This window comes from Dermacentor variabilis, chromosome 1 (assembly GCF_050947875.1).
Source record: "Dermacentor variabilis isolate Ectoservices chromosome 1, ASM5094787v1, whole genome shotgun sequence".
Classification (NCBI taxonomy): Eukaryota; Metazoa; Arthropoda; class Arachnida; order Ixodida; family Ixodidae; genus Dermacentor; species Dermacentor variabilis.
Genome location: NC_134568.1, coordinates 119,325,501 through 119,462,949, shown reverse-complemented (window position 1 = coordinate 119,462,949; position 137,449 = coordinate 119,325,501). Strand labels below are relative to the sequence as shown.

At 46.4% G+C, this 137,449-nt stretch overlaps 1 protein-coding gene and 6 non-coding genes across 7 annotated transcripts; 1 reads left to right on the top strand and 6 right to left on the bottom strand.

The window, feature by feature from the left end:
* The first annotated feature begins 50,050 nt into the window (after nt 1–50,050).
* On the top strand, nt 50,051–135,994 carry LOC142583780 (arylsulfatase B-like). The gene is made up of 9 exons (XM_075694239.1): nt 50,051–50,320; nt 105,918–106,077; nt 114,669–114,781; nt 116,939–117,055; nt 120,084–120,212; nt 120,373–120,499; nt 133,055–133,357; nt 133,759–134,204; nt 134,678–135,994. The coding sequence occupies exons 1-9, from the start codon at nt 50,084–50,086 to the stop codon at nt 134,813–134,815; spliced, it is 1,770 nt and encodes a 589-aa protein (XP_075550354.1). The 5' UTR covers nt 50,051–50,083; the 3' UTR covers nt 134,816–135,994.
* Nucleotides 70,880–70,952, bottom strand: TRNAV-AAC (transfer RNA valine (anticodon AAC)). Its single transcript has one exon. It is a non-coding gene; the product is annotated as a tRNA-Val (tRNA).
* On the bottom strand, nt 76,461–76,538 carry TRNAV-AAC (transfer RNA valine (anticodon AAC)). The gene has a single exon. It is a non-coding gene; the product is annotated as a tRNA-Val (tRNA).
* TRNAV-AAC (transfer RNA valine (anticodon AAC)) lies at nt 77,395–77,467 on the bottom strand. Its single transcript has one exon. It is a non-coding gene; the product is annotated as a tRNA-Val (tRNA).
* On the bottom strand, nt 90,586–90,658 carry TRNAV-AAC (transfer RNA valine (anticodon AAC)). Its single transcript has one exon. It is a non-coding gene; the product is annotated as a tRNA-Val (tRNA).
* Nucleotides 91,422–91,494, bottom strand: TRNAV-AAC (transfer RNA valine (anticodon AAC)). The gene has a single exon. It is a non-coding gene; the product is annotated as a tRNA-Val (tRNA).
* TRNAV-AAC (transfer RNA valine (anticodon AAC)) lies at nt 92,272–92,344 on the bottom strand. Its single transcript has one exon. It is a non-coding gene; the product is annotated as a tRNA-Val (tRNA).
* Nucleotides 135,995–137,449: the final 1,455 nt, after the last annotated feature.

The following is a 137,449-nucleotide window of genomic DNA, read 5'->3' as shown; positions in this document are numbered from 1 at the left end:
ACGCGATTGGACAAGATTGGCCTAGGCCGCGATATCGGCGCAGCCTGGACAATCACACGAGGCGAAATCGAACGTTGGCTTTTCGAACGTGTACAAGATAGCGGCCCTGAGCTCTGTGTCCGCCTTCACATCTACCCGGCGGACAAGAAGCTACGCGAAGCTTGTATCACGAAACTTAGAACCGGCAAGCAGCCATCGGCTACAACTCGGGTGTGCAGTAAGCACTTCCGCGAGGAAGATATCTGCTACGATGACGGTGCTGCGAAGTTCGCGGTAGGTAGCAGAAAGCGCGCGGAGACTTTCGCCCGCGCGCACTGCCCGGCTAATGTCGTGAAGCTTTGGTCTATGAACTTGTTGATGCTAGACACTGACAAGTTCACTGGAATGGAAAGTGAACGCTAAGAAACACATTAAAAAAAAAGGCATGGCGTCTGCTCATGTTTGTGTTAGCACCAAACAATGAATGTACTGGATTAAGAAAAATAAGCAGTAGGAAATTTCTCGCTGAGAAGACCGATAAACATACGTAGAGTGCGACATAACTTGAGAAATGATATTGAAACATCGAAGGATTTAGAAGAAAAAAAGATTAAATCGTTGCGACGGCACAATTCGCCGTAGGCGTTGAAGTCCTTAGTTAAAAAAAGATTGTTGAACAGCTCTGATGGTCCATGCAACAATGGTTACTTGTGTACTGTCTAATGCTGATGTACTGCGGCCTAAAGCTCACGGCACGAAGCGAAACATTGTGCGCGGACATGCATACAGATGCGCAGTCGATCCCTGCGAACCCGTGCGATCCCCGCAATGAGGCTTCCTTCTTCATGTCCCATCTGGTTAGACAGACAGCCCACTATAAGAACATATTTTGCAGGGTTTGCTCTCAGTGATTGCCAACCTTTCATGCAAGAACCTAGCAGTTCGGATGACTCCGTCGCGGCGACCATGTGCAGTGGGCGTTCACTGTACGTATTCAGTAAAGAGCGTCTGCAAGCTATTCTGTGCTTCTTGGTTGCCTAAGATTATTTTGACAGTAATACAGTTTCCTCGTTTCGCGAATACTTACAGAAATGCCCCGGGGGGCTCCCGCGTGGTGTTTTTATTGAGCGCCGAAAACCAAACCTATGAGGAGCGGGCCGCGTTATCCCTCATACTACGCAAGCGAGACGCTACCGACAGATGGCGACTCCGTAAGCCCTCGCCTAAAGTCCCTCCCATTACCCTCGCCTACTGTCCCTGTATATGCTCCCCAGCATATACAGGAACACTACCCTCACCCCCAGTATACCATTATAATCTGCCGCTCGTGAACATCCCCGTCATCATCATCATCATCAACATCACCACCACCACGCAGTCAATACCTTAGGAGCGCACGGGAACACCCCTAATGAGGGAGTGCAGGGGGACATGGGATGGACGTCATTCGACGGTAGAGAGGCAATAAGTAAGCTAAAATATGAACAGAGACTGCCAGCACTGGAGGAAAAAAGGTGGGCAGGAAAAGTGTACAAATATCTATACATGAAAAGTTTGAACACAAAGTGGACACTCAGAACGAGGAAGCTGAGGAATAGATACCTACAGCCGAGGGAGGGGTCCAACGTGGTTCTAGTGTGGGAAAGGAGGTGAAGGAGAAGGAAAGAAAAATGTGGGAAGAAAGAATGCTCGGAAAGCCAGCGCTATCTATGTATAGGTCACAAAAACAGGCGATTAAGAGAGAGCTCTTATTTGATGACTCGCGGGGCAGCTCACTATTATTCGAAGCTAGGACGGAGGTTTTGAGAACGAAAACATACAGGCTAAATTTGAAGACGTGGACCTTTGGTGCACAGCTTGCGGAGCCGAAATGGAGACCACAGAGCATATAGTGCTGAGATGCACAGACCTTCGCCCGACTCTGGCAGAGAGAACAGTGGCAGATATGGAAGGGGCATTGGGTTTTCCCGGGGAACGAGGGCAAATAGACGAGAAAAGAGTGGCAGTAACGAATGGGAGGCTAGAGGATTGGTGGAGGAAGTCAAGGGAGAGATAATACCATAAATCGGGGAGATAATGTTTCCTATACTTTTTTAGATAGTTATTTTGGGGGGAGGAGGGGAGTGAAAACTAGTTTAAGGAGAAGAGGATATAAAGAAAGAAAAAAATAGGAGGGGGAGCAAAAGGCTAGGTGGCGCCAGCCGCCGCCCGTTACAAAGGGTATAGCCGCCATCCATCCATCCATCCATGTTCCCTTGGTTGACTAACGTCCAGTGTAGCCCTTATCCTATTGAAGATTATTTTGGTCAATATTCTGTATAATACTGGGAGTAAGCTAATAGGCCTATAATTTTTCGGTTCTTTAATGTCTCCTTTTTTTGTGGATTAGTATAATGTTTGCATTCTTCCAGTTTTCTGGGACCCTTGCAGTTTATAGACATTTCGTATAGAGAGCTGCCAGTTTTTCAAGCATTATGTCTCCTCCATCTTTGATTAAATCGAGTGTTATTTCATCTTCTCCTGCCGCTTTCCCCCGTTTCATGCCTTGCAAGGCCCTTCTGACCTCATCTCTAGTTATAGGGAGAGTTTCTGTATCCTGTTCCTTATCGTTTCGAATAGAGCTCTCCTGAGTCCTCTGGCTACTGTACAGGTCAATATAGAATTCTTCCGCTGCATTTATTATACCTTCGAGATTGCTGATGATATTACATTGCTTATCTTTCAGTGCATACATCTTCGTTCGTCCTATGACAAGTTTCCTTCTCACTGATTTCAGGCTGCGTCCATTTTTTACGGCTTCCTCAGTTTTTCTTGCGTTATAATTTCGAATATCACTTATTTTCACTTTGTTGATCAGTTTTGACAGTTCCGTTAATTCTATCTTATCTCTTGAGTTGGACACTTTCATTCTTTGTCGTTTCTTTATTAGGTCCTTTGTTATTTGTGAGAGCTTGCCTACTGGTTGCCTTGGTGCCTTGCCTCCCACTTCAGTGGCTGCCTCTGAAGCCAGCCTCGTTACGGTTTCATTCATTACCTCTATGTCATCATCATCATCTCTCTGTCTAAGGCTGCAAATTTGTTTGCAAGTACCAGCCTAAATTTGCCTGCTTTTACCCTTACTGCCTCTAAGTTTACCTGTTTCTTCTTGACCAATTTTACTATTTCTCTCTTCAAATTGAGGTGAATCCTGGCCCTCAACTAACCTATGATCACTGCACTTTACCCCACCAATCACTTCTACATCCTGTACTATGCTGGGATCGGCAGAAAGTATGAAATCCATTTCATTCCTTGTTTCACCATTAGGGCTTTTCCAGGTCCACTTTCTGTTGCTACGCTTCCTGAAAAAGGTGTTCATTATTCTCAGCTTATTCCTTTCAGCGAATTCTACCAGCACCTCTCCTCTAGCGTTTCTAGAATCGACGCCGTTGTTGCCAATTGCCTGTTCACCCGCCTGCTTTTTGCATTGAAGTCAACAATTACTACTGTATACCGAGTTTGCACTTTTCTCATCGCTAATTCATCTTCATAAAACTGATCTACTTCCTCATCGTCGTGACTGGATGTTGCAGCGTAGGCTTGTACTACTTTTAATTTATACCTCTTATTAAGTTTGAGTACGACTATATACTGCTACCCTCTCATTAATGCTGTAGAATTCGTCAATGTTGCCCGCTATGTCCTTATGGATTAAGAATCCTACTCCGTATTGCTCCTTATCAAGGAGACCTCTATAGCAGAGGACATGGCCGTTATTTAGCAAAGTGTAAGCCTCACCAGTTCTTCTAATCTCACTAAGGCCGATAATATCCCAAACAATGTCTGATAGTTCCTCGAAGAGTCCTGCTAAGCTAGCCTCACTAGACAGAGTTCGGCAAATAAAGGTTGACAGGATCAGTTTCCATTGGTGGCCTGTCCGGACCCATAGATTCTTAGCACCCTCTGCTGCGTTACAGGTCTGACCGCCGCCTTGGACAGGTGCTCCGCAGCTGCTGGGGAGTGAGGGCCGTGAGTTAATTGTAGATATAATTGGGGAGGTTGTGGCCGAACACTGCACCAGGGAGGCCAATTCCTGTTCTGGTGAGGGAGTGTGTTTGTTCAAGCTTAGTGGGCCTTCGTAATTTGGTTGTACCTGGATTAGTATAGCCCCACTCGCTCTCGGCATCTCTCGCCGGTGTCAGGCGCCACTCCAATCCTCCAGATGTAGTGCACTGGAGGATGTCATATTCAGATACACCATCGTAGATAAAAAAAAAGGGGGGGGATTTGAACTTCCGACTGTCGCAACCGAGCATACGACATAGCTCAGCAAGATAATCCCGCAGGCGGCTAGGCTACCTCGTCGCTGAAAAGTGCGGCCCAGAGGGCCCTACATGCCTAAGAGATCCGCTGATTTGGCCGCCCTTTGCGGGTTTTGCTGATCGTCATAGCCAAAGCCAAAGCTCATTGCTGCAAAAAGATATATAGGCAACCTCGAAGGCTGTGTTTTTAGGCGATGTCGGCGCTAGGAGGAGGGCGTTAAGTCATAGCTGCCATGTGTTACGATCGGCCAGGGGGGGCTGGCGATCTTCGGAGATGCGACCTCCGAACCCTCCCCAGCCCGCTGCGACGACTCGCTTTGTGAAGACGACAATGCGCCACCTCAACCGCCCAACGGCGCTGGCATGTCTAGCCACATTCGGCGGGCCGAGTATTGTTAGCTGATTCGCTGTCGCCTTCACGGTTTGCTTGGAGCAAGAGAACTCCTGGAAAAGGATGTTTTCGGATGCTTTCTCACGGGCCCCAGAAGCCGTCATAGTCAATAGACAGACGCGGAGGCTATTGACAGCGGGGTCAGCTCTGGGATCAAGAAGCGCCTGCTTGGGTCAAGACCCCTGCCTACGAGAACCCTCTCATCTCGGTGTGTTCTGTGAAACCAAAGTGCGGAAGTGAGTTTGTGAACCCTCCCCCTCAAAGGCGGGTCGAATACGATGACTTTGGACGCTCGATCCCATCGGTCAAAGGTTGAACGGCAGTTTCCTCTCACCTAGGGATCTAGGGAGGATAGATTGTTTTTAAGCAGCCGTTGTCGGCCGTTCGGTCTGCATTCTCTTTCAGTCATGCTAGACTGATGAAATGTAACGTTCTCCACCCTTCGTGTAGATATTGTAAATAAACCTTATATTCCTCGTTTTTGATGAGAACAAGTCCCTCCCTTCAACAACGTCCTCAGTGTGGATGAGTCGGACGATGGCATGGGTCAGCTACAACTTTTTTCATGCCCGACCCCAATCCTTATACATGTTTATACGTATTCCAGCTATAATTCTCTTCTTATTGTTTTGGTTTCCGCGCCATCTGCTGCCGGTTCAAGCGTGGTTCAGTAAGAAAGACGGTGGGGTTGACAGCTGTCGAGTACATGTTCCATGCCGGCTGCTATACAGCAAACTATTATGTGGACTTACACAACAGGTCAAGTATTCGCACTCATGTCGCGGCGAGTCATTTTCGCCCCGTGGTGCTTCAATGTTTTTTAAGGATTCCTTGAAGCCCATTGCTTGGTTCTGCCGCAAATCACCACGTTACTTATTTACCCAGTAATATTATGAAAAAATCCGCAAGTAGCTTTAAACGAGGAACGCGACGTTTCGAGTCTTTATGTACATGCTCAGCGGAGCACGGTAGTCTCAACAGTCGATCAAAGTGAAATATTCTGCTCGAGCATCACCAAGCATCAGGAATGGAAAAAACAGTGCCGGAAATCCAATGTTCTCCCTGCTGTCTGACCTTGCTTTGTTCCTACTTGCGCTGCCAGTTTCGAACGCACCCGTCCAACGCGTGTTCAGCCAGGTTTCGCTGACAAAGAATGACTTGAGACACTGCAAGCTCTCCTTCGCGTGAAGTTTGTTCTCGCAGAGAGTGGAGACTGCTGCAAATATTTTCAGCCAGATGAACATTTCTGTCAAGTTTCAAGTCTGTATGTCTAATGGTCCATGTGGCAGTGGAAGTTAATACAAATGGGGCTAGATTGTATATTTAATCTACTTGCGCAAATTCCCAGTGTAAGAAGTCTCAAATGGCACTCTCCACAATGTTTTTTTTTGTTCTTTGTTTTAGTCGAGTAGCTACGTATTACGTGAAAGTTGCGATTGTTTCATGGTACTTCTTGAACGTTGCATATTGTTACAATGATAAACTCTGTAAACATGTGAAAAACAATGTTCGTCCAGAGTGAAGATGGCAAGCCAAAAGTTCACCAAAGGTCGGTGAGTGATTGCCTTGCCAACGTCTGGATGATAACTCGCCGGTTTTCATACCCTACTCCTGCTACAGTTTTCTTCCCTTTAAACTTTGTGCGTATGAGTAATTGCGATTATGGCTTACTTTCTATATGCATGCACTTTATCATCATTGTAACTCCCCTGTGTTCGTCTTCCTAGTCATTACATTGTAGTTTGCTTATGCGTATTTTCCAGCTGTGATGAGAAAAAACTGCGTTAGATATACTAATAGGTGCTTGTGGTACTGTTAGGTTCATATTTTATTATTTTTGCACGCATCGCAGTGGTGCTTGGGCAAAGAGTTCTTGCCAGTTTGCAAAGGTATATATAGTGTTCTACTGACTTCTTATTCTGATGTATAGTGCCTGAATTTCTTAGCCAAGGGGCTTTAATTTGTACTTCATGACACCCGTGCGCGGGGGACACATATAAATCGATTTTGTGTGTTCCCTCGTGGAACTACATTTCTTTCTTTTTTTCAAGTCGCACTGAAAGTAAAGTGCACAGCCTTCCTCGGAAATTTGGCAACACACGCATTCGTACCTGCATTCACAGAAACTTAAGTACACGTTTTCACATTGCGCGAATCTTACCAGGAAATCCCTGTTTAAATACTGCGCCGTTAAACTCTTTTCGATACTAATACCACCTGGATTACTGCCAGTGCCATAATCGAGGTGGCAATTAAACCTATAAACTTTAATTCACCTCTACTGTTATGGGCCAACAGGTTGTTCTGTTTGCTCCCATTCAAAGGCGAATTGCAGTCCCAACTGCCGTTTCGTCGCACGAGGAAAACGTGAGAAGGTTTCAAGTTTTCTCCAGAGCCTAGTGTGCCTCTAAGCGGCAGCATTTACTAACTCAGCGTTGAGCTGCTTGCGAGTAAATTGAAGAAGAAAGAGAGTGGGAGAGAAATAACATGTTTATTTTATGAATGAAGCTTAGGAAAAACATCCCTATTTCAATTCCTTGAGCTTGGGCCGCCTCTTGGGCACAAGATAGGGAATAGCCGAAGCTGATCCTCGAGGTTAAAGCTGGCAATAGTTTGCTTGACTCTTATAGAAAAATGCCTCGGGTACAGCGAGGCGTGAACTAAAGTTAGCTCAGAACGTGGCTCAGTAAATACCAATAACGTCATGAGTAAATCGGAAAAGAAATCTTTCGGTTCATGGTAACAATAAGTGGTGTAGAAATCCATGCCTGAGTGGCAGCTCTCGCTAGAATTATTTACATAGGTCTTGAGGCCAGTGTTGTGATAGTTGCATGCGGCGGAAGTAATTTTGGATCCAGAAATACGCGGTGAGATTTTGACACCATTTACATCATATATAAGACACCTGCAGAACATCATCATATGTTTAGGCTATGTTCTTGGCTACTTTTCGCTCATGAAAATTTGTGTCTGGATATTTTTGTGCTAACTTTTGAGATCGTTTGGCTATTTTTCTGGGGTCCATCTGGCAACCCTGAGTGGTATTTTGCCATCCTCGACTGCGTTTCCCTTCTCTTGGCACCCATTCTGTAACCGTTATGGTCCACCGGTTATGTAACCTACGCATTACATGACCTGCCCAGCTCTATTTCTTTCTCTTAATGCCAAATAGAATGTCGGCTATGCCCGTTTGCTCTCTGATCCACACCGCTCTCTTCCGTCTCTTAACGTTACGCCTATCGTTCTTCGTTCCATCGCTCTTTGTGCCGTCCTTAACTTGTTTTCGAGCTTCTTTGTCAGTCTCCAAGTTTCTGTACCACATGTTAGCACCGATAAAATGCACTGATTGTACACCTTTCTTTTTAGTGATAATTGCAAGCTTCCAGTAAGGATCTGAGTATGACTGTCGTATGCACTCCAACCCAATTTTATTCTGTAGATTTCCTTCTCATGATCAGGATCCCATGTGAGTAATTGACTTAGGTAAACGTGTTCCTTCGCAGACTCTAGAGGCTGACTGGCGATCCTGAACCATTGTTCCCTTACCAGGCTATTGATCATTATCTTTGTTTTCTGCATATTATTCTTCAACCCCACTCTTACACCTTAAGGTCCTCAATCATTTGTGGTAATTCGACCCCAGTGTTGCTGAACAGGACAATGTAATCTGCGAACCGACGCTTGCTGAGATATTCGCTGTTGATTCTTACTCCTAAGCCGTCCCAATTTAATAGCTTGAATACTTCCTCCGAGCACGCAGTGAATAGCATTAGAAATATTGTGTCTCCTTGTTTGACCCCTTTCTTTATGGGTATCTTTCTACTTTTCTTGTGGAGAATTAGGGTAGCTGTGGAATCTTTGTAGATATTTTGCAAGATTTACGTAAGCCTCCTGTACTCCTTGATTACGTAATGCCTCTATGACTGCTCGTATCTCTACAGAATCAAATGCATTTTCGTAATCTATGAAAGCGATGTAAAGAAGCTGATTGTACTCTGCAGATTTCTCGATTACCTGATTAATGACATAGATGTGATCCATAGTAGAGAATCCCTTCCTGTTCCCTTGGTTGATCAAAGTCCAGTGTTGCTCTCATTCTATGGGAGTTTATCTTCGTGAATATTTTATTAAATATTGAAAGTTCTCTAATGGGCCTATACTTTTTCAATTCTTTAACGTCTCCCTCTTTGTGGATTAGCATAATTGCCGTATCGCGTCATTGCAAGCCCGCCTATCGCATCACGAAGTGCGCATGTATCTACTGATTGGTACGGAATAAAAGCAGCCACCCTATCTTCAATAAAGCATTCCATTGCTTGCACCAACTGCGTCTGTTGTTGTTACCCGCGCTACAGCAGTGGCGACGAGGGTGGGACTTCATGTGAGCATGGCCAGCGACTGACAGGGTCAAATGATGGCATCTCGCCCACCGGTTTTCGACGAGACGGTGAGCAGCTGGAGCACGTACAGGGTATACGGCTGGAAGCGTATTTTGAGGGCAATGGAATTACCGCCAAACGCCGAGCTCTGCCGGTGTCTTCATTGAGCGATAATGTCGTGCGCATGTTGCAAGGACGCCTTCCAACCGTGTCGGTTAACAGCCAGACTTACGATGAAGTCGTTGAATACCTCGAGGAACATTACAATCCTCAAGTTAATGAAATAGCGGCGAGTTTCTCGTTCTTCATGCGCAAACAAAGGGACGGAGAGAGCGTTCGGGAATACATTGCCGACCTTCGGAGACTGGCGGAAAGTTGCAACTTCGGCAACTCGCTGCACCGTATGCTGCGAGACCGCATAGTATGCGCAATCAGGGACGACGACGCACGACGCTGCCTATTAACGCGGAAGAAGCTAACTTTTGAGGAAGCAGAAGAATTTGCCATAGTTTCAGACAAGGCGCTAGGCGACGTTTGTGACATGCGAGAAGCAGACCCAGTGACTACGGGAACCAGCATCAATGTTGTACAGTACAGGACGACGACCCTGGACGAAGTGGAACACGGCAAAGAACAACCATTCATGTGAGCGTTGCGGCGGCCCCCACGCAACACACATGTGCCGTCATCGAAACACCAAGTGCCACCATTGCGGCACGAAAGGTCATCTGGCGAAGGTTTGCAGCAGTGGCCGCCCTCGAGAACGTGGTGCCTTTGCCGTCGAGGAAATGGAAGGTGAGAACGAAGAAGAAATGTTGCTTGCTCTTGTCGCTCACAGCTCCGCCGACAGAGCTACGTTGAAGCCTCTCGAGGAAGGGTTGACATGGCAGGGCCGGAAATTGCGAATGATTCTAGACACGGGTTCTCCGGTCAGCGTCATACCGAAGAATATATTTAAGAAACATCGCAAATGGTGGCCGGCACTGGAAAAAACGTCGCTCCGCTTAACATGCTTCCTCGGGCCATTGCCAGTTGTCGGCGAGATAACCATGAGGGTTCAGTCTGGATCGGCTGTTGTGACCAGCATGCTAATCGTGATGGCATGTAAGGGACCACAGCTGTGCGGCCGTAACACGATAGAGGCCTTCCGTAAGGCGGGTGTGTCCTTCTGGGACACTAGAACCACCTCAAGTGTAAATGTTCTTCGAGATAACAAGATGACGCCTCTGCTCGATGAATTTTCGGATCTTTTTGAGAACAAGCTTGGCTGTTGCAAGGGCCCCCCTGTGCAATTATACCTCAAAGAAGGAGCCCGCCCACGTTTCTGTAAGGCACGTACAGTGCCTTATGCCATGCGCTCCAATGTTTCGGCCGAGATCGACCGTCTTGTGCAAGACGGAGTGCTTTCACCGATAAGCATTTCAGATTGGGCAACACCGGTGGTTCCGGTAGCAAAAAAGAACGGCGATATACGATTGTGTGGCGACTTCAAGTTAACAGTCAACCCGGCGTCTCACTTGGAACAGTATCCCCTGCCCAAAGTTGAAGACATATTTGCGGCGCTTTCGGGAGGCGAAGTCTTCAGCACTCTGGACCTACGCAACGAGTACAATCAGGCTTGCCAGAGATGGTTACCCGGCCCGGTGACGTCAACAAGAGGTAGGCGTATGGTCACGGTGGACACCACAGGAGCGATGCAGCGCCGTCACGTAGACCAAGTGCGGCCACGACTCGCAGCGGATGAGTAAAGCAAGAATTCTACGCAGCTCGACCTGGAGACAACCAAGTCACAGAGAGTAATCAACCCTCTGCAGTGGAAGACGCTGAACCATCGTCAGACGGATCACTTGGTACATCCCATGCTTCCAGTGAAGCAACCTCAAGTGTACCGGTGGGCTTAGGACTTCCTAGGCGTTCTACGCGCACAAGGAGACCACCCGACAGACTAGGCTTCTAAGGGGGAGGAAGTGCCGTATCGCGTCATTGCAAGCCCGCCTATCGCATCACGAAGTGCGCATGCACCTACTGATTCGTACGGAATAAAAGCAGCCACCCTATCTTCAATAAACCATTCCATTGCTTGCACCTACTGCGTCTGTTGTTGTTACTCGCGCTACAGCAATAATGGTTGTATTCTTCCAGTTTTCTGGGACCCTCGCAGTTGATAGACATTTCGAGAGGCGCCAGTTTTTCAAGCATTATGTCTACTCCATCTTTGATTAAATCGACTGTTATTCCATCTTCTCCTGTCGCTTTTCCCTGTTTCATGTCTTGCAAGGCCCTTCTGACTTCATCTCTAGTTATAGGGTGAGTTTCTGTATCCTGTTCATTATCGTTTCGAATGGAGTTCTCCTGAGTCCTCTGGGTACTGTACAGGTCAGTATAGAATTCTTCCGCTGCATTTATTATACCTTCGAGATTGCTGACAATATTACCCTGCTTATCTTTCAGTGCATACATCTTGGCTTGTTCTATGCCAAGTTTTCTTTTCGCTGATTTCATGCTGGTAAATTATCACTGATCTCACTGATTTCATGCTGTTGATTTCATCGCTGTTACAGTAAAGGGTACTATAACAGTGCTGTACCTCCGTAGTTTTGTTGGTGCCACGTGAATTCACTAGAACGGTAATGCAGAAACAGGCATACAATTATTTCTTGTAATTATTTCTATTGATATTTAATAAAAGGACAGACTGGCGCCTTAATTTATTGGCGCCGGCTGCTCCTATTTGCCGGGCAAGCAGTACTAAAAGCACAAAACGCACACACGCAGAAAAATGTGGAGACAGTCAAACATCGCGAACATTTGCGAACAGAATGGGGCAAAAGGACAGTCAGAAACATACACAGTTCCACTGTATTAACTCTATGCAAACAAGTATACCGCTTTTACGCTAGACTATATCTAACGGCATCATATGTACAATCATCTTTGGCATGGAAGAGAGCTAAAGGGTGGTGCAGTCCCATATTTCCTAAAGTAAGAACGATGTCCCGTGCCAACTCTATCATTTTTTTCATTAGCAGTTAGAACATGTTGACCTCTTTTTGCTGGGTTCGTGAGGCTACCCTGCCTTCACGCAAAGGCCGGGCCTGCCGAGCTTTGCGCTAGCCCGCTGTTTGCATTCAGGAAAATACTGGCGGCATGAGCTCTTACGTCTTTGCGACAATGTGCATGAGGTTTGCATGCTAACAAGGTCTCCGCGTAGACCGCGTAGTGCGGCTTCACAAAATCCATTTTGTCTGTAGCCATGCTGAGATAGGAGTCTTTTGTTGCCAATTCATTTTACTGCTAGAATGTGGTATTTTAGTATGCTACAGCTGCTTAGTTAAGTGGTACGCGCGGCATAGGCACTGGTAGAGATGGAATCGAAGTCATTCAGTAATGTGACTAGAGAAATCACATAAGCTGCTTTTGAGATGTCACATGTGAAAGTTAATATAAGGTGTAATATTACTCGAACAGGTATATATATATATATATATATATATATATATATATATACTACAAGCGACTCTCGTTAATTCGACCTCGCTTAATTTGGTATTTTGCTTAACTCGAACGCAAAATGACAAGTCCAGGCGAAAAACCATACATTGTTATGAAAGGAAAACTTGCTTATTTCGAACACGAAAGCATATGTCGCTTCCGTTAATTCGACTCCCCCTCCCCCCCCCCTCCGGCGCGCCCTCAGGCGCGCTTGAAAAAAAAAAGTTCAGCAGACGATGTTTCCCAAGGCATGAAGCTGTTTTATGTAAATTTATTTTTATGTTATAGTGGCCGACGCTTCTTCCGCCAGTAAAGCGATCTGTTGCCCAAGTTGGTTTGTGTCATGTGACGCTGAGTCAGTGTTTAAACATGTATATATTCGCGCTCTTCGCCTCATGATGGGGGAGTCGTGCTTCAAGAGGAAGGAACACATTACTCACTACGCAAAGAAGAAATAAAAAAAAAAACAATCGTTGATGCCGTTTAATCCGACCTTTCGGATAATTTGACCAAATTTCGCAGACCCGCATGGATCGAATTGAAGGGAGTCGACGAGCTTCTAAGTGGTAGAGTCATCTCTCTACCTTGTGTAAATCTCGGTTGCTTGAACAACTCTGGGACACATTAATATTCAGGGTTCTTTTCAGCACACGTACATCCCAGTCCAGCCTCAATCCTGTAAGACGACATTGCACTGGCCAGGTCGTATAATGCAGTTCAAGTAATTCTGGTGTTTTAGGCGCTAAAACCACGATCTGATTATAAGCTGGGCCGTAGTTGGAGACTCCAGATTAATTTTGACCACTGCGGTTCTTTAACGATGACCTAAATTTAAGTTCACCGTTACTGTTCGGGGGAACCGGCTCTATGTGTTCCTGCGCTGTCCTAAGCGTCACCTATACATGCAGCATGCCTTGCGTTATTTGGTACTCATAAAATACGTGGTCACGAATATACGTTTAGGCAAGCAAGTAAAACTGCATGCGCGCGCGACCACGTATACAATGTCCATATACAAAGCCGGGATTGAAATTTGGCATATACTGTCGTATATGTATACATATGTATACATGTATATGTGGATATATATGTGGCAATGTGGCACACATATCTAAGCCTATATGCAACGTTCCGACATGCAGGCGATCGTACCGCGTGCACGACGGTACCACACGCCGTTTCGCGCCTATTTCGTCTCGTACTTATTTATCATTCATTACACAGCCTTGCATTGGCTTATGGCCATTATAAGCCGGGGAGTAATCATATAAATTAAACTTAACTCGACAGAATCGCGCATACCAGACACGGCGGTACGCAGAGCAAAGCAGGTTATACAAAAATTAATATAAAAAGTCGCAGTTTCGCTCGAAAGGCGAAGCATTGATTGCGATAGCAAATTAGTGGACAACTATACGAAATAATGATAGTAGTTTTATCGGCCGCATAAACCTCTAAACGTACGCGCACTAAATAAATTAACAAGCATGGTGTCACGCGCGCACAAGCGAACATGATCACATCTTACTTAAGGACCGCGGAAACTCGCTGTCAAAACGCTGGCGCGAGAAAACGCGGCAGCAGCAGCGAGCGAAGTGACACTTGCGCTGTCGTTTCAATGCAAAGTGAGCGCCGAGAACACATCACGCAAAAAGCTACGAGCAGCCGACGCACCTAGACTACGCCCCCACAGCAAGATCGCTCTCAAGATACCGCCGCGCGCAGCCGCCACATGCGCATTTGCAGCCGCCGTGGAACGCCGCCTCTCTCCCTTCCCTGGTGCCTCGCAGCGTTGGGTGCCTCGCGCACGACGGGAGACGGCGGCCGCTTTCGCCTCTTTCGCGCGTGCGAGATCAGAGAGTCGGCGAGTCAGCGGGTGAGCGGGCCCAGCATGCCAGCGTAGACGCAACTGCGCATGTGATACCGCACATGCGCACTGGCGTCTACGCTGGCTCGCTGGCTCGTTGAGCTATTGAGGGCGAGGACTTACGGAGTCGCCACCTGTCGGAAACGCCTCCCTTGCGTAGTATGAGGGATCACGCGGCGCACTCTTCATAGGTTTCCTGGTTCTTTATTCTATGGGTTTCCCTTACGGCGCTCAATAAGAACATCACGTGGCAGCCCTCCTGGACATTTATGTAAGCACTCTCAAAACGAGGGAATCTTTTGAGTGTCGTTATAATAATCTTGGGCAAACTGAAAGCACAGAATCGTTCACAGACGCTATCTCTTTATCAAATACGTACATACAGTGAACGCCACTGCGCGCGGTCGCCGCGATGGAGTCTCCCGAACCGGCTTCTTGCGTGAACGGTATGCAATCGCTGAGCGCTATGTGAAATATGTTCTTATAGCGGGCTGTCTGCATAACCAAATGGCACGTAACAGAATGAAGCCTCAATGCAGTGATCGCACGGGTTCGCGGCGACCGACTGCGCGTCTGCATGCATGTCCGTGCACAATGTTTCGCTTTCGCTGCGTGCGCTTTTTCGCACCGTGCCGTTAGGCCGCAGCATATGAGCGTTTGACAGGACAGTAGCAACCATTGTTGCGTGGACGCTATCAGAACTGTTCAAAAATAATTTCGTTATAGAGCCTTTCATGCCTACGGCGACTGTGATGTGCCGTCGCGACGATTCAATCTTTTTTTGTCTTCTAAATTCTTGGACATTTCATTATTATTTCTCAAGTTGCGTCGCACTGCATGTTTATCGGTCTTCTCAGCGTGCGACTTCCCTCTGCTTCTTTTTCGTAATCCAGTGCATTAATTCACAACACAAACATGACCATGTACCATGCCTTTTCTTAAATGTGCGTCTTACCGCTCCCTTTCCGTTCCAGTGAACTTACCAGTATCTAGCATCAACAAGTTCATAGACCAAACCGTCATAACGTTAGCCGGGCAGCGGGCGCGGGCGAGCGTCTCAGTGCGCGTTTTCTGCTACTCATCGAACATCGCAGTCCCGGCGCCGTAGCAGAAATCTTACTCGCGTCTGTGCTTGCTGCATACCAGTCTTGTAGCCGATGGCTGTCTGCCGGTGTAAGTTTTGCGAGCCAACATTCACGCACCTCCTTGTCCTGCGGCTACGTGTGAATAAGGCTGACAGCGGGCTCCTTTGCGTACGTCCGGCAAAGGCAGCCACTACCTACTGTCTACCTAATGTTGTCAAGCATATACCCAAGGCGGGAGTTCCTCACCACTTAATTAGAACCGCAGCGCAGGTGGGGCCTTAAACTTTAGTTTTCAGCTCGCTTCGGCGCTTCCGAAGCAACCGACGCGGCCGCTGTGTCCTCGTGATCCCTCATGCAACGTCACGCTGACGGTGGCGCCAGCTTTTCAAGTGGTGGAGCTCGTCCCGAATAACTCTCTATTGAGTCGCGATCGTCGGGTCACCTCGCACGCCTTCGCTCGCACATACAGAGTAGAGCGCGCGGCGACGGTGTTGTCGTCCTTGGACTTAATACGGAACCTCACGGCGACGGTGACGGCGGAAATGTGGTTGGAGGGTCCATATAATTGCTATCGCAATAAGATACTAAATAAACACATCAACCAACAATTGTTAGTCTGCTTATATGAAAGCGCTCATGTCTTTCACCGTCCATCATTCTTTCTTGCGCTGCTTCTATGGTCTTCCAGAAATGTACCAGCTCTAGATTATTCTTCAATAATTGCAATGTAAACTCAAATCATCAAGTGATCATTCAACCCAGAATCAAAATAATGATAAAACACGTGTGAGCAAACGTATTTTCGCAGCACTGCGAAAATTAGCGCATAAAATACAGAATTGGGTACCGCGGTGCCATGACAGCATGTTCCGCAAGCAGGTTACAATGCGAAACTGTGTGTGAGAAGAACATTTAGCTAAGGCTTCCATTTCCGGTGTGATAAATATAGTATAGCGTGATGACGACGCATCTTGCTTTGTTGATGCGAGCGCGCTCGTGGGAAATTCCATGAAAACATTTCAATTGTTTAGTCCAATTGCCGGCGTTACGATGCGGTAACGCCGACGATGAGCCTTTAACGCGCGGCTCTGCGTGTTCCACAAAGTCGATCAGCTTTATCGATAGGATATATTTGCGGAAATGTATTCTAAGGTTATGACAGACTGAAAAAGTAGTGCAAGTAAGCACACGTGTGTTTTCCGTAACAAAAATAAACTGCTACATGAAACCTGATGCAGTAATGTTGGCTCACAGGTATCTCTAAAGCGGATCGAACTGTTAATTAAAGAATGAAATATATTTAGGGTATTCAATCATTTACTTTTTTTCTTTGATTTATCTATTCAGTATGTTCCACAGGAGGTATGTGCCCGTTCTTGGCCAATCCTTCAGAATGGCCACTGTGACACAAGAGGTACACAATGCTTGTTACGTGTTGTACTTTTCTGTGCGTACACCTGTCATCTGTATTATTCTCTCAACAATCATCATATATCGCCTCTGTCTCACACTGTGCATCCAGATGATTTCAAGTTTGCATTTCGGTATAGCTTGTGAATGATGCAGTGCATAAACATAAAAATTGCATGACAATCAAGTTGTGACCTGCGGTGGATGAACATAAACATTGCATACGATTTCACGTTGCATATAGGATGAAAGTAAACAAAATTGTACGCCATCGCCTTTAGTAAAAAAGCATTCAAATTACCGCTTCACTGAAGTTTCGCTTCAATAAAGCTTCACTTCGCGTAGATTCCAACTTGTGCGTTGGATCTGCTTATTTTTTTAGAGCGCAGCTCTTGGCACCCTTCCTGCGGCCAGTGTCGGCGTCGCCGTCAGCGGTGTAACCGAGCTAACGAGCACAGCGAAAGATGAAAGCGAACGCGGAGCGCAGCGGGGGATGAAAGACGCGAGGAGGAGAGCAGCGAGAAGGGTGCAGCAGAACCATGAGCCATAAAGCGGGTATTACGAAAGCGTGAGAAGAAAACCGCAGTACGGCGACGATAGCTACGAGATGGCCGCGCGTCGTCTGGGAGGTCTGTCGGCGGCGGCTGCTGTGAATCGCGCCACTCACGCGCTGGCTATCGCGATCTCCAGGTTAGCGAGACAGTCGCGTCGCACTTCGCTCCCTTTGCAACGTGCTGCACGGGACAGATTGTCCGCGCCAGCCAATTTATCGCGAAATGAAAACACGTATAGAGCTGCGCTCCAATTTCGCATTAGTGAGTCGCAATCGTCGGTGAATTTTTTAAAATGCTTTCTCGAGATGCGCTGAAAGTGCAGGCCAAAGGTGTACGAGTCTTGTTTACCTTATCCGTGGTGCTGGTGATATGCCTCATCCTTCCAGGAAATATTACTCGTGAAATGTAAGCCAAAATAATATATAACCTCCGTGGTGGTTTAGCTGCTATGGCGTTGCGCTCCGACGCACGAGGTCGCGGGGTCTAATCCTGGCCGCGGCGGCCGCATTTCGATGGGGGAACACCGTGGATGGGGGTGAAATGCAAAAACGTCCGTGGGGGCACATGTGCTGTGCATTGGGTGCACGTTAAATGTCCCCAGGTGGGCAATATTTTACGGAGTCCCCCACTATGGCGTGCCTCGTGTATCGTGGTTCACGCACTTGGAACCACGGAATCTAATCGAGTTTCCAGATAATCAAGTGTGCGAGCGCGCGCGCGCGGAACAATGGTGTAGTTGGTCTGGGCTGCTCCTCGATATATCCTTAAATTATTGGTGCTTTAATTAATGCTTTATTCGCGATTAATTTTTCATCGCGAATAATCGGTTGAGGTCAGACGAGAAAACCGAAGCGCGGCGGCACTGACGTCTCATATAATATACGCTTCGGTTGCTCAGCAGAAAGGAACGAGACGAAGGAATGTATTTCAATGTTCCGAAAGACGCCACGGCACCTGTGGGCCTTTCAGGACGGAGGCCGCCCATGCGGTTGCATTTCGAGCCAGATAATCCAGGAAATTCTGTATCTGACTGCAGCTGTCCGCGCGTGGGCGTTGAGCATAAGTGCAGCTAAGGAGAGAACAGGGGTCGCGCGTTCCATGATTGGGCTACGGTGCCTCGATGCGCGCGCCCTCACGGCGGCGGAGGGGAGCGCGCGCATCGAGGCACCCTAGATTGGGCTCGAAATTGCTTACTTGTATTATGCCTTGTTGAAGGCAAATACACAGTGGTCCGCATAAAAGCATCGGTGCTTTCGCGGACTAGAGGTTACAATTTGTAGAACATACAAGAAATTTAATTTTGCTATTGTACTTTTTATTTTTCTCTCTTCCTATTGTTTCCTCTGTTCTTAAGCACAAGACTGCGATTTGGGCCAGAGCACTGCCCAGTCCCGCTCAAAAGCAACATTGCTTTGGCGGGCTGACAAAATATTTGACTATATGTTTTATGTTCTAATAAAGAAAGAAAGAAAGAAAGATCATTTGCCTCGGCAACCGGACTTACGATCGCGTCTGAGTGGGTTTGATATGTTTAACCAAGCAAAGTTTCGCTGACTTGATATTGAAGGTGTCATTTCAAATAGTATGGCCTTTCTTATTCTTGAAAATTTATGTTCGCAATTAACCAGCGTTTCCTTTTTCAGGAAACGTACGTTAAATACGGTTAATCAGGTTAAGTCGGGTAAAAGTAATATTAGTTCAAAAATTCATTAGTGCATCCAATTCTGTTATTTCGTCTATTACGCTCTTTGATTTCTTGTGCACCCGCCGTGGTTGCTCAGTGGCTATGGTGTTGGGCTGCTGAGCACGAGGTCGCGGGATCGAATCCCGGCCACGGCGGCCGCATTTCGATGGGGGCGAAATGCGAAAACACCCGTGTGCTTAGATTTAGGTGCACGTTAAAGAACCCCAGGTGGTCAAAATTTCCGGCGTCCTCCACTACGGCGTGCCTCATAATCAGAAAGTGGTTTTGGCACGTAAAACCCCCAATATTATTATTATTATTATTATTATCTTTGATTTCTTGTGCAAGTATGTCCGCGCTTCTTCGAAAAACCCAGCTCAATGACTATAATTGCGCTATCTGCCCTAGGCGATTTTTAAAAATAAAAAAAATTACCGACGATTACGTTACTTCCTAATGCGAAATTTGAGCGCAGCAAATAAGCTGTTTCACCTTTTCGATAGATTGAGGCAAAGAAATCGAGCAACACATGTATGCGCTATCACAGAATTTTTTTTTTATTTTTCACACGTATTCCTTTAACAAAGACTCCACTAACAGTTCTTGACAGTCATGAAGGAAGCTTTGTGGTCGGAGAAATAGACTGATATATGTTCGACTTGGTACACCAATGCTTGATTCTCAAAGACGAGATCTATACAAGTGCCTCGCGAGGTTGTCACAGCCGTGGGACGCGTTACGAGCGAGAGGAACGGGATGTTCTCCCGCATAAGTGTTAGGAAATTGCTGTTTGTCTTTATGTCAAGCCGCCACCGATCTGGCTCTCTGATTGCCACCGCACAGGGCGAACGGCAGCGGCAATTTCGGCTCGGGCGGTGCACATATACAGATCCGCCGCCACCGATCTGGCGCTCTGATTGCCACCGCACAGGGGTTGCATTGGAGGAGGAGCGAAGAAAGGAATTAAGTTCGAGCCGGCGCTTTGACAACCGGAGACTCGCAGGAAGAGGGGGGAGGGGTGCGGCGTGTACACCCAGCGGCAAACGATGGGGGCAGAAGCGCGCGCAGCAAGCGGACAACACGATAAAGGGAGGAGGGAAGAGATAGCAGCGACTGACTGATGCCGCTGACGCCGATAGTGAGTCAACCCCAGCTGCGGAGTTGGTTTCAGGGACAACGCCGCCGATGCCGACACAAACAATATGATACCCTCGCTTCCGCAGCGCTAAGAACCAGGTCTAGCCGTGGGAAGGTGGTCACGTATTCGTCGACGTGCCGGGGCCTACGTGAAATAACCGGCGCGTCGGCAACTGAAGAGCACCCTATCCGCCACACAAGAACAGGGGGGGGGGACCCTTTCCTCCTCTTTCTGCATGGCGGCGACGGTGTTCTATGCAGTCACGTTATCTTGACTCTCTAGCGGCGTCAGCGGCATCCAGCGGTATCAGTCGGTCGCTGCTAGCGCTGGGGGGATGAAAGGGGGGCGGAGCTGGTTACGAGGCCGACGACAACGCCGACGACGACGCGAAACCCAGGAACGGACGCCAAAGAGCTGCGCTCTAAAAAGGGTATGCTATAGCGTGTCCCGGAATTGGAGGCTGTGAACCACAAGCTTCCAAGGTGCCGCAAACATTGTTGCCCTGCGCTTTTCCTCGACCTGGCGGTCTGAACTTCTGTATCTGCGCCGCATCGCTGCCGACCACATCGCCGCAATGATTCTGCGCAAGCGCTGCTGTTGTCACCCGCAGGCCACGGCCACAGCTGGGGCGGTGCCCTTCACTTTGGCAGCTGCGGCGGAGCGCATCGCATGTAGCCCGCTAAATCCTTTTCTCTACTGTCACAGGCTGTACCTCTGTCCCGGAATTGGAGGCTGTGAACCACAAGCTTCCAAGGTGCCGCAAACTTTGTTGCCCTGCGCTTTTCCTAGACCTGGCGGTGTGAAATTTTGAATCCGCGCCACATCGCTGCCGACCACATCGCTGCAAATATTTTGCGCAAGCGCTGCTGTTATCACCTGCAGGCTATGGCCACAGCTGGGGCGGTGCCCTTCACTTTGGCAGCAGCGGCGGAGCGCATCGCATGCTGCCCTCTGAATCCTTGTTTTCTCTACTTTCACAGGTTGGTGACTATTCTTCGGTGTTATTCCCACTGTTTATAAACGCTCCGCCGTTTGCTGTTTGCTGCCAGTGTGATGGGTTACTGACGATGTAAACGTGGCTTGTACGGCAGAAACTGTTCTAGGTCAAGGCAATAATCCTATCGTCTTTTGTTTTTGTGCTATGGAGCGGTGTAACTTATGTCAGTGTGTGCTGAGTGATTATGATCTTGCAGTGACCTGTACAGAGTGTGAATTTTTATTTCACGTAGGAACATGCTCTGATGTCACTGAGCAACAGTTTAAGGCAAAAAAGTTTGCAAAGAAGCACTGGAAGTGTGAAAGGTGTAGGGCAGGAAACGGCATGAGCACAGTTACAAGAGCATCCGATAGTGGTCACTAGGCTTGTAGATATGGACCGCAAGTTAAACATGCCGCTCGAATTGCCGACTAAGGTAAACGGCATTGAAGAATCCATCCAGCTACTCTCAGATCGCTTTGATGTCATGCAGCAGCGCCAGGACCGCCAAGAAAAAGAACTCAAACATCTTAGTTTGCACGGAGGGATTCAGCGACTCCAAAAGGGCAATCGTCAACTTTTCGAGAGGCAGCACAGGCGTCTGTGCAGTGCGAGTCCTACGGGACTTTACAAATGAAAATACTGTTGAACTCGTATGGGTCCCTCCCCATTCGGGGAATCAAGTGAATGAGGAGGCGCACTGGGTAGCCCGAGGTCTAATCAACCGGGAGGTGTGCCCCTCAGACTCGGATCCCATGGATGAGACACCGACGCCATAGCACGAGATAACAAACTACTACAAGCAAAACAGGCGAATCTACGCCTTATTAGATTTGGCGGTCGTAGTTGTAAGGAGGACCTTGACTCATCGTCGGGACTTAGGCGTGCAGGATTTATTTTCATTATTTACATTTGAACATGGGATACATTTACAGTCTAGCGTGACTCCCAAATGGAGCCCGCAAAACGAAGCATACAGCTCACGCGTACATTGACGAGCACACCCTAGCAGCCGACAACAGCCGTTTTTAAACACCTTGTGTTCCCTAGATACCTATGTGAGGCAAAATGTTCGACGCCATCGTAAACAAGCCGCCTCTCTGCGGGACGTTTTACACACACACACTCACACACAAGTTTCAGTGCCCCCTCCGAGGGCCGACGACCTTTTCAGCACTCGGAGCTGACCTTCGCAGCGCGGCCGTCGTGGTGTCCATTGTCTTGCGTCCCCGTAGCCAGGTGGTCAAGCCCGACCCCAGCCAGTGCCTCTAAATTCCAGAGGGGACCTCGCACAGTGGCCTCCGCCACGGTCCATTGTCTGGTGTCTCGAAAATCGCACGGGGAGGTTGCGCCAATTATCTCGCCTCGAGAACTCCCCTGAGCTGACCCCCGCCGCGTGGCTGCCGGTTGTCCGCAGTTCTCTGAAGTAAGTTCATGGTTGGTTAGCGCTGTCCTCGCTGGTTCTCTGAAGGGCGCCACTACCCCGGATCGATCGACGCACCTGCAGCGGGCTGAAATAGCTTTGAGAGCAGTACCCCTGCAGGCCGATCCTAACAGCCTCCAAACGCAAGCCTCACTCGAGCGCAAGCCTCGATCCTGCGTCGAATCTAAACTAAGTCGTTCCCCAGCGCACATTGGCTGGCCATAATTACCAACGGCCAATGGAACCCAATATGTCAAAACTGCACAAGTCAAACATTGGCTACCCAAAATCATTCTTTGGAGGTGCGACGGCTTACCCCCTCCCAGGTCGCTCCTGCCAGCTCCCTCACAACATACGTGGGAGGAGCTGCTTAGAACGCCGGATCAAAAACTACAAAAAGCCCTCGTTGCCTGGGCCGAAAGGGTCGCTCCTCGTGAAGGGCCATCCTAGGACTCGGGCCTGCCAGATCGTAACTGAGCAGAATCTCAATAAAGTTGTTACCACCACCACCAAAGATCTTAGGCGCAAAGTGGAGAATATTGAGAAATCCGGCACCACAAAAGAGCTAGAACAGCTTCAGGCCGATATCGGGGCTCTTGAGTGGCGTAGTCGAAGCCTCAACGTCGAAATCCACGGATTGCTGACACGAAGGGGGAAGATCTTCTTGGGAAGGTGAATGACTTGGCGAGGGAGCTAAAGCTAAATGTGTTAACTAGAGAAGACGTAGTAGCACTCCACAGACTGCCATCAAAGCCTGGAAAGACACCAGGGATTATCATGCGTTGCACTCGTCATGAACTTAAGAATGCTTTCATGGCGAAAAGAATGGCTCCAAACGGCCCCAACGACAAGCGGTACATCTGTGAAAATATGATGTCTCGGTCTAGGAAACTGCTTACATTCGCCAAAGAATGGGCGGAGGGATCAGGCTACAAGTTCGTATGGCACACAGGTGGCAAGATTCTTGTGCGCCTGCAGTGATTAAATGTGAAGATGACTAGAAGGCTCTACATTTGTAGACTTACTGTTCGTTTGGTTGCTTTCTGAAACTCCTTTTCCTCGTGGACAGTTTGCAACATACACCAAAAGAAAAATGGTTCACTCCTCAAGGCCTCGGTGAAAAACGACTGAGCTGTGTACATATGAATGCCCAGTCGCTGAATAATAAGATTCCGGAATTATAAGCATACTTTGCTGATAGTGATACATGCATACGCATGTTTCTTGTGGCCGATGCACGCGGGCGCCCCGACGAAGACGACGAATGCACTCTGGCTCTCGAGCTGTCGGCTGAACTGGCCAGCGCTGCATTCTCATTTGTAAATACTTTGTAAATAGTCCAATTCTTAATCTTTCGTTCGCTTGACATTTTGGTGAAGGGTGCCGTTCCCCGTCGTCGCCACGGAGCTCCGCAGCGGCTGCACCGTCCTGCTTTCCGCCATGGCTCCCGGTGACGACACCTCATCTCCTTCTACTCCTGCCCCCCCCTCCCCCCCGCCGACAACGTACGTTACGGTTACCGACACCCGCGATTCTGGCATATTCTCCGGCCAAGATAATGTCGACGTTGAGGACTGGCTCAACCTGTATGAGCATGTTAGCCAAAACAACCGCTGGAACCCTACCATTATGCTAGCGAATGTCCTATTCTACTTGGGCGGAACTCCTCGTATCTGGTTCCGAACACACGAGGAGGAGATCTCTAGCTGGGATGCTTTCAAGGAGAAGCTCAGCGACCTCTTTGGAAATCCCGCCGATCGGCAGCTGGCTGCTAGAAAAGAGCTTGCAACCCGAGCTCAGTCTTCTACTGAATTGTATGTCTCATATGAATATGATGAGTGAATAAACCTAGCAGCGCGATTTTGTAGTGACTCGAGTGCATTTATGATATAAGTTTGATGCGGGTTCCAGATGGGAGATGCATATTGAACTTTCGATCTTACAAATGATTGATAGGCTAATGCTTTTACTTGTTGTGGAGTATAACGTAATGTCTCCTAAGAAATACCAGTGATTTATTAGCAGCTGAGATTATGTTGGTAGTGTGCAAGCGCCAGGACAGATCGCAAGATAGAGTGAAACGGAGGTATTTGAATGATTGGACTGATTAGATTCGAACATTAGCGACGGTATAGGTAAATCTGAGGAGGTTACTGCAGCGAGTGAAAGGCACAAGTTTGCATTTGTTAGGATTTAGGTTGATTAGCCAGTGGTTACACCATTGTTATACATTATTGAGGTCGTTCTGGATGAATGTGTGGTCAAGTTTTGGTAACTGTGCGGTAGATTACACAGTCTTCTGCAAACATACGAACGTTACATGATACATACGTTGGTAGGTCGTTAGTATATATTAAGGAAAGAAGCGGTCCTAAGACGGATCCCTGCGGGACGCCTGATATTGCGCGTAATTGCCAAGACAAAGAACGCCGTGACGCCAATGTGCCGAGTGGCGTAGAGAAGACACGAACAGGCAAGCATTTGATGAGTCAAGAAGATATATAGATATAGCCATAATAAAAACAAAAAAGTGCAGTAACTGTCTCAATTACATCGGGCACCTCAACCATACTGAGGGAAAGAGAATGAAATGAGAGGAAAGAGAGAGATAGACATGTGGAGGTATCCAGTGCATCGCGTCTACGTAGGGGTATCACTATTCGCCGTGGAAGCAGGAGGTGCTCAACCAGTGGCTGGGAGGTCAATGTACCACGCAAGGTCGATAAAACCTTGGAATGCTCTGCTGCGAAAGGTGCGGTGGCCCTCTGGAAAGAGAACGTCCCGCAAGCAGTAAGCAGGGTCTCCAAAGTGCCTGTAGGTGTCCGGTAGTCGAGGTCTCTCTGTCGAGTTGGCCGGGCAGTGAAGGATGAGGTGCTCCAACGTCTCCTCGCTGGTACTATTGGCATACTGGGGAGTGTCGACGCGGCCTTGACGGTAGCATCACTCGGCGGTGTTCACGCATCTATGCCCTCAGTTTGAGGATAAGGGCGCTTTCTCTGCATCTCAGCTCTTTCTCGGGCACAGGTCGTGGAGGGTTGCCAGCAGCAACTCGGGGGTTCGGGTGTTCCCAAGCAAGCCCTCTTCGTATGACGAGGCGAGCCTCATCAAAGGAGGTTGCAACTGAAGAAAATGACACATCCGTGAAGTGACCGGCTTTATAGCGAGCGCATCAGGTCCTCATTTCCCGGAAATCTACTGAAGGATGACACCACGTCCCCTGGACGAGAGCCTGTGAAGCTTGGAGTTTAGTTCACAGTAGGTGGGGCTGCCTCGACGGCTCAATTGCTGGGTCCTAAACCTGGAATTAGTCGTTGGCCGCCGCACTACACGACAACATATATGTTAGAAAAACCTTTTATTTGTTTGACCATGAATAAATAAAAATCAGAATGTTCCTGAGATATAAGAATAGGGTGAAGTCCATTAAAATATGAAGAGCAACAACGAAAAAAAAATTATCCAGCGTATTCATTGAAGCAAATGGCAGAGAGAATACATCGGTTTACCGTTTGTGACCACTCGATAAGTGGTTCGCTTGAAGGAACATTACAATCCCAAGCATTTTCAGTTGGGCTTCGCACAGTACAATTCCTTGTTTTTGTAAGATTGACTAGCATAACTACAGCGATCTTCTTTTTCAGAATCATATTCGCAATGTGTTCTTTGTGGCTACTTGACGCATTTGACGCCTGATTTCAGCAGCAACTTCACAGCGCGTTCCGCGGCATGTTTCTTATATATCACCAGTGTCTGTGCAATCAATTCAGATATTGAAGAGTGTAGAATTGATGGCGGCAGCCTTTTGCGCACGAACTAGAGAGCGAAGACCGGAGACTTGACAGAAGCGCCTGGAATGCTTCGAACTAGCCCAAGCAAGTACCTTACTCATTTACATTTCTAGTACAACGCGGCCAGTTACAATAGTATTGCGCTTGGGTTTGTCAAGTCTTTGTTCTCTATAGTAATAGTTTGAGCGCATATGCCTACCGTCATGGAATGCTACCAACTCGTCCAAACCAGTACCCTATATTTAGGGGGTCCCTCATCTACTACTCTTTGAATCGCAGCACGAAACACAGCACGCAAGCATAGCGCACATGTTCCATAGAGGCACACGCAGTACCGATTACTGACGCTGAACACATTCCTCAACATGCAACTTACTGAAGCCCGAAAAACACACGGAGACATACAGTGGCGTAGCTAGGTCGTCTGGCACCCGGGGCCCATAGGTCTTCTGTCACTCCCCCCCCCCCCCCCCCCGGGTGTAGCCGGTGGAAAGAGGGGTGTCTTCAGACGTATATGACAACCCCCCCCCCCCCCCCCACTGGCCCCTTGCACCCGGGGCCCACGGCCCCCCGGCCCCCCCTGTTGCTACGCCACTGGAGACATAGCAAAACAACTGCAGCTCTCTTGCAATCCAGTTCCAAGAAGCCCAAGCATTCACTCTTGTGGATGCTTGGGCTTCTTGATAGGCTCGTTCATTGTTCACTCAAGAAAACGAGATGACATGAACCTTGCATGCGGTTAACTGCGCCTGGAAGATTACTCTGCTGACTAGAAAGCGACTGCTCGAACTACTGAACAAGTGAACAGAAACCATGCACAAATCACATTTCACGTTCATGAAAGCTCGCAAAAGCATGGTAGCCGACGGGATAGGGTCAGCGTTTTGTGCAGTTGGCGACAATCTCGAGAGTGGCTGAATCTCAACGTTTGGAAACGCTCTTGTTGAACAAGCCGTAACCGTGCTTGCGTTCCAGCGGGGCCCTGGCTTCATATAGATTCCAACAAGAGCTTTCGATCTTCTTCTTTTTAATTATAGTGCGCAAACATTTATAAACTGGCTGACATCATTTAGGAGACAGTGCCAATGATAAATATACATGCCCAGGGGGTGATAACGTCGTGTCCGAAACCCGAACCGCTTATAAACAGCACGCTCCCTTTTCATTGCAGGTTGTTTTGTGGCCAGAGTGTCAACACTTTGTTCAAGTTCATCCTGCGCTAAATCTCTTCTCGCATGGATATTTACTCACACAGATAGAACACATCCTCTTCTGTTGTCTAGCAGCCGTACAATCCCATAAATAGCCTAATCACCCCCCCCCCCCCCCGCTGCAATTCCTCCCCACTGGGGGCTATGGTCATAGGTCTAGTTTGTCTTGAAATAAATTCTTTTCTCTCTCTTTCTCTATTTTTAAATCAAGTTGTCCTCGAACTATACGGTAATCAAATAATCTTTTAGCGGACGCATTGGTGTGCTCGTCGTCTGTATACGTTTGGTGCCCTATAACTTTACAAGAGTTGCCACGTTTGCCTTTTATTCTTTTCGCATCTTTATGCCGCCAACCCGACGGTCACTTATACAGTTTCGCGATTTCTGTTGTATTCACGCACTGTTTGATAAGGAAGCTGTCATGTAAATTCAATGTCGCCCAGCTGTGACAGAAAAGCTGCAATCTTGCGCCGGGTTTTTCTGTACTCATGTGTTCTTTGACATGGCGGTTCTTTCTTTCTTTTCACCGGAAAATAAGGCTCATTCTTCGTGTAATATATTACCCGTTTAAAGAAGCGAGTTGCACGTTAGAGTAATTGAGTAGTATATACTACAGTTCGAACAGAATAGGAAAAAAAAAGGCTGCGAGTATCGTAAATATATCACTTTTCAACGGACACCTAGGTTTCTGCAGTCATGAAAAAGGTACAAAATAACAGGTGTAACCGAGTGGAAGGACGGGAAAGTTACAAGAAAACTCGCTTCCTTTATTCTACAACAAGATTACCTCGAGAAACAGCATAAATTGTAAGATGTTTCATTTTTGTCATCTCTGTAGCATGCTCTTACGGCATTCCTGAAGGCCAGCAGCAGTCTGTTAATAAATAAATAAATAAATAAATAAATAAATAAATAAATAAATAACTTCCACATCGCCGCTCAATAAAAGCCTGCAGGCAGCATTTAACAGAACAGAATACAAAGAAATATCGACAAAACCATGGTTGCAGTCATGTGGGCGAGGGAACAGCAGCATATATCGCTCATCAGAACGGATGCACCGAGAATTGGGAAGGTAACATACCTGCGTGATGAATAGACAGCGGATCAACATGGTGCCCGCGCCGCTGTTGCCTCGCCCACTCGGGACTGGCGAGGACGCTTTTATAGCCGTAATCAATGCCATTGTGGAACCCGTCGGTAAACTCGGCCACTCCGGTGGCAGAGGTAATTGGCGCCATCCATCGGAAGGGCGGGAAAGCAAATCCGCTTCCCTTGTACGACCTCCCAGATCGGCGCCTGCCCGCGCTCGCTGATCCAGGAAGCCGTGCCCTTTCACTCCTTCTCAACTCGTCTCCCCTTGCCCTCTCTCGCAGCGCCCTCACCTTCGACTGTCTTCGCGCGCGCCGGGCGGCCCGCCGTCAGCTTAGCCCGCTGCATGCCGTTTCATGTTTCGTTATCTGCTGTTATAGACGTCAGGCTCTGGAGTTTTGCAAGACGCGTAGCGCCACCTGCCGGTGCGAAGAGGCAGTATTTGAGTAGTGCGAAGCCCGACCCCCTTGCTAAGTTGCCTATGCAGCTAGCGACTGCGAAACAACGATTTAACTAAATTTTGGTCCATGTTGCGAGTGTTTTGCGCTTTTAGCACCCAGACAGAGAGCTATGAATTTCTCCGCTAGTCGGACGCGCCGCCGGACTGCCATAAAGCCATGCATAAAGCGCTCGCTGGCTCACTCGTCAGACTGATGGCGGAAACAACAGAAACTTCGATAGCTCCGCGCGCTACGAAGAAACGCCGCAATCGATGCTACTGCTGTGTTGTAAATTGCCATGAATGTGAAGGACTGAATAACAACGTTCAGTTTTACCGATTTCCAACGCGATCGTATGAAGGGGGAGGTCGAGAGCGCTGGATACGGGCCGTTCAACCTGTTGTAATCGAATTACTTGCATTCCCCACAACACAGTGGCTTGCATGAGAAAGTGCGACAATTTTGTTCTGCTGTAATTGTGTTGCGTAGCCCTGACGGAGGACCGTGGTAACCAAGCGAGAACTCAAGAATCTGCAGCCGCCACTGCGTTGGTAACAAACAAAAAACGTTGCGAACCATCCTGCGTATGTGCCATCGATATTTCCAACTTTTAACAGACGTCCACCTCCGCTTGACTCAACAGGTGGAAGGGAGAGATTTGGCAGGTCAGTTTAACCAAACATTTTCGTTCGCTCATGAATTCAAAATCCTGTTCTAGAGCATCGTTGTATCGCGAGCTCATTTCTAGTTTTGCTATTTTGTATGTCCTGGGGGGGGGGGGCGCTGATACAACAAGCACGTTTGGCAATGTGCTGAGCCTGCTCGCCTGCGTTTTTCAAATGTGAGTAATATGGTTGCTATAGGAGCACTGGATGAGTAATTGCGAAGTAACACACGTGTGTGCAGGAAAAAAAGAAAATGTCGCGTTTATTTACATTTATTTGTGCGCGCTTGTTGCTAGAAGCGTCTGCGAAAAGTTCAAAGGTACTGATCGATGCTGTAGCTCCTGCGAGAAAGTAACCTGCGGCGCGTAGGCACTGTAGGAAGCTTACTTTCCTCTTGTTCGCATGCTGTTTGCTGCCTTGGAAAACGTTTTCTGTTTGCTACCCTGAAAAAGGCTATGGAAGAATTTACTCTCTGTAAATAATTGCGAGAAAAAACATTATGATAAAAGGCATAAAATATAGGAGCTACTTAAGTCATGTGTTCAAGACATTTTCAATATGAACCAATTTGAAATGCTTAGATTTTTATGCTGATATGCCTGTAAACAAGCCTGATGCTCTCTTTACTTGCGAGTTGCAGCACGCCGAAATAACACCTGGGCCTTCTTTTATATTGTGCACGTACTTCGCCCTGCTGAGCTTCCATCCCTTTCCGAAGCGTAGATGGGCGGAAGAAGCTTTCCAGGTTTTTGATTTTTAGGAAACCGTGCCTCAGCACAACCGAAAGCGGAGTGGCCTATGCACCTTCGCTTGCGGGCAGCTCCTTTTGCACTACTCAGTTCGCGTCAAGTCTGCGATGGGGGCGCTGGTGACGGGTTTTTCCCTTTAGTTTTTCCTAAGTTTTTCCGCAGTGCCGCCTGGGCAGTCTGAGGTCTATCGGGAAGCGTGCGCTGCTGTGCGTTGACCGGCGTGGGTAGTTTCGTCAGTTTCGTGGTCCTCGATAGCTGTGTTCTTGTGCTCCGCATTGTTTCACCCGTTTCACGACTCGTACCGCTCGTGCATTGTGCAGTGGTGCACGAATACCTCAAAAACAAGCCCTGCAAGGTTGTTCCGGGTGCCTAAAGACAACAGGTGAGCGCGCACACCCAAGGACATCAGAAGGCGCATGTACACGAACACATCCCTGTTGCGCCTTGATTGTGCTACACTTCGCTCTTATCGGTAGAGAAAGCTGACAAATAGATGTTCCTCCTCATTGTCGCCTGGTCTATGACTTGTGTTTTTCTGTGCCAAGTCTTATTCTGCAACTTCAGTAACTTGCTTAGCTTTCCATTCCGCCCTCAGTGCTTTTTCTGTGTGTCACGTTCTACAAAGGTACTAACAGCTGAAAATTTTCTGTTCGTGTTTGTGTATTATTTCAGTAATCGCCGATGGGAAAACCGCGCGAACAACCTTTATGTGTAAGCATGATACGCTTTTTTTCTTCTGGAAAGCATGAGCGCTACAAGTGTCCTAAATGCAGATTTTTGCAGTTAGTGTTTATTATACAAAGGAGTGCCCAGTAGGTACGATCTTAAGTGACGTAATTTTACTGCTAAGGATTACATTCGGGGCGAAAGAAAAGCCGTGTACTGTTGGCTTATTTTACCTGGTCTTTGATTTAGGAATAGGCCTTTCTGCGAATGTTTTATATGTGCTGCTGCAAAAGCCAACTACATTCTGTTCCCCCTTGCCACCGTTACTCAAGTTGTGGCCAAGTGCGAAATACTGTGATAATGTGTATTTCAGTTTTTAGTACAATGTTATTTTTGTTCTGCCATGTCTTTTTCATTTTGTTCAGTAGTAATGAAAATGTCACACATTTCATATACTTTCGTGCAGGTTTATAAGTAAGCTCTTGTTTTTTTTGGTATGGCTGTCAATCAAACAATCTTCGCATTTTATTCTATCTTTTAATATTTTGCGTGTCATTGTTTTTGCCATTACCGGTGAGTTTCCCTTTCTTTAGTTGTCATGACTATGTCATACCCGTCGTTCAGTTTTGTGCAATATGTTAGTGCATATATCAAAAGCTCGTATACATTTTGGTCTTGAGGGCGTTATATAAAAATCTTGTTTTTTATATGTGCGTGTACATGAAACGGCCTTCGCGTTTTCTTTCGTATGTTTTTTATTTCTCTGTCTGTGAACTTTGTGTTTAGTACTGATGCATATGTCATGCACCCTTCACTTTTGTTCATTTTTTGAGCGTGTATCACACCACGTTATAAGAAAAATCTTTGTTTTCGGAAACGGAGTCAATAAAGCGAGACCAAAGATCTATTGTGTGTGAAGTTGAATTTTTTTATGTCCCGGCACATGCTGGTATAAGTATGGGCAAGACTGCGTGCGTGCCATCGCATAGCTCACGGAGCACCACACGCCAGTTCGCAAGCAATGCCAATACGCGGCGTAGCACGCGGCGTAGCACGCGCCGCGCGGCTGCTGTTCCTGTTGCTATGACAACGTAAACAATCATGTCCGCCGCCATTTTGCTAGAGCATCGCCCTCCTGTTAGAGCCGTAACTGAAGGGGACCTTGGCGCTAGCGTCGAAACAGCGTCTGCTCGAAAACAGCCAATGGCAGCCATGCGGAGATTCATCCCTGGGGCGGAAACTGGTCTTCCGATGATTGGGCGGTGGATTGCGACGTTAATCTTCTCCAGCGGAGAATGCGGGATACGGACCGATGAAGCGAGGAGCAATCTGCTGTTGTCATCCGCAAGGAAGATAGGGTCGACCACGCGTTGACCGCGCGGCACATCCATGACACGGCGAGGGAACGATGATAATTAACTTTAAGGGCAGCGCAACGTTAGGAACATGCGCAGGAGCATTCTCGAACATGTAGGCAGCAAGGTAGCCGGACAATTGCGTGATGAACAGTCAGCGGATCAACATGGTGCCCGCGCCGCTTTTGGCTCGCCGACGCTAACTGGCTGATTTATTTTAAATAAAATGAAGAAAAGGAAAGTTGCTGATAACCACAATTTATAGCAACATCTGCTGAGTGGAGAAGGTATTCTAACGTGCACGGAGAGTGGTGCCGTCTCTGCGCATATGTTTCGTTGGGAAATCTCACGTGCTGACTATACCTTGTAAAATCGGGGTTAGACACGCGATGCAGCAGTTGGCGGAGAGACAAGTGGAACGAATGACGAAGCCTACCGAAGGAGAACGTCAACACCAGGAGCATATGATATCGAAAAAGGTGGTTGCCTGCCAGATGTCCCAGTCAGTAAGTCTCAGAAGTGTTGAAGAATAAACCAGCAGCGATCAACATGCAAATGCGCGTTTCCTTGCCATTGCTGATCTGAGTTATCGAGAAGGGTGACAGAGATTTACTTAATTTCTCTTCCTTCATTTTTGTTTATTTTAAATCTGTCCAATTATTTGGCTCGAGCTAGTTGCCGAAGCGAAGCTAATGTGGTGGTGGTGGTGAGTTGTGCAACTGGCGGGTTTAGCCTGGTGATCAAGGCCGGCAATTGCTCCGTCCGAGTGTCTCTTATAGAATCACCGTGGTGTTTTCACCACATGTTCGTCAGACCAGCCTCTCTTAAGTTGCGATAAGGAGACGTGAAGTTTCTTTGCGGGCTTAACTATAGTCATCGATAAGTCAAAAATGCAGGAGGGGCTCATATCCAAAAAGCGTGAAGCGCCATTTATTCATCCGCGCTTCAAAAGATAGTTAAAAAGGGCTTGTTTCTGAGCAAGTTGGTCCGGTTTGCTATACACTATTTTTTACGGCTCGAAAAACACATGAAACAGAGAATACGGCACACGTGCGTGTCGCGGCGCTTTATAGATTGTGTGTAGTGTTCTCTGCGTGTTCTCTGGTTTTCGCACCCTTAAAAAGAAGGTATATAGTTAGAAATAGTTCCCTTGCAAATGCCACTGACAAGGAGATCAGGATATCTAGCTATTCAGCAACAATGAGCACGCCGTGATTGTATACGCACTGCACGCACAAACAGCCAACATTTCCAAGTGTGGGAGCGAAGAAGACAGCTCACCATTGTTTGAAGAGGGGATTAGGAGATGGATTTCACTGACCTAGTGAACAAAGTACCTCCCCGTAACATGTCCCCCTTCCCTTTATGTGTGGGTTGAGGTGTACCAGGAAAGGCTAAATACCCACGAAACACGGAAGCAGCTATTTGATGTCTAAAAGATGTTTTGAACGGCTAATTCAAAAGTGTAGTAGCTGTCTCGATCAATACATTTTGTAGCCATGGACGTCTATAGGTACTTCAGTAAGCCCTGCTAACGTTACGCTAAATCTTGGCTAATGGACAGCTTGACAAGAACAACTGAAGACTTATATTAGACATTCCCTCAAATTTTTGCGGGGAAGTTTGCCCACAGTTTCAACTTATTTTAAACGAGGCATGGACACCAGAAAATGTTTATATTGTCGAATAGGAGTGATGCACAGGTAGTTTTTCCAGATGTGAACCATGGGAATAGTGTAGTACAGCCTCATTGGTCGATTAGTGATTTTTACTTAGGCCAATCAATTGAACGCCGCCTGTCAGAATTATTTTTCAAATATAACAAGATCTGCATTGTATGCTGATATCACGCCAATGTTCGCCCATTGACCTAAACAAGAACACCTCTGCATGAACACGTCATTATTGACATAACTTCGCCCTGCTGGGTCTCCACCGAATTGAAATAGTTTCTACAGGGAAACATTTTCTAAGTGGTCCTGCACTTTAGGCAAAAATTACATCCTGGTTTCAGCTACAGGAGCCAGGATAGCCCGACACCAGTATACGAAACAAAATGCTGTGCTGCAATGAATTGTTAAGAAATAAAGGATAGTTCACATCTGGAAAGACACTCTGCAGAGCACTCTAACTGGCAATATCAATATATTTTTTTTCTGATGTCTTGTCCATGCCTCATTTAAAAGTAAATTATAACTTACTTTGTGGGCGCCCCTTGTAAGGTGACGCCACATGCTTGCACAGCATCACGCAGAAATAATGGCCATTTCTTCGGCAAACCACCAATTAGTGAATTACTTGCACGTTGCATGTTACCGGAAGTGAAAGATAAATCACAATATGCTGTTATTTTTTTTCATACACTGTTCGATGAGTTTTTCATGCATAAGAGATGATTGCAAGCGAAAATGCAGCAAGGCATCTACTTCACACCATGTCACACAATCATGCTTTATTACCAAATACAATAGAAAAGATGCAGAAAGTGTAATTAACAAGAGTGACAAATAGCAGCAAAGGTGATCATGCATGAATCTCGAAGATGGTTGCCGTCGCTGCCAGAGCAGGCCAGCCTTCTTAGGAGAGCACTGGCTGCCCACAAAAGCTTGCTGTTACAGGCGACGCGTGAAGGTTCTTTTGTTTCTACACAACAGTTCTTGTAGACGTAGGCAAGCAATACTTGCACAGAAGAGGGAAAGAAAGGCGCGGTAGGAAATGGGAATGTTCAAAGTGGAACTTCAATTAGCAGTATTCATTTATTTATTTAAAAATACCTTACAGGCCTCAATGTGAGGCATTGAGTAAGGGGGGCAGTACATAAAAATACATAGAACATATGACATCTATAAACCGTATCAATTTACAAACTACAACCGCAAGTGCAACCTAGATGAAAAAGAAGTATTTAGTTCATGATTCACTGGGGAGAAAAGGAAAACATAATATAATAACAAGGAATAAATCACACAGATTGTTTTCAGTGAAGTCGTGTAATTAACAAGACCAGAGTGTTAAACAGTATTAATGATTAAAAAGAAAGACAGAAAAGTTACTAACGCGACATTCCAACGGAACAGTAAACATAGCGACATAGCGTTAATAATGCGACAATAAGCTGTAAAAGATAGTGCATGTACAAGAAAGCATTGTGCGACAAACGTAAAACTTCACATTTCTTTAGTTATGTATTCAGTCAAGGCATCACGGAATGAATCATAGTTGGACCGGCATGCAATGCTGTCCGGGAGCGAATTCTATATTCTGATAGCACGAGGAAGAGCAGAGTAATGGAATGCATTTGTAGAACCGTAAATGCGTGCATACCTGAAATGATTATGAAGCCTATGTGACGTGGAGTAGGGTTGTTTCAAGCATGCGGGTGTTCGAGTGGAGTGAAGGAATTTGTGGAACAGTGATAAAAGGGCAATGTCTCGGAGAGTGCTCAAGGATTGTAATGAAAGCTTAACTTTTATTTGTGTTACACTAGACTGGGTAGCTGTAATCGTTTATGATGAAGCAGCTTGTTCTCTTCTGTATCCGTCCTAGCGTTTCAATGAGGTATTTCTGGTGAGGGGACCAAATGGGAGATGCCTACTTGAGCTTGGGACGAACGAGAGTTAGGTAAGCTAGCTTGCGAACATTTCAAGGAACATTTCTTAAGTTGCGTCGCAGGTACTCCAACGATTGGGAGGCGTTAGCTGAAATGGACGTGATATGCTCTGTCCAAGAAAGATTCGATGTGAATAGAACTCCTGGATACTTATTTGTGTAGCCGTTGTAAAAGTATAATTATTAATATGGTAGGGATACGGTGAGGTTGCCAACTCCTGGGTAAACGACATTACTTTGCATATTGAGGTATTTAAAGTCATCAGCCATTTATTGCACCAGCTAATAATTTGTTGAAGGTCTTGCTGAAGAACGATGTGATCATCTGAATTTTTAATTGGGCGATAAATTATGCAGTGGTCGGCGAATATTCTTATGGTGACGGACAAATTTTGAGGTAGGTCGTTAATAAAGATTAGAAAAAGCAAGGGACCGAGGACGCTACCCTGTGGTACGCCAGAAGAAACGTCTGTTACAGAGGAAAAGTAGTTATTTACAATAGTAAACTGCTGATGATTAGACAGAAAATTTCGAAGCCATGACAAGGTGAGACAGTCCAATTTGAGTGCGGAGAGTTTTGATATTAGGCGACAATGTGCGACACGGTCGAATGCCTTCGAAAAACCAAGAAACAAGCAATCAATTTGTAAGTTATAATTTAAGTTAGTGTGTAGGTCTGTTGTAAATTCAAATAACTGTCTCGCACGAGAGGCCCTTTCTAAAGCCATGCTGATTATGAAAAAGGAATTTGTTAGTCTCAAGATGTCTGTAAATCTGCGAAGCGATATGTTCAAGCAAGTTGCAGGGAATGCATGTCAAGGAAATGGGACGATAATTCTCACAGGAGTTCCTGTTGCCATTTTTAAATACAGTTATAACTTTCGCCATCTTCCAATCTGCGGGAAGGTGGCCAGTCGCAAGCGACTGTCTGAATATGTGAAAGAGAATTTTGCTTGATATTTCTACCGTATTCTTTAAAATCTTTGAGTTTATACCATCTCTGCCACATGAAGAAGACATCTTAAGGTTATTTATGAGAGAAGAGAGGCCCTACAAAGTGAATTCAATAAGTTCCATGTATTGGTAGCTTAATCCTGAAACAAAATGTATATTTGAAGTGTTCTCCTGTGTAAATACAAAGCTGAACAATGTATGAAAGACCTCCGAACATTCGCTGTCTGGAATAGGAATATTTCTGCTGTTTTCTAATGAAAATTCATCGGATTCGTTGTTAGGCTTTATTATTTTCTAAAACTTGGCAGGATTGTTCTTAAGCAGCTCAAGAAGATCATTAGAAAAATATTTATCTGTAGCTTCACCTAAAGCTGAGCAGCACGATTTAAGGTACGTTTTGTAATTCTGCCACGCTGCTGATGTGCGATCTCGCTTAGCGATATTGTACAAGCGTTTTTTTCTTGTTCCTCATGCGCTGAAGCTTTTTAGTAAACCAAGGATGCAACTTATCGTTCGTTATATTAACGAGTGGAACATACTTGTCTACTAATGCGCACAGTGTATTTTTAAACATGAACCTGTTTTCTTCAACGGATCTATCGTAAAATGATGGCCACATTGTGTTTTCGAAGAAAGTTTCAAATTCTGAGATTATTGTTTTATAATTTCCCTTACTGTAATCACGAATTTGCTTTCTCATTTTACCCGTAACCGGTGGCGTTGTGTTTATTGTTATTTGGAGCAAATGGTGGTCGCTGAAACCATCCATGTATTCTATGTAACCTATTGTTTCAGTTGCAGTAGTAAGAATGAGAGAGACCTAGAACCTTGGCACCACGTGTGGGTTTCGTGACAGCTTGAAAGAGATTGAAATCTAAAGACAAGTTGATGAATTCATACAATATATGACAAGGAGATGATAAATTCGTCCAATCGATTAGCGGATATTTGAAATCCCCAAGAAGATAAATTAAATCAGCCGGGAAGAGTTCCATGGCTTTGTTGACTGTGTGGCGCAGAGCATTGATGAAAGAATTGTTAGAATCTGCTGCACGGTAACAATTACCTATTAGTATCGTAGAAGATGAGATCGTGCAGGCCACCCAAGCAATCTCGACATCAGAATTAGTGTTGACCAAAAATGACGTAATGGTTTTCTTTACACCAATCAAGACACCGCCCCCTCTTTTAAGAGAGCGGTCACACCTATATATGTCATACATGTTTGAAGATGAAAAGATCTCATCATTATTTATTGCAGAATGCAGCCATGTCTCCGTGAAAGCGATAATGTCGGATATACTGTCTTCCAAGAAGGAAGAGATGAGATCGCGCTTTGATAATATGCTTCGTACGTTGGCATACGATAGTGATAGCGAGGGTGAAGTCGGGGTTACTTTTAGTACTTGGTGACCCTGTGCGCATGCTCCCAACCGTAGCTATCTATTCAGTGGGGCAACTGCACTTGCAGAACCATCGTATAGATATAAATTCTTGAATCAATACGCAGCTTGTCCACTGAAAGCTTTATTCTGGGTTTTCGCAAATTCAATTAGCTTTTGTCTAGCACGTCGAGTTTCCGGTGAAAAATCTTCGCGAATGGAATATGACGTTCCCTTCAGTTTGTGTGCCGAAGAGAGAATGCGATCTTTATCCTTAAAGACGGTCAGCTTGGCTATGATGGGTCTCCGTTTATCCTCGCTATATCTTCCCAAGCGATGCCCCCGCTCAAGTTGTTGTTCATTTATTTTGATGCCAAGCTTATCCGCACAGAAGTCTATTGTTTTCTGCTCCGACTTTGTCCAGTCTTCTCTAGCGTTATCTTCCAAACCGAAGAAAAGCAGATCCGAACGCCGCAGCCTACTCTCGGAGTCGTTACAGCGCGCCTTAATAACCGCCACCTGCTCAGACACAACGCGTACAGCATCGGAATCTGTCCTAGCTTTAAATGTGCAATTTAACTCCATTGCTTTTTCCAAAGACACAACCTTGTCACTTAGAATTTTAATTTTGTTGTCAGCTTCCACTTGCTTCTCACTGATAGACTTCAAATCAGATATCAGGGAAGCTTGACCCTCTTCAAGCCGGCGGATAGCATCTATAGCCTGGGCAAGTGAATCTGCTTCACCTTTTGTCAGAGGGCCCAGGATTAGATTCTATATCTCCCGAAAGCAATAGTAAAATAGCAGACAAGGTACGAAATTTGCAAGTAAACAGAGCCATCAAAAACTCCACTTTTTCAATAGACTGTGGTGGGCACGACACCGCCAACAAAGAGTAATTACTACTTCTAAAACAATGTGCACCGTTCAGGTAACTAACCTGTAATAATAGCCAGCGTGAGTGCGGCATCTTAGATACTATGTCGTGCCTGAAGTGGGAGCCAGCCAGCTGTCCTTTATATCCTACATCGGCCGCCGTAAACGCACTTGATGTAATCCTAGGTTGCCAGGTGGACCAGTTGGATTCATCTGTAACTGGCGGGTGATGAGCTGGAGTAAGCAATCGTCGATGTGGATTGGCAGGCGGCAGCAGCAGGTCGGCAGGCGGTTGTCGATCCGGGCGAAGACACACGGACGATACCATCAGCGTTATCGTAGCTTGTAAAAATAGCCAGCGTGAGTGCGGCATCTTAGGTGCGATGTCGTGCCCCGATGTCGATGATGTGCTAAGAAGTTTAGCTCACATTAAAAATAAATTTAAGCCACTCCCCCATTTGTCTTAAATTACGGGTATCTTAAGGTATGTATGTGATAATGTTTAAAATTACTAATATATTTCTTGGCATAGTTATTAAATTGCAGAGCAGAGTCAGACGAAGTCAGTCTTCAAATTAATATATGGTGTTTTGTGACTAAAAAGGCGCTTATCAACTTGTCAACCAAGTCTGAAAAGCTTCCTGCAAAATATAATCAGTTCAAAACAGTAATACACTCTCAGGTAAATGATGTACTAACTTAATTAAAAAGGTAAATAGCGTTTCATATTGTTAAGCCAAGAGCAAGTTTGGCATTTTTGACTGTCTAGCTGTTGGCTATTTTTCAAACTTAAACATGACACAGTACAGGATATGCAGGTAGCTTGCAAATGAGGACTGGTGATAAATTAGTGTTCCAAAGCAACACTTCTAGGCTGGATCAGTCACTTTTGTGGATATGTTTTCATGTGACCCTAATTGGCTTAAGGCAATACTTCACACCAATTACGCGTCACCTTGGATGATACGTCATAAAAATCGAAAGTATCACATGATGTGATCAAACGGTAACGTTGCCCACTGTCTTGGAAGTGTTAACATGCTTGTTGCGCGAGAAAGTGCAAAGTTATTTGTAAAGGTAGCAAATTCATAAGTGCATCTATAGCCTCGAGTAATTCTGAGCATCTACACTGACTCGCAATTGAGAAGCCAGTGCACACAAAAAGATGTGTTCAAGTAAATGTCCAAGTTGAATAATTGCCCACCTAGTGAAAGGTCAAATGTGCAAGCCTAATGAGCCAGGGCCAATAAATTGCTAAGTTCTGATAACACCTCCATTGATATTATTGAAATAGATGACAAAAAACAGCACAGGTAAAGTTACAGTTATGACAAAATTTTAAAAGCACCTCTGCAAACTGCTGGAACCCTCAGCATCATGCCTGTTCTACACGCACATCTGTTGCAGCACAATCTATATCTCAGACGCAGGCGCCTCCACAGATCATTTTGCGATCTCCTCACAATAAGGTTAAAAAACAGTCTGCACAAGCTACCTCATGTGATTCATTTGGCAAGCGCCAGCAAAGTGCTGACGGCGGTAGACCCAAATTGAAGTTCGTTCTTGTATGGAAGGCTCGGACGATGTTTTATCAATTGTAGCGGCAAAGCATACCTTTTGCGGCACACGCATAAATCTTAAATTAGACTGCTTGCTGATGCTGTACAGTAAATTCCTGTAAAAAAACGAAATCACACAGAAAACATTTAGAATACAGAACTAATCACATACTGGGTTGAATACATTTGTGCATTAGGGAAGCAAGGTGTAATGTACATTGCTGTAGCAAATTTTTAATAATGTATGGAATACTGGTAAATGATGACACAACAAAGTTCATTTGTGAATTATTACATAGCACTGACTACCTACAGTTAAATTTGTAAGGCTTAGGGAAACTAATCATTAGTAGAACTGTTATGTACACTGACACTGAGAAATTGGTTATAATAGTGGCAGCCAGTGGCGTAGCTAGGTCGTCTGGCACCCGGGGCCCATAGGTCTTCTGCCCCCCCCCCCCCGGCTGTAGTCGAGGAAGGCAAGGATATCAACAAGTTCCGGGTGTCTTCAGACGTATATGACACCCCCCCCCCCGCCCCCCCCCTGGCCCCTTGCACCCGGGGCCCACGGCCCCCCGGCCCCCCTGTTACTACGCCACTGGTGGCAGCTTATAAGGGACCAGTGCAAAAAAATACCCGTTTATGAGACACCAACTAACTATTTTACCACGAAGCGCTCCCTGGCCTTAACCCACACACAAAGCACTGGGAGGCAGGCACGTACCCAGGGGGGGCTCGGGGGGGCCCGGCTCACCCCCCCCCCCCCGAAATCATGTGGCATACCCCCCCCTCCCCACCCACGCCACCACTCCTCACACATTCCTAAAGCGCCGCCAGATCAATGTTGAGACTTGGCAGCTGTTCATCGGTCAGCATTATGCTGCCTTGTTCACTCCTTTTAGATGGCGGTAGTTATCGGCCTCTCTTGTAATGTGAAGGACAGTTTTCTCATAGATTCCGCACCCGCGCAATTAACTCGAGATGCGTTCAGTTGTCACCATCTATTCAACCATCACGCCCATAGCTGTTGCTTTTGTTAGTTCAACCTTCTTTGTTTAGGCTGATCCTGGGACCAGGAGGGGGATGCGGCTGTTACTCAGCTGGTCTGTACTCTCATGGAACGAGTTGCGGCCAGAGAAAACGCCAATTGCGTTTAACTTTTCCCTTTGCTTCATTATTTCCTCGAGTTACGGGTCGCCGCGACGCTGGCAGATGCCCGGAACTATATACACGTGATATGGGTTAGATAAGGGGGGAAATTAAATAATGTGAAAGAGCGTCCATCATGAAACCCTGCAATAACCCTTAACCCATAAGCAAGATGACTGTCGCCCGCTACCTTGTCTTTTTTTCCCTTATTGTATAGCACTTTTCGTGCAGAATTGGCAACTGGAAACAAAAATCGCAAGGTGTTGAGAAATTAAGCGATCTACTTAGGGAGAGAGCCAAGGCAACAACCAAACTGCAAGGAAAAGCTAATAATAAAGAAAGTTAACCGTTGTTTATGAGATTATTTATGGATCAACACCTTTTTATTTAAAAAGGAAGTAGAGAAAACGCCGCCGGAAGTGGAGAACAATTACTTGTTTTGAATGATGCTTCTACAGTTATCGGTCGAACCGCCTCACCTAGCCACTTTTCTGCTGTGCTTATGTGGGTGTTTTTCTAACCTTTCGCGGTGAGCGCAGTACGTCTAGAATCGCAGAGTCCTGCGCTCTTCGCGGTTGTATGGGACTGGCGGCCGCACAGCGTTACGCAATTCGCGGAACTGTCAAAACTGATCAACAAGGCGAAAATAACTGATATTCGAAACTATAACATGAGAAAGACTGAAGAAGCCGTAAAAAATGAACGCAGCCTGAAATCAGTAAAAAAGAAACCTGGCATAGGACAAACCATGATGTATGCACTAAAAGATAAGAAGGATAATATCATCAGCAATCTCGAAGATATAGTAAAAGCAGCGGAAAAATTTTAAGCTGACCTGTATACAGTACCCAGAGGAGTCACGATACCTCACTTAGAAACAGTAATGAACAGGATACAGAAACTCTTCTATAACTAGCGATGAGGTCAGAAGGGCCCTGCAAGACATGAAACGATGAAGATCGGGAGGAGAAGGTGGAATAACAGTCGACTTAATCAAAGATGGAGGAGACATAATGCTTGGAAAACTGGTGGCTCTTTATACGAAGTGTCTATCGACTGCAAGGGTCCCAGAAAACTGGAAGAATGCAGACATTATACTAATGCACAAAAAAGGAGACGTTAAAGAATTTAAAAATTATAGGACCATTAGCTTGCTCCCAGTATAATATTTACCAAAATAATCTCCAATAGAATAAAGGCAACACTGGATTTTGTCAAGCAAGGGAACAGGCTGGCTTCAGGAAGAGATACATTACAACGGATCACATCCATGTCATCAATCAGGTTATCGCGAAATCTGCAGAGTAAATAAGCCTCTCTATGTGGCTTATATAGATTACGCAAATGCATTTGATTCAGTAGAGATACCAGCAGTCATCGAGGCACTACGTAATCAAGGAGTACAGAACGCTTACGTAAAAAGCTTGGAAAATATTGCTACATGCGTGTGGTATTTGTTTGTTTGAACGAGGCGCGTGGGCGCCATCACTCCAGAAAAGAGGAGGAAGAACGAACTGGGCTCGCGCTGTGAATCTAACCGGTCAGCGCTGCAACCGCTGTTGTAAATATAATCTGTAAATAGCTTCTCGTCTTACTGACTCGTCCTTCGCGTAAGAATATCTACAGAGGTTCTACAGCTACCTTAATTCTACACAAGAAAAGCAGGGAGATACCTATAGAGAAAGGGGTCAGACAGGGAGACACAATTTCTCCAAAGCTATTCACTGCGTGCTTAGAAGAATTCAAGCTATTAAACTGGGAAGGCCTAGGAGTAAAGGTCGACGGCAAATATCACAGGAACCGTCGGTTTGCCGATGATATTGTTCTATTCAACAACAATGCAGACGAGTTACAACAAATGATTGGAGACCTTAACAGAGAGAGTCTAAGAGTGGGGTAGAATATTAATACGCAGAAGATGAAGATAATGATAAATAGCCGGGCAAAGGAACAAGAGATCAGGATCGCCAGTCGGCCACTAAAGACTGTGAAGGGCAACACTGGATTTTGTCAACCAAGGGAACAGGCTGGCTTCAGGAAGAGATACTTTACAATGGGTCACATCCATGTCATCAATCAGGTTATCGCGAAATCTGCTGAGTACTACTGCAATGTGTACGTGTACCTAGGTCAATTAATCACAGGGATCTCTGATCATGAGAAGGAAATTCACAGAAGAATAAAAATAGGTTGGATCGTATACGGCAGAAATTGCCAGCTCCTGACTGGAAGCTTACCATTATTACTGAAAAGTAAGGTGTGCAATCAGTGCATTTTGCCAGTGCTGACATATGGGGCAGAGTCTTGAGAGCCAGTTAAGGACCGCGCAAAGAGCGATCGAACGAAGATTGCTAGGCATAACGTTAAGAGAGAGAAAGAGAGCGGTTTGGATCAGAAAGCGAACGGGTATAGACGATATTCTAATTGACATCAAGAGGAAAAAAATGTACCTGGGCAGGTCATGTAATGCGCCGGTTAGATGACCGTTGGACCATTAGAGTTACAGAATGGGTACCAAGAGAAGGAAAACGCAATCGAGGACGACAAAACACTAGGTGGAGCGATGAAATTAGGAAATTCGCGGGTGCTTGTTGGAATGGGTTGGCGCAGGACAGGGGTAATTGGAGATCGCAGAGAGAGGCCTTCGTCCTGCAGTGGACATAGAACAGGCTGATGATGATGATGATGGTGGTGGAGTTGTTGCCCCCCCCCCCCCCCCGAAAAAAAATCCTCGGTACGTGCCTGCTGGGAGGACCAGAGAGGGTACAGTACATTGGCTTACACTGATCATGATGAGGTCCCGTCATCCAGCTAGCGCCAAGGGACAAGAATGATGCCCAGCCGTCTGTAGAGTGAAAAGAACAAAATAAAAGAGCATCAAGTCAGTTATAGACAGATTTTCAATTACAAATGAGGTGACGCACAGTAATTCATTAATAAACGCCAAGCAGTCGTGATTGCACTCCCAGATGAAGCACCTACTAGGCTAAGCGTTTTGCTGTTTATATAGAACAAAACACCAGTGAAATTTTTACTTCAGCAGCCAATTGCATTTGGAATTGTATAGACGAAATAAACATTGCAGTTCTATTTTTGTTTTGCTATAAAATGGGAACGCTACAAGCTGCATAGTCACTGACACACGCGCGTGCGCACTCAACGCTGTAACCCATGTAAGAACAAAAGGACACAAAGTAGGGCGAGTTCAGTCTGGTTCAAGATTACAGCCAGTGCGTCCTCTTCGAATGCACTCCCTTCGGTTGATTCGTGCTACGTTAACCACAAAGACTGACAAGCAGAACCCTCGTATAATAGTAAAGATGACGAAAACCCGCAGGGCAGAACAGCCCATCGATCAAGAATTGTCGCGAGTAATACCTAAAGATATTCACATTGTTGACGAAAAACGAAGTGCAATGTATTTCCCTTAACGGGAAAAGTGTTATCCGAACGTGCGACGTACAAAGACGCACCGAGAACAACGAATGCGGCGAACGCAGATCTCGCCATTGTAGTGTAAGCCGTCGGCGAAAACACGCAATACAGCCGATGTCACGAAGCACTGATGCAAAACACACGGCAAACAACATTAGCACAGCTAAATGACTCCAGCTAATATCCAATAAATGTACAGAACCGCTTAGAACGGCACACATATAGCATAACATATATGAACCCACGACCGAGACATTGCGGGCGGCAGTGGCCGTTTTTTCAAACTTTCTGCCTCCCAGTGTTTCCATAGAATAAAGAACCAACCAACGGAATGAGGTGCCTGACAAATTTGGAGCGTGTCTACTTGACTGCCGCCGAAGTGATTGCAGCGCGGTGGCCCCGCGACACCACTGTGGTCACTGCGACACTAGTGTTTCGCTCCTGTTGCTGTCAGTACCTGCTGCGCGAGCATCGAAGAATGGTTTCCAGGCGTCGTGCGCGCGCCCCGTATGGAAAACATTAACACGCTCTTGATTGTTGAAGTTCTGGTGTGAAATTATTCAACATTAAAGCCAACTAATTATGTTGCTTCCAACGAGATCGATTTGTCTGTGGCGTATTTTATTCATTAACGCCGAGGGCCGACGGTAACTGCACTTTAACACGCCGTTTGGCATTTTATGCACTTTTAGACAAAGAGATCTAAAAAAGTTTTGAGTTAGACGTTCTGAATGTGTTTACCACAACAGGCTTTGGTGACACCAGTAGCGGGTTTTACCGCAGATAGAATATGTACTAGAAATTCCATTTTCATTCTTATCATAGGACAAAGCATCTATAGCCGTTTGTAGCCGTTACAAGAGGTTTTCAAGAGGTTCTGTGCTTCGTGGGTAGAGCGATTGATCCCTTCGCAGGTCTATCAGTCGCACTTGACGCATAAAAAGCTGACCCAGCAGGGATAAGCAGTGAGTGGGGTTTCTTGGCAAGAAATCGTCCGAAGAAAGGGAAGGTGCCTACATGGATACACAAGGTGATTTGCTGGCGCATGTACACATGTTCCGTGTGAAGGGCACTCCTCGCTGGCATAAGCGGGGTCATAACTACTGGAGTTTCTGGTCACGGAATGTGCACTGGTCCCACACTGACAGACAGCACTGAGGTCTGGACGGAGGCCCCATTCTTCAGTGCCTTCGACAACACTACCGTTTGAGAATGATAGACATGCTCCGGTTCTACGAAGAATTGAGCAAGGACGAGCCCCCATACGGCACCTGTGAGCCCTGGCCAGGGTCACAACACGTCGAAGTGCGCGCTGATATCCCAAGCAACTGCGGGAAACGATCCAACGCCACAATGTGCGCTGGAGCAGCTCGCACGAGGCGTCGTGTCTAAAGAACTTCGCGACCATCTGCAACTGAACACCGACGGCTCGGTGTTGCAAGACGGTCGCTCACTCAGTGCAGCGGCCGTCATTCCAACACTTCAACGTTATATACGAACACTAACGAGCGATGCACCAGGGGTCGTCGACGACATCCGAGCTTTGGGACTTGCGCATGGCCTTCTGAAGGGGACGCCAGCGACTCGCGCGCGGCGCTCAGCAGCACCTAGGTGAAGGACCGCGGCTTCTCTCTAGTGCGCGAGATACGCAGTAAGCTCTCCGCACTTCCACAGAGGGATGCCAGAGTCCGCTTGTAGCAGGTTTCAAGCCACCGTGGCGTGCCGTCAACGAACGTTTCCCTGACCAGCGAAGACATATGCGTCTCACCATCCGACACCACCTCCAACAACAGCACCCGAGCCGCGTATCGCGTTCGGAGAATCTGCCTGCGCTCACGGCACTCCGTGGCTCACGGCAAGCAATATTTCGCGGCAGCAACGAGTGCGGCAGCCATGGCTGCGTACCCGTTGCGTGCGTGTGGACGCAGGCGCGCAGAAAACGCTCCGGTCTCGCCGCTACGGACAACTGCAACAACTGTGGTGCAGTTAAGACCTTCAAACGCTTGCTTCTGCTGTGCAGTACTTTCGAGGCACCGCGGGAGGAACTCTAGAGCTGCTACCGCGCGCACGGGCTGCCGGCAGACAGCGCTGAGGTGCTCTTATGGCCACGCCGTCCCTCTCGCGCGCGGGAGGCAGCTCATATAAAACACTGACTTACTCGTGGGTTGCCTCGATACCGAACCACTCGGCCACCCGACTGCTTTACGTTACCTAGCAGTGTCGGTGTGCATGCCCGGCCGGTTGACAAACTCTCTCGAGGAAGTCACTCCACAAGTGAACCATTGATAACTTTTTCATAAACTTTCGCAGTTGTGTATCTAAATAGTTCCATTCTTTACTCTATATGCTATCCGCCATGCTCTTTGTTTGTCCTTTACTCTCCCGGTCCTTAATTTTGACCGTGCACTTGTTTTTTTTTTTTCACGTGTGCCTACATCTAAGCAGCTTGAAGAAAGGGGGTTAACCGAGGGGCCTGATTTTTATTAGTCATATCATAAGAAGCCAACACTGACACCAAGGACAACATAGGGGAAATTACTTGTGCGTAATAAATGAAATAAAGAAACGATAAATTAATGAAAATAAAAGTGGATGAAAAAACAACTTGCTGCGGGTGGGGAACCATCCCACAGCCTTCGCATTTCGCGTGCGATGCTCCACCAATTCAGCTACCGCGGCGCCGTTTCCCCGTCCACTTTCTTGGGTATTTATGTTTCCATGTAGAACCTTGGGAGTGTTAGCCAGCGCCACCACTCACATACCTTGGCGGCAGACGTGGAACATCCTTTGCCGCAGGCGTCACGAGAACGTGATATTTTTGGGTGACGGCAACCGGTCAATAAACCCACACATGCTACCTGAATGCATCAACGTTGCCGAATTCAACACCCTGGTTGTGTAATAAACGAAAAAGAAAGGGGGTTAACCGAGGGGCCCGATTTTTATTAGTCATACCATAAGAAGCCAACAAACACTGACTCCAAGGACAACATAGTGGACATTACTTGTGCTTAATAAATGAACTAAAGAAACGATAAATTAATGGAAATGAAAGTGGATGAAAAAACAACTTGCCGCAGGTGGGGAACGATCCCACCACCTTCGCATTTCGCGAAAGTTGTGATACATCTAAACTTGAAATATATTTCGCGGCGAAGGGGCGAGAGGTGATTGCTAAGGATAGGGGGAATCCTCTGCCATGAACACCGTACTATCTTGCTCGAAACAGGCACCTGAACTCATCCGCAGCAGAAGGGCTGCCACCAGCATTCCCTGGCCAGTCACCCTATACACAGGTCCCTCCCAATCCTTTCGGAGCATCGGAGAACACTACGTACGGTACTGGAGGTGACTGAGGTGACATACACACACACTGAGGTGTTAAGGACACTCATCGCGACGTGAGCCGTAAACAATCAACTGTATTGACTTGTTTTTGTTTTGCTGCTTTCGGCTTCTTCGCGATTGTTCAGCAAAACGAACTTTTTTTCGTTTTGCTGAAAAACGAGCCACACTTTACGACACTTGAAATCTAGCCACCCTGGCCGAGAGCAGCGTTTGGCGTCCGCACCCCCGCGCTCTTTGGAGTCTTCAAAGTTATATTTATAAAGGCCGCGAACTTTACACTGATTTCGATCGTTTAAAATTCGAAACTATATTTGATGCCTGTTCCATCGCCACTCGCGTGGTCGTAGACTCGGTCATCTCGCACCTCCAAATTGTGCCAGTACTGCAGAGTCATATTACTGATGGGATGTTATCACTGGTTTTGGTTCAGAACATGTTTCCCAACATTTATTGATTATCCAGTGTGACAGGGACGCCATCAACACGTTTGCGTGCTGTTGCAATAGCGTTGGCCAACTTATTTTACAGTTTCATTGTGAATAGAGCCTAAAAGTGGACACTCGTACTTTTGGATTATATTTCTACAATATTACATTTCCGTGTATACCCACACAACATGCAGCTAAGGTCTTCTGAGCTAATAAGGCAATGGGATTGACAGATGGAGTTAGCAGAGCTGCCATGATTAAAAAAAAAATAACTGAAAACATTTTCAAGTGTAGAGCTCGGTGCTATTAACTACTGTAAGCGAGTGCTGGCAAGTATGAACCGAATGACAGCGCCAGTCTTCAACGCATGTATGCAACGATCCTGCTGCATTTCTCAACAGGATCTGCTTTTGTAAGCACTCGGAGAGGTGTACATGGAGGTGACGGGCAGCGCGGGCGGACTGCCCCTCACCTGCAGATTCACAGACTTCCAGGGACAGTTGTCGCGCTAACAACGTGGAGATCATCGATGGTCCCGCGTGCGCGTATATGCTGGCCCGCGTACTCCACCTGCACGCGAACGCTATCACTCAGTGGGAAAGGGGCACCGCTATATATCACCGTCCCGAAAGGCCCGCACGCTCCTTATCATGCGCGGACAAAAGAGGCGGTGAAAACGGTGTACACAGGCGACACTCATGCTGCAGGTCGTGCTGTGGCAGCCCCGCGGCGGGGAGCCGGATCGAGGAGGTCGCCAGCCGAGTGCCGGTGGCTTCACTGCAGTCGCGGACATGGAGACATCGCGGGTGACCTTCCTGCTGCTGTGCGTGGTGCTGGCCGCCTTATTGACCGGCGCCGCCTTCTGCGTGCAGCGACAATACGCCGCCGCGCCGCTGCCTCAGCCGCACATCGTGTTCATCCTAGCGGACGATCTGGTGAGCACACTCTCCCCATCGATGCACTGTTTGCGTTGGACCGCGCGGCAGTATAGTTTTACGGCCTATGTAGTACATACAGGGTGCGTCGACGCATCCTGTATCGAAACATCGAGGCATCCTGTTTCGGCACTTTGAGCTGCGGGGAGCACCTCGCGCGTAAAGCACTGCGAGGCGCCGAGTGGCTGCAACCTGCGGTGCGAGCTCTCTGTTCGTTTGAGAGGCCGGTACCATTTTACTTTCACATATTTTCCCGAATAGGCTCCCAAAAGAAAACACACACACGCGCACATTCATTTGCTGCTGTTTGCCTGGCCCTGACGCCCTTTAAATCAACCTAAGGTTCCTCTTGACGTTGATTTATGTTCTTTTTGCAATATAATTGCGTGTGCGCGCGCCTGTCAAAGTGGGAGAAATACACCTAGTATTCTTACAGTTTGAAGACTGTGCTCTGGTTCAGGAAGGACACACTTCAACTGAGCGGCGTTCCCAAACCGAGACGCTGCCCAGCTTCCTCGTCAAACCCTCGCTTTCACATAGTTCCTGATATCGGGCGGCATCGGGAATCTTGCGATAGATGATCGAGGGCAGTAGACTTCTATAATTACTTTGTCTAGCGCAAGACACAGTACAAGTACACAGCACAGTACAATTACTTAGTTTAGCGCAAAATGCAGTAGACTTGACTCGTAGAGGATCCATGTGCATCATGATGCATCGGAAGGTTTCCCGGCGATATTCACGTATAGATAAAAAGCTATAGGCGAGTGCTCCGGGCTACTTGTCTAGGTGATACCAAAGCCGCTTCTCAACGCAAATCATGGAACAAGATTTCACGCATGGTTTGCATTCACTACATATACGCAGCGGAATTTGCTTTAATTCGCCCATTGCAACAAAGCACCAAGTCGCCCAAATTTTCGCGGCCCTATGGTACAGAAGGGACCAAATTCACAAAGCACTGGGATCAGCAATAATTTAGTTCCCTTCCTATTTATTTAGTTTTATTAAAATACAATTACTAACACTACTATTTTTGTCCGTGAGATGTCATTTGCCACTGGCCTGCAGCCTTGACTGATAATGTCCAGCATCAGACTTCGCTGGAATTTGCTCGTACGAACAGTTCTAGCGCGGGAGATTTTTGTTAATGCAGGTGCAGATGGTACCAGAAGATAGTCTGACCGCTTTCACTAATATTAATATGTTTGCTGTCATGAGTGGGCGTGGCCAGTGCCTGTTACCAAGAACCGCCCTTGCGTACGAATTTGTGAATCTCAGCCGCGGGTATAAGGAAGTTGTTGCATTCCGCGAGCACGCTTCTCTAGTTGATTGCTGCGTTCCCATTATATTGAATATTCTTATTTTTTTCTTGACGGTGTTTGGTTGACCAGGCTTTTTCTTTCCCGAAAAAGAAAAGATATGCAAGCTGTCATCATCAATGGTTAACACAAGTTTTACGTGAAGGCGGTAATTTTGTAACCATATTAAAAGCAGTAATTATAAACAATTAGGTCATCTTCCTGAGATATATATTTATTATATATATTAGATATATTTATTGGCACTGTCTGTATCTTTTCAATACAAGCTTATTGTAACGAATTTCTCTCGTGTTCTTATCCGTTGCGGTTGCTCATGCAGCGCATGGCTAATTGTGTTGTGCTTGCTCCTGAGCATGAAGTCGCGGGGTCGATTTCCAGCTGCTGTGACCGCATTCCGATGGGGATCGCGTGGAATGCAAAATCACTCGTTTACCAAGCTTTGAGTGTACGATTAAGGAACCCCAAGTGGTCAAAATTAATCCGGAACCGTCCACTACGGTGTCTCTTATAGCTCCTGTGTAAATTTCGCTTGGTCTGCGTGCAGCGCGCTGACTATTCGGGCTTCCGTCAGAGACGATGACTATCTGCTTGTTAGCCTATAGCTTCGTCTTGCACTGGAGGAGGAGGAGGAGGAGGAGGAGGAGGAATAAACATTTATTTTCGAAACAGTATCCCGGGGGAAGCCCTGTTTCTACTCTATGTGGGAGGTCTCATAATTCCAGGAACCCTCTGGCCTTCGCTGCCACCATTGGTCTTGGCGACGAGGCGTCGTTGTTCTAGGTCCTTGGAGACGAGCTTGGTTTCTCACGTTTCGATGAGGTCTTCGCTTTCTTGTCTGGCGTTACAGTCTTTCGGTGAAGGCGATGCGTCTGTGTCTATATGCCATGGACACTCGAGGATCAGATGCGCCAAGGTGTCCGGTACGCCACACATTGGGCAGTGGTATCCTTGTACCGTTCGGTACAGTTTGTGCATGTGTATTCCGGTGGTGTAAGTGTTACTCTGTAGTTTTTGTTGAGCTTTGGGTGAGGTGGTGGGTAGGTGATGTGTACGGGTCTCTGCCCCCGCTGACGCAGACCAGGCATCTCGAGAGTAGGAAGCAGGTGTGGCCTCGGGCCGCGGCGTGTGCTGCTTCGTTCCCCTCCAGTCCTTCGTGCCCATGTACCCATGTCACGCAGGTGTATAGGGGATCGGAGTGCTGCGGCGGTTCAATATATTTAGTGCTTCTGTCGACACACGACCCTTAGCGTAGTTCCTGACAGCTGCTTCAGAATCGGAAAAGATGACAGCTGCGTCCATGCACGCCGTAGTTGTTAGGGCGATCGCCGCCTCTTCTGCAGACTCAGTGTTTCGTGCGTGAACTGCGGCAGACGCTAGCTCTCTGCCCTGAGAATCTACGACGCTCAGGGCGTGAGTGTTTCTTTGCGGGTATTTGGCTGCGTCGGTGTATCTGGCGTCCGGAGCTTGCCTGTGTCTTCTCCGTAGGGCATCCACTTGGGCCTGTTTTCTTTTCTTGTGGTACGTGGGGTGCATGTTGCATGGAATTTGTGCTATGCACAGAGATTCGCGGATTTTTGGAGGAATTCTTTCTTTTCGGTACTTGGTAGCTATAAAGGTTTCACCGTAGCTCAGCCGTTGCAGCACTGATCTTCCGGTGGGCGTGAGCTTCAGTAGTTTTAATTTACTGGCTTTATGAACTTCAGCTAGTTATTGCCAGGTGTTTTGTACGCCCACCTTGAGAATTCTCGTAGTCGAAGCTGTGGATGGTAGGCCCAGGGCAATTTTGATGGCTTTGCGTATTTGAATGTAAAGTTTTTCTACCTCTGAATTCTTCAGCGCGAGGTAGGGCGTGCCGTATGTTATTCGACTGGTGAGGAGTGCTTGCATCACGCGTAGCGTGCCTTGTTCTTTAAGTCTGCTTGCAACTCTTCTGACGATATGCGCGAGCTGTGATAGCGTTCGCTGTAGTCGTGGGAGGGTGGCCGGCCCGGACCCGTCCTTGTGGGTGTTTAGCCCTAGCACTCGTACGGTTTCCACTTTTGGGATGGGGGTTCCACTGAGGGTGACGTTGCGTTTGGATTCATCGTAGCCGGGTGGTCTGCTTCTCGTTCTTGACTTGAGGACGAGGTGTTCCGGCTTCTCGGGAGTACATTGGAGGCCACATTTTTGCAAGTAGCTCTCGATGGTATCTACTGCTTCCTGTAGGGGTGTTTCTTGCGTTCCAGTGTTAGAGGCCCTTGCCTCCCCCCCCCCATAGCGTGATATCATCTCCATAAAAAGCGTGTCTTAGATCTGGTATGACGTCGAGGAGGCTGGGTAGTTTGATGATGGCGATGTTGAAGAGCAACGGCGATATGACCGAACCCTGCGGGGTGCTTTTGCTCGGTAGCCGGAAGCTGTCGCTGTGCAGGTTGTATATTCCAACTGTGGCAGTGCGGTTCGTGAGGAAATTCCTCGCATAGTCGTATGTCCGAGACCCGCAGCCTAGGTCTTCGAGGTTGCAGAGGATAGCTTCGTGACTGACGTTGTCAAAAGCACCCTTTACGTCGATGGCTAAAATCGATGATTTGCTTCTGGTGCTCGGGTGGTCGATGAGGTCTTTTTTGAGTAGAAGGAAGACATCTTGCGCTGACAGGTTCTGTCTGAAACCGAACATCGTGTTTAGAAGATATCCGTTGTCTTCGAGGTATGAGGTTAGCCGGTTGTGTATCATACGCTCGAAAAGTTTCCCTACGCAAGAGGTAAGGGAAAATGGGGGCAAGTTCTCGATGCTGAGGAGTTTATTTGGTTTGGGGATCATGGTGATCTTCGAGTGCTTCCAGGCAGCCAGTAGTTCTCCTTTCTCCCAGTAGGCATTGAAGTACTGGAGTAGGGCTGAGGTAGGCTGCTGCGGAAGGTTCCGGAGATGCTTTTGGTGATCCGATCTTTGCCCGGGTTGGCGTTTCTGGGAAGCGTCGATAGTTCTGCAGAGAGTTCTGCATGCGTAAAGGGTGGGTCAAGTTCAGGGTTTGGTTTTCCAACGCAGACTTTGTCATGTGCCGTCGTATTAACGGGTGGGTCGCCGCACAGCTTCTTCTGAATTTCTCGGACGAGGTTCTCTTCCGATCCGGCGTGGTTGTGCCCGAGCCTTCAGAGGTGCTGTCCCTTCTGCGTCTACGTAGGGCCGTTGTCGAGAAGAGCTCGCAGGAGACGTCACGTCGTCCTTGTGCTCATGGTTCCATGGAGTTTGCCGCAAAATGCGTGCCAGTTCTGTCTTCCTAATCTCTCCGCGTATGCCTGTGCTTGCTCGGTGAGGAGTGCAATTCGCTTCTTTAATTTCTTGTTTAGCTTCTGTCTCTTAATTCTATCTCTTGAGGAGAGCTCCTCTGGCTTCCCAGAGGTGGTGGAGGTGCCTGGCAGTAACAGGAAATTCTTGAAGGTTCCCCGGAACCCCAGATTGCGAGAGTTGCATTATATTTTTCGGCGAGCTCGAAAAACGAGTCACGCTCGTTATCTGGCGTTTACAGTGCGCGGCAGGTCATCAACCGTCGGTCGTCCACTGTCGTGGGGTCATATAACAATACTTACAAACACGCCACAGTTATTCGGGTTAGCCACAGCGACGTGGCTTGCTTATATAACTCCTCGCGGCGTGAGGCCCTCACGCGCGTGACCTTCAGAAAGAGATTAAACGGACCTATATCGCGAGTGAAAACAAAGCAATCTATGGAATGTAAACATTTGACCTCGTTTAGAAACGCGGACTCAAAGTCTGTGGCGAGCATTGACAGTCGCATTCCTGCCTGTACAAAAGAATTTGACCCTAGAACTTTCTCTTTTGACTGTCACCAGGAAAGCCTGTGATCTTGCAAGTGGGCTCAGGTGTACGGCCGTCTGTCCCGAAAATTCGGGCAGTATATTTTTAAAAAATTATTTCACAACCTTTCAGATACATAAACGTGATCACCCTCAAAATACTCCACCTTAGACAGAATACACTGGTTCCACCTTTTCTTCCATCGCTGGAAGCACCCATGGAAGTCCACTTCTTCAGCAGCGATGTTCGTCCTTCTGAATTGCCGTGTACATCCCCGAAATGCCGCCCCAGGAGCACAGTTTGCATTTGGGGAACAAAGAATACTCACAGCGGGCTAAATACGGCGAGTAGGGAGGGTGTTCCAGCACAGTGGTGTAAATGCATGCCAAAAACTCAGGACTGTCAATGCATAGCGTACAGGAGCATTGTTGTGCGTGGTGCCTAATCCAGAGCCCCGCTTTCGACAAATTTGGTCGCACGCGGCGCACACGATTTTCCAGGCGCTTCAGGACCTCCACTTAGAAATCTGTATTGGCAGTTTAATCTTCAGCTACAGATTCTTGGTGCACAATTTTATAACAGCCAAAAAAAAAAACGCGATCAGCATGACTTAATTTTCTTGCTTTGTTCTTTTGCTCTTTATATTTTTTTTGGGGGGGGGGGGGCGGGGCTCGGCTGATATTTTTTTTTTCACTCCTAGCTAGGCAACTTGAGCTCGATGTCGTATTCGTAAATTCAGGTTTAGTCACCGGTGACGATCCTCTGCAAGAATTGATCGCTGTCGTCTAAGTTTTCCAATCAATGCAACATTCTTTTCGTCGCAACTTTTGTTCAGTTGTCGGCAGTTTCGGCACCATCTTAGCGCAAATCTTTTTTATTTTCGAATTTTCAGTAAAAATCCTGTGAAGGGACAACTTTCCCAAAACAAGTGCTTCTGTTATCATTCAGTCCGTCGCAGTTCACTGAGCACAAGAGAACGCACACGATCGATGTCTTCATCTTTGCACGAGCCTGAAAGGGCGTCCTGGTCTTGCGTCGTCCTCGGGATCTTCACGGCCTTCCTGAAAACACTGGACCCACGTGAACACAGTCCTTACCTTTAGGACATCTTTTCTGTAGACATTATCCAATATTTGATTAACTTCTGCACTATTCTAGCACAATTTCACAAGACAAATTATACTGATCCGTTATTCCATCTGTTCGTCGATCTCCATTTCGACAAATACAGAAAATGCGCTGCAGAAGTGCATACATAACGTTCTACGCACGCATAAAAAAAATTTGAAGGACGCTTAAGCTTCGCCTTTAAGAGTGGAACACGATAGCACCCAAAGATCCCTGACTGCTTCTCACGCTTCCCGGCAACTGCAGCGTATGTAACCGTAATGTTTACAGGGAAACACTCGCAACGAACGCTGTGCATGAAGGCGGGCTTTCTGGTAGAAACGCGGCCTCTTGCGTGGGCCGCGATGGATGGATGGATGGATGGATGTTATGAGCGTCCCCTTTGGAACGGGGCGGTGGGTTGCGCCACCAAGCTCTTGCTATTATACTGACTAATGTGCTACCCAAGTTAAAAAAGAAAAAAAAGAAAAGAAACCACTATGAACTCCCACAATCACATTTTCTGACCCCCTATTGCGAACTTTGCTTGTCGAACTTTGTCGTTTCCCTACTTGTCTTCCACCAATCTTCCAATCGCCTCTTACTAATCTCTATAGCGGACATGTTTACTTTTCCCCTACTCTCGCTGAAGCCAAGGGCTTCAAGGAGGCAGTGGTGTCTAAATCGACCGCTGGGTAGACGTCTTCACATTCTAATAAAATATCCGTCGTCGGTGCCTCGTCGGTGCCTTTTTTTTTACTGACTCATTGCATAGACTTTGGGACAGACCTCATATATGGGGCAGACAGATAGAGGCATGCGAAACGAGAGGAGGGGAGAGATGTACCCATGTCAATTTAGATCAGCTATTGCATAAACTGCAAAATAAATCTTTGGAAACTTTGCTCGTTTCACATTTAAATCTGCTTCAAACGGAAGACCTTTATCGAAAATATAGGTTCGCGTGAGACCAGACAGGGTCATAGTCACAAAAGCGCAAGCCAGAGTGGAATGATGCCCCACATTTTCCGCTGGGCGTTACGATTGTGGAATCAACTTTACAAACATTTTTGTGCACGTTTAAATCTGCTTAGAGCTGAACCAATGTGTTAGAGCTAGAGGTGCCGTTGGTAATGGCGTAAGCGGGGAAGCTTTCACTCGTGGTAAGCTCTATGTTCCGTGTAATTGAACCAAGATTACAGGAACGCACTCTGAAAGTGCAATAAGGGAGAGATGGATTCCTCGCTTTACATTGTAGTCAATGTGGATGCGCTTCGTTATTAGAAAAAAAAAGGAATTATTGCTAATCGCGCTATCGGTACGTAGCACCAGGTTGATAACTGAAGACGCGGCTATTGCTCAAGGCAATTGTTTCAGGAAACTTTCTGTCGCGTTATCCGAAAAGGAACTCGTTTACCTGCAATGCGCAGGATGTGGTGCGCCGTGCTAATCTACGTAGAGATAATAAATGTTCTTTTTGTTTTGGCAAGCATGCTTCGTCAGTTTCGATTTTGATCACGTGAGCGTATATATATATATGTGTGTTTCACGAAAATAAAGTTTAGTTGGAAGTCAGCGCTTGGTCTCCGTTGTGACTTTCCGTCCTTTATCTGCCCTCGCGCTGTGCATATCATGGATCAGAAACTAGCCCAGTCTCACGCCTGGTTTGTTGTGGCTGTTTTTTAGCTTCCCTGACCTTGTATACCCCCATCCTTGACATAGTTTCCCACGCGCAAATAAGAGTTCCGTCTGTCTTTCTTTCTTGTCCTGTTTTTTGCGCAGTTTTCATTCTTAATTAGCAAAGCGTACCAACTGGCCCAGCAGCAAGCTCTCCTCAAGTTTATTTACATAATAAATGTCACAGACAAGGGAAAGAAGAACAAGGGGGAGAGGGTGCTCAATATGCGTTTCCTAGCAATATTTTCGGAATGCTTTTCTTCTGTGCAGCGCGCTCGACGATTCGGTTAAGGTTAAGTACTAGAAATGAGAAGCTCCTCGTTGACACGACTGCCTGGTGGGTAGCAATATTGTTCGCAAGTTTTAAGCACGTCTGCCCCTCCTCTTTCTCTCTGTGTGTACTTTTTAGCAATGATCCCCCATCAATAGTTATGGATAACACAATCCGGAATGATGGAGAGGCGCACCTTTGGTGAGGCCACAATGTTCTGCTGGTACAGACGCCGGGCAGCACCTTTCTCCTACTTTTCTCTACGAAAGTGGCGCACTAAACATTGCGCTCCTACCCATATAACGGTCTTAATTGGATTCAGGGAAGGAGCATTCTACAGCTGAAACTTTTTTTTTGTTGACGCTCTGTCCACACCTCACATATGCTTGCAAGCAGCACACGTTTCTGCAAGCAGCAAGATCAGACTGCGCATCTCATATCCACAGATGATCTTATCAGTGGTAGACTTTGCGTGCTCAGCCGGTGACAGGCAGAATACAAGGGCTGGTCGTTCTCAAGAGAATCATAAAGTTATCATTATTTTTTTAAATGTATGCTTTCTTCAGTCTGCTTTTTTGCGTGCTTGTCGATTTCCCTTCAATTAAGTTTTTCTTTCTCTCCGCTCCCGTAATCACGATATGCCTTTCATAGGCATACGTGCCTGGGGGGAGCGGCAACATGGATGAAGTTGCGTGTTCACTTCGAGAACGCCTCGACATCGGCCGGGAACAAAGTTATAAGGCCCTCGAAAATTTCTGGGATCTTATTAGATGCAATACAATCGGTTTGCGCCTCTTGAAATAGGCTCTCATAATTGTCTGTTCACCCTATTCATGCCCATTTGGTGGTGGGGCAAGTATAGCCCCCCTCCACCTGGTTATGCCAATGCACTGAAGGAATGTGACATTTCAACTCGCCAGCTATAGGCTACATTGGAAGCGATTTGTATACGTTACACGCGCATTACATGCCGCACAGATAAATGTGATAACATGCCTGCCACCGACGTTGGAACTGATGTCATATCTCTGGAGAGCGTTTGAACATCATAGCGCATACTTATGTTTTTCTGTTTAATATGAATGAAAAGAGCGTCTTCAAACAGATATATCGTCGCAAACCGATCACCAGACGCCTTTATCGATGTATAGATTTAAGATGCGCGTCAAGGACACGCCTGTATAACAGCACTGTCTCCAGGACTTTCGGTCCGTGCCCCGCAGTTCAAGAAAGAATGTTCTGACGTACAAATTGTTTCGTGAACACAGGCGCAGTACTTTATCGCTCATGTCGCATAGCGCAAGAAGTATCTGCGCTTCATAAAGACAAAAAATAACAAATAATCTAAAAAAAGCTACCTGAAGTCCTGTAAACCTGGATGCATAAATAAGAAGCTTGATTTCTGTAAAGCCGTTTTTATCCATTTCAGCCGTAGCCACAACTGTAAGGATATTGCGCTGGTATGCTTTGGACTCTTGGTCTTTTTTCTGGGACTATGGCCTCGGTCAGATATTCTAGTTAATTTCCGCTGTGCTCAGTGTATATGCTTCTGCGTGTGTATTATGTATGTACGCGTCATCTGTCATCCTTGTCAGTGAAGTAGCACACTATGCCATGCTATAGGCAAACGTAAAGCAGCATCCTTTCCAGAACGTTCCTCTCTCTGGTTACGTTGTCATGCCGAATCTTCGTTGCTAATTCAGATTTGGAGGGTAGCTTCATATCGTATATGAAGTACATGCAACTCGAAACACATTTAGCTGTGCTATATTTGTCTATTTCTTTTTTGTTTGTTATTTTTCATTAGTCACGTGATATTAAATCCAAGGAAAGGCATAAAGTCGCACTGAAAGAAGCAAACTGGTGCTGGATCAGCCGAACGTGCATGATACCACTAGCACAATAGATCAGCAGCCCAAAGCAGAAAAATATGGCAGGAAAGCTCCGCTTCGATGACTCGCCGAGCAGTGAAACCTTCAAAAACAGACCTTTCCTGCCCATAATTGCCTGAAATCATGTATCTCAAAAGTAGTAAGGAAGAATAAGTTCAAACAGTAAACAAAGTATTATAAAAAAAACCAACTTCTCTATGCGTATTCCACCCTGACAAAACTGCGTTGCAGGCGAACCTCAACACGAGTTTTTTTTTTTTTACTTTGAATGACATGGTAACGACAACATTACACTCACAGTTTGCGGTTGTAGTCACGAATGCTACTGTAGATGATGACCGAAAATGCCGCACGGTCGCTATGTCTACGGATCAAAGTACTTGAGCACTGCTGTGCTACGCCGTGGTGGGCAGCCCAGGATATATCCGGCAGTTTCAGATATATTACAGGCTTTTTCATAGTTATTCGGCATATTTTTGCTGGAACTTATATAAGGGCATATTTTTCCGGTAAGGACGAAAAAGAAAAGAACCCGCCGCGGTGGCTTAGCAGCTGTAGTGTTGCGCGGCTAAGCTAGAGATCGCGGGATCAAACCCGGCAGCGGTGGCCGCATTTCGATGGGGGCGAAATGCAAAAACGCCCCATGTTCCCTGAATTGGGGGCACGTTAAACATCCCCTGATGGTCAAAATTAATCTGGAGTCCTCCACTACGGCCTGCCTCATTCTCGAATCGTGGTTTTGGCACGTAAAACCAAAATATTGAAAAAAATGAACACAAAAAAACTGCCTGCCAGGGATGGGACCTTCCGCGTGTTAGGCGGATGTGCTAACCACTACACAACAAACACATCATTTTTTTTCCTTGAATACATGGGAGCAAGATTTTGAGAAAAAAAACAATGTGGTGCAGAAATTTCAGGTAACTGAAAACTCATTCAAAAGTCAGGCAAGTACGTGCAAGCGTCCAATAAAAGCATACATTCCGGCGCTGTTTCTTGTGCAGCGTATACACTACGAACGTAGGCAGCAGATTCCCGAAAAAACGATGCGTGCTTCACGGTGGTTCAGTGCGCCTGTCAGACATTCTACTGCGCGAAAGGTTATGTAGGCCAAGTAGCATGAACATGTCATGTGGTGGGCCACAGGGATCTTTAAAAGGCTGGAAACGCGAAATGCGAAAAAACCCGTGTACTTAGATTTAGGTGCACGTTAAAGAACCCCAGGTGGTCGAAATTTCCGGAGTCCACCACTACGGCGTGCCTCATAATCAGAAAGTGGTTTTGGCACGTAAAACCCCATAATTTAATTTAAAAGGCTGGAAACGGATTGTGTATGGTGTGATATCTAAATATTTTTAGGTGTTCTTTGGAGAATGTCCCGGAAGAACACGGCATCCCTACAATCTACAAAACAGTGGCCATTCATTTCAGCATTTGGACACAAACGGCAGTTTGTCGACCGCAGCACGAAACAGCCCTTTTTTTTTCTAACCAGGTTTACACGGAAAAGGTTGCTCAATGTAACGTAAAGAAAAAAGTTTTGATCTCTGGAGAAATGATCATTCGACGGACACGCTTAAGCACATCTAGGTAATAACATTCCAAATAAAGCGCACGATAATGGGGAACAGGAAACAACGTGTCCATGAATACAGCAGAAATTTCTTTGCGAGAGGCAGTGAAAATGTAATCCATACTAAAGCGAGCCTTTAGAAAGTGAAAGCCTTCAACAACTTCTTTCAAGAAGCCCCAAGTAGCCGTTGGTGCATTTCTGACAGATGACCGCACGATTATTTCTTGAAGGTAATTGATTAATTGAAGTTGTAACATCTCTCTTAGAAACGGACTGTTCGCTTCACGAAAGAAGAATAACCGGGAGACAAGTTGCCTAACAAAAAGGTGAACTAGGCCAAGACCCCTACTCTCAAAGGGAAAACAAAAGGTTATCACACCGCATGGCCTGAACACGTCAGCTCCATACATAGGTTGAAGTTGAGGTTGAAATTTATTTGCATCATCACAATGCGGGAAATGCTCGGGCAAAAAGTGAAAATCAATTCACTTGAGAAGCCCCCCAATATACAAGGCATACAAAAAGGGCGACAATTAACAAGGCATTTTAACAGCTTACCATTGCAGGTTAACCTCTAGTGCAAACACACGACGCAAAGCCTGCAGCCTAAGCCGCAAGTATTGTAATGCCTTCAGGACGTATATAAGTCGAGCTGTTAGGAACTCATTGCAAGCTTCAGCTCGGCTAAATATGGACAACTGCCGCCTCTGCCAGTTGCTAACCTTACTTTGTAGTTGTGCAACTTCCGGTGACCAGTGAAGATTATTATTGCGGTATCGAGAGATGGGTACACCTAAGTACTTGAAGACTTGCCTCCACTGAATACCTGCGAAGTAAGTTGGCCTCGTACACCTTAGACCTAACCAAAACCCTGAACTCTTCTCAACGTTTACTGTGCACCAGGAGCTGAGCAAAACTCTTGCGTATGGCAAGGGCAGCCTCTACACTTGTCAACACAGAAGGCGGCTATGCCATATCCATAAGCAAGTGCCCGGACCTCATTGGACAACAATTTGAACCCGTGAAAGGTATGAGCCTTCATAATTCGGGCACAAATCAGTACCACGTACAAAACGAATAATAGAGGGGACAAGGGACAACCTTGCCTTACCGATGCCGTGAGGTAGATAGATTCGGATAGACAACCATTAACTATTAGCCTTGTTGTGCCATTAGCATAATAGATGGTGATGGCTTTAAAAAGAAGAGATCCAACGTTTATGTGCTCTTACACACGAAACAAGAAGTATGAATTAACTTTATCAAATGATTTTGCCAAATCAATCTGAACGGCGAGAATAGGGGGACAGCGCAAAATTGACGGTACACAAGACGAAGAAAAGTATGAACACGGCGTTTACTTACAACTAATTTTATCTTTTGACATATGTGGGCATATATATACCTTGACAGTCAAAAACATATGACGAAAAATAAGATTAACCTAACATGATAATCTTATCCCTATCCCTCGTCAACCTACATCATCGACTTGTGTCACAAGCACGTATTGTATTATCTGTGAGTCGAAAAATCGACTTCTTTTTCGGAGAGGGTCAGAGAAGGCACACTAACACAATTTTCATTTAGTCGTGATATTCCCGCAGCTTCAGTTATTTCTTCAGTCCTTTTTTACTTCATTTTTGCTATAAAATTTGTTCCTGAAAATATTGGAGTGCAACCACTCCGTGCATTGGAGACCTAGATGGCCACTAATCACTTTGTGTACGTTGTAGTTATACTCTTAATCTTTCATTTATGCATTCACTTGTCTGTCCTACATATTTCTTTCCACATGACAGCGGGACCAAATAGACAACACCCTCAATACAGTGTTTTACAAAGCGGTTTTCATGCACTCTGGACCATTATTGTGGCTCCGTTGCTGTTTTGTTTACTTTCCAATATATTGCGCAAAGTTTTTTAGGAGCAGAAAATACAACATTTATGTCGGCGCGTTCTCCTTTTTTCAAATTATGCGCTGACCAACGCATGTAAGGTATCAAAGTTATTTTTTCTTTCCTGTTGCGTTCTAATGCTGCTTGGCTGTCCTGTGGTTACATTTTTAACTTTTTTTAGAACCGATTCTGCTACGGATATTAGAAACATAACGTAGAAGCGTCTGGTGCTGGGCCTGTTGGTACATAGCTTGACAAACAAACGACCAAAACCCAACCTTTGAAGACGCGTACACAAGAAGAGAGAAAAAGACAACCACACACGCTGGGGCTAGCAACATAGTGTAATGAAACACTTGGTTCGAAAAGAAAAACGGGTGTGGTTGCCATTTTCTCTCTTCTTGTGTACGCGTCTTCGAAGGCTGGGTTTTCGTCGTTTGTTTGTCAGGGTAACAGAAGCTGCTTCGGATACCCCGCTATCTGAAGACGGTCTATCTGCTCGCTAAAGCTGTCTGTCATCGAGTGAAAACATGATTTGTTCAAGGCATTCGTGAAACACATTGTTGCTATAGGCCTTTTTACGAATTTTGAATGGGCCGACTCGAATGGAAGAAGCGGCATGCTGACACGTGGCTCGTACGCCCACCAAATGTGAGTTTTCAAAAATTTAAACATCACATTCGAACATCTGATGGATCTTTCCACGGGTAATTCAAAAGTTAAGTGGTCTAAGAACATTCACGGGATTGATTCAGAGTCTGAATCATTAATAGTTTGACGCCCGCTTAGTCAGCGTTGAAGATTATAGATAATCATCAACGCAACGAAAGATGTTGGTTAATTTTGAAATTTGTAGTTGGTCATGCAGTCGGCTATCAAGATGTACTAAGGTCGCTCAAAATTGATGCTATGCAAGAGCCAGCGCAGGGACCGTTAGTCTGAATGTAAAACTTATCATCCCATGTCGTAAATGTCGAGTTTAAGTACATGCATCGTTAAAAGCTCTAAAAAAGCTTTGTACTGCCAAGCCTGTACCATTCCGAAAAGCAATGAAACCGTACTTGTCTATGCAATCTTCAATACAGGACAGAAGTTTACCATGTGGCAAAGAGTAATACAACCGCCCAGGCACGTACCCAGGATTTTTTTTCAGGGGGGGCCCACTACCTCCATCATCATCATCATCATCATGTTTTATGTCCACTGCAGGTCCCTGCGATCTCCAATTACCCCTGTCCTGCGCCAACCGATTCCAACTGGCGCCCATGAATTTCCTAGTTTCATCGCTCCACCTAGTCTTTTGTCGTCCTCGATTGCGTTTTCCTTCTCTTGGAACCCATTCTGTAACCCTAATGATCCAACGGTTATCTAACCGGCGCATTACATGACCTGCCCAGCTACATTTTTCCCTCTTGATGTCAATTAAAATATCGTCTATACCCGTTCGCTCTCTGATCCAAACCGCTCTCTTTCTCTCTCTTAACGTTATGCCTAGCAATCTTCGTGCGATCGCTCCTTGCGCGGTCCTCAACTTGCTCTCAAGTCTCTGCCCCATATGTCAGCACTGGCAAAATGCACTGATTGCACACCTTACTTTTCATTAATAACGGTAAGCTTCCAGTCAGGAGCTGGCAATGTCTGTCGTATGCGATCCAACAAATTTTTATTCTTCTGTGAATTCCCTTCTCATGATCAGGGTTCCCTGTGATTAGTTGAGCTAGGTAAACGTACTCCTTCACAGTCTCCAGTGGCCGACTGGCGATCCTGATCTCTTGTTCCTTTGCCCGGCTATTTATCATTATCTTCATCTTCTGCATACTAATATTCAACCCCACTCTTAGACTCTCTCTGTTAAGGTCTCCAATCATTTGTTGTAACTCGTCTGCATTGTTGTTGAATAGAACAATATCATCGGCAAACCGACGGTTCCTGTGATATTTGCCGTCGACCTTTACTCCTAGGCCTTCCCAGTTTAATAGCTTGAATTCTTCTAAGCACGCAGTGAATAGCTTTGGAGAAATTGTGTCTCCCTGTCTGACCCCTTTCTCTATAGGTATCTCCCTGCTTTTCTTGTGTAGAATTGAGGTAGCTGTAGAACCTCTGTAGATATTCTTACGCGAAGGACGAGTCAGTAAGACGAGAAGCTATTTACAGATTATATTTACAACAACGGTTGCAGCGCTGACCGGTTAGATTCACAGCGCGAGCCCAGTTCGTTCTTCCTCCTCTTTTCTGGAGTGATGGCGCCCACGCGCCTCGTTCAAACAAACAAATACCACACGCATGTAGCAATATTTTCCAAGCTTTTTACGTAAGCGTTCTGTACTCCTTGATTACGTAGTGCCTCGATGACTGCTGGTATCTCTACTGAATCAAATGCATTTGCGTAATCTATATAAGCCACATAGAGAGGCTTATTTACTCTGCAGATTTCGCGATAACCTGATTGATGACATGGATGTGATCCGTTGTAATGTATCTCTTCCTGAAGCCAGCCTGTTCCCTTGGTTGACAAAATCCAGTGTTGCCCTTATTCTATTGGAGATTATTTTGGTAAATATTTTATATAATACTAGGAGCAAGCTAATAGACCTATAATTTTTAAATTCTTTAACGTCTCCTTTTTTGTGCATTAGTATAATGTCTGCATTCTTCCAGTTTTCTGGGACCCTTGCAGTCGATAGACACTTCGTATAAAGAGCCACCAGTTTTCCAAGCATTATGTCTCCTCCATCTTTGATTAAGTCGACTGTTATTCCACCTTCTCCTCCCGCTCTTCATCGTTTCATGTCTTGCAGGGCCCTTCTGACCTCATCGCTAGTTATAGGAGAGTTTCTGTATCCTGTTCATTACTGTTTCTAAGTGAGGTATCGTGACTCCTCTGGGTACTGTATACAGGTCGGCTTAGAATTTTTCCGCTGCTTTTACTATATCTTCGAGATTGCTGATGATATTATCCTTCTTATCTTTTAGTGCATACATCATGGTTTGTCCTATGCCAGGTTTCTTTTTTACTGATTTCAGGCTGCGTTCATTTTTTACGGCTTCTTCAGTCTTTCTCATGTTATAGTTTCGAATATCAGTTATTTTCGCCTTGTTGATCAGTTTTGACAGTTCCGCGAATTGTGTAACGCTGTGCGGCCGGCAGTCCCATACAACCACGTAGAGCGCAGGACTCTGCGATTCTAGACGTACTGCGCTCACCGCGAAAGTTTAGAAAAACACCCACATAAGCGCAGCAGAGAAGTGGCTACGTGAGGCGGTTCGACCGATAACTGTAGAAGCGTCATTCAAAACCAGTTATTGTTCGCCACTTCCGGCAGCGTTTTCTCTACTTCCTTTTTAAATAAAAAGGTGTTAATAATAATAATAATATTTGGGGTTTTACGTGCCAAAACCACTTTCTGATTATGAGGCACGCCGTAGTGGAGGACTCCGGAAATTTTGACCACCTGGGGTTCTTTAACGTGCACCTAAATCTAAGCACACGGGTGTTTTCGCATTTCGCCCCCATCGAAATGCGGCCGCCGTGGCCGGGATTCGATCCCGCGACCTCGTGCTCAACAGCCCAACACCATAGCCACTGAGCAACCACGGCGGGTTAATAAAAAGGTGTTGATCCATAAATAATCTCATAAACAACGGTTAACTTTCTTTATTATTAGCTTTTCCTTGCAGTTTGGTTGTTGCCTTGGCTCTCTCCCTAAGTAGATCGCTTAATTTCTCAACACCTTGCGATTTTTGTTTCCAGTTGCCAATTCTGCACGAAAAGTGCTATACAATAAGGGAAAAAAAGACAAGGTAGCGGGCGACAGTCATCTTGCTTATGGGTTTAAGGGTTATTGCAGGGTTTCATGATGGACGCTCTTTCACATTATTTAATTTCCCCCCTTATCTAACCCATATCACGTGTATATGGTTCCGGGCATCTGCCAGCGTCGCGGCGACCCGTAACTCGAGGAAATAATGAAGCAAAGGGAAAAGTTAAACGCAATTGGCGTTTTCTCTGGCCGCAACTCGTTCCATGAGAGTACAGACCAGCTGAGTAACAGCCGCATCCCCCTCCTGGTCCCAGGATCAGCCTAAACAAAGAAGGTTGAACTAACAAAAGCAAGAGCTATGCGCGTGACGGTTGAATAGATGGTGACAACTGAACGCATCTCGAGTTAATCGCGCGGGTGCGGAATCTATGAGAAAACTGTCATTCACATTACAAGAGATGCCGATAACTACCGCCATATAAAAGGAGTGAAAAAGGCAGCATAATGCTGACCAATGAATAGCTGCCAAGTCTCAACATTGATCTGGCGGCGCTTTAGGAATGTGTGAGGAGTGGTGGCGTGGGTGGGGAGGGGGGGGGTATGCCACATGATTTCGGGGGGGGGGGGCCCGCCCCCCCCCCCCGGGCCCCCCCTTGGTTACGTGCCTGCAACCGCCTAATGTCGAGTGAGCATGCCATATAGCTTTTGTCTTAGCATTTGTCTGAAAACGCGATGACATCTTCAGATTTCCGCACAAGGAACGGGCCATTTACTTGTAATAGGTTTAAGTTTTCTCTGCAAAAACATTTTGTTGCTTTTTTGCCACGTACCGTTTTCTGACACAATTACCCTTAGCGGAATGCCTAGTTTGTGGGTTTTCGCGCTGAAAAACGTATGTAGGCTTGTACGTTTGCTTTTGTCTACGGATTTAACTAAGCCGTCCACATTTAATATTTAAATAAACTTTTAGCCTGTGCCTTTACTTACTGTAGGGGAACTTTTCTTCGTAACGTGACAGCTGATAAAATTGTTTCTTCAGCTTTTGATTTAAACAGGCTTTCCTTTAAAACTAAGAAAACCTGCTTCCTTATCTGAGGGTAACAGGGATAGCGAATTAGTTCTCAAAATTATCCCGTTTGTCTGACCTGGTATATCACTGTTGTTCTGTCTATACACTTCGCGAGAACGTCCACTTCTTCGGACACACACATTTCAGCCTCTGTTTCCGCAGCCAGTGCAAACACTTGTCTCACCAAGCTGAGCAGCTCGGGCAAAGCCTTTTCAAGTTTGACGGCGAACTTTGGCCTTCTGGCTAAGACACGGTGTACGCGGTCGAGAAGTGTCACGTGGCCCAAAGTTTTGACGTTGTCATTCTTGGCTTTTTGAACCTTAGGTGCACAGGCACGAAGTTCCGAAAATGTTCGCAGCCAACCCTGCCGTCGAATCCGCCAGGCTGCTGAAGTCCCACCACTTCCATCCTGGTTAGGGCTGTGAAGTTGGCCCATGAAAGCGCAGATACAAGCAGTCCTTGTAGAATATCGCCTGCCTTTTCCACTCAGTTCTCAGAACCTAGCAGATTCTTGTTCCATGCCCTTGTGATTGCCTGAAGCCGCCAAAAAGCAGCAACACTTCTGAAGGCAGCCGCTTCGTCCTTAATTAGTAGGATAGGGTTCGCGCACGGCACACAGCAATGGCGTTGAGAGTGACAAGAAAACAGGCATCCACTTGAAAACTATTAAAATGCCCCAGTGTACTAGAAATAAACCTTGCTAGCCATGTGGCTTGGGCTATAGTTGGTTCATAGTACGAAAGTAGGGGGACAGCGCAAACTTGACGGAACAAAGACGAAGAAAAGAACACGGCGCTGACTTACAACTGATTCTATTTTTTGACATGTTGGACAAACACGCAGATGCATAAATGAGAGATTAAAAGAGCATAACTACAACGTACACAAAGGGATTAGTGGCCATTTAAGTCTCCACTGCAAGGATTGTGGTTGCACTCCAATCTTTTCGGGAACGAACGTTATAGCAAAAAGATAAAAAAAGAACTAAAGAAATAATTGATCCCGCGGAAATAGCACGCCTAAATAAAAATTGTGCTAGTGTGCCTTCTCTGACTCCCTCCACAACAGAACTCGATTTTTCGACTCAGATAATACAGCACGCGCTTGTGACGCAAGTCGATGATGTAGGCCGGTTGACGAGAGATAGGGATAAGTGTATCATATTATGTTAATCTTATTTTCCTTCATATATATTTTGACTGTCAAGGTATATATATGCCCACCTGTCAAAGAATAAATTAAGTTGTAAGTCAGCGCAGTGTTCGTCCTTGGTTTGTTTTGTGTTGCATCAATTTTGCGCTGTCCCCCTACTTTCGCACCTTGAACCAACTATACGGAGCAACCTGAACTATTGCAACCTGACCTACACATTCTGCTACGCACTCTAGCGCAAACCGCGAAACGTGGATATTTATCTCGATTGATCTTCCTCTAATGTCACATGTTTGATGGTCTCCCATCACTGATCGAATTAGGTCTTGAAGGCGACTCGTTAATATCTTCGCCAGTATGTTATAATCCACGTTGCAAAGTGATATGAAGCAATATCCTTCAACTTTCTGCAATTTAGTTGTATCACTGCTTCTTGGGATAAGTACTGTGTATCCAATCCTGTAAGCTTCTTCATACACTTTAAACAGAAAGGGAGCCAATATAGCGCAAAAGCACTGATTAAATTCTGCACTCAAGTCATCAGGACAGGACCAGGAGTTCTGCCTTTAGCTAGCGAATCAATGCTTCTTTCAACTTCTGTGATATATATGCTTCTATCAACATCATCACATTCTTCTTGACTCATAATGCACACTGAGAGAGACAGAGGTGCACTAGTCCGAGCGAGTACTCGTCGGTATTTGCTGCAACAGCCTTGTAGTCATTCGCTTGGTGATGAGCGTCACTGTTAGAGACATCCAGCACCAAACCTGTTACAGCAACCACATACGTGGATGAGGCCACGTCACGTGCCCTGTATACACTCGATTTTCTTGCGGATGAGACCCTCGAGGGCCGCTAGAATGTGCTACTCTGCGATGTACAGCTCAGGACACTAGGCAGTTTCGGATGTATCGCTGGCGTTTTCATAATTCTTCGATATATTTATTCTCGACACCCTGACGGCACGTTCTGTCAGTCGTCACAAAAAAGTTAAATAAAAGCGTTGCCTTCAACACGTGCTTGAAGCAAAACATTTGTGCCTGCCAGGGATCGAACCTGGGACCTTCCGCGTGTTAGGCGGATGTGATAACCACTACACCACAAGCACAGCGGTGAGCAATGATGAATTTGTAACACATACATGCAGCCCCAAACCTGTTAATGCAACCGTTTACGTGGATGAGGCCACGTCATGTGCCCTACAGTCGGTTCTCCTGCGAGTGAGACCCCTCGAGGGCCGTTAGAATGTGCTACTTTGCGGTGCACAGCTAAGGACCCTAGGTGGTTTCTGATGTATCGCTAGCGTTTTCATAATTCTTCGATATATTTATTCTCGAGATCCTGACGGTACGTTCTGTCGGTCACCACAAAAAGCGTTAAATAAAAGCGTCGCCTTCAACACGTGCTTGAAGCAAAACGTTTGTGCCTGCCAGGGATCGAACCTGGGACCTTCCGAGTGTTAGGCGGACCTTCCGATTGTTAGGCGGACCTTCCGAATGTTAGGCGGACCTTCCGAATGTTAGGCGGACCTTCCGAATGTTAGGCGGAGCTTCCGAATGTTAGGCGGACCTTCCGAATGTTAGGCGGACCTTCCGAATGTTAGGCGGACCTTCCCGCACGGCGCGTCTCCTGTAATCCGGCTTCGCCGCGTGGCCTGGCGCCCGCGGCGGTCGGAGTGGTTGAGGCGCAGTAAGAGAGATGGCGCGAGTGTTGCGCTGCTAACGCCGCCGACAGGCGGGGTTACTTGGGCGCCGAAAGACAAGGTGCTTGCTCTCTTGGTTCGGGACAGCAAGCAGTGCGGACGTGCCGTGCCGCGCGTGCGCCGATCCATGCTTCTGCGAGACCGTCTCGCGTGGCCGCCTTCGAACGCGCCACCGTTCGCGTGACCGTACACGCGAACGACCAGGCGTTGGGATCCAGCATGGGGCGAACATATTCGCTCGCTATCCGGTCGCGGTGAGTCGGACTTCTAGATTTGTCGCGCGCCCATCGGCATGTTTTGTGGATAGCAACTCTGCTAGCAGGCATTGATCTATGAAAGGTGCAATAAATGCCCTTGTGATTGTTTGCACTACTGTGCTGTCGTTCCTTTGTCCCAAGAGCACGGGTGAGAGAAGCCCACAAGAGCTCTGTACAATTACACTGGAAATACAATGTCGCAAACACCTTTATATAATGTTTCCTTTTTACGCCACATAAATAAAAGAAAAACGCACAGAAAGAAAGTGCACACTATTAGCAACTTCTTTTAGATAGCCCCGAAGCGTTCCTGGCATACCATCACTACTAACGATAAGTGCCGGCAAAGCGGCTCTCAACCTTAGCTGACATACCGTACGCAGAAATGGATCACGCACATCCCGAAAAAACAAAAATCTGTTGACAAGTTCTCGTACAAAAAGATGTGCCTTCACGTGCCTGAAGAAATTGGTACGGCTACACCTTTCCCAGATGTAGCCCCAGATAAAAACCAAGAACACTCTGTGCAGACTTTGCGCGTTTAGTCTTGAACAGTACAACGTCTGCATGACGTACCACAACTCCGTAATAAAAAACATGTTACACCCAGTTGCCCTTGCGAAAATGGGCAGGTTGATGCCTTTCTACCTTTCTGCTTTTTCTCTAGTTTCTTCTGCTTGGTTCGTCCTGTATTCATCGCTATTTTTGTAACTGTCCATGGGAACACCTAGATACTTGGTCGGGGTTTTAATCCAGCTCACATTTGCAAAATTGTCCTGGGCCGAAGACCACTCTCCGTGCCACAAACCGAGGAACTTCCCCCAGTTCACTCTACTGCCCGTCACATCACAAAAATTATTCACTACCCTTATCGTTTCGTAACACTTTGTTTGCTTGTACAACACACGGCGATATCATCTGCATATGCCAAGAGCTTGACTTGTGTAGCTTCCAAGCTATAACCGCGTATTTGATCATTTTAAATTATGGCCAAACACATAGTTTCCCTGTAAATTCCAAACAAAAGAGGACTGAGGGGGCAGCCCTGACGCACAGAACGCACGACGTTAATGGGGGCCCCAATGATTTATTCACAATTAGGCGTGTTGTGCAGTTCTGGTACGCCAACGTCACTCCCTCAGTGATGATGGAACCAACATTAATGTGATCGAAAATGGCAAACAAAATATCATGAGAGACACAATCAAAGACTTTCTCGAGGTCGAGCTGGAGCACTGCGACTCCGCCCAAGGTGACGTCACAGCACTTGAGCACGCATCGCATCGTGTGAATATTCGAAAAAATCGACCTTCCTTTGATACCACACGTTGATGATCTGCGACTATTTCCGTTATGACGCTTTGAAGACTGGCTGCCAAAACCTTTATGAAAAAATTTTGTAATCTACATTGGTTAAAGATATCGGCCTGTAAGATGTCACTAGCCTAAGTTTCTCCACTTCGTCACTCTTAGGGATGAGTATGGTATGCGCTTTGCCAAAAGAAGGCGGCAAAGCTTTGTTAACATACGCATCATTAAACAGGTTTGTTAGCAATGGCGATAGTTCCTTCTTGAAAGCTTTATATAAACAAGCGCCCAGGCCGTCAGGTCCAGGTGATTTGCCTTGGTTGAAATCATCAATCGCCTTTTTAACTTCGCTTTCTGTTATTTTCTCTTCTAATCTTTCTTTTGTGTCGTCACTCAATCGCGGCATGCGACCGAGAAAAACCTTTTTAAACTCGTCTAAATTCGCTTCTTGAAACGCAAAGAGTGACTGATAATACTCTAAAATCTCGGTCTGTACTCTTACTGTCGTCGGCAGTTGTGCCGTTCCATAGAATCTTATCGACGTGATTCCGTCAACCTTGCGCTTTTTCAAGTTCAAGCGCCCTTTTAGTGGGCGTCTCCCCAGCTACTAATGCATTTGCTCTTGCGCGCACAATCGCACCTTCATACCCTTCCTTGTCAAGCTGCTCAATTTTTTCTTCAATGGTTCGCACGTCTTGGTTATACGCCTCTGGCTCTTCGCACTCTAGCGCTATCAGCTGCTTAAGTGTCTTTCGTAAGCCTCTTTCTTTCATTTCCTTCTCAAACTTTAAGCAGCTAGATCTTTCTAATGCTTTCACTTTTACGCTTTGTTTGAAACATTCCCATTTCTCTGCTATTGCTTCACTATTTTCTCCACATACTTCCCTAATGGCCTCATGAACTAAATATACAAATGGCTCGTCTTTCAGTAGTAAGGCATTCATTTTCCATAGGTCCCAATTAAATGCTTCTCTCTTCCTCTCCGTGCCTAAGTGACATTTTACCAAGTAGTGATCTGAAAACGATACTGGTGTCACAGAATAACTGTGGCGCTTTGGAATCATGTCTTGCGATATGTACATGCGGTCTAGCCGCGCATGACTACTACCTTGAAATCGCGTGCACTTCACTTCCCGCCCCCCCTCCAGACACTCACAAACATCGTCCATTACATTTTCACTAATTAGCTTTATCAACCCACTACTGCTTCTATCGCGAATACCGGCATTATTGGCTCTATCCCGAGCACTCAAAACACAATTAAAATCCAACAACAAAACCATGCACTTATCACAGCTACTATACGGAAAAAGATTCGAAAAAAAAGAGGCGCGCTCTTCCACAGAATTCGGCGCATATATGCACATGATTCGGAATTCAACTACACGATAAACAAAATCGCAAAAACAATCCTTCCGGATTGACATGAAAATACATATTGAACAACAAGATCAGGCAACTTCTTAATAAACAGCACGCAACCGGCGGACGTCCCTACAGCGTGGCTCACGACCACATAATGTCTAGTCGTGAAACGCCGCGCCATGCTCCCGGTCTCATCCTCTCCGTCAACCATTATCTCTTGGACAGCTAGAACGTCTATGTCGTGGTCAGTGTCCAACCGTAGGACTTTGCCTTAAGCTAGCCGCCAACCCGCTTACGTTTAGTGCGGCAATAGTGAGTGACGTATTAGGAGCCATGTTGAATTAAAGTATAAGGTAGGCTCGGAGCATGGTGCTTACCTTTCACGATCAGCCCTCGGCTAGCCGCCTCCCGGACCGCCGGTCTTCCCGGTGGTGTTCGTCTACTGCACTTTGTCACCAGGCCTTCTCTCGAGCGGAACATTTGGCTTAGGCTTGAACACCGACCGTCTCCCTAGAGGCGTCTTCGCCGGTGGCCCGTTACTTGTGATGGATGCCGCGTTGTTCTTGTCTCCGGCCTCGTCCCGGGGGCGCTTGGATGTGGCAACGAGGCCTGCGGCCCGGTCCCCGTCGTTAGCGGCCTCGCCCTGTTGCATCGCTGACTCTTCGTCATCGCGTTCACCTTCACTAGCGCCTCCCTTCGTAGGGTCTTTGTACTTCTCGACCATTGCAGGCCCAGTCACCTGCTCAGCAACTTGGACGACCTTGGCGTCAGCGACCTCCGGCACCGTCATGGTACTTGTCGCTGGGGGCACTGGCTCGCCGGCTCCCTTAGCAGCGTCTTCAGTCTCGACTGCATCCATGACGTGTACTGCTGCCTCTTCACTCGCCACTGGGCCAGTCGCAGTAGCGTAAGTCTTGACGCAGTTGGCATCGACGTGCCCGAAGCGTCTGCAACGCGAGCAGCGCGGCACCTTACAGTCCCACCTGACGTGTCTTGTGCCTTGGCAGCGTAGGCATTGCATCGGACGACCAGGCACCACCACCAAGGCCAACTCTCCTGCAACGTGTATCTGGTGAGGTATATCCTCCACTTTCAGTCCGCCCTTCAGCTTGAGAAGAACTGTCCTCGTGGTCGAACATTTCTCTGCAACGTCTTGAACACGCCACTTCTCCCGGCTCACCTCAACCACCTTGCCGAAGGCCGCCAACGCAGGCCGCACGTCTTCTTCCTCCACGCCGTGCAGCAGCCAGTGAAGCCGGAGCTTCACCTGCTGGTCCTGAGGGTCGACGATGACACATCGCCGCCCCTTAACCTGAAGCTCCTTCAAGGTTAGCAGGCGCTTTGTTGCAGCCGTATCACCGAGGGTCACTGCCCAGACATGATTCACCTGGTACGCCTCAAGGTACACAACTTCCGGCAGCAGGCCCGTGGGCTTAAGAGCATCCCTAAAGTCCTCGACCTTGCACGGCCTCGCGTACCGTGTAGAAACAGTGTTATTAACAATTCGTCCTTTTGGCAGCTGAGGCAAAATAAACTGGTAGTCCGTTTCTTCGTCTTTGCTGAACCTGTTTTCACGGCCAAAAGTGACCGCTGTCGCCGCCCCACTTCAGGCCATGATTCTACGATCCGATCAGCTCGGCTGCCGGAAGCAGAATGACTACACCACAGGCACAACGGTGAGCAAGATGAATTTGTAACACATACATGCAGCCCGAAACCTGTTACTGCGACCTTTTACGTGGATGAGGCCAAGTCACGTGCCCTACACTCGATTTTCTTGCGGGTGAGACCCCTCCACGGCCGTTAGAATGTGCTACTCTTCGGTGCACAGCTAAGGACACTAGGCCGTTTCGGATGTATCGCTAGCGTTTTCATAACTCTTCGATATATTTATTCTCGAGATCCTGACGGCACGTTCTGTCGGTCGCCACAAAAGGCGTTAAATAAAAGCGTCGCCTTCAACACGTGCTTGAAGCAAAAAGTTTGTGCCTGCCAGGGATCGAACCTGGGACCTTCCGCATGTTAAGCGGATGTGATAACCACTTATAACCACCACAAGCACAACTTTTTTCTTTATTACATGGAAAAGAAAACTGAAGGTGTATTACAAAGTGGACAAAACTACACACTTAAAACTCAGGCAAACACACACATGTATCCAACAAGTGCATCCAGTCTGGCGGAGGTTCCTGCACAGCGTACACACTTCTTACATACGCCGCAATTTCGCGAAAGAAGGATTTTGTAGTTCGCGGGCTTTCGGCATGGCGATCACAGAGTCTACTTCTCCACAGGCTATGTAAACCAAGTACAATGAACATGTCATAGGGAGGACCACCTGTAACCTTAAACGGTAGAAACCTAATTGAGTATGGAGTCATGTCAATGTCCTTTTTAAGCGTCCGTTGGAGAATGTCCCAAAAAATACAGCCTCCCTACAGTCTATGAAACAGTGATCTATGGTTTTGGCACGTGGACAGAGCCGACAGTTTGTTGAACACGGCACAAAGCAATCCCTCGAATTCAACCAAGTTTTAACAGGGAGTGTTTCCGAATGTAATTTAAAGAAAAATGTTTTTATCCAGGAGGCACTCACATTTTTCGGACGCGTTTAAGTACACCCTGATAAGGTCGGCTTGGCGAGCAAGGATGACTTTGTAACACATAAATGCAGCCCCAAACCTGATACTGCGACCGTTCACGTGGAGGAGGCCACGTCACGTGCCCTACAGTCGGTTTTTTGCGGATGAGACTACTCGAGGGCCGTTAGAATGTGCTACACTGTGGTGCACAGTTAAGCACACTAGGCAGTTTCGGATGTATCACTAGCGTTTTCATAATTCTTCGATATATTCATTCTCGAGATCCTGACGGCGCGTTCTGTCGGTCGCCTTCAACACGTGCTTGAGGCAAAACTTTGTGCCTGCCATGGATCGAGCCTGGGACCTTCCGCGTGTTAGGCGGATGTGATAACCACTACACCACAAGCACAATTTTTTTCTTTATTACCGGTTTTGCAACAACAATACACATTCTACACATGAAAAGTCAAGACGAGGTTACAATACAATTTGTCAATACATTGAACGGAATGCCATCAGTCGTGTTGTGACTGGCGTTGTCACTTAAAATTCCCTTAGCGTGACTAAGGGAATTTACCCTGGCCCTGGCTACCCAGGGATGAACACATTCTTTTGTTTTTTCGACTTCTAATAACCGAGCAATGCTCTCTCGAAAATACAGCCTTGCTGGTCTTCCATCCGGTTCACAGTAGAAGCCAGCCATTCGTGAGCACCACATACTGTGCAGGCCTGTCAGCATGATTAGATCGAAAGGTACTCCTTCGCTATCTATCGCAAGGTACCCAATGCCATGCGTGTCTAGTGGGAATTCTTTTTTGATTGTCCTCTGCAACACATCCCAGAAGAACAACGCTTCCCAACAGTGAAGAAAAACATGGTCGATCGTTTCCGACATTTTACAAATAATGCAGTGAGACCCCCCATGGCATATAAAACCCACGCTCCTCTAGGAAGGTTCTTACAGGGAGAGTTCCGATATGCAGTTTGAAAAAGAAAGTTTTCTTACTTGGTGCTACTTGCATTCTTTTAACCCGTTTGAGTACGTACTGACCCAGGCCTGCACTGTATATCGCCCTGTATATACAACGGGATTGGCAACACTATATCACATAAGTCTTTATACAATTTCCTCTTTTTAACAGAATGTAAATAATTATTAGAAAAACGAACACTCATAAATCGCACACTTGCTACTACTACTTCCCGAAAATAACCTTGTACAGTCCCCGTCAGGACATGGGCGCTAATAACATATTCAGGTAACAGTCGCTCTAATCTTGTCTGGCACACCGTTTGCAGAAATGGGTCACTGACCTCGCGAAAAAAGAAAAATATATTCACTAATTGTTTGAGAAAAAGATGTGCCAGTTCAAGTCCCCCGCACTTTACACTGCTGAACAAATTCGTGCGACTGCACCTTTCCCATGTAGATTCCCATACAAAGGTCGCAAAAACCCTATGCAGTTTTTGCACATTTAGCCTTGAAGAGTACATCACATGTATCACATACCATAGCTTATCCACAAAAAACAAGTTACACACGGTTGCCCTCGCAAACATGGAGAGATGATTAGCCCTCCAAGCATTCGCCTTTTCTCATAATAGTTTTGCTTGTTGCTGCCAGTAGTCATTATTTTTGTAGGACTAAAGTGGCACACCAAGGTACTTCACAGGCGTTTTCTGCCATACAACATTGGCAAAAAAGTCCGAGGTCTACGGCCACACGCCGTGCCAAAACCCCAGACACTTTCTCCAGTTGACCCGGCTTCCTGTAACGTCGCTAAAGGATTGAACACTTCTAATGGTTTCTTCAATGCCTTCGTAGTAAACACAACATACCGCCACATCATCGGCATATGAGAGCAGTTTGACCTCTGAAGATTGCAAACAAAAACCATGGCTAGAATTATTTTCAATTATTGACAAACATAAGGTTTCAATATATGTACAAAACAAAAGTGGAGTGATGGGACAGTCCTGAGGCACGGAACGCTGAACTTTAATGGGGCCCCCAATTCCTTGTTAATAATTAGTCTGGTAGAGCAGTTGCGATACGCCAGAGCTACGCCGTCCGGAATGATGGATCCGACATTAATGTGTTCCAATATTGCAAACAAAATACCATGCTCTACGCAATCAAATGCCTTCTCCAGATCCAATGGAGTACGGCCACACACGCTTCAAGGGAGTCGCAACATTCAAGAACTGAGCGCATTTTGTGAACATTCGTCGCTATAGTACGACTCTTAATTCCGCACGTTTGGTGCGGGCCGACTATGTCTTTAATAACCGACTGAAGTCTAGCTGCTAAGACTTTCATTAGAATCTTGTAGTCGACATTTTCGAGTGCTATTGGTCTGTATGATGTTACACTCTTCAACTTTTCTACATCCTCTGTCTTCAGAATCAACACTGTGTGTGATTGAAAGATGGCGGTAACGCCTTACCATCGTACGCTTCGTTGAAACGTTCTACAAGTACCACTGACAATTTCTTTTTAAACCACTTGTACCACGCAGCGCAAAGCCCATCAGGGCCTGGCGACTTGCCAGGATTCAACTTGTCAATCGCGCGTTCCACTTCAAAAACAGTTATCAGCGCTTATAATGTATAACTTTTCTTTCTTTACTCAGTTGAGGCATGCGTTTCAAAAAATTCGCGTTAACGCGTTCTAGGTCCTCCTGCCTAAATGCAAACAAATTTTCGTAATGTTCAAAGAACGCACGTGCGATACTATCATTATCTGTAACTTCGTTACCACCCGCCTCGATCACGTCATTATGATTACGTCGAGCGTGCGATTTTTCCAGTCCGAGCGCCCTTTTTGTGGGCACCTCCCTTATCGCAAAGGACTCGGCTCGAACACGAACCACCGCACCGTGATAGCATTCCTCGTCATGCAGTTCAAGTTTCTGTTTAATATTCCGTATGTCACTATTGTATGCTCCCGGTTCTTGGCACCCGAGTTCTGTCAGCTTTTCCAAGATTATTCTCAGATCTTTTTCTTTCTTTTTTGTTTCATGTATTATTGCGACGGAACGATCGATGGCTTTAATAATATTTGGGGTTTTACGTGCCAAAACCACTTTCTGATTATGAGGCACGCCGTAGTGGAGGACTCCGGAAATTTTGACCACCTGGGGTTCTTTAAAGTGCACCTAAATCTAAGCACACTGGTGTTTTCGCATTTCGCCAGTGATCGATGGCTTCTATTTTAATGCAATGTTTAAACTCTTCCCATCGATCTGTCAGTTTACCCTCGCCGCTCACTAAAATTTTTTTGATGCAGTCCGACACATGTCCTCCGAAACTTTCGTCTGTAGTTAAGTTTGAATTAATTTTTCAGTTCCCACGAGAAGCTGCCGCCTTTTTTCTTCCTTCCTATCTCGCATTTAACTATACAATGATCAGTGAAGGAAATGGGATATACACTGTAACTATTAGACATTGGTATTGCTTGAAGCGACAAGTAAATACGATCTAAGCGCGCATGGCTATTTCCTTGAAAGTGCATGAAACGCACATCTCGCATACATTCAGCCACATCCACTGATTCGCATTCAGTAATTATCTCGTTCAAAGCATCCCTACTTTTATCGCTCCTTAATCCTCTATTAGACCGATCTCGGGCACTGAGAACACAATTAAAAGCACCTAACAACACCATCTGCTTTTCAGAAGACATATGCTCTTTTAACTTGAAAAAAAAAACAGAACCCGTTCCTCCAACGCGTTTGGCGCATAAATAGATACCACACGCCATTCAAGTTCACTCAAAGCAAAATCACATAAAACTAGTCTACCAGACGGAGATGAAAAAAAAATCTTGCACCGTGATACACATAATTTTTTTACGAACAGCACGCAGCCCGCCGACGCCCCTATGGCATGGCTCACTACCGCGTAGTACTGTGGCGTAAACCGCTGCACCATGCTCCGGGTCTCTTCGTCACCATCCACTCTAGTCTCTTGCACGGCTAGCACTTCAAGGTCCTAGTCCACCAGCAGCCTACACACTTGGCTCTGCTTTCGCTTGGCGGCCAGACCTCGAACATTTAGCGTGGCCAATCTAAGCGACGGGTTGGAAGCCATTGCTATAGATCTAATGGAAAGATTGGGCCCGGGGCATGGTGTTCACCTTTAGCGCTTAGCACTCCGCTAGACGCCCCGGAGCCAGCCGGGGGACCAGTACCACTGGAGAGCGGTGGTGGCTTCTTCTCGGACTTCTTTTCTACGGTAGCTATGTTCGGTCGTGGCTTTAGCTGCAGTGCCTGCCCATTGGCGTCTTCGAAGGCGGCCAGTCTTCCCCACTTACTTGGTTGGCTGCGTTGCTGTCTACCGCCTTCTCAAGAGCTCGTTTGACCGAGCCTCCGGCATTGCTGCCCATAGCGTCGTTCTTCACCGACAGGTCTTCAATTGTCTCCATTCGCTCGCAGGCTTCCGTTAGGCTACTCTTGCTTTCTTCCTTCATCTCTTCTGCTTGCTCTTTTTCCGCACCTTCAGTAGCGTTTTTCCTATCCGGTGGTGTCCCCACGCCGACATCAGGTGCAAGCGCACCGCCTACAGCACATGGTGTTGTCTGGTCTCCTGCCCCTTTGGCAGCGTCTTCGGTCTCGGCCGCATCCATCACTAACCTTGCCGTGTCATCAACTTCGGCTGGCCCGGTCGTAGAGTCGTAGGTACGTATGCACTGGTCCTCGGCGTGTCCAAACCATCAGCATTGCGAACACCGTGGTACCTTGCACTCTCGGTGTACATGACCAGTGCCTTGGCAGCGCAAGCACTGCATTGGCCTGCCAGGCACGACGACTAGGGCCAGCTCACCGGAGACCCTAAATTGGTGAGGGAGATCTTCCACCTTAAGAGGCAGCTTTAGCTCGGGCCCAACTCCGACGCGGCCTATTCAAATACATGTAAAATGCAAAAACGTTTTTATGAGATAACCCCTGGACCTATTTTGATGAAATTTGTCGAATTTGAAAGAGAAAGTTAAATTCTAGTGACTGTTGGAAGCGGAATTTCGATTTAGGGCTTGAATTTTCTTAAAACAATTTTCAAATATTTGACCGTTTGAAAAAAATAGAAGCACGGAGTTTACAAATTCATAGCTCTGCATCAAGAAACGATATCACGGTTCTGTAAACGGCATCCATTAGATCATTCAAAGCGGACAAATTCCATATGTCATTTTACATCTTACGTGAATTTGTTACGTAGGTTACAACGGTTTTGCAAAAGCTTTATTTCCCTATAATTAAATTTTTTTATATTCATGTGTAACATATCAATTTTGTCCGCTTTAGATGTACTATTAGATGCAATTCACAGAATTGTATTATAATTTTTAGTGGTTAAGTTACAGAGTTGTAAACTTGATAGTTTCGTTTTTTGAAAATTTTCGATTTTTGCCAATTTTTAATAAAAAATTGGCAATCTAACTCAAAAATTCGAAACCAACAGTCACTAGATTTTAAGTTTGTCTTTTAAATGCAACAAACCTCGTCACATTTGGGGCATTGGTTGCCGAGAAAAACGAATTCTCCTTTTACATGTATTTAGATAGGAGCATTCGAGCTAAAGCTTCCTTTAGCTTGAGCAAGCCGGACCGGGTAGGAGTCCCCTTGTGGTTCATACCTTGAATGGGCCATCGCTCTCAGGTGACTGTACCGCCTTTCCGAAAGCCGCCAACGCCGTTCTTACATCTTCATCGCCACACCATGTATTAACCAGTGAAGACGAAGCCGCAACTGCTGGTCCTGAGGGTCGACCACGATACAGCCCCGCACCTTTACCGTCAGCTCCTTGATTTCCAGCATCCGTCTCGTGGCGTCCGCGGTGTTCATTGTCGCAGCCAGGACGTGGTTAATCTGGTAGGCCTCCAGGGTCAGCACCTCCGGCAGCAATCCTGTTCGGCCAAGAGCGTCATGAAAGTCCTCTACTCTGTAGGGTCTAGCCCGCACGTCGCCGTGCAAAAACACGGCATTTAGCACGAAGCATCCCTTTGGCAGTGGAGGCAAAATAATCTGATAGCCTGCGTCATCTTCGCTGTTCCACCTGTTTCCGCGGCCAACAAAGGCCGCTGTCACCGCTCCACTGGAGCCCACGATTCTGCGAACCGCTCAGCTCGGCTGCCGGAAGTAGAATGCACCACAAGCATAGCGGCGCGCAAGGATGAATTTCTAACACATACATGCAGCCCCAAACCTGCTACTGCGACCGTTTACGTGGATGATGAGGCCACATCACGTTCCCTACAGTCGGTTTTCTTGCGGGTGAGAACACTCGAGGGCCGTTAGAATGTGCTACTCTGCGGTGCACAGCTCAGGACTCTAGGCAGTTTCGGATGTGTCGCTAGCGTTGTCATAATTCTTCTATATATTTATTCTCGAGATCCTGACGGCACGCTCTGTCGGCCGCCACAAAAAGTGTTAAATAAAAGCGTCGCTTTCAACACGTGCTTGAAGCAAAAAGTTTGTGCCTGCCAGGGATAGAACCTGGGACCTTCTGCGTGTTAGGCGGATGTGATAACCACTATTTTTTTCTTCGTTTACGGAACTTTCACCTAGCAAACACAAAGGGTATCAGTTGTTAACAAAGAATGCAATACAGGATTATACATATAAGCACACTTTTGATCTTGCGCTCATGCATATTGTGCGGTCAGTCACATTGTGGCTGGCCATGTCATGTTTAAAATTCTTTTAATTTAGGGAGGGGCCTGATCCACGTCAGCTAATCTGGAGGGCATTCGTGGTCTTTAATTATATCAATGAACTTGGAAACACCACCCCGGAAAAGTATTCGTGCAGGCCTGCAAAAAAAGGCCATTATAGCCAGCCATAAACAGTGGAGGCCCATTAGCATAATTAAGTCCAAAGGCTGCCAGTCTTCGTTTTCTACCGATAAAAATCTGATGCCTAATGGATTTAAGGGCAATTAGTGTTCTTTGAGGAATGCCCCAATTGAAATCCCCTTCCCAACAATGCAACAAAAAACCTGGTCGATTGTTTCTAGTTGTTTGCATACAAGGGAGTTTGCTCCCCGAGGTAAATAAAAACCCCTCCCTTGTAAGGATACCCGTACCTGCAAAGTTCCGGTTTGTAAATTAAAGAAAAAGGACTTTGCACTTGGCTGCACCTGCATTTTTTAACACGCTTTAACACGTCGTTTCACCCGCCGTGGTCACTCAGTGGCTATGGTGTTGGGCTGCTGAGCACGAGGTCGCGGGATCGAATCCCGGCCACGGCGGCCGCATTTCGATGGGAGCGAAAACACCCGCGTACTTAGATTTAGGTGCACGTTAAAGAACGTGGTGCAAAGAAGGTGCACGTGGTCGAAATTTCCGCAGTCCTCCACTACGGCGTGCCTCATAATCAGAATGTGGTTTTGGCACGTAAAACCCCACAATTTCAACACGTCGTTTCGTTTCCCTTTCCTGCACTGTTTATAGCTCTGTATACAGGAACTGCTATAATCATGTCAATTATGTTCCTGTATGATTTCTTCTGTGACACCGAAAAAAGATAATCAGTGGAAAAGCCTACGGACAGAAAACGCGCTCTGTCAACGACTTCCCTTAAGTACCCTTGAAGAGCACCAGTCATGCTTAAATTGCACACCACGTTCGTCGGCAGATGCGTGCTCAGTCGTAACTGGCATTGTGCGCATAAAAGGGTCGCGCGCGTCTCGAAAGAAAGTAAACCGGCAGACTAGCTGTTTCACAAGAATATGTGAAAGGCCTAGGCCCCCATCTCTGACTATCATAAACAAGTTCGTACGGCGGCACCTCTCCCATTCTGATGCCCAAATGAATACATCAAAAACTCTGTGGAACTTTTGCACATTTAAACGAGAGCAACAGAAAACTTGCATAACGTACCATATTTTACTTATTAAAAACAAGTTACATACAGTAGCTCTCGCAAACATCGAGAGATGAGCACCTTTCCAATTTGTTGCTTTTTCCTTGAGTCGTTTGGCTTCTTCTAGCCAGTAGTCCTCATTCCGCCGGTAATGTTCGAGCGGAACGCCCAAGTATTTAGCTGGCGCTTTAATCCGTCTAATGTTGGCGAACATTTCCGATGTTGACTGTCATTCACCACGCCAAAAACCTAGACGCTTATTGCAATCTGCAAAGCTCCCTGTTGTGTTTCCGAAATGTTTAACTACACTACAAGCACAACGTTGAGCAAGGATGAAATTGTAACACATACATGCAGCCCCAAACCTGTTACTGCGACCGTTTACGTGGATGAGGCGACGTCACGTGCTGTACAGTCGGTTTTCTTGTGGGTGAGACGACTCGAGGGCCGTGAGAATGTCCTACTCTGCGGGGCACAGCTCAGGACACCAAGCAGTTCTGGATGTATCACAAGCGTTCTCATAATTCTTCGATATATTTATTCTTGGGATACTGATGGCCCGTTCTTCCGGTCGCCGCATAAAAGTGTTAAATCCTCTGCTTCAACGCCTGCTTGGTGAAAGGAAGCTATGCCTGCCAAGGATCGACCTTGGGACTTTCCGATTGTTAGAGAGATGTGACAACCACTACACCAGACGCACATGGGCGAGCAAGGTTGAATTTGTTACAAAGACATTCAGCCCCAAACTTGTTTCTGCGACCGCTTACGTGGATGAGTTGTTGTGAAATAGTTACTAGCGCGAACAAGACTAACGGAAAAAAGTGGGACAGTACCGAGCCCTTGACATCAACTAACAAACTTTACGCAGAAAAACATGCCAACAAACCACCGTATGCTCAAATAAATGCGCAGACAGACGCCAAGGGTGGAACCCTTGACCGTGCTCAAAGAATTCTAAAATAGTCAGCCCTGTAAGGCATGACACTTGGTGTTAAAACTTGCTAGTTCATCTTGTTTTCTCAAATGTCATTTGTTGTTTGATATAGTACTACAAAAAAGGCAATAAACATAAAAAGCGCTTGTAGTGTGGTACGTGGTTATCACATCCACCTAACACGCGGAAGGTCCCAGGTTTGATCCCTGGCAGGCACAGATTTTTTGCCTGAAGCACGCCCTGAAGGCGAGGCTTTAACTTTTCTGTGGCGACCGACAGAACGTGTCGTCAGGATCTCGAGAATAAATACATCGAAGAATTATGAAAACGTTAGCGATACATCCGAAGCTGCCTGGTGTCCTGAGCTGTGCACCGCAGAGTAATGCATTCTTACGGCCCTCGATTTGTCTCACCTGCCAGAAAACCAACTGCACTACACGTGACGCTGCCTCATTCACGTAATTAACGCCGAAAGTTGGCCTAGTTGGTGTTGATGCCTGCTGCTGTGACAGTTACCAGCGCAAACAAGACTAACGGAAAAAAATGGGACAGGACCGAGCCCCAGACTTCAACTAACACGCTTTATTCAGAAAAACATACCAAGAAGCAACCGTATACTCAAATAAATGCGCAGACAGACGCACAAACAAATGTGCCACGTGGGAGACAACCAAATGCGCAACGAAGCCAATAGGAGCCCACCGCAAGCCCTTACATTAGCATTCACAAGGTTCTTAATAAAATAAATTACGGGGTTTTACGTGCTAAAACCACTGTCTGATTATGAGGCACGCCGTAGTGCAGGGCTCCGGAAATTTCGACCACCTGGGGTTCTTTAATGTGCACCTAAACCTAAGCACACGGGTGTTTTCGCATTTCGCCCCCATCGAAATGCGGCCGCCGTGGCCGGGACTCGATCCCGTGACCTCGTGCTCAGCAGCCCAACACCATAGCCACTGAGCAACCACGGCGGGTCACAAGGTTCTTCTCAAGGTACAATACTTCTTTATCAGTGACTGCCAGTGATGGAGCGCTTACACATTCGTCAGCAGCTTTTGAAATGCAATACTGCTCAAATATTCTCCTATCTAACTGCCTTGTTAACAATCTGAGCAACCGCGCGTGTTATGAAAACACGGAGAGCATTTACGTGTACATCTACGGCAGTGATCAGCCAAGTGACCAGCGCCTGCCAGAGCGTTTACAGCATTCCGGTGCTCCCTAAGCCGGTCATTCAGGCACCTGCCTGTTTGTCCACTATAGCACTTTCCACAGGGAAGTGGAATCTTGTACACCACCCCCACATTGCAGTTAACAAAGTGGGTTACATGCTCCTTTGTGCATGTACTACCTTGACTCGGCTTTCTTTACCAGCCTGCACATTCTTGCGAGCTTGAGTGGCTCTATTTTAAAATATATTTATATTTTCTCGCAGGTGTGACCACTCGAGGGCCGTAAGAATGCGCTACTCTGTGATGCACTCTGCGGTGCACGGTGGCTTGCGGCGTCTTCCAGGGGTCTTAACTGCTGAGCTGAGGCTAGTACTCCCGGCGACGCCTCTTACGTTCGGTGACGCTCCGACAGCGTCCAGGTCCGCACTTGAACTTCGAGGGACGCTTTTCGCGGCCCCTCGTTTAGACACTTCGTGTGTGGGAGCTTCGGCTACTTCAGAACTTACATCTTTTGCACAGTCGTCTGTCCCCTCAGCCGTTTTTGCCGCAGAGTCCGGCGGATTGTGTACTGGCTTTGATCGATCACTTGCTGGTGTTGAGGTATCGAAATCTGGCCCAGTTGTGCTGACATACCCGCTACCTCTCGCTGCGTCCTCTGCCTCGGTCTCGTCCATAATGTGCACCGTTGAATCCTCATCACCGGCTGTTCCGGTCACTGCGGCGTAGGAACGAACGCACTCGGCGTCGACATGACCGAAACGCCGGCAGTGTGAGCAACGTGGCCCCTTGCACTCGCGACGCACATGTCCCGAACCATGGCATCGGGACATGTGCGCATTCTGGACACTGGACAGGCCGACCTGGTGCAACCAACAGCGCTAGTTCACCGGCGACGCGAATCTGGTATGACAGGTCGTCAATCTTGAGACCACTCTTGAGCTTCAGGAGCACAGTCCGGGTAGTCGACCCTTTCTCGTTCACTCTCGCCACACGCCAGCGCTCCCGAGTAAACTCGGTCACTTTTCCAAACGCCGTCAATGCCGTACGCACGTCGTCGTCCGCAACGCCGTGTAGCAAGCAATGAATGCGAAGCCCCACCTGCTGCTCCAGCGGGTCGATGACGAGACAGCGTCGCCCCTTGACCTGAAGTTCTTTCAATCCAGCCAACCGTTTCGTCGGCTCTTGGCTGTTTAACGTCACGGCCCATACATGGTTAACTTGGTAGACACCCAAAGCCACAACGTCAAGGAGCAGCCGTTCATTGTGCAGAGCGTCCCGGAAATCTTCGACCCTGAAGGGCCGCGCTCGAACATCTCCATGCAAGAACAATGTGTTCAAAACGACGCGTCCTGTTGGCAAATGTGGCAAAATAATCTCAAAATCCTTGTCGACTTCAGCTACCATCCTGTTACCGCGTCCCGGGTGGGCCGCTGATACCGCTCGTGAAGAGCCCGGCATTCCGCGTCCGCTCACCTCGGTGGCTGAAGAGGAAGTGACTACACCACGAGCACAGTTACTTTCAGACATTGATTGCTCTCTTAGGCAGTGACCTACTTTGTGACCGATTGCAGCTTCTCGAATTTCGCACTTTCAAACCGATGGCCACATGCAGCGGAGCATGGACCATGTCACCTGCTTTGTTAACTGCAATGTGGGGGTGGTATACAAGATTCCACTTCCCTGTGGAAAGTGCTATATCGGACAAACAGGCAGGTGCCTGGATGACCGGCTTAGGCAGCACCGGAATGCTGTAAACGCTCTGGCATTCGCTGGTCACTTGGCTGATCACTGCCGTAGATCTACACGTAAATGCTCTCCATGTTTTCATAACACGCGGGTACTCAGACTGTTCACAAGCCAGTTAGTTAGATAGGACAATATTTGAGCAGTATTGCATTTCAAAAGCTGCTGACGAATGTGTAAGCGCTCCATCACTGGCACTCACTGATAAAGAAGTATTGTAGCTTGAGAAGAACCTTGTGAATGCTTTGTAAGGGCTTGCTGTGGGCGCCTATCGGGTTCGTTGCGCATTTGGTTGTCTCCCACGTGGCACATTTGTTTGTGCGTCTGTCTGCGCATTTATTTGAGTATACGGTGGCTTCTTGGTATGTTTTCCTGAATAAAGCTTGTTAGTTGAAGTCTAGGGCTCGGTCCTGTCCCATTTTTTTTCGTTAGTCTTGTTCGCGCTGGTAACTGTCACACCAAGAGGCATCAACACCAACTAGCCCAACTTTCGGCGTTAATTACGTTAATGAGGCCGCGTCACGTGTAGTACAGTTGGTTTTCTCGCAGGTGAGACCACTCGAGGGCCGTAAGAATGCGCTACTCTACGGTGCACAGCTCAGGACACCAGGCAGCTTCGGATGTATCGCTAGCGTTTTCATAATTCTTCGATATATTTATTCTCAAGATACTGACGACACGTTCTGTAGGTCGCCACAAAAAAGTTAAATCCTCTCCTTCAGCCCGTGCTCGAGGGAAAAAAATGTGTACCTGCCAGGGATCGCACCTGGGACCTTCCGCGTGTTAATGGAATAAGATTCTTACCGGTAGAAACGGAGGCTTTTCCGTATGACGCTATAATGCTCCTGGGCCTCCACAGTTTGTGGAAAGCTAGAACGCAGTTCAACAATGCTGATGTCAATTCGCGACCTACACGTGATCACTTCATTGAATCTGTAGTACGGTTCAGGGATGTCCATCGGGCACTCCCTGAACAACCAACATGGATTGACATGCTAGATAAACTTGTAGCATTGAAAAAATTTTGATATGTCGTGTCACAACACCACAAGCACAGTTACTTTACATATACTAAAAGAGACACACACTGATTGCTCTCTCAGGCAGTGACCTACTTTGTGAACGGTTGCAGCTTTTCGAATTGCGTACTTCGAAACCGATTGCGACATGCAGCGGAGCGTTGAGGCTGAGGTCTGCAGTTAAATAGAACAATATTTGAGCAGTATTGCATTTCAAAAGCTCCTAGCGAATGTGTAAGCGCTGCATCACTGGCACTCACTGATAAAGAAGTATTGTAAACCTGAGAAGACCCTTGTGAATGCTTTGTAAGGGCTTGCTGTGGGCGCCTATCGGGTTCGTTGCCCATTTGGTTGTCTCCCACGTGGCACATTTGTTTGTGCGTCTGTCAGCGCATTTATTTGAGTATACGGTGGCTTCTTGGTATGTTTTCCTGAATAAAGCTTGTTAGTTGAAGTCTAGGGCTCGGTCCTGTCCCATTTTTTCCCGTTAGCCTTGTTCGCGTGGTAACTGTCACAGCAACAGGCATCAACACCAACTAGCCCAACTTTCTGCGTTAATTACGTGAATGAGGCCACGTCACGTGTAGTACAGTTGGTTTTCTCGCAGGTGAGACCACTCGAGGGCCGTAAGAACGCGCTACTCTGCGGTGCACAACTCAGAACACCAGGCAGCTTCGGATGTATCCCTAGCGTTTTCATAATTCTTCGATATATTTATTCTCGAGATCCTGACGACACGTTCTGTCGGTCGCCACAAAAAAGTTCAAGCCTCGCCTTCAGCCCGAGGCAAAAAAATCTGTGCCTGCCAGGGATCGAACCTGGGACCTTCCGCGTGTTAGGCGGATGTGATAACCACTACACCACAAGCACAGTTACTTCACATATACTGAAAGAGACACACACGGATTGCTCTCTCAGGCAGTGACCTACTTTGTGACCGGTTGCAGCTTCTCGAATTGCGTACTTTGAAACAGATTGCGACATGCAGCGGAGCGTTGAGGCTGAGGTCTGCAGTTAGATAGGACAATATTTGAGCAGTATTGCACTTCAAAAGCTGCTGACGAAGGTGTAAGCGCTCCACCACTGGCACTCACTGATAAAGAAGTATTGTACCTTGAGAAGACCCTTGTGAATGCTTTGTAAGGGCTTGCTGTGGGCGCCTATCGGGTTCGTTGCGCATTTGGTTGTCTCCCACGTGGCACATTTGTTTGTGCGTGTGTCTGCGAAATTATTTGAGTATACGGTGGCTTCTTGGTATGTTTTCCTGAATAAAGCTTGTTAGTTGAAGTCTAGGGCTCGGTCCTGTCCCATGTTTTTCCGTCAGTCTTGTTCGCGCTGGTAACTATGTCACAGCAACAGGCATCAACACCAACTAGCCCAACTTTCTGCGTTAATTACGTGAATGAGGCCGCGTCACGTGTCGTACAGTCGGTTTTCTCGCAGGTGAGACCACTCGAGGGCCGTAAGAACGCGCTACTCTGCGGTGCACAACTCAGAACACCAGGCAGCTTCGGATGTATCCCTAGCGTTTTCATAATTCTTCGATATATTTATTCTCGAGATCCTGACGACACGTTCTGTCGGTCGCCACAAAAAAGTTCAAGCCTCGCCTTCAGCCCGAGGCAAAAAAATCTGTGCCTGCCAGGGATCGAACCTGGGACCTTCCGCGTGTTAGGCGGATGTGATAACCACTACACCACAAGCACAGTTACTTCACATATACTGAAAGAGACACACACGGATTGCTCTCTCAGGCAGTGACCTACTTTGTGACCGGTTGCAGCTTCTCGAATTCCGTACTTTGAAACAGATTGCGACATGCAGCGGAGCGTTGAGGCTGAGGTCTGCAGTTAGATAGGACAATATTTGAGCAGTATTGCACTTCAAAAGCTGCTGACGAAGGTGTAAGCGCTCCACCACTGGCACTCACTGATAAAGAAGTATTGTACCTTGAGAAGACCCTTGTGAATGCTTTGTAAGGGCTTGCTGTGGGCGCCTATCGGGTTCGTTGCGCATTTGGTTGTCTCCCACGTGGCACATTTGTTTGTGCGTGTGTCTGCGAAATTATTTGAGTATACGGTGGCTTCTTGGTATGTTTTCCTGAATAAAGCTTGTTAGTTGAAGTCTAGGGCTCGGTCCTGTCCCATGTTTTTCCGTCAGTCTTGTTCGCGCTGGTAACTATGTCACAGCAACAGGCATCAACACCAACTAGCCCAACTTTCTGCGTTAATTACGTGAATGAGGCCGCGTCACGTGTCGTACAGTCGGTTTTCTCGCAGGTGAGACCACTCGAGGGCCGTAAGAACGCGCTACTCTGCGGTGCACAACTCAGAACACCAGGCAGCTTCGGATGTATCCCTAGCGTTTTCATAATTCTTCGATATATTTATTCTCGAGATCCTGACGACACGTTCTGTCGGTCGCCACAAAAAAGTTAAAGCAGTTAGAAAAGATACTTCAGCCCGTGCTCGAGGCAAGAAATCTGTGCCTGCCAGGGATCGAACCTGGGACCTTCCGCGTGTTAGGCGGATGTGATAACCACTACACCACAAACACAGTTACTTTCCTTATACTAAAAGAGACACACACGGATTGCTCTCTTATGCAGTGACCTACTTTGTGACCGATTGCAGCTTCTCGAATTGCGTACTTTGAAACTGATTGCGACATGCAGCGGAGCGTTGAGGCTGCTGTCGATGTGTGTACGTAGAGGCGCAAAGGTGGCTAAGGAAGGAGGTTCTAAAAACGACCTGTTTGGCGCTTTTGTTGAGGATTTTTTTTTCATCGGTTTCTCGTTTTTTCTTTTCTTTCTTAGTGGAGATTTCTGTTCCGACTTTCCTCAAGAGGTCGTATACAGAGTGTGAGATGTAGGGAGCCCAGGGAGTTACAAAATTCTTGGCACAGCATCCTTTGTAGAAAGTTAGGCCTGTTTCAACCAGAGGGAAATATACCTTCGTTTTTAGCATATTGCTTTTGATCTGTAAGTTCACCCAAAGACAGGATCCTCAACCTAACCTTCGAAGTTAGCATATTCAGTGTTGTCTTGTAATGTTTGACAAGTAAAAAGTATAAGGCTTTTAGCGTTTGACGTTGGAAGCTCCGTCTGACAAAATATTTACCTTTCCTCCTCGGACTTGTACTGGTCTGCAGTATACACAGTATTAAAAAGTAGGGGGGTTTGAATAGTGGAACCTACGCATTGAATCGAATACGAGTAGACTAGAAAAGCAACCTCGGAATATCGAATCGAATACGAACATTTCACAAATACGTCCTCCGAATATTGCATAAAATATCAAGATATATATTCACTTCGACGGAAGTGAAATACGAAGTGAAATACGAAGCGTTTTTTTTTTAAAGTTAGGTTACGTATTTATATAACACATGTATGTAATATACCGCCCTCATTTTGGCGTCCGGACAACTGAGGCGCTTGTAAATTAATAACAACTGCATGCTTTCAATTATCCGGGGCACTACATGATTTCGAGTAATAAAACAAGATGGCTTGTTTATCACCAGATGTGAGAAACACGTTGTGTTCGTTAAAGGAGAGAAGTGTGATACTACAGCACCGCAACTTGTTTTAAAGAGATGCAAACATGTTGAGACTGGGAATATATAAATCGAAACAACAAATTCGTATATCCTCTGCCTACGAGGCATTCTCATTAAATGACTGTAAATAATAATAATAATAATAATAATAATAATAATAATAATAATAATAATAATTATTATTATTATTATTATTATTATTATTATTATTATTATTATTATTATTATTATTATTATTATTATTATTATTATTATTATTATTATTATTATTATTATTATATCTGCCCCGAACGTTAGCTTAGTAACTGGTGCGTAGTTTGCTCTAGAGAAAGGAGATGGCGCCTTCCGCGGCGCCCCGCACGTTGCCTCAGGCGAAAGCGCGAATGCGAAACCATTACCGCTTCTACACCGCTACTGTGCGATCAGCTTTCGGAAATGAAACTGAGTGATGGCTATCGCAATGCGCTTCATTCGTGCTGCAATATGTGGAATAGTAAAGGGAAGACGTGTGCAGTAGCAAATAGCAAATATAGTGACTCGCATTTAAGGAATGGAATGAATCAGCGTGGCCAAGTTCACGGAACGCTGCTGCACTGGGACTGCCTGTGTTGCCGGCCCTTCGCGAAGCACGGTTTTCCTCGTAGATGGATGGATGGATGCAAAACTTTAATGAAGGTCCTGAGGTACGCGACTCAGCACCCTGCGGGCCGCTCCCACGTTGGGACAGTCAGGCCATGCCCGACCGCCGCATCGTGGGCCCTCTGGACAGCCCATAGTTGCGCCCCGGCATCGGGGCTCTTGATTGCGGAGAGCCACTTGTCCTCATAGATTTGTTCTGTGCCTCGTAACGAGGGGCAATGCCAGAGCATATGGTCTAGGCTAGCGATGTCATTGCAGTGCCTGCAAGAACTAGTGCCATAGGTGTCGGGATAAAGCTTGTGGAATAAAGCCGGGCTGGGATACGAGCCTGTTTGCAATAATCTGAGGGTCAATGCTTGCGCTATATTTAACTTCTTGTGTGGAAGGGGAAAGTATCTCCTCCCGAGATAAAAGTGCTGCGCAATTTCATTGTATGTGGTCGGTTGATCTCTGTTCTCCACCATTGCCGGCTGGCGTTGGAGTTCTCCATGGTCGCGGAAAGCGCGACCTCGCGCCTTGGAGTGGGCCAGCTCGTTGAGATTTGTTGGGCCTCCCATGATGAATCCCATGTGAGCGGGGAACCACGTGAGAGTGTGGGTGGCGATGCTTTTGCCGTCGAGGATGGGACAGGCTTTCTTACACACAGCGCCAACGCTGAAGGCGTGGATGGTTGCCCTAGAGTCGCTGAAGATATTGGCATGTTTGTCGTCCACGAGGGTCAAGGCAATGGCCACTTGCTCGGCCGCACGCGACGACGTGCTTCGTACCGAAGCGGCGTTGACGGTCGAACCCCTGTGGTTGATCGACACTACCGTGAAATTGTTGCTGTTGCCATACTGGGCCGCGTCAACGAAGCAGCTGCCGCCAGGGAGTTCTGTCGCGCGGCGTAGGAGCGCCACCGCCCTGGCCTTCCTTCTTTTTACGTTGCGCTGGGGATGCATATTACGCGGGGCGGGCGATATGATGATGCTATATTTCTGCTCTTTCGGAAGGCCCTGGTAGGCGTCTTCGACAGTGGCCGGGGGGACGCCCATCTCTGTTAGGAGTCGTCTGCCTGCCCTGGTGCCGGAGAGCCTGAGAATCTGTGCCCTTTCTTGTGCTTCTGCAATTTCTTCCAGGGTATTATGAGTACCCAACTGCAGGAGTCGGTCGGTGCGTGCGTAGTTTGGTAGTCCGAGCGCGCTCTTGATCCCCCTCCTTATAATGGCATTTAACTTGTCCCGCTCGGCCCTCTTCCAGACGTGCATGGCCGCTACGTATGTGAAATGGCATAACAAGAAAGATTTAAAAAAACTTACTCATCACCAGCGTTACATCGCTAACCTCCAGAGAAAAGACTTCAACCCCGGAACGTCGGCAAGAGTGAGTAAAGCTCGTTATACAGTGACAAAGGGAGTGGCGCTTTTTCCTGGCATATAGTAAGTTTCTCGCACATTATCTACACACATATACCCTGACAAACACTAAAGTTTACGCTCACTCTATCGCACACGTATCAAGAATAGATGAATCGTATCAATGCGCTGATGTATGCGTGACGACTACCCCGACAGTACATAAGTGCTGTACGTTTCGTGAGGGTCCAAAGATTAATCGAGTGACTAGCGATTTGCTACAAGCTAGTATGAAAAGTGCAGAACATCTACGTTTCAAACTTAATTGTGTGTGGCAAGAACAAATCTACTGCTAATGAGCGCACTATCTTTATATGAGCACATTATATATATATATATATATATATATATATATATATATATATATATATATATATATATATATATATATAGTGGCACTGTTACGTGCGTAGTAGGTTTACGCCTTAACAGTATATATGGGGCATCCAAGACAGGTGAAGGAGGAAGACGACGTGCGGCTGGCTAGCTGGATCTCGATAGGCGCTCAGCTGACCAAGGCCGTCACGTCTAACTGTACCTGGCTTGTCAATAAACGCCTTTCGTGGGCGTAACAATACATACATACATACATACATACATACATACATACATACATACATACATACATACATACATACATACATACATACATACATACATACATACATACATACATACATACATACATACATACATACATACGCACGCTGCTTTCACCGTTTGGACAAGGCGTAATGAGCTAAGACAGCGCTTACATGTCCTCTGAAGTTGTGGCCAAAGCTTCGTGTGGTCCACCCCCTCGCCGTCTACGATATAGGTTTAAGAAGCTACACTGTTATGATCGGCCTGAAATTCAACCTCTCAAGTGTATGAAGCACTCCAGCTTGCTTTCCCTTGTCGAGGCAATTGCCCTCATTCCCGAGAAAGCGTCACCCCTATGGCCCTTGCCACACCCTGAGCGGATACAAAGGGGAGGACACAAAAGAGAAAACATAAAGAGGAGGACACGAAGGAGGAGACACAAATTGAAGTTGTCAGTTGGACGTGTTGGTAAACGTTCATGATGTAAAAAGCGCTACTAAAACGGAGAGATTTAGGAAGAACACAGAACAAAGCGCTATTCTAAATGTTGTTTCTAGTACAAAAAGAAGGAGGTCGCCGACTTCACAACCGGACAAGGGGACAAGACTGCGCTAAACATGCAGGCACTGACACTTCCACAAGTTCTCGAAGTTTTACAAGTTCCCCAAGTTTAACAAGCACACATGGACTGCCGCAAGATCACGAGAAGGGAATTACCCTTTCCCCGGCGACCTCTCCACTGATTGCAGCGAGTGTACACGAGGAGTTATTTAAGGCTGTCCTGGCCCTATGTTAGGCAGAATCGCTCGAGGCTCGGATAGAGTCACAATCATGTACCAATGAAGTGAATACATTCTTTCTCCTTTTTTTTCATTATCACGACGCCCGCCTTTGTCGCCGTCTCATGATTCTTGCGGTGAAGATCGACCTCAGCCGGTCGAGATCGTATCACCACCAGCGTCATGCCCATCCACTGTAAACAAGAGGCCGCTGAGGCAACTAATGGAGGCAGCACCACGTGATCAAACATGGCAGCGCCCGCGGGTTCGCCGTGAACAAAAAAGTTGCAGTTTAAATTTTGCCTGGTCTTTAGGTCTGATGAAAAAATACTTTAGGTGGTTAGCAACATTCATATGTAAATAAAAGCAAACTAGAAAGTCGCATGTCAAGGCAGTGTAAAAATGATATTGGTTAGGGAGGAGGGGAAGAGTGGTGAGGTAATAAAAAGGATTGAGAGAGATGAACAGAAATTTGAAGATATAAATTTCTAGCATTTTAATGATGCCTCGTTTATTAGTACAAGTGTGTAAGGTAAATTGCGCTTAGCAGCTATCATTAAGAAAAAAAAACACAGGGAACTAAATACGTTAACTTTGCACAAATGATATGCATTCCTACATTAATTTTCCACGTTCAAGGCACAGGATTACTGCATCTAAGGACTGACATTATCCTTGAGCTTGGCATAGCTCAAGAACAATGCAGCACAGTGATGAAGCACTATCGGGTGTATTAAGCGTGTAGTTGCTACAGTAAGAAAAACCTGACCTCTCTCCAGCATACTTACGTGTCTGCACATGCATGCAGGCGCTACAATGAATGATGCTCAAAAGAGTGTCTTAAAGGCTTGGGCATTGATTGACTGATTGAAAAATTCGCAGTTTCGTCCGAAAGGCGAAGCACCGATTGCTATAGGAAATTAGTGGACAGCTATACGAAAAAATGGTAGTAGTTTTATCGGTCGCATACGCTTGTAAAGCTAGGCATGTTCACTGAATTGAAAAGCATGTTGTCACGCGCGCACAAAAAAAAAAAAACATGAACACATCTCACTGGATGACCGAGGAAACTCGCTGCCAAAACGCTGAAGTGAGGTAGCACGGCAGCAGGAGCGAGCGAATTGACCTTTGCGTCTCGCATCAACGAGAACTGAGCTGCGGAAACACAGCGCACGGCGGACTCTGTCCCCGTCGCAGATGGCTTTCAAGATACAGCGGCCCGCAATAGAACGCGCCCCCCACTCCCAAGCCTCTCCCCGGAGCCTTGCGCACGACGAAAGACGGCGCACTTCCTCCCCGCTTTCCTTCCTCGCGTACGAGAGATTAAGCCGCAATCGCCGGATCTCCCGCACATACAGCATACAGCGCGCGGCGACGATTTTATCCCCCTTGGACTTTATACGGAACCTCATGGCGACGGCTACGCCGACGGTAGAATTGCGCCTGGAGTTTTCATACAGTTGCTATCGCCATAATGAGTCTATAAACAAGAACGGCACCGAGAGCGGCGCTGCTGCGCCGGTGTTGAGAGCGCCGCATGCGGGGCAAAATTCAACTAGCGGGCGGTACGCCTCTCCCATCTCTCGTTCACACCGTCTTGATTGCCTCTTACACTGCGCGTGTTTGGGCACATTTCGTACAGCGCGCGGTGTGTGCCTACGTGTGTGTGCGTGGACGTTTCATTCGAAGGACGATGTACAGTCTGTTTCACACTTAGGGGAAAACTCGGAGCGCATTGCATCGCGATGCGGCGAGCCCTTGAGTGAGGCGGCGGCAGCAGCTGGCGCAGGCTCAGGTGCTCGAGGGGCGGGGTCTTGAACGGCGTCGTCTGCTACGGCGGCGCGCGCTGGCCGCATTCTCGGGAAGCGTTCTGCTGTCAGTTGCAGTGCGCCGATCTCATCGTTACTGCGTGAAATGAGCCGGTATTCTTTACTAAGCATTGTGTCATCATCATCATCACCATCATCATCATCATCATCAGCCTGGTTACGCCCACTGCAGGGCAAAGTACTCTCCCATACTTCTCCAACAACCCCGGTCATGTACAAATTGTGGCCATGTCGTCCCTGCAAACTTCTTAATCTCATCCGCCCACGTAACTTTCTGCCGCCCCCTACTACGCTTCCCTTCCTTTGGAATCCAGTCCGTAACCCTTAATGACCATCGGTTATCTTCCCTCCTCATTACATGTCCTGCCCATGTTCATTTCTTTTTCTTGATTTCAACTAAGATGTCATTAACTCGCATTTGTTCCCTCACCCAATCTGCTCTCTTCTTATCCCCCTTCACGTTACACCCATCATTCTTCTTTCCATAGCTCGTTGCGTCGTCCTCAATTTAAGTAGAACCCTTTTCGTAAGCCCCCAGATTTCTGCCCCGTAGGTGAGTACTAGTAAGACACAGCTATTCTACACTTTTCTCTTGAGGGACAATGGCAACCTGCTGTTCATGATCTGAGAATGCCTGCCAAACGCACCCCAGCCCATTCTTATTCTTCTGATTATTTCAGTCTCATGATCCGGATCCGCCGTCGCTACCTGCCCTAAGTAGATGTATTCCCTTACCACTTCCAGTGCCTCGCTTCCTATTGTAAATTGCTGTTCTCTTCCGAGACTGTTAAACATTACTTTAGTTTTCGGCAGATTAATTTTTAGACCCACTCTTCTGCTTTGCCTCTCCATGTCAGTGAGCATGCATTGCAATTGGGCCCCTGAGTTACTAAGCAAGGTAATATCATCAGCGAATCGCAAGTTAATAAGGTATTCTCCATTAACTTTTATCCCCAATTCTTCCCAATCCAGGTCTCTGAATACCTCCTGTAAACACGCTGTGAAAAGCATTGGAGCGATCGTATCTCCCTGCCTGACGCCTTTCTTTATTGGGATTTTGTTGCTTTCTTTATGGAGGACTACGGTGGCTGTGGAGTCGCTATAGATATCTTTCAGTATTTTTACATACGGCTCGTCTACACCCTGATTCCGTAATGCCTCCATGACTGCTGAGGTTTCGACAGAATCAAACGCTTTCTCGTAATCAATGAAAGCTATATATAAGGGTTGGTTATATTCCGCACATTTCTCTATCACCTGATTGATAGTGTGAATATGGTCTATTGTTGAGTAGCCTTTACGGAATCATGCCTGGTCCTTTGCTTGACAGAAGTCTAAGGTGTTCCTGATTCTATTTGCGATTACCTTAGTAAATAGTTTGTAGGCAACTGACAGTAAGCTGATCGGTCTATAATTTTTCAAGTCTTTGGCGTCCCCTTTCTTATGGATTAGAATTATGTTAGCGTTCTTCCAAGATTCCGGTACGCTCGAGGTCATGAGGCATTGCGCATACAGGATGGCCAGTTTTTCTAGAACAATGTGCCCACCATCCTTCAACAAATCTGCTGTTACCTGATCCTCCCCAGCTGCCTTCCCCCTTTGCATAGCTCCCAAAGCTTTCTTTACTCCTACCGGCGTTACTTGTGGGATGCCAAATTCCTCTAGGCTATTTCTCTTCCATTATCGTCGTGGGTGCCACTGGTACTGCATAAATCTATATAGAACTCCTCAGCCACTTGAACTATCTCATCCATATTAGTAATGATATTGCCGGCTTTGTCTCTTAACGCATACATCTGATTCTTGCCAATTCCTAGTTTCTTCTTCACTGCTTTTAGGTTTCCTCCGTTCCTGAGAGCATGTTCAATTCTATCCATATTATACTTCCTTATGTCAGCTATTTTACGCTTGTTGATTAACTTGGAAAGTTCTGCCAGTTCTATTCTAGCTGTAGGGTTAGAGGCTTTCATACATTGGCGTTTCTTAATCAGATCTTTCGTCGCCTGCGATAGCTTACTGGTATCCTGTCTAACAAAGTTACCACCGACTTCTATTGCAGACTCTTTAATGATGGCCATAAGATTGTCGTTCATTGCTTCAACACTAAGGTCCTCTTCCTGAGTTAAAGCTGAATACCTGTTCTGTAGCTTGATCCGGAATTCCTCCATTTTCCCTCTTACTGCTAACTCATTGATCGGCTTCTTATGTACTAGTTTCTTCCGTTCCTTCCTCAAGTCTAGGCTAATTCGAGGTCTTACCATCCTATGGTCACTGCAGTGCACCTTGCTGAGTACGTCCTCATCTTGTATATGATGCCAGGGTTAGCGCACAGTATGAAGTCTATTTCATCTCTAGTCTCGCCGTTCGGGCTCCTCCACGTCCACTTTCGGCTACCCGCTTGCGGAAGAAGGTATTCATCATCCGCATATTATTCTGTTCCGCAAACTCTACTAATAACTCTCCCCTGCTATTCCTAGTGCCTATGCCATATTCCCCCACTGCCTTGTCTCCAGCCTGCTTCTTGCCTACCTTGGCATTGAAGTCGCCCATCAGAATAGTGTATTTTGTTTTCACTCTACCGATCGCCGATTCCACGTCTTCATAGAAGCTTTCGACTTCCTTGTCATCATGACTGGATGTAAGGGCATAGACCTGTACAACCTTCATTTTGTACCTCTTATTAAGTTTCGCAACAAGACCTGCCAGCCTCTCGTTAATGCTATAGAATTCCTGTATGTTACCAGCTATATCCTTATTAATCAGGAATCCGACTCCTAGTTCTCGTCTCTCCGCTGAACCTCGGTAGCACAGGACGTGCCCACTTTTTATCACTGTATATGCTTCTTTTGTCCTCGTAACCTCACTAAGCCCTATTATATCCCATTTACTGCCTGTTAATTCCTCCAATAGCACTGCTAGACTCGCCTGACTACATAACGTTCTAGCGTTAAACGTTGCCAGGTTCATATTCCAATGGCGGCCTGTCCACATTGTGTGACGCCCACTGATACGCCTCGAAGGTAAGTTGATCGCTGAAAGGTGCAGGCAGTCACAGACGACGTAATGATTCCATACATTCTTGACGGTCCGTTTCTGGAAGGCGGCTATATATTCTAACACGATAGGCCGCCGATCCACACTGCTCGTGTTGTGCAAGAGCTGCTGGAAGAGCGCGTCGTCACTCTCTTGGAGTGGCCGCCTCAATCCCCAGGCGCCAACATCATTTAAAATGTCTCGGGCTCGATGAAAGTATCGCTGGCGCACGATTCCGTCAATCAGTCGCCCGAAGATAGGCTTCGTTCCACCATCGTCAGCGACTGAGACGTGCTGCAAATGAACACATCCCTGATCAAGTCATTCTACACTTCACTGCCTTCCAGGATGAGCGCTGTCATCGCTGCCGCTGGGGACATGACGAGATACTAACTGAAGTTCGGAGCGTGACGTGTCCAATTCCCCGCCGGCGGGCAGGGTCTGTCTGGTGTAGTGATTGATTGTCGAGAAAAATTGCTTCCAGGTCATTGTCTTAACCCACGGAGCAAGAAATATTTAGGAGTGGAAACTCCGCTGTTTGCGGCGACCAGTAAAGGTCACAAGCCCGCGGATATATTTTCATGCTGGCGGCACCTGGCAGCATGGGAAGAAATTACCGCCGTTTCGGTTGCCAGGGCAACCGGTTGAGCGTGTTGCTCCCGTTCGGACGCGCGCGCCTGACTTCTACCACGGAGTGGCCGGAGCTGGCGGAGCCGCCGAGCCGCCTGCCGGGCGCTGCTTTTTTTTTTTTTTTTTTGCAATCACTCAGTTCAGCCCTTGGGCGCGGCCGGGCAGCCACCATTGACCTTTTTTTTTTCCGCTGCGGCTTCTACGACGCGCCGCATGGTGCCGCCACTGTATACGGTAGCGTCGGCGCATGCAACAATTGTGACTTTATCTGGTCGCCCGCGTTCACTCGCGATGACGGGAGTTTCACCTCCTATATGTCTTACTCCGTGTCTTAACCTAAAACATTCCTTTAATCGTATCCGTTTGTTTCCTCGTGTTCGACCCCCATAGTTATCATTGTTGAGTGGTTTGTTTTCCTTTCTAGTCAAATAAAGATTGAGCACGTTGTGCGCACATCTTGGTGCGTCTTGTCGCTGCTTATTACGGTAGCACACACAGTGAAGAAATATACGTGGCACGCGCTCATACCCCGGCCTTTCGAAAGAACAAACGAAGCATGCTGTCAAAAGAAAAGAAATTTGTGGAACTCCATAATCGCCAATGAAGGCTCAGAGTTTGGCGTCGCACAACGTTCAGTAAAGAATATCAGCTCAGTTCGCGCAGTACCGATGAAATCCGTGCACTGCCGCCGCACGACGCCATTGTTTGCCGCATCGCGGTGCAATACGTTCCGAGATTTCCCCTAAGTGTGAAACAGACTGTACACGCTTCTATTTGCCTTTAAGAAGATCGGTACGCTTGACGATTATTTTTATGGCTGCAATGCGGCGAAAGGGCAGCGTCTGCTTAGCCATGTAAGTGACGCTGAGCAGGTAATTGGAAACGACATCGTATGTGCCGCCGAAAAAATCGTCGGCACATACGATGCGGCACATACGAGCTAAAGTCATTTTTGCAGTTTCTCATAAAATGTTTGCTACAAATCTGTGTTGTCCCTGATGGCGACAACGGACTTCCATCGACTCTGTGCGGAAATAAACAAAATATATCACTGCATAGCACAAGTACGACATGCGCGCACAGCTTTAACTAGTACGTCCCCTACAATATAGAATAGAGGCAGCAATGTAAATAGCTTGGCCATTTTTTAACAGTGCTCAAGAGACGGAAGTCGAAAGTATTAGTAATCATTTCTGCTTCAGCAATGCCGGCGCGACCAAGGCGCGGGCGTGTATCGTCCAGTAACTCGATTGATCGGTGCAGTGGTGATGCAGGAATGAACTCCGGTCATGTTCAATGCATCGTGCACATATTCAATTTCTCGGCACGGGTGAACTTCGGCCACTGCTAGCGCATACAACAGAAGCAGTTTCCATTCTTGGGCAGCGCACACACAAACGAAACAAGAGAAATAAGACAGGGCAAGCACTGGTCGAACAACTTAAAGTTTTTATATGAATAAAAGGATTATGTACCGAGTAATTATTCAATTCATGTGGGTTACATATAAAAACCGTAATACACTCAGGAGTGATCAATGAACAAGCTCGCTTCGTTTGCCAGTTGTTTACTTCGTTCGGCGCACCGCAGTAATCCCATGTCTGTCGTCTGACTTTTTCGTACCATTTTCTCGTGAATCGGCAGAATTTCACTGGTGGCATCAACCCTTTCGTGTTTACATTGCTGTCGTGAGAGTTAACAACACAATCATAATTTATGGCCATCCGAAGAGGCGCCGTCGCAAACAAGAGAGGTTTCCCGCGCAGCGCGAACTGAACGCAGGCGCGACCGTGAAGGGAAGCGGCGGCGGAAACCTACACCCGTTGGAGGTGAAATCTTTCCTCCAGGGGAGAAACGAGCGCTGGCGTCTAGGATGAAACTTGGTGTGCGTACGTCCATACAGGGGAATCATTCGGAACAGCTCTGACTTCCATCGTTCTCTCTTTCTTGCGCCTCCAATATTCGAAAGAAACGAATATTCGACAATTTCTTATAGTGAATTCTCGAATCGATTACGAATCAAATAGCAAAGATTATTCGTTTCGTATTCTAAACTGCGAATATCCGCACACGTCTATAAACAAGAAGCGATGCTTCGGGGCCTTCGGTCGACGGGAATTCCCTATCTTCTTATTTTATCTCATGTTAGTAAAGTGCACGTTATGCTTCACTTTGTCGTATTGTAATATTTCATGGTGGACTGATTTCCTGTTTTTATACGTCTTCTTTGAAAACAGACAATTAGAAGGAGTATCAGGGAAGAAGGGGAGAAAGAGGCACATGTGAGCGATGACCTCTTTATTCCTCACTGAAATGTGTGAGCCATAGGCCTTCCGGCGTGATGTTGAGGCTGAAAAGGTGAAGGCCTTGTGCTAGCTAGCAGCTTTACGTGGCTTAATTGCTGTCGTTAACTTGATAAAAAGTTCGTGCAAACTTAGAGCAAGTTACGCCCTTGCCATTTGCCGGCTGGTGCCGGATCCACAAAGGTGATCATTCTGAAAAGAAAAAAAGAAAGGACACTACGGATAGTTTTCAGTTCAGCTAGTTTGACAAATTATAGATTGCGCTACGAAATAGGTGATTTATATTAAACCGAGAGCGGAGCGTGGCATAACATACCATATACGTAAATAGGATAGCGTAAAAGCGTGATAAGTTACCTGGAAATTTTATGTGGCGTCACAGATTGCAGAAACGTCTCGCCTGGTTAGCAAAATCTTCACGATAACAAAATCACTTTATTTCGTAAATGAGCGAACATTTCACCTGACAATATTTCCTGCTGTCTTACGGCAAGCTAGAGCAGCAAATGCAAACAATTATCGCTACAATTCATGACATCACACACATATCTGGCCACATGTAAAAATTATGTGCCTCCAGTGTCAAAGTGGCACGTATATACCATTTTGGAGGATTGGTCACACAACCAGGGGCACATACCGAATGGCTATATCAGCGAAAGTCAATTAAATAAGGGAATGCGTTTACATAATGCGCTGTAACTACTAACAGGTCGGTGCGTTTTAGAGATACATGTGAGCCGACATATGTGTTCAGGTTTTATGTAGGAATTTATTTTTCGTTATGCAGAACAGAGGTACGCGTACTGGCACTACTTTGTCGGTCAGCATACAATGGTTATATGAGCCAGCATACAAGGGTTATATAAAGCTTCGCTTTAGGTCACCTGGATAACGAGTAACCGTTGATAAGCCTGATGGCTGGGACATGGGCACTATATAACTGTTCTCAGGCCGCGGCGCGCTTAACCGGCATGGCGACATTCAGACATGGACAGTCACGCGGACAGGCTCATATACAGGCTGCTGACTGTGAAGAAGACAATTGCTTGCGCACGCTTAGCAGGGTCGTGCTCGTCCGACGTCTTTTCTTTTGACAGAAAAGTCAAAAGCTGTCCCATGTAGGGCTATATAGGCAGGCGAAATAAAATAAAATAAATTGACGAACAGGGTTCTAACAATTTGGAACTTTCGCGGTGCCTTTGATAACGATCGTGAAAAACAAATTTAGAAACGAACGTTATATAGCGCGGCGTTTTGAAGCTCCGGCGGCAGCTCAGTAGCTCGCGATAAGTTTTCGTGTCCGGATCTCGTTGGGCGCGCTCATGCTGACCAGTTCCAGTGGTCTCGTCCTTGACGCAGGGTATGTGTGTCCGCAGGGCTGGAACGACGTGAGCTACCACGGCTGCCCGCAGATCCGCACGCCAAACATCGACGCCCTTGCCTGGAACGGGATCCGGCTGCGCCGCTACTACACGCAGCCGCTCTGCACGCCGTCCAGGGCAGCGCTGCTCACGGGCCGCTACCCCCTTAACATGGGTATGTGGTCAGGGGCAGGCCCCCCCACCGTGACGTGCGCATGTGCATGGCAACGCGAACTATGCGCGAACTTTCACGCACACATGCACGGCAACACCAGATGGACATTTGATGCATTTCCAGCGCTTAAAAGAAATAGTGGGGGAAATAAGAGAGGAGGAAAGGCGCAAGGACAGGGGAGACGCTGGTCTTCAACTAAATGCAGTACATGAAAAGGTGCAGGTATATACATACATTCACTGATCATGCACCAACAGACGTGGTGATGCCACACGCAATGTACCTAGATAAAGCGCGCAACGCGATTGAGAAACGTTTCGGTAAAGCTGAAGTTTTGTTTGACAAGAGTGAAAGAAAAAGCGCTTCGTTTATGTGACGAGATGAGCCTCACAACTCTGCGTATAACGCTTGAGAACAAACGCTAAGGTAGACGCTTTGAGTGTCTTTTTTTCTGTCAGAACGTGCAAGGAAGATGTTCCACTGCGGGCAATAGTTACAGAAAGAGAGTCCTGGCAAGGCGCCCTTTCTAGGTTCCTCCTGAATCGGTATGTTTTTAGGGGGTTTTACGTGCCAAAACCACGACATGATTATGAGGCACGCCGTAGTAGGGGACTCCAGAAATTTGGAACACCTGGGGTTCTTTAACGTGCACCTAAATCAAAGTACATGGGTGTTTTCGCATTTCGCCTCCATCGAAATGCGGCCGCCGCGGTCTGGATTCGATACCGCGACCTCGTTCGTAGCAGCCCAACACCATAGCCACAAAGCAACTACGGGGGGCCTGAATCGGCTGCATGTTTTTCGCGTGTAAAATCCTTTCTTGGAGCACAACTCTAATTGTGTGATTGATTTCTTTGCGCGCAATGACATTACGGAGCCCTATCCGCCTTTTCAATTAATGTGGTTGACTTGTTTTATTCTGTTCCGAAACCTGATTTGCTCAGAGCTGTGAGAACCTTTATCGAAAAATCTGACCCCATATCTTTTGCGAACTCTACTGGTTTATCTATTGACAGCTACTTTGAGATGATTAATTTTTATCTATCTTCTATCTTTATCGCTTTTAACGAGGAACCTTTTCTTCAAAATGAACGGTGTCTGTATTGGTTCCTGTGTTGCGCCGTTTCTATGTTATCTATATTTAGCTCAACGCGGCAAGCGCATAAAGTCCCTGTGTGATCAATCAAAAGTGCTAAGAATTTTTAGATATTTCAACGACTACCTGCTTGTTTCTAAATTGGGGGCTCCTAGGACATTCAGACAATTCACAATAGTGTTCTTGAAGTATTCGAGCGATCTGCACCAGGTTTGAATTTTACTAATGAGATGCCTGTCGACGACTGCCTGCAGTTCATTTACCACTGTCTTTTTCTCAAAGAACACGTTTGCTGGAACTATCAACCAAGATCAAAAATGGTATCTTAAATTACGATTCGGCTCACTCAAAGGTGGTTAAGCGTGGCATAGCTGCCAACTACTTGCGCTCAGCTCTGAATAGGTCGCGCGAACCCGAGCTGGCAACGAGCTCGCAAGCACAAGCCAAACATCTTAGCAAGGCGGGTTTCCCCCAACAGATAATCGCCTCGTGCTAGAAAGCCTCCTCGAGGAGATCAACTGCCGAGGATCAAAAGCAAAAGGCGTCCGGACTCGGCCGGTTAAGTGACCGGTTGTTGTGCCTTATGTGCGCCATGCACCTGTCGCACCGCTTAAAAAGCACGGCTGCCAAATGTGCTGTCCCTGTGCTGCTTTCAGCGCTAGAAAAGCTGGCTCGAGTGTGCCGAGCAGTGAACGACCGAGGGCACAAAGGTCCTGCCTGCACGAAGAAGCACGCTATCCCTTTCGTTGCGTGTAGTACCGGGGTCGTTTACTACATCCCCCTGTCATGTGTCAAATGCTGCATCGACCAGACCGGTCGTTGCGTTGACAGATTGGGAGAATACCGTGTGCAAGTCCGGGCGCTATAGCGGGATCCGGTCACTTAGCGTGCCATTGTAAACGATGCCACTGCGCACCAATATTTAACAGCACACGTGTTCTAGGCAGGTACAAGGATGAAACGTGTCGTCTGATTCTTGAACCTTTTGCATTCAAAAAGAAAATGATGAATGTATCAGAACAGCTTTTATCGCTCTGTAAATGATACGACACGATTACCTGTATCAAAACCTGTCTGCCATGCACCTTTCGGACGAGAACTGGTGTATTCAGCATGGTATGACCGATGGCAAGCCATGCATCTTTGAAAAGGGGCTTCAAGCATCCGCTACAATTCATGTTCCGCCGTCTGTTGGCGCATGATCAGTGAATGTGTACGGTGTATACTTGCACCTTTTCATGTACTAGATTTAGTTGAAGACCAGCGTCCTACCTGTCCTTGCGTCTTTCCTCTTCTCTAATTTTTGAAGGCGAAAGCCTTAAGAGGAAGCTTTAGCTCGGGCGCAATTCCGACGCGGCCTGTTGAAATACATGTAAAACGCAAAAACGTTTTTCCGAGATAACCCCTGGACCGATTTTAATCAAATTTATTGCATTTGAGAGACAAAGTTAAATTCTAGTGACTGTTGGAAGCAGAATTTATATTTAGGACATGAATTTTCTTGCAAGAATTTTTAAATGCGAAAGTTCGAAAAAAATAGAAGCATGAAGTTTACAAACGCATAGCTCCGCACCAAGAACAGATATCGTGGTTCTGTAATCGGCATCCATTAGATCATTGAAATCGGACAAATTCGATGTCATTTTACATATTACGCGGATTTGTTACGTTGTTTACAAGGGTTCTGCAAAAGCTGTATTTCCATATTACAAAATTTCTTTAGATTCATGTCTAACATATCAATTTTGTCCGCTTTAGATGTTCTATTAGATGCAATTCACAGAATTGTATTATAATTTTTCGTTGCTGAGTTACAGAGTTGTACACTTGATAGTATCGTTTTTTGAAAATTTTCGATGTTTGCCAATTTTTAATAAAAACTGTGCGACCTAAATAAAAAATTCGAAAACAGCAGTCACTAGATTTTAAGTTTTTCTTTTAAATGCAACAAATCTCATCGAATTTGGTGAAGTGGTTGCCCAGAAAAACGAATTCTCCTTTTACATGTACTTAGGAGCACCCGAGCTAAAGCTTCCTCTTAAGTGCCTCATGGGTTGAAAAATCCGTAGTCCGGCGTTATCGAAAAATTGACCGTCCGGCGTTGTGGCACCAAAATTCAGTGGTACCAAAATTGATGGTGCCACCTACAACCGTTGGTGGGAGTCGAAACGACGACCTTTAGTGTTAAGGCAAAGTTCGTTAAGTCACTCGAACCCACGACCATTGGTGGGAGCCGAAGCCACGACCTTTGGATTTAATTAAGGCAAACTTAACGAAGGCCCTCGAACCCACGATCATTGGTGGCAGTCGAGCCCCCAACCTTTGGTGCTAATTATGGAGAACTTGATTAAGGCACAGTTAATTGAGATACGGTTAATTAAGGGACCCTAACCCACGACTTTTCATGGGAGAAAACAAGTAATAAGAAGTAACAACAGATTCGGATGAGAATGTCAAGTAATTTAATTAATGTCTAGTGAGCGCGCACGCTTTCGCCCTCATCCTCTTTAGCGTGTGCTCAAGTCACTGTCGACTTATTCCTATTTCTTTTAAGCGCTGGAAATGCATGAAATGTCGGCTTTCCGACTATCCCAGTTGTCCGCTTTAAGAAGCAGATGGAAGAGCGTGGACGCGAACATCTTGTGAGTTCGTGACCTTCGAGGTTGGAGTGTTGTTTGGGGTATGACTGATTGAATGATTTCCTACATCGAAACTGATCACACTATGGCCTCAGCATGAGAGGGGGGTAAAGAAAGAGAGGAACAAAGAGAAGCATGCACTTCCCATTCGGCGGTCTACGCCAGCGGAACACGCGAATTCCCACAAGGACATTGACTAGCGTCTCTCTGGCATTCACGTCGTTCCTGGGAGCTGTTCACTCTCTAGGTGAGGTGGTTCGGGGATGTAAATGTTCGGTGCTCTTGCTCGGCAGGCCATTGCAATCCGAGAGGAGATGCCGAGTGGTTGGGCCGACCCCAGCAGTGCATGCACTGCACACAACCTGCAACGTTGTTGAAGAAGTTTTGTCTTCTGCCGCTTGCATATCAGACGTATATAATTACGGCTATCCTGTTCTCCGTCTATGGTTCACCACTCTGTCAGTGCGGCTCCAGCGCGGACCTTGCGTATTAACAAATGCGTATCTGTGCGTATCGACTGAAGGTATCTCGTGCGCGAGACAGCGCTATGCGTATGTCATCGAGTTCAAGGCGACAAAAAGCTTTTTTTTTAGCTAATCACTAAAGTGCTTAGTACTAGCGAAAGGGTGCGTATATTTTAGTAGTGTAATGTTATTATAATTACAGCATACTTAGGATATTTTGGCACCTTTAAGCGGTACCAACTACTGCTTTCGCATAGAACAGATACATACTAAAAATGAGAACAAGATGGTGCTGAACAAAAGAGAGGTAACAACAACAAAAAAGTCGGACTTGAAGTCGGGTAAGATAAATAAGGACATGTCCCAATATACGTAGTCCGCATAAAACCGACTAGAACCTAAAGCCAGCTGAAATAATTTTCGATATTGCCTGGATTGAGCTTTGAAATTTGATAATTAATACCTCATATTAAGTGCAATTTTCATGATCTTTATAAAATGGAGGTACATTAAATTGTTACTGCCTCCTAATTGATAATAAACAACTACCCCCAAAGGTATAATAAAAAGGATATTAACTCTTTTTTTGTTGATTAGTCTTTCAAAACTCATTTTATTAGCGGCAAATTATGTCCACCTCGTCTAGGAAGTGTTCTGCAAAAAGACCAGGTTCACTATGCTCATAGCCCTTTTTAAAATTTGTATAGTCTAAATATACGTGTTAACCAATGTCGACGTGAAAGGAGGCAAGGTCGACATACATGGTATATGTATTCATATATACTGAAACTGGGGCATTAAACATGAAGCCATGTGCGTAATTGCATGATATTTTTTGCATTATTTTTTTTTCGTTACATTGTCAGCTATCAGTTTTACTTCAAAGCTGCAACGAGTCGTTTGATGTCGTTATGATCTCTGAAACCTGGTGCACCAGTGAAATAGACGTTACTCGGTTAAACAGTTACCAAACGTTCTTTGTATACCGTGCTTCTGACCGCTGTGGTAGTGTGTGTGTTTTGTTTAAGAAGGCATGGCAGCCTGAATTACTACCCATGTTCCCTACATCTACATATGATTATGAAATTTTGCCCACTTGTGTCGATAATGTGATTTTTGTAGTGTGTTATCGTCCACCTCAGGGTTGGTTTTCCAATGTCTTTCGTTTTGTTAAATTACTGTTCTCCTATGTTAATAACTGTTTAAAGCTGCTGTTTGGTGGTGATGTAAACAATAATTTATTAGTGTCAGATACTCATGCTAAACATCTTGGCATTTTACTGAAAGTAAACTGACTCTCCAATGTTATTAATTTACCAACGCGCATTACATCTTCCTGCTCGTCATTACTAGACGTGTTCGTGACGAATTTTGAAACTGACAGTCTTAAAGCTGGTACAATTTTTTTCTTATATCATTTACCACTTACCCATATTCCTCTGTATTAAACACACAAGGAAAAAGCTTAATGATTTAAGGGTGTGTTTTCGTATTATTAACACCGAGAATCTCCTTAAATTTAGGAGCACGTTAGAAGATGTTGATTGGGCTTGTACGCTTCCCGAAACTGACCCGAACAAACCGTATGACATTTTATAGGCATCATTAAAAGTGTTTATAAAGAAAGTTTTCCTATAAAAACAGCAAAGCGCAATCACCGTACCCGCAAACCGTAGATCACGACTGACCTGATGAATAAAATTAACCAGAAGCATAAACTTTATTAGAAATTTATCAAAACAAAAGAAATCAGTGTGCTGAAGGCTATCAAAATCTGCCGTAATCACCTGAATAAAGAACTTGATCGAGAAAAAAGGCGCACTTTGCTCACAAGTTTGGTTCTACTAGAGGTAGGATGAAGATAACGTAGAAAAAAATTAAGCAGTCTCTTTTCTCTCACCAATACTCATAATGAAATTAGTGTTATCAGGCAAAATGGGGTTGTGATATCAGGACAACAATTAGTAAACAAATTCAGCCAACATTTAGTTGACGTTTCAAGCCCGCCATGCGTGCATAACGCCCTTAGCAATATTCATTTAAGCAGTGAAACCATATTTCTCGACCCCGTTGAAGAACATGAACTACTACAGGTGTTCCAGGAGCTTAACAATACTATAAGTGTAGACATTCACGGAATGCAATTAAAACCTATTAAGTTTGCCCTTGATATCCTGATTCCATACCACACGCATATCTTTAATTTGTGCACTGCTGATGCCATCTTTCCGTCTAAAATGCTGATTGCACGCGTCTCTGTCATATATAAAAAAGGTCACAAAATGACCTAGGAAATTATTCAGAGGACTAATTCACAACTAATTCACAGACGCTTTGCAAAGTTCTAGAAGGAACAACATATTATAATTGATTCGCACTATGGATTTCGTAGGCATCGTTCTATGTAGCAGGCGTTATTGGATCAAAAAGAGTACATAATAAAACACCTTGATCAAAATAAAATAGTTGTCGGCATCTTCGTAGATTTTACAAAAGCGTTTGATTTGTTTAATCATGCATTACTAATCCGAAAACTTGATCTTTATGGCTGCCGAGGTAACGCATGATCTCTTGTACGGTCCCACATAAGGAATCACAGCCAAGCTGCGACCTCACCCCCGCATGATTACTCCTGCATTTTACCCCTGCATTACCCGATGTTTACACCTGCAAAGTATATAGTATATGCTGACGAGACGAGAATGCTTTTTTTTTTCAGGAATTGAAGTAAATGCTTTAGTATATAGTGTGAATTCTGCCCTCTAAATTTTATACGAATGGACACAAAAAGAGTGGTTTATAGATTAATGTCGTGAAAACAAAATCAATCATCTTTAGAGCAAAACATAAGAAAGTCACACTAACAAAAGACATTTGCTTCAATAGTGTTCATTTAAATGTAGTACCTACATTGAAAGAAAACTGGGTGTTCAATTAAAAAATGACCAGAAATGACCATATCTACTTTATTGCCAGCAAACTGCCGCAAAATTTTAGGTTTACTTTGTCGATGTCGTCAACTACTGCCACCAAGAGCAATGCTGGTAGTGTATCATTCGCTCTTTAATTCTCGCCTCAATTATAGTAATTTAGTGTGGGAGAAAACGTCAGAAGAAAACATCAAAAAGTTGCTCATATTGCAGAAATGCTTTCTGCGAATAATAGAAAATGTTCCTAGGGCATTCCACACGCAAGGACTTTTTCTTAAATATAGAATACATAAGATGGCTAAACTGTAAAACTTTCGTTTACGCCACGCTTTGAAGCGCTAGATTACTAATAATACATTTTTTTTTCGTGAACTGTCTAACACTGAACAAAGCTACAAAGTACACACACTAGAAATGTCGATCAGTGGCATATTAGAATATACAGAACAACATATGACTACCAAGCACTTGAAAATATACTACCACGTCTTCTAAATGCCCTTTGTTAAAACAATATTGCCCTAGAGACCACCTCGTCCAAGAAGCTGTGAGAATATTTTTTACTGACGGACTGACTGACATTCCATTGTATCTATAAAGCAAATTACTGCATTGTTCTCTTCGTTGCTTTATGTATGTCATTTATTCTTTCACGCGGGAAGTACCTGTCACGATCATATGTGCTATTGTATAACTCATATGTACTGTAATTTGAAAGTGTTGCCCACTGTTATTTGCGGCCAAAGTTTGCGACCGGGTGTCCATGGCCAAGTGAAGCTGTACAAGAGGCAGCTTTTACTATGGGCCCCCGGCCACCATGTATATTGTGGTGGTGAAATAAACTTTTTTATTATTAGACATTACGTTTTTTTTTTTCGGGCCCTCTATTTTTTTTTTTACTCGCATCGAAATTTTTCATTCGCTTTCTTACGCGCATGTACGTCGACGTTATTGCGTGAACTTTATTGACACGCCTTTATCATTTATTTTACCAAGAGTCGAGGTGTGCCAATCCCGGTGATAGTATAGTCTATGGTGCAATCTTGTTCATTTTTCGACTATATTGACGCTAATTACGCCAGTGTCGTTAATTTTATCATCTTGCGAGTAATTTTTTCTTGTTGTCGCGTTGAGACCTGCATTTCGGTATCTTTTGGGACTCGCTAGGACACTCTGGAGGCGCGAAAGGGCCGTTGTTTGACGAAAAGGTCAGATACACAGATACCACCACACCAAACCTGTGTGAAGTCGCCAAAGAAGAGCTTGTCTTAAAAAAAAAGACACCCTGCATGTTTCGCATCAAAACCAACTTTCTCAATGGAGTTCAAAAGAAAGGGCCTACAAGTACCTTCTTAAGGTACCTCAGCACATAGGTTGATACTGAGTATAGTTTTGGTATACATGACTGTCGGTAAAGATGATAAATGAATGAATGTATCCCGGGCTTGCAACTTTCTTGCAGGATTACAGCATTCAGTCATCTACAACGAGGAACCGAGGGGGCTTCCACTTTCGGCTACACTGTTGCCCCAGTGGTTGACAGACCTCGGATATGTCACTCATCACCTGGGAAAGGTATTAACTGAAACAAACTATAGCGTCACAGAAGTGTCGAGCTTGAAACTTGGAGATATTTCTGCATTTATTTTTGTTCGCACATGGCTACGATGGCCATTTCTAGAAATTGATCGCTTTTTTTTCTGCTTGGAGTGAGTTAATTAATAATTTCCCAAAAGCCTCCTACCTTACTGTTGTCCTGCGGGACAAAACTAAGTAGGAGATCCACTGTATGCGGTAACACATCTTGGAGGCGGATATCTCGAGACTGTTTAGAACCGTCAGGATTTATGCTAGATGGGTACGACTTAATACATTACCACCTAACTTAAATTCTGCAATTGCAACATGTACCCTAAAATTGATAACTAAGAGTATAATTAGTGAACATATTTAGAAAGCTGAATACTGAAATTTTCATTTGTCAATATTTTTTAAATTAATTTATACTGTCAGCCCCACTAGTGCTATTACCGGGGTGGAAAGAAAAAAAAAGCCCTAAAATCTAAGGCACTCCCATCCCGCAAACAGCAAGTAATTTACGGCAACAACAGCAATTGCACGGTACAAACAATGGCTACCTTACCAAATCACCCGGAAAGGCGGAACTGCGCTATCTACTAAAGGCAATCCTAAAGGACCCCTCACAATGCAGACCCCGTCGGAAATTTTGGTTTCATACTGGGAGTTGTAAATTAAGGATAATCCAGGGAGCGTTATGCCACAAGAGCTTTCTAAAAAAAAGGTACATTAGTAGTCAAGATAGAAGCAAATGAGGTGTCAAAAGCAATGATGTGAGGAAGCGATCGCTCTCTGTGCACCAGAGGCTCTCTCGCATTACTTCGACCTTAATCGTCTCTCATATCGAAGCTGAGGGCCCACACTATTAAACAAATGTACAGCCTTTAGGTCGTGTATCTTGCCACGCAACGATAATCGTCATCTGTCTTGCTTGCGTTTCCTTCTTGAAAACGCTGCGCTCGCTACTTTCCTGTCTAGAATGCTCTGTAATGCCGATAACGCGCATGCCGTTCGTGACTTGGCAGTAACGGGCTAACAGCATTTAAGAAAGGAAATGCGGACAAGACAGATGACGATTATCGTTGTGTGGCTAGATACGACCCAAGGGTGTAATTTTGTCTAAGAGTGTACTTCCTTCGCGACACACGCGAACCCTGCCTTTCTTTTGTCTCATTTCTTGGTGAGCGGCGCATTTCCATAACCACTCGCTCGCAGGCCGAGTGGCTCCTTCAAGTAAAAAAGTCAAATTTGCCCGACAGGCGAAGCATTGGTTGCGATAGCAAATTTTTAGACAGCTATACGAACTAATTAAGATTAATCGTTTTATCAGCTGTATGAACCGCCGTAAGAATTCTCTTACTAAATAAATGAACAAGCACGTTATCACGCGCGACCTCACTCAATGACCGCAGACACTCGCTGTGAGAACGCTGGCGCGATGAAGAGCGGCAGCAGCGGCGAGCGAATTTCCCTTCTTGCTGCCTCTCGCTTCAACACGAACTGTAGGTGCGCGAGAACACAGCGCACACGAAGCCATCAGCTAGCTCAGGTCGGCTAGCCTTCGAACCCAGCGCAGGTTGCCTCCAAGATAGGAAACGCGCGGCCGCGTTCAGCCGCCGCAGCTGGAGCAGAAGAGGAGATATCTGCCGGCTCCTCCTTCGCGCGCGTGAGAATACGGCGCGCACTCTCCCGCCTTCCTCCCTTGCGAACGCGAGAAGACAGCCGCATCAAGCTACCATCCTTTTCGCCTCGCCCTTGCAAGCTTTCGCTTGCACCTACAGCATATGGCGCGCGGCCGCGACGTTATCGCACTTGGACATTATAGAACGTCACGGTGACGCCGACGGCGGAAATTCACCTCAAGTGTTCATACAATTGCTATCGCAATGTAAGAGCGTGCGGGGTTTTGCTTGAATCTTCAGCTGTTTTCTCGGTGTACAGTACATCACTGTAATGTTTGCAACCCCGATCTACACCGCGTGATTTACGCTTCGCGCTTGTCGGTTAACAGTGCTCAAACTTGGTGAGGGACTTTTAAAGTAAAATAAAAAAAATGTCTGAAAAATAATTAAGAGGAAGAGACGGGCGATATATATATATACTCGCTCGTTATATATGCGACCCTGGATATGATCAACATACCATTTATTTCAGTGGCACATCGGTTTCTTCAAAAAGGAGTACACTCCCACAATGCGAGGGTTCGAACGGCATGTGGGCTTCTGGGGCGCCTACATCGACTACTACAAGCACGAGAAGATCTATCTCGGGGTGAGATTATTTGCGGGCCGTTCCGTGGACGCTTACATTTCGGACATTTGTACTGATAGGGCGTCCCGGCTAACTTTAACCAGAATTTAAAAACATGCGAATGCTGAGGACTGTGTTCTCAGTCCAGTCTCAGTCTCTGTCCAACATTACCATCGTTCTGTCCAGCTATAGGTGGCATTCGCATATTTTTAATGTTCGGCTGAAGTCACGTGGGACACCCTGTATAGAGGTCCTAACCGCCTTGGTTGCTTACTATGAATTATGTAAATTGCTTTGCACGGGGTCGCCGGATTGAATCCCGGCCACGGCGGCCGCATTTCGATGGGGGCGAAATGCGAAAACACCCGTGTACTTAAATTTGGCCGCACGTTAAAGAACCCCAGGTGGTCCAAATTATTCCGGAGTAGTCCCCAACTACGGCGCGCCTCATAATCAAATCGTGGCTTTGACAAGTAAAACCCTGTCATCTTTTTTATTCATAGTGCTCCAATAGCAACACACAGGTCATTATAATATAGTGGTTCAACAACAACACACGGGCACCTGCAGACACGGCCAAGGCCTGTACGCGTGAAGCCGTGACGTCACTCAAGTGTACCTTCCATTGGCACCCGCATGCATGAACGCTATAAGCGTGGCGTGTGGCTTCTCGACGTACTCATTTTATTGTAAATGCCTCACTTTGTGTGATGTTGAGGCTCCAAGCGTTCAGACCCGCCGCGGTGGCTCAGTGGCGTTCTGCTGCCGAGCACGACGGGGTCGCGGCTCTGATTCCAGTCCGCGGCGGACGATAAGGACTGAACGCAAAAATGCTCGTGTGCTTAGATTTATAGGTGCACGCGCAAAAGTCCCAGGCGGTCAACTTTAGTCTGGAGCCCTGCGCTGTTCGGCGTCTCTCATGATTCCAGTGTTATCTTCGGACGTGCAAAAACACGCACCGATCAATCGAGAGTTATTCGATTCGGCTGCACTTCGTGAACTATATTTCAGACCAGTTTCGAGCTCGTTCGGAGCGAGCCCGACATCCCCTGCACGAGTCCATCGGCACACTTGCCGGAAGTGCAGGGCGTTCTGAATAGGCGTGGTGCGTGCACCGTGTGAAGCGAATGACAGCGCAACATGTGCAGCCACGTCGCAACTGAATCAAATGTGCATAATTGCGGCGCCTCTTGAACTAGTTCAGGAAGTGCAAGGGATTGCGGTGCACCTCTTCGGTGTTGTTGTTCCTTCACACCGCGACACCAGGAAAACATGGTGTCGCTATAAAGATGGTATACACTGCATATAATAGTGCGCCGCCTTCAGTAAGAAGCTACGTTCTTTGAAAGACGCGCTTTGCTTCGCTACGATGGCTGTCCTGCTATACATCGAGGGTGCGGGAAATCGGGATTGATAAGCGATCTGACCACAATAAGAGGGCTCTGTTAGCAATAGATCATCGCGCGACAATAAATTTGAGAGACGCGAGCGGAACAAGTGACAGACACAGCGCCAACTGTCTACGCCTGTTTAAAACGCACAAGAAAAAGAGTCTCTACAGCGCTAGTTTCTGCCGTGGGCCTTCGCGCTGATCGGGAACAGTTCGGATATGCTTCGTTTTACGCGCTGCTGCATGGGGTCAAATATCCTTGACACAAAATATATCTCCAAGGACGTCGGCTGACGCAGCGTCTGCGCTCTCTCTAGCAAGGCGATAATGCAGCGCTGGAGATCGCGGTAAAGACGAGGTTGTTTCACGTTATTCCCTCTTTTCTCCATTTCTGCTCTTTCGGTGCGCTTGGAATGTTTGGGGACAGCACAATAATTATCCGTCTTCCTTCTTATAAGACGCACGGATAGTTGTGAAGGCAGTTATCGCGAGCAACCATATTTGTTTCCATTGCCATATATGGCCAAGTTCATTGATTGTTCAGAATTGATGACGCGCCTAATGTGCGTGGGGTAGCTAAATTCTCAGCCCAGCGAGATGGGTAGCGTTCCGCGTTTTATGCGAGCGCGTCTATCGTTCGCAGTGCAGATCTTATGCCAGCATAGCTATCAACGGCAAGCACTCTCTTCCTTTTTGTCGCTAGCTGTCATCCTTCTCTCCCTCCTCCTCCTCCTTGCCCCACACTGCTGACCGATGTTCGGGTGTCAGCTGTGCGCTAGACAGTTACGGTGTGGTCAGCAGCAGGCTTTCATTTTCTCTGCAAATCAATCTCTGTCTCTCTCAGTGCGCGAAAATATGCAAATTCCCTCTGTTATACAAAAAAAAAACGAACGAACATGCAAGAAACCAAGCTGAGCTTTACTGCAGTTTCAGTAGCCGATTTGACAAGCTCCGTAGTTAAGACTCACCTGCGGAACTCGTGGTGGGCATACAAACTTGTTTCGGAGTACCACGTGCCATTATTCAGCAGCGGGGCCTTCCAGAGACACGAAATGCACCTTGCGATGTTTCCACTGGAATTAATTGCCTCATATATACTGACATTCTGGTGGATCCGTATGTCACCATCTTTCAGCAAAACTTTTTACCTTAAAAAAATATTTCACGTCTGCCTTCTAAATACAATATTATAATTACGGTTCGGCAAAGTTCATCCAAGCGAGCTGAGAAACGTTAAAGTTTAGTATTTTATATTTTTATCAATAAGTATGATTCAAATATATCTCTTCTGCCAGCCGGCATAATTTGCAACTGCGACGCAGGGATGTTGAATGATATAATGCTAACGTAGTCCAATAAGCAAGCTGTGCATAGAATAAAGTAGGATGTTTGCCAGTTCATAAGTGTGAAGGGTGACATAGCAAAGAAAAAATAAAAAGCAGGAAAAAAGCTTTAAAATGGGTCATTTTAGATGGTAAAATGTTTCAAATATTGAGCATCATAACATTAAAGGTTATCAATTTAATTTTTCCCGATTACTGCATTTCTGTAGTACGTGCTCGAGCGACTTGATCCACAATAAAAATGTTGCCATAACTAATAGTGAGGACAGTAAGTTGTTAAGCGTACCTTATTAATCACAACTGTTCTCTTTTTCAGTCAACCCAGTCGCCAGGACTGGACATGAGAAGAAATTTCTTCCTAGCCAGGAACGATAGTGGAAGATACGTCACTGAGCTCTTAACTATGGAAGCCTTGGAAGTTATCGAAAATCATCCAGAAGACAAGGTAACATAGAATTCATCTGGTGTAGCAGCAAAACATAACGTTAAAATTATCAAAAACAAAAAAAGAACGTGGATAAGAGTCTCGAATGCTTTGCATAGGCTACAGCCTACAGTCCTTTGCTTTGCCTTAACGGGTACTGCTTCCCAACGTTGTTTCACAGCCTTTGTTTTTGTACCTGGCACACCTAGCTCCCCACTCGGCCAGTCCCCAAGATCCTTTACAAGTGCCTGACAAGTACGTCGAGCAGTACCGAGACATCGGGTCTCCGGAACGGATGAAGTACGCAGGTGAGAGATAAACATGTACGATGGTAAGCTCGCCTATACAGCTTCTCCTTACGGGTACCTCTTACAGTGTTAGATTGCAGGTGCGCAGCTGCTGATAATCCTAACACATTCAAAGGACCGATTATCGATTTAAAGTGTCAACGGAGCATCACGTGCCGCGACGTCACCGATTCGCAACGACCAATTACGCGTGTCTCCGCTCAGCACTGATCAATAAAGCTGAGCACCTTTCCAGTTCAGTATCCTAGCCGCGGGCGAACATGTACTATCGTGAGCAATATGAGCGAGGACACGCAAACCCGTGGCAAATAGCCTCGAAACCAAGTTAGAGCGATACGCGGATGGGGCTGTCGAAAACATAGGGGAAATGGCCCCCATTTTCCCTCTGTTTGCTCAGTTAGCTCTTGCGCTAACTGTTGGAACTCCCCATGCACCGCGCCTGCGTTTGCCAAAAACGGCAGCTTACGGCATTTCACGGGCCGCCGATGGACGATAAGGTGGTTACGTGCACAGTGACTTATAACGGGTAACTGTTTTTTTCAGTCGTGTTGTTTTTTTTTTTAGAGCGCAGCTCTTAGGCGCCCGTTCCTGCGTTTAGCGTAAGGTATTTTTATATATACCCCCATAGGACCTCATGTATATCTTATGAAGCGCATCGGGTCACGTGCTCCAGACAGACGGGCAGATTTCCCAGGGAAGTACCTCTCGAATGTTTACGCTTCAAAACATTGCTGCTACTCTCCACGCTTCGGTGCAAGAAGTTATCAGTAACCGCACTATGAAACAGATTTGTCAATGTGCGCTATCGATGCGAAGTTCCGCACTTTGTACAAAGAGGCGTATGGTGGGAGTGGCAACAGTTATATAACAGCGTCCTCCTTTCCACTTTTTTTCCGACGGCGGCCGCCGTGTATTGCCCCTAGCGGGGTTCGAGGCTATCTGACAAGCGTTCCTGTGTTCCTGCTCATATTTTTCACGATAGTATGTACATACATACGGTATCTAGAGAAAAGAAAAACACAGTGCCCGGCCCCTAACGTGCTGTACTGGCCATGCCTGCAGCGCGATATACACCCGATTGCCATATGGATACAGGAGACTGTACGCAGTGCCAAGATTCTGGTTCTGAGTTCCTGGTTCGGAGTGGGGCGTCACTTAAAGGGGTCGCTCGCTTACGCCGCCGGAGCGCCTCAAAACGGAGTAGCAGGCCTGCTTGCGGGGCGTCACACTAGCTAAAAGCGGACCGCGACGCGTCGTCCGTCTCAATCGTCGAGTTGCTTGCTTGCTGGTGAACTGTCGAGGTCGGGAGGCTGAAGTTACAGAAACAAGTTTATTTGTACAGCAAGCATTAGAGCCCACATATTTACAGTACTATACTGAGGCTATCATAGTATAGCCCCAGTATAATGTGTGCTTCAATCCAGTGATTTAGACTGCTCAGATATGCATGTAGACTTCTCAGATAATCCGAGCAGGCTACATGACTGAATCGAAGCACGCAGCTACATGGTGATCAAAGCACCTTACTTGTTGTCAGAGCATTCTCAGACCGAATGAAGGTCTTTTTAAAACAAACGTTTTCCCTGTGTTCCTAGACCAGGGAATCCAACGACCTTGTCCCGGCCAACCAGCGAGGTAAACTTTCGCAGCATTCCGCCCATGGCGTAGCACCTTCGTTCAGGCCTACGATGAAATCATGAGGCAATCGGGAAGCATGGGTCGATGTTATTTCCGCAGAAGTCGTCGTTTGTTGGTTCCTTGTAGCAATTAGAGGAGCCAGGCCTTGACAGTCGCTAACCCTTCCAAGAAGGTGGCGGTTGCCGACATTTTGAAGGTAGCTTTCAGAGACACGTTAATCCGGCAGGTCGTCGTTTCGAGCGTTGTTGTTGAAACGTATTTATTAAAGCATATTATCCTTTCCTCTTGACCAACGTCATCAAGGGTTTGACGTGGCTGGAGCAGTCCTTACAGGCCTTACAGTTGGGCCACGATGCCCGTGTCACCAAGGTACGCAAGGAATGCAGATCCGCTTGCGCTGAATGTTGTCTCCAACGGGTTGCGTCAACTCTTGAAATATGGATGGCCGTAAGGCGAGCGGCATCTTTCATATATGCGTGGATCGCGCTGTTGCAGAGACCCAGACAGATCCACACTAGATAATTAGTGTGGGCCGGCGCCAGGCTGTGGCATCTTGTGCATCGCCCGCTAGGCTGACATGAGCCATTCAACAGGTCAGCCAGTTATGCTGTCGTCGGCGAAGACGCTAATAGACGCGTCCGCATTCTGGCGTGCAGGTGCGGATAATAGAGCCAAGCGTGCGGGTGTGAGGGTAGTGTCTATGCTCACGCTCCTTAGGCATGTTGTTGCCAAAAGCCCGTCCGTGCGGGATAGTATTCTTGTCCTCCGGGACGAGGGCACGCTGGGCCGCTTTCCAGTGCACTGTGCGTACAAGCGTGGCTTCTTCGTGGTCGTATTCGTTGTCCGGATCATCAGCAGAGGTTGTTGTTGGATTATTCGAACCAGGATCAGAGCCTTGTCCGGGGATAGACCCTATAACCTCCCGCGCAGCCACATGAGCCCGTTCATCGTCCTGAGTGTTGGCGTGGTCGGGTATCCATTGTAGGGTGACTTTGACTCCGCTTTTCTAGAGCTCTCGTGTTTTGGTGTGAATACGTCCACCCATGCGACTACAAGAGTAGTACGACCCACAGGCGTGGACAGCATCTTGAGAGTCCGAATATATGTGAATAAACTTGGTCTCGCGGTCTGCATTTTCTGCGGCCGCGGTCACGGCCGATAAATTGGCGCGGAATTCAGCTTCACGCTAGGTGACGTAGTTGCTAATTGCAGAGTAGAGAACGTATAGTATCCGTTTGGCGGCGGTACAGGCGATGCCTACTTTGTCGCTCTACGCTGCAGCGTCCGCGTATGTAATAGATGGAGATAGCGGTGTCGTGATCTTCAATGTCTACCTCATGCCGCGCCGCTGCCGCTCTTATTCGGGCGACATTGTTTTGGCCATGTTACGTGGTACTAGCTAGTGTCTCACAAGGTCGGCCATCTCCTATGGGTGAACATCTTGGCTTGGTTGCCTCGAGGGGTAATAACTGCTAAGCTATGTGAGCTTCCCCGCATTTTCCCAGTATGTTTACCTGCGCCTCACCTTACGTAGCAAGGTCTGTGTAGGTGGGCAGGCCTGTTAGAGTACGTAGCGCTTGCATGTTCAGTCGTTGGAGCGTGAGATTTCCCTTAGTGAGGCACTGGTATGTCGTACCATACAGAACCTTTGACACGAGAACTCCGTCCACGAGTGCACACCACATCCTATCATCGGCGCCCCGTGATTTGGACGTAACTTGCCTAACAAAGTGAAAAGTCTCTGTCCATTCGCGGCACATGTCTCGCGCCCACGTTGTGGTATTGCCGTCTTTGTCGATGGGACGGTTCGAGCGAGGCACACGGCGAATGTATTTCCCGCTTTGAAACGCAATTGCAGCCGTTCCCGACAAATGCTCTTGGATTATTTTTCGTATTACAACTGCACTATAGGAAACGCTGCGGCAGCGAACAAACCATTAAATGTCCGATAATCGGCTTTTTCTTTTCTGACAGTGCATGCGTTCTTACACGCGGGCAATAAATTATATTCACCCAACTATTATCACCGTTTCTACGCGGACTCAAAGAGCGCTATCACTGTGTCAGCGCTTCGTTCAGTCTGCTCCTTCTTTCCCTCTGAGTCCAGTCTTCGCGCTGCTTTTTTAGAGCGCAACTCTTAAGGCCAGAATACATGGAGCGAACTTTCACGACGAAGTTCGGGCGGCAGAAAACCTGCCACGCCTCGACGCCGTATGTTCGTCGGGCTGCGCTACATGGAGCGAAGACACGGCGGCCGCCGCCGGTGAGTCGCTGCATTGTTATCGGTGTGGCTAGGCAGTTTAATTCGCGCTAAACCACTACTTCAAATATTGACGAGGCAAATGCGCTGTAGTGAAACACATGAAAAAAAAAGAACCTTAAAGACAACTATTATCGCTTTTGAATTGCGGAACACTAACAACGCGTAAAATTTTATTTAGAAATGATTTCTAATGTTTTTTATGTGTTTGAGACATTCATGTGCCGATGTAGTTTAAAGAAAGCGGCGATGCTATGCGTTGTGGCAACACTGGGCGGGTAAACAACTTTCGCCTTTCTAACTCCGCGGCTCTGTTCTGTGGCTCAACGCGCGCGCGGCCGAAGCAAGCAGACCCGAAAATAGCGCACGTGAGCTTGTCTAACCATGGCTGTTATTAACTTATTAACCGCCTTGGATGCCATGAATACGAAAAGCGGGAGACCGGCGTGAACGATAGAGCGGGATCGGGATACACGGACAAGCGGGGAAGCCTAGCCGGAAGTCGGGGCGGATAGTGAGACCTGATTGGCTCGCTTTGGGGCGCCGCTCGTTTGCCGCTTCCGGTATCGTCGCCGCCCGACGAACTTTTCTGCGCCAGCTGGATCAGCGGCGAACGACGTTTTCTTCGCCGCCGCGCGTCGCGCGAACGCCGCCGGGCGACGAACGCCGACTATTCGTCACATATTCGCTCCATGTATTCTGGCCTTTAGGCGCCCGTTCCTGCGGCGAGCGTAGGCGTTGCCCTCGTAACTGAGCGAACGAACACAGCGAAGGGTGAAAGCGAACGCGGAGCGTAGCGGAAGATGAAAGACGGCGATAGCGAAGAGAGCGCGAGGAGGAAAGCGGAGCAAGAAGTTGCAGCTAGCGGTACCATGAGGCGGAAAGCGGAGCAGGAGTGCATGGCGAAAGCGTGAGAATAAAAGCGTAGTGCAGCTACCCTATTATATACACTATAGTGCCGCGCAAGGCGGGCTTTCAGAATCACAACCGATTTTATTGTGATGATTAGAAAAGTTACAAGATGTTAATATACAGAGGGAGGTCCCGAAGTCAAAGACTGCAATGGGACCTCCTTTGCAAACTAAACGTAATAAAACACAGATTACAGCAGTTTCAACAAATCGTTAACAAGGAAGAATTACAGGGTTTAGTATGAAAAGCATAATTGAAGAGTTAAATGTGCATAAATAAGTCATATAAAAAGCACTGTAACATAATCTTGTTGACCACTAATAAATTAACAGCGTAAATGACATGACGCACACAGCATAATCTGCGAACTCGTATATATCTGCATGGCAAGAACATCAAACACAAACCTAATGGTATAACAATGCAAATGAAATGAAGACACCTTGAAAGAATGGTTGTGATTATGAACTAAGCATCAGTATTCGACAGAATGTATTCTTTTAGCTATTTCTTGAATTCGTGAATTTGTTGGGTTGATAATTTTAAGTGTTTCAGAATGTGTTCCAGAATGCGATAGATGAAAAATGGATGCTCTGCTTGCCATATAATTAGTATGTACTTTTGGTAAAATGAAGTTCCTATTTATTGTAAACCTGGTAATATTATTATTTATTAGAGAAGGTTGTGGTATCACGCTATCGCGTAGTGTGTAATTAATTTGACGGAACAAAAAGGTACCGAAGTTATATTTAACGAGTTTGACTGAAAGAATGTGATTAGTTTGTAAAAGATATGAGGCGTTGTGGTTCTATGGGCTGAATGGTAATTATCATAACAGCCTGATTCTGTAGGATTTAAAATGAGTTTAAATGGGTTACGTAAGTGTTTCGCCAAAAAGTAACGCAGTAGTTAATGTAGGAATGAATAAATGAAAAGTATAAGGTGTGGGGTTCTCCTCCGTGCTCTTGGGACAAAGGAACGACAACACAGTAGTGCAAACAATCACAAGGGCATTTATTGCACCTTTCATAGATCAATGCCTGCCAGCCGAGTTGCTATCCACAAAACATGCCGATGGGCGCGCGACAAATCTAGAAGTCCGACTTACCGCGACCTGATAGCGAGCGAATATGTTCGCCCCATGCTGGATCCCAACGCCTGGTCGTTCGCGCGTACTGTCACGCGAACGGTGTCCAAGGCGGCCACGCGAGACGGTCTCGCAGAAGCATGGGTCGGCGCACGCGCAGCACGGCACGTCCGTCCCGCTTGCTTCCCGAACCCAGAGAGAGCGCCTTGTCTTCCGGCGCCCGAGTAGCCCCGCCTGTCGGCGGCGTTAGCAGCGCAACACTCGCGCCATCTCTCGCACCGCGCCCCAACCACATCGACCGCCGCGGGCATCACGCAGGCCACGCGGCGAAGCCGCACTACAGGAGGCGCGCTATGCGGGAAAAACATCAGGGGACGCGCGAGAGTCGCGCATCCTCACGAAGCATAGCAATATTGGATGGTTAAACATGTTTCGTGCCTTTGGAAGTACCCTGATCTCGTAGGTAATGTTCTGTTTTAGTTTTGTTATTTCTTCAATAATTTTAAGATTTCTGTCTACTTCTATACCAAGATAATTACAGGAAAGACTTGCATGGATAGGATTGGCGCAATGAAAAATAGGAGGAATGGAGTGAAGTGTTCGTTGGTGGGAAGCGAATACAACAAATTTTGTTTTCGACAGGTTTATCTGTAGCCGGTTAGTATGACACCACTCCAGCAGGCTGTGTAAATCGCCACTAAGGTTAGATACTAAAGTTTTAAGACATTTATCGGAGTTAATTATAGTAGTACCATCTGCATAAAGCATACATTTCGAAGAAGAGAGGCAGTGCGGCAGATCATTGGCATATAATAAAAATAAAAGCGGACGCAACAAAAAACCCTGGAGCACGCCAGTATTAGTGAACATGGTTTTAGAATGAACGCCCTGAAATAGCTACTACCTGCATTCTGTCTGTTAAGTAGTTTTGTAGTAACAAAAGTGCTGGGCAGGTAATTCTAATGATTCAAGCTTATGAAATAAGATGAGATGATTTTTCTCAAACGCTTTGCTTAAATCTACAAATACTGAAGCTGCATAATTGCCTTCATCGATAGCGATCTTTAGTTGATCAGTTAGCGCAACAAGAGCAAGTTCGGTCGAGTAACCCGGGCGAAAGCCGTATTGGAATGGTGAAAGAATGTCAAATTTTGTGAGGTAATTAGTTAAGCATTCTTTTATAAGCTTTTTCAATTACCTTGCTAAATAAAAGGTAGTACACAGACGGGGCGATAATCGGAGAATAAAGAGCGGTCACCTTTTTTAAAAAGTGGGGTGATCTGGCTTTGTTTAAGTTCCCGTGGGAAACTGCCTGATTTAACCATGATTATAACGACAGAAAGCTGAGCTAGTTGGTAAGGATTCATTATGCAAAAAAGAGGTGAGGCGTGCAGACAGGACGCAAGAGAAGAGAAGTGGACAACACGAACGCCGACTATCAACTGAAGGGAGCACTGAGGCGAAAAAGAAAGAAGACACAAAACTCATCTGCGCAAGCTCAGGAATGGTAACACCAAGTGTCAGTCAGGTACACGTGCCGGTCTACGTGAGAGATAACTGTTAAGGTACTTAATCTCTTCCTTATGTAAAGTAATCGAAGGCTGACTCACGCACGCACTTCCACCATTATAGATATGCCGTGCCTCTACCATAAGACGCGTATCTTCATTCTTATGCCTGTACAATATCGCGCATTCAGAGTTAGCCAGAGTTAGATGGCCACATTCCAAAACTTTCCTTTCGTACCATGTTTTTTTTAGCTTTTTTCAATGTGGCATCAAGCTGGTTAGAAAACTTCTTGTACCGAATCGCTAAGTTCTTGTTAAATGGTAGTCGCTTGGTTTTCTTGTAAAGATTATCCTTTTTGCGCACAAAAGATAGGAGCTTATCTGTTATCCATGGATTCTGAGGCGACGCGAATTCCTTTCTGCATTTGACTTGATGGGTATATGATGACCAAAACAGGACTTAAGCATAGAGATAAACGGTGCAAATGCTTTTTGGGGATCATTTGTAGAAAAGATAGGGGACCAGTCAAGATTCGACAAGGCTTCAAGGAATGATTGTTCGTCTAGTGTAAACTTCGTGTACGTGATTTGTTCGGAGCCATGAGTATAGTGAAAGTTTAAAAATATAGGATAGTGTCAGTTATGTCGGTCATTAGAACACCTGCATCTGGTGGATATGCCAAATTTGATAATGCACGGTCAATTAATGTACCTACGGGGTGGTTAGCATATCGTGTCGGTATCTTAATTAAACATTCATAACCAAATCTGTTAAAACAATCAGAATAATGTGAAGCATTAGTTGACGTGCTGTCAGCGATGTTAATTTTGATGTCGTCTATAATTATTACATTTCTGTTTTCATTTGCTAGCATTCCCATAACATTATGGAGAGCAGCACATAAATATATTGCTGATGAAGAGGGTGAACGATATATGCAACCAATTATTAGGTCTTTCTTATCTATGTTGAGGAAGTCATATTTAAGTTCAATCCAAACGTCTTCACAATTATAGTTGCGTTAAGCACAAGATCGTTGCTTCGGTTGTTTGCAATATCAGAATAGATATATAGTGCTGCGTCGCCATGGCTGCTGAACGGACGATTGGAGTATTCAGCAACAAAATTAGAAAAACAGAAAAGGTGTTTATCGTGGTCACTCAACCAAGTTTCAGATACTCCGATAACTGAAAATGGGAAGGTGAACGCAGACAGGAGAAAAGAAAATTCCTCGAGGCACTTGCGCAGACTGCACGCATTCAAATACAAAGCAGATCGTTGAAGATTTGAACGAATATTGTTTAACTGGTTAGCTATGAGATAGGACGAAATTGTGAGATTTGCCTAGGTGACAGGCGCGCCGCAATGGTGGATTAATTATTACTGAAAGGTCGGATTCAGTTGCGATGCGAAAGACGCGGCTTTCATTTGTTTTGTGAGCGGGACGAGATGGCGCCAGAGTAGCGCGCGTCGTCTGTATGGAAGCAAAGCGCTGCATGAGCGAAGGTCTGTCTGCGGTGGCTTCTGTGAATCGCGCCCATGCGTCCCGCGCACCGCCTCATTTCGCTCCGTTTGCAACGTGCCGCACGAGACAGATTGCCCGCGCCAGCCAATATATCGCGAAATGAAAACACGTATACAGCTGCACTCAAATTTCGCATTATGGGAAGTATCGTAATCGTCGCTGAATTATATTTCCAGAATAAACCATTCACCAGCAAATAGCCCATAAACACAATCCTGGGGCGAGATCGGAGGTCGTTCTTTGGAGAACGCGTTCAGTTTCACCGCGCGCGACTGGCCTAGGCCGCGCCGGTGCCCTCAGCCATGGGGCGCGGCCACGTTTTTGGCGACGTCAAAATGACGGCAGGCTCGAGCCTGTCATTGTGAAACTGAGCACGTCGTCTGCTAGGAGCAGAACGCGACGAGAGGTGTTCAGTTCGAGCGGTCAGGCGCTCGCTACGAGACCGATTTCGCATGGCACGTCTGGTGGATTGGATTGGATCCAAACGGCGGCTGTGGCTATGGAATCGCACGTTCGGATCCAATCCATAGTCTAATTCGAGAAAATGGCGCTTGGAATGGGAGCTTCGGTTGTTGGGTTGTTGCGTTGGCGTTGTTCGAGGAGGAAGCAGAGCGGTTGGACGTGCGAAAAGCGTTTGAAGAGGTGGCAGAAAGCGAATTCCGGCGTCTCTTTCGTTTCTCGAAACGAACAGTGCGTTAGTTGTGCGACGAACTCGACCCCATAATGGGGTTCCAGTGAGTTAGTGAGTTAGTGGAATGTTGTTGTTGCCTCTTGAAAAGTGCGCCACTGTTCTCGCCTTTTTTTTTTTACGCTGTACGCTACGCCACCTATTGACCACGCAGAGAAACTAATAGTTATAAATTGCAGCAGTCGTAGGCATTACCAGAGTCCTTCCATGGAAGGATTCTGGTACTTTTTTATTTGAAAGTACTGCAGGCTTTGATGGCCCTCGCCGGAATGGTTACAAAGGTAAAACAATAGCAATCATGAACAAAAATGAATAGTTTTAACTTTGGTTATAAAAAATTTCACAGTATTACAACAAACAACACTGTTAGGTAAGTCGTTCCAGTAAGAGATAGTGGAGGGAAACAGGGAATATTTACGTATATTAACGCTGCTTGGAAGTTGGCGAACTACCTTACTTCATGGTTAGTTATTGATGAGTGTAAAAACGGATCTAGTAAGTAACGTGACCATGGGATTTTGAAGTGGCCATGATACAAAAGGTAAATGAATTTAAGTTTTGAGATTAGTCTTCGTTGTGCCAGTGGTTCTAAATGTGCTTTCGATAATAGTTCAGAGACACTGGATTGCCTTGAATAATCAGAGTATATGATTCTGATTGCCAGTTTTTGTATGCGCTCTGCTTTATCAATGAGGTGTACTTGATAAGGGCTCCAGATTAAATCAGCATATTCAAATGATGGTCTCATAAGTGTTTTGTAGGCGGTTAATTTCACGTGCGGCGGAGTATTGCACAGCTTCCTTACTAAGAAGGACAGTTTACATTCAGCGGTCTGACATATGGAGGAGATGTGAGGTTTCCAGTTAAGGTTCGACGTGATATTAAGGCCCAAGTATTTTACCTGATTGAATTTGACGAGTGCGGTGTCTCCTAGAGTATACATGAAATGAAGTGGATTTTTCTTTTTAGTAAATGTGATGCATTTTTTTTTTCAACGCATTAAGTCTCATGCCCCATGTGTCGCACCATGAACGGATGGATTGAATGAATTGTTTAGTTCTATTTGGTGTCCTATACGTGCAACTGTGTATACTACACAATCATCGGCGAAAAGCCGCATTTGGACCATTCCATGAGCATTGAACTGGAAATCATTGACGTACATGAGGAATAAAATAGGAGCAAGAACGGACCCTTGCGGAACCCCTGAGTAAATTTCAAGTTGCTGCGAGACACGTTTATCTATGGCCACACTTTGTTTTCGATTTAATAGAAAGCTGCAAAACCATGAAATTATTTTGCTGTCAGTACCAAAGGCTGGGAGTTTTGTAATTAAATCTTGATGCAGGACAACGTCAAACGCCTTGGAAAAATCTAAGAATACTGCGTCTATTTGGCCTCCATCGTTTATTGCATTAGATATTTCGCCCGTTAGCTCAGCGAGTTGGGTTACGGTTGATAGACCTGATCTAAATCCGTTTTGTCGGCTGTAAAGCAGATTGATACTTTCTAAATGGGATATTATGGCCTTGAAAATTATGCGTTCCAACAGTTTGCAACAAACGTACACTTGTTAGTGACACAGGGCGGTAGTTATATAATTCTAATTTCGAACCTGGTTTGGGAATTGGAATGATCTCAGCATATTGCGCCAATCTTGTGGTAACGTCGCTGTTTCAAGGGAGGTGATAAATATTTTGTGCAGGTATTTGGGTACCCATTTGGCATAACGGTTTAGAAATGAATTAGCAATGTTGTCAAGGCCGGGGACTTCTTCAAATCCAATTTTCCTAAAAGAGAAACGATGCCTACTTCGCTTACAGTTAACTCTGGCATGGACACTATTAGCGGATACGGTTCTAGTTGGGCGTTAGAGGAATGTTTCGTGAAAACAGATTGGAAAAAAGTGTGAAATGCCTTCGCAATACCTTCCGGTTCGGAAATAATGGTATCTGAAATATTTATTTGTGGGATGGCTTCGTGTTTATTAGCCAAATATAGCCAGAATTTCTGAGGGTTCTGCGCCATGAACGAAGGACTCTGGTATTACTATCCGAGAACGTGTTTGAGCTTGAGAAAAGAAATACATTTATTATATAAATATTTTATTCGTTAGGGGGCGAGAAACATTTCGTTTTGTAGTATATTGTCTGCAAGCAGACGAAAAACGAGGTATGTAAGCTTTCGGTAAGTTCGCGTTTGCCGATTGGCTGCTCTCTCCCTCCCGTTCTCAGAAAGTTTGCGGACTACCCACTTTATGACGTTGCAGCAACTGCACTAAAGCTGTTTCGAACAAACAACTCCAATCGCGTCCCTGCAGGCTACTTTGATTGTCTGTGTTATCAGTCGTGACGCATATTGATTATGTTACCGTATTCTAAAAAAGAAAAAAAATGTGCGACAGAGATGTTCTATGTTTGTTTTTTAAAAGTAATTTACAAAAAGCTATACGTTTCCCTTGGGAATCAACAATTGGGCGCCAGGGAGTAAGAATTATCGATAAGGCATGTTCGTGTTCCACTAAGCAGGTTGAAGCAAAGACGTCTAGTAAGACAGTTTTGTTTGCTGGAAGGAATTGGCAACATACTCTCAACCAGTGATTTAGCTCCTCGTATGAACAGCCGTATTCTCGAATGATCACTTTACGGGGTACTTTCACTTTTGTGTGACGCTGCATCCCTGTTGACAAAGCAGTTCATGAACTGGGACGTATCATTGAAGAGGGCAGCCGCCCAGAGACACGTGCTCATTACGAATGAAATATTTTGTGAATTCGGCCACGCTTGTTCGCCTTTGCTACCCACGGCCACATGTACCCGTGCACATCCACTATGTTTATCTGGTCCCAGCTTCTGCTAATTTCGAGTAACTGATCCGAGGCCAACAGGCGACCACAGTTGTTTGACATATCGGCTGTCGCTGCATCACGTTCGCAGGCATGGTTTCGGCCCTGGACGAGTCCGTGGGCCTGGTGTTTGAGGCCCTGGCGAAGAAGGGCATGCTGAGCAACACTTTGGTGGCCTTCAGTTCGGACAACGGTGCCGACGTGGCGGGTCCAAACGCCAACTACGGGCAATCGTGGCCGCTGCGGGGCCAGAAGTACAGCCCCTGGGAAGGAGGCGTGCGCGCGCCGGCCCTCCTCTGGAGCCATGCGCTCGGTCCCAAGGTCCGAGCCGGCGGCGACTACGAGCAGCTGTTCCACATTGCCGACTGGCTGCCCACTCTGTATCAGCTGGCGGGTCAGTGAACGTATGCCTAAAAGAAAATTAATAATTTATCAAACAGTTTTGATGCTCACCGATGCTATGACTAAGCGTCCAGATCAGTGAAGATTGTCTCGAGCACCGTAGTTTTAATGAAAACAGTCTTCTTTAAAAGAACCGTATGGGGGCTTTGCGCGCGCTGAAGAACGTCGCTATACCTATGGACGTTTGACAATCTGAATATGTCCACCAACTAGCGGATCTGTGGTATCTCAATCTTTAAGGTGCGTGTTGCATCGTTCTTGTTAACTCGCCAAGCGCTCCCGTGTATACGTCTGAACCCTTGCGTTTCATTCCTGCCTGTTGTCGCCGATAATGCTCATGCACAGCATGCTCTAGACAAATGGTCTACAAAGAGGCGCTCACGCGTTGCTCAGGAGGCGATCTGGCAGACCTAGGCGACATCGACGGAGTCAGCCACGCGGACGCGCTGGTGGGTGACGCAAGTCCGCTGCCGCCACCGCGCACGGAACTGGTGGTGAACATCGACCCGATTGACAACTACTCGGCCATCATCGACGGCCGCTTCAAGCTCGTAAAGGGCGTCGCGGAAGGGGGAGAGTACGATCAGTGGTACCCGATAGTGGGCAACGTCGACTGGAACTCGACCAAGCCCCTGGAACAGTGCAAGGCGTCACCTGTGGCTCGGGTGCTGAGGAGCTTGGGCTTGGAACCCGCGTGCGGCCCGTTGGGCGGCGCCACTCCCATCAACTGCGGCGTCCGGGACTCCGCAAAGATGTGCCGGCCCACTGTGGCGCCTTGCCTGTTCGACCTGGACGAGGACCCGTGCGAGTATAATGACGTCGCCGCCGAGCATCCCCAGGTAAGGCGTTCAGATACCGACCGTTCCCATGCGTGCGTGATGGGCACAGGAAGTTATAAAACATCACATCTAGGGCATTTGCATGAACACGACAAAAGCATGGTGAAGTCGATCACTTGGAAATGTACATGCAAGCGTCGATCTGATCTGTGGTTCGCAGCAGGCATCTTCTTTTCAGTTTTCGTGACAAGTCCATAAATTTCTCCCTGGAGCAATATACGGTGTCAGAGTAATTTTGAACACCCTTACCACACGTACAAGGACTTCATACTCCAACTAAAGAAAAACTGTTTCTTCGAATACGAGAATTCATGTTATAGAGGTCAATGGACGCAAAAACTGTAGATTGAACTAGATATTTTCATTTACTGTTGAAGCTTTGTACTTTCTGGTGGGTTACAGCAGCAGCATGCATGTGTTTCTTTGAAGCTTTACGCTAGTGTGTTGTTCTTTGTATTTCTTTTTCTGAACAGTTGGTGAAGAACCTTCTCTCTACGCTGAGACGCTACAAGGATGCGTCCACGCCTCCCGCAAACCTTCCACAAGATCCTTTGTCAGACCCAGGACTTTACGACAACGTTTGGATTCCCTGGCGAGATAAGCTGCCGTGATATGATTGAAAGGAGCGGCCGCGCTTCACTTTTCAAATTCCTTTTTCGGCGTCGTCGCTCGTGACCGAAGTGGCCTCTTTTTTTTATTTATTATTATTATTATTATTATTATTATTATTATTATTATTATTATTATTTTGCGCGCGCGAGGCATACACACTGCTTCAGCACGGAGACCGAGCGTTCCTTAAGCAGTCGCACGTCATTGGAACTTTGACGACGCCGAGTAGAGGTTACGGACGGCGTTGCATCCATGGACAAATCATTTCGTACTTTTGTTTTTAGTTTAGAAGGAGTCATTGTCGCTGTATTTAAAAACGGACAGGACGCAATAGCGAATGATTCGCAACCAATCTCCGACGCTATCAATTGGATTTCGATATAATATTTGCGTCTACCGGTATGTCCGTGTCAGTGGACATGCCCTTAATCATACCACGAAATCTGACCATATTCGCGATATGATTGTAAAGGCTCTCATAGTGACGTATTCTGTTACCATATTTCCAGATATGATGTAGCAGAAGTGATAATAAATTGCAATCACTTTGTGATGAACTCTTTATCTCGTGTTTTTAAATGCGCGCTTAAGTTTTCAGCGAGCCGATTTGAGGAATTTATTGTTAGTATTCCACCTAAATTTAAATACCATGGTTCGTATCCACAGAACAGTTTGTTCTCTATAGAGGCTCAGACATACTAAGCCGGTCAATCCTAATAGCGAATATATTATCAGCAAAGGCGGCCGACAGTGACAAACAGTTCTTACGAAAAAAAGTAAGGAAATGTAAGGACTCGATCTTTGCTTAAATAAGCGAGCAGACGGTGACTGAAAGCGAATGAAACCATACCATGACAATGTTATAGTTTTTAAAGCGAAATAAGGAATGAAGACACAAAAATGAAGCGGGCCACACGCCCACGATCTTAGCATGTCACTGGCGGAGCTTCACCCATATGACTACAGCAGTGGCTGAATTCCCCCATATTTTGATTGTTGTTTGTGTGAATCCGTAATTTCCAAACCTCCCTTGCTGATCACGGCGGCCAACGCGGAACATTCTCTCCCACGCTGCTTCGTTCCTCAGTAAAGCAGCGTCTGATATATATTTGTTGCACATTCACCACAGAGGTTAAGTGTCTTCCTTATTTATATTCAATAAACGTTTTTTCTCTCTACCACACGCCTGCAGCATGCATCCTCACTAGTACTATTTTCTTTATCCAGTTAGCCCGCTTTTCTTGATTATCGAGCTTTAAAAATAGCGGGCACAAGCTACTTATAGCGTACGCAAGAATATAGAGTTTTAGAATAGGGGGCCCAATAGTTTGGGGCCCCAAAGAGCTTTGCGGGTGTTAGCGTTGGGGCACGCAGGAGTGGAGTTTAGAATAGGGCTTTGTTACCATAGCTTTGCGTTTGCGGATAGCGTCTTGCGCTGACAGCGCCACTACGGCGTCAAAGAAAAGCTATTAGAAACAATTAAATAAAATATACTATATTATGATAGGAATAGTAATTTTGACTTGCGTGTATTCGCGTTCAATTACAATTTAGAGGTTATTCTGTAAGCAGCAAACAATTAGTTGCGCTTAGTTTTGAGCGAACCAACTTTACTTGCCTTCACCAGCCAAGCTTAGCCGTGTTAGGCCTACGAGCCATAAAATCCACAATCGAATTCGGAATCAGCGGCGTCTAATGAATCAATCTTCATAACACACGCTAGTTAAGAGAAAGCGATAAGCGCAGTCACTTCTCCTAGCTTGCGGACTTCACGCTTTACCACGAATCGAACCCAGTTTGGTGCTAGGTTAGAGCCGTCGCTTGGATGGGTGCCGCCATGTTTGCTGACGCAAAGCTATGGTGGCTAGAGGGGGAGGTGTCAGCATCGGCTGGGCTGCGCCGTGTACGGCGGTGCGGCATTTTTTCATGACAGCGACAGGTGGCGCGCTCGTCGTCTCCGAGATGCCTAGCGTGATGTGTTTGAGCAATCTCTCCGGCTCCAAGCGCGCGTCGTGAAGTCTGTGGTGAAGTTAGCTTCGCCTTCCCCGCTTTTGTTTGTTTGTCATAAGAAGTTCTGAGTAACCTTCTTGACCCACGCCACTGGAAAAATTTGGTCGGTATGCAGATTAAGCTGGATGATCTCCTGGATGTTGGCCACCTAAATGAAGTTCACGAGATGGTAAAGCATTGTGATGCGATGCCAGATCATCGTGAAATGGTGGGACCAAATAGCGACTCTCGCATACCCTACTACGTTAGCGGGTATGTTACCAGGAAAATGCTAATGAGAACAAAGTGCGAATAGTGTTCACTAGCTGTTGCTTCAAGCAGAAGACTCGCGCTTGCTTCCGGAAGAGTCGTGCGTTACCAACCACATGGATAGAGGTGGCCTACTTTACCCATCTCAGGCACTAACAGACTTGGTTGCTGCGATAGAAGATGCCTTCACGCATTGTTTCAGCTTTAACAAGTTGAAGGCTGACAGCATCATGGGCCTTATTTCCTGCCTGTCAATAAATAAGCTGGATATGGTTGGCTGTGCGCAGCATAGCGTAGAAATCACCAACCAAGTGATACGGCTTTTTGTCATCACGAGGTTGCACGTCCTTGTCGCAGGAGAGAACGCATCGAAG

Excerpts from the sequence above, each read along its gene's own strand:
- LOC142583780 (XM_075694239.1), top strand. The coding sequence starts at position 50,084 with ATGCTGCAGGTCGTGCTGTGGCAGCCCCGCGGCGGGGAGCCGGATCGA. Across the intron at positions 114,782-116,938 it reads TCACTCATCACCTGGGAAAG|TGGCACATCGGTTTCTTCAA; the intron begins GTATTAACTGAA and ends CATTTATTTCAG. Across the intron at positions 133,358-133,758 it reads CACTCTGTATCAGCTGGCGG|GAGGCGATCTGGCAGACCTA; the intron begins GTCAGTGAACGT and ends CGCGTTGCTCAG.